The sequence below is a fragment of the Engraulis encrasicolus genome, chromosome 16 (assembly GCF_034702125.1).
Source record: "Engraulis encrasicolus isolate BLACKSEA-1 chromosome 16, IST_EnEncr_1.0, whole genome shotgun sequence".
Taxonomy (NCBI): Eukaryota; Metazoa; Chordata; class Actinopteri; order Clupeiformes; family Engraulidae; genus Engraulis; species Engraulis encrasicolus.
In genome coordinates this window covers 16,440,908-16,583,603 of record NC_085872.1, presented here as the reverse complement: position 1 = coordinate 16,583,603, position 142,696 = coordinate 16,440,908, and the positions used below count along the sequence as shown (strand labels likewise).

General features: G+C 42.6%; 10 protein-coding genes across 14 annotated transcripts; 8 read left to right on the top strand and 2 right to left on the bottom strand.

Moving 5' to 3' along the window:
* The first annotated feature begins 4,618 nt into the window (after positions 1-4,618).
* On the top strand, positions 4,619-6,337 carry LOC134466336 (uncharacterized). Its single transcript, XM_063220236.1, has 3 exons — positions 4,619-4,762; positions 5,053-5,305; positions 5,625-6,337. Exons 1-3 carry the CDS (start codon positions 4,685-4,687, stop codon positions 6,284-6,286), a joined length of 993 nt encoding a protein of 330 aa, XP_063076306.1. The 5' UTR covers positions 4,619-4,684; the 3' UTR covers positions 6,287-6,337.
* Positions 6,338-51,722: 45,385 nt separating this feature from the next.
* LOC134466011 (uncharacterized) lies at positions 51,723-54,889 on the top strand. Its single transcript, XM_063219909.1, has 2 exons — positions 51,723-51,961; positions 53,719-54,889. The coding sequence occupies exons 1-2, from the start codon at positions 51,846-51,848 to the stop codon at positions 54,887-54,889; spliced, it is 1,287 nt and encodes a 428-aa protein (XP_063075979.1). The 5' UTR covers positions 51,723-51,845.
* Positions 54,890-55,524: 635 nt separating this feature from the next.
* LOC134466335 (uncharacterized) lies at positions 55,525-58,590 on the bottom strand. 2 transcript variants are annotated; one of them, XM_063220234.1, is made up of 6 exons: positions 58,062-58,590; positions 57,401-57,611; positions 57,138-57,250; positions 56,532-56,701; positions 56,128-56,260; positions 55,525-56,009 (listed from the first exon to the last, which is right to left on the bottom strand). In XM_063220234.1, the coding sequence occupies exons 1-6, from the start codon at positions 58,248-58,250 to the stop codon at positions 55,545-55,547; spliced, it is 1,281 nt and encodes a 426-aa protein (XP_063076304.1). In that variant the 5' UTR covers positions 58,251-58,590; the 3' UTR covers positions 55,525-55,544. The 2 variants fall into 2 exon arrangements, with proteins under 2 accessions (XP_063076304.1, XP_063076305.1); XM_063220235.1 differs by having other exon boundaries at positions 58,422-58,590.
* A 466-nt stretch (positions 58,591-59,056) lies between these two features.
* On the top strand, positions 59,057-62,709 carry LOC134465295 (inhibitor of growth protein 5-like). The gene is made up of 8 exons (XM_063218894.1): positions 59,057-59,179; positions 59,514-59,585; positions 59,721-59,887; positions 59,990-60,104; positions 60,401-60,467; positions 60,859-60,988; positions 61,785-61,846; positions 62,027-62,709. The coding sequence occupies exons 1-8, from the start codon at positions 59,143-59,145 to the stop codon at positions 62,064-62,066; spliced, it is 690 nt and encodes a 229-aa protein (XP_063074964.1). The 5' UTR covers positions 59,057-59,142; the 3' UTR covers positions 62,067-62,709.
* A 229-nt stretch (positions 62,710-62,938) lies between these two features.
* Positions 62,939-78,979, top strand: pak2a (p21 protein (Cdc42/Rac)-activated kinase 2a). Of its 2 annotated transcripts, none has more exons than XM_063218892.1 (14): positions 62,939-63,346; positions 69,363-69,576; positions 69,820-69,926; positions 70,398-70,551; positions 70,971-71,092; positions 71,660-71,795; positions 73,369-73,432; positions 73,634-73,682; positions 74,603-74,715; positions 75,080-75,197; positions 75,513-75,612; positions 75,832-76,028; positions 76,365-76,502; positions 77,761-78,979. In XM_063218892.1, the coding sequence occupies exons 2-14, from the start codon at positions 69,408-69,410 to the stop codon at positions 77,845-77,847; spliced, it is 1,554 nt and encodes a 517-aa protein (XP_063074962.1). In that variant the 5' UTR covers positions 62,939-63,346; positions 69,363-69,407; the 3' UTR covers positions 77,848-78,979. The 2 variants fall into 2 exon arrangements, with proteins under 2 accessions (XP_063074962.1, XP_063074961.1); XM_063218891.1 differs by lacking the exon at positions 62,939-63,346 and adding an exon at positions 66,830-67,196.
* A 1,044-nt stretch (positions 78,980-80,023) lies between these two features.
* On the top strand, positions 80,024-87,456 carry klhl6 (kelch-like family member 6). The gene is made up of 7 exons (XM_063218889.1): positions 80,024-80,433; positions 80,760-80,925; positions 81,420-81,869; positions 84,606-84,843; positions 85,551-85,753; positions 86,194-86,407; positions 86,600-87,456. Exons 1-7 carry the CDS (start codon positions 80,159-80,161, stop codon positions 86,899-86,901), a joined length of 1,848 nt encoding a protein of 615 aa, XP_063074959.1. The 5' UTR covers positions 80,024-80,158; the 3' UTR covers positions 86,902-87,456.
* On the bottom strand, positions 87,249-94,053 carry ccnl1b (cyclin L1b). Its single transcript, XM_063218890.1, has 11 exons — positions 93,719-94,053; positions 93,347-93,421; positions 93,090-93,202; positions 92,881-93,001; positions 92,718-92,782; positions 91,128-91,227; positions 90,907-91,011; positions 90,610-90,751; positions 88,705-88,804; positions 88,516-88,605; positions 87,249-87,879 (listed from the first exon to the last, which is right to left on the bottom strand). The coding sequence occupies exons 1-11, from the start codon at positions 93,962-93,964 to the stop codon at positions 87,522-87,524; spliced, it is 1,515 nt and encodes a 504-aa protein (XP_063074960.1). The 5' UTR covers positions 93,965-94,053; the 3' UTR covers positions 87,249-87,521.
* A 5,925-nt stretch (positions 94,054-99,978) lies between these two features.
* ptx3b (pentraxin 3, long b) lies at positions 99,979-101,238 on the top strand. The gene has a single exon (XM_063219908.1). The coding sequence runs from the start codon at positions 99,979-99,981 to the stop codon at positions 100,651-100,653; it is 675 nt and encodes a 224-aa protein (XP_063075978.1). The 3' UTR covers positions 100,654-101,238.
* A 2,061-nt stretch (positions 101,239-103,299) lies between these two features.
* On the top strand, positions 103,300-112,039 carry golim4b (golgi integral membrane protein 4b). 3 transcript variants are annotated; one of them, XM_063218888.1, is made up of 14 exons: positions 103,300-103,804; positions 104,636-104,710; positions 104,880-104,929; positions 105,045-105,098; positions 105,198-105,348; positions 106,239-106,315; positions 107,207-107,290; positions 108,403-108,576; positions 109,457-109,775; positions 109,866-109,927; positions 110,126-110,296; positions 111,478-111,543; positions 111,657-111,746; positions 111,897-112,039. In XM_063218888.1, the coding sequence occupies exons 1-14, from the start codon at positions 103,618-103,620 to the stop codon at positions 112,023-112,025; spliced, it is 1,689 nt and encodes a 562-aa protein (XP_063074958.1). In that variant the 5' UTR covers positions 103,300-103,617; the 3' UTR covers positions 112,026-112,039. The 3 variants fall into 3 exon arrangements, with proteins under 3 accessions (XP_063074958.1, XP_063074957.1, XP_063074956.1); XM_063218887.1 differs by having other exon boundaries at positions 106,239-106,321; positions 108,409-108,576; XM_063218886.1 differs by having other exon boundaries at positions 106,239-106,321.
* Positions 112,040-114,154: 2,115 nt separating this feature from the next.
* pdcd10b (programmed cell death 10b) lies at positions 114,155-120,352 on the top strand. Its single transcript, XM_063218885.1, has 8 exons — positions 114,155-114,352; positions 115,088-115,269; positions 115,676-115,729; positions 115,862-115,979; positions 116,921-117,047; positions 117,524-117,602; positions 118,403-118,485; positions 119,850-120,352. Exons 2-8 carry the CDS (start codon positions 115,180-115,182, stop codon positions 119,929-119,931), a joined length of 633 nt encoding a protein of 210 aa, XP_063074955.1. The 5' UTR covers positions 114,155-114,352; positions 115,088-115,179; the 3' UTR covers positions 119,932-120,352.
* The last annotated feature ends 22,344 nt before the right edge of the window (positions 120,353-142,696 follow it).

The window sequence follows — 142,696 nt, the reverse complement described above, 5'->3', positions numbered from 1 at the left end:
GAGTTGTCTCTGTCGATGAAGAGTTGTTCAGAGAAGTAAACATCTATTGATTGACCATTTCAGTGTTTGTGATCTTTCTCTCATCTTGTGCAATGAAGTAGCTAATCTTGTACAGGATGCCTGGGCCATGATGACTGAGGGTGCTTGAGTGAGTGTCTTGTCTTGTCACTTGCTGTTGGTAAGTTTGAGTGAGTGAGTAGGCCTATAGAGAAAGACTAGTGAATGCTTGTTGAAAGAAGGCAATGGAAGAGACAAGGTGGTGTGGAGTCTTCCATTGTGGTGAGTGTAAATGTCTGTTATTTGTTAAGTAACTTAAAATTAGGAAAATCTGAAGAAAAATGGTAACTTGAAAAACTAGAAACATGGAGAAATACAGTAACACATAGACTGAACACATTTAACGTTTTGGTTTATTTGTTTTATTTCTTTGAAAGTTTAATTTCAGTTTTGGGACGTCACTTAAGATGTTTGGGGTTTATTTTTGAGTCACTGCTATTGATAGCTCTAATTATTCTCGTAACATTACTCAGTGGAGTCTTTTAGCAGTTGTAATAACACATGTTATAACCAGAGATGTGTGTGTGTCTCTTCCTTTCAGTAGCTAAAGATGGCGCTTTACGACCTGTCGTAAAAGGACACTGCTTGCAGGGGCATGGAGTGACTGGTCAGACAGAGAGAGTGAGATAAGGTTGCGTGAGTAGAAACCACTTTGAGACTGTAGGAGTTTAAGGTAATGCTTTAGAGCAGTGACTCATTTTCATTCTCATCTTCATTTTTAGTTTCATTTCCATTCTTATTTTATTTTAATTTCATTCTTCAGTTTATTTATTTATTTTGGGGGTTTGAGTTATTTTGCCCACAAGGGTAATTGGTTTATTTTACTACTTAAAACTGACGACGTGAAGTTTGATATATTTGCACATAAGGATACTTTAGTCAAAGTTAGATGTCAAGCATAAAGATTGAAGTTAGTTGACATGTAGGTATAGTTGACATTGCTGATCACATACAGTACAACACACTTAAGGATTTTATTTGCAGATATTTTCATTTCATTTTTGGTTTTACTTTAAGTTTATTTTGATTTCTTTGGGGTTTTACTTTATTTTGGGGAACTTATTTATTTATTTATTATTTATTTTGGTTAACGTTAACGTGGGAGTTTTAATACTGTAAGCGTGCGAAGCATTCGTGAGATTGCATTAGGCACAAAGTACCTCTCAGATATGAGAAGTTGACCTGTTCCACAGAAAATAATTCTATTCTCTGTGGAAGGGGGGTAGAGTGTAGAATTTTAAATTATTTTGCCAAAAGAAGTGTTATAGGTCATGAACAAGTTCACTAGAATGCACCATACATGCATACAACATCATATAGGTTGAGGAGAAGTGTATACACTAATTGTTGAAAGTGGTGAAATAATTTGGGTGTGTGCTAACATTGGTTTGTAGTTACAGGTGGAAATTGAGGAGTGGTCGAAGAGGAGAAACATCATCATGGAAGGTTGCCAGTGGATGATCTCTCTGCCTCTCTGAATCTCTCTCAAGGACAGAGCTGTCTCTCAAGCGAGGGAGAAAGTTCAACATGGACAGTTGGACTGAGGTCATCAAAAGGGTTGTCTCTGCTGAGATGATCTGTTGCTGTTTCCGGAGGATCAACGACTGTCGTTTTGAAAGTTTTGTGGATTAATGGAAGGTGTTTCTTTCTGATTGAAAGTGGACTGAGTTTGTTTCAAGTGACAAAGGGGCGTCAGGAGACGTTCCAGGATGGACGATGGACAGAGTTCAAGGAGCTGAGGTCAGTTGGACCTGATGGCAGGTGTGGGCAAGAATGCCAGGACTGGATCCTGCCAGCTAGAGAAAGGCTGGAGGAGTGTAAAAGAGTCGCTGAGGAATTGCCACAGTGCCATGCAGGCAAGGAGCTGATGCCAGCATCCACGGATGGGTGCAAAAAGAATTGTACCAGAGATCGTTGAAAGATTGCTGAAAGACTGAGAAATGTGAGCTGAATGGTACTGGAGTTGTAGGGGGTGTTTCGCGATGCCTTCTCCGCAGGGGGTTCGTCCGAGTGTTTCCAAGGCTCGGACAGTCCTCACCTGGAGGGTATGCTATGGACACATGGAAAGAATGGATCTGACGGAGCAATGACAGCTGCCCATGAGGGTAGCGAGGACTGAGTGAGTTTGCTGTTTCAACAGATTTCACCAGAGAGATGAAGGGAGAGAGAGAGAGAGAGACTGGTCTGGCAACAACAAGATGGCGTTATGGACATTAGTTAGTTGACCACTTCTGCAAGTAAGACAGGTTAGGGGTATACTGCACACCAGATTGTTTCATTGATTTCATGTCTAATTTTTTCATTCATTTCATCTTTTTGGTTGATTTCATATTTACTGATTATTTCATTGATTTCATTTGCTGATTATTTTATTATTTTCAGAAATTTTCTGATTTCAGGTTTTGAAGTTTATTGCATACAGTTGCATTCAACATTTAGTGAGGTACATACTGATGCTGATTTTACAGGGGTAAATTCATTAAAGGCTGTCAGGCCACACACTCAAAATGAGAAAATATTCACATGGGTTTGCAAAACAGTGGGTGGTTCAATAAAGGGGGCAACTCTTTATTAATTTTCTTTTGGGAAAAGTTTGGGTTAACGAGAGTGTCAACTTTGAAGGAAGTTTCATATTTTATTGACTGACTGTTGTACATTTTAGTGCTCAAAAGGTTTCATGCAGAATATTAATGAAAAAATGATTTTAAGGTTTAAAATTCGGTTTGAATTTCAAAAGGGGCGTTATGTCGTAGTTTTGCCAACATTTCTTCATTAATATTTACAATTATTTATTGGAAATTAACAGATAATATCTTGTATGTAAACTAGCTTCATTTTACACTTAACTGTGGTTCTGTGACTGTGTTGGGGTGACTGTGTATTTCTGGGGCCTAGCTGAGTCCAGAGGACAGCTGCCCTGTCGTAAGCTTGGCTATAGAGGTGTCGATTGTCACACAGCCACTTGGGTTGAAATTAGTAAGATGGTTATCCATTGCGCACAGGCATTATAGCCCAGATTAAGTCTTATTAATTAAATTGGGTTATGGACTATTTTATTGGCCCAGCTAATAATCTTAATTAGCAATGTGGGTTAATAAAAAAGCCACCACACACATAAAATGTGTTCGTGATAACTCGCCTATGGAATACACCCTGGTGTGTTGTTTAGACTTCATCGTGGTAGTGTTCGTCTGCGAAGGGCTAGTGAGAAACCGGGTCAGGAAATGACTGCACAGTAGATACTGATGGCTGGTCAACGGTGGGCTGCTATTCACAGGGGTCGATTGAGGACGTCATGGAAAGTCCAGCTCTTGAGTCTTGACCTTCTCCTGTCTTTCTAAATAATAAATAAAGAAGTGTGTCAATACACCAGTATCATTGTAAAACCTACAACTAGTATGCCTTGAAAATCAAGCAATGTAGGCCTACCAGTTGTTGGCTAGACAGTCGAATTACGTGCCGTCAGTTTTACTAGCAGTAAAAGTGAAAACCACAGTCGACCTACTCCATGATTTGGTGCAGGGCTTTGACAGGCTTATCATATGATTGTGATTGTCTTGCCTACTGAAGGACTACTATTTTCCGTGTATTATTTTGTTTGAGACCAAACGTAGCTTTGATTCATTTGACTATCTGTAGCTGGTAGCATGAACAGCCATACGAAGGCACCGAGAAGAGAGCTAGTTTGAGGCGACACCAAGATTAGCCATTCAAAAACTCTAGATACATAATATGTCCTTACCTCTGTTGTCTCCATCAGCAATCGGAACAGCATTGTTTTCTTTCTGACGCTGTCACTTCTGTCCTGCTATTTTGTTTTGCTGGTAGAAAGATATTTGGCGCAAAAAACGCACACACGTAGCCTCGTATCCAGGAGAGTGTGGCGCCTTCCTTTTCCATCTCAACGCAAAATGCCACGGTTCCATAAAGCTTGACGTTTAGTTTCAGCATCCAGTATATGCGCACATTCAACCCATAGCAAAGTTCTAGCCGAAGAACTGTTAAAAACCGAGAGCTTCAACGTTTGCTTCTTGTTACAGTATCATGTTGCCGGCCCGACTGCCGTAGCAGAGCTGGCTGGCTGGCTGTCAGAATGAGCGTCGCAGAAAGATGACGTGGCACACCTCAGTCAATACAGATTTTTAATTCGTTCACTGAACCCGGGAGATTTAAATATTGAAATGAGGCGGAAACGTAATTGTATCGTCCCAATGACCCTAAACAAAATAAGAAAATACTGTTTATGCGTGTACGACGGATTTAAAGTCTGTGCCCCGCTGACTCCCGTTGTATGGTGGTTTGTGGATATCGCCCAAACCCAAAATCTCACGGAAGGCTTCAAATCAAACAAAAGTGACACAGGTGGGTAGCTCAGTGTATGATACACCATAATTAAGGTCCCGAATGCAAAATACCGACCTATTCCTTTAATATTGGTTTATTTATCCACAGCTTTTTATATGAACTACACAAAACTGTTTTGTCACCAGGACTTATTATGAAACAAAGATTTGGTGCTACAGTAACACTTGTTTTTTGTTTTTGTTTTGTATTTCTGTAGAGTCTGCAAAGGCGATTCATCAAAGGGGACCTCCTCCACGACGCGACCCCTCAGCAGTTGGTGCGAATGGATGTGAGTGAGAAGTCATCCCAGGTGCCAGTAAAAGCAGTGGACATTGGAATTGGAGCTGAGAACGCCATAAAGGTTTGTTTTATATACAGTATGTAGGGTTCAAAGCGGCTGACATGGGCAATAAGTATCTTCAAGATCATATAATACACCGCCTGTCTTTGGACTCTTGGATGTGGGTGGTTGTGTTGTCATGGCAATGGTTGTGGGGATATTTTAGGGCATTTAGAGCTAGTTTACATTTACATAAATAGGCTACTATGTACAATCTTCAGATGTTGATTGTTAACATAGGGGTTCCCTGTTACTGGGCTGGAAAGAGGGAGAATTGCACTGTTCTACAGCTAGTCCCTGTATATTCATAGGAACTTAAGAAGCAGAGCAGGGCCACAGGAGAGCTGTCAGTCCTTCAGTTCAGAAAGGACTGCATGGAGGGTCTTGTGAGGATAGTCAGGAAGATTCAAGAGAAGAGTCCTCTAAAGTACTCAACAGTGAGACAGATGAGGTGTCTCAATCCAGCCCGCATGTACTCGAGTCCAGATTTATGTCAGACACAAATGAAGGGGTTGGTGAAACAGTTCCTGCAGGACAAGAGACTGGATGGAGGCGTGTCTGCTAGTAATGTTCTTGCACTCAGTACATGAGCCAGAGGCCCTAAAAGTGGCATGTCCTTACTGTTCACTTTACTATAGCAAATACGATCCTCTAGCTTTCAGATTTTAACAGCCTTTAAAGTGGCCATGCAATCCAAAATTATACCCAAAAATGCACATCACTCAATATATATCATGTAGCATGAAAGACAATGTTAAAAATATAGTAGACTTTTCCATTCAATAATGTGTGCAACAGTTGTTAATCATAGTCACATTTTTTATGTGTATGTAAAAACATCCACTTTTAGGTTTTAATTTTTCTTTTTGAAATCCTTCATTAGGTGATGTAATCCTTCAACAGTTTGCCCAGCTGTTGTCCGACGTGAGGCGTGACCCATCCTTCCCGGCCTTCAAGCCCATGGAGACGAGACTTGATGCCTTCCTCCATCAGCATGTGAGCGGTCGTCATCCAGAGCTCTGGGCTTTCATGCAGAAGCTCCTGGTGCTGTCTCATGGGCAGGCAACTGTCGAGAGAGGATTCTCGATAAATAAAGAAGTGGAGACATGCAACATGCAGGAGGACACTTTAGTTGCACACAGAATTGTCTGCGACTTTGTGTCAAGCCATGGAGGGGTTTCAAAGGTCCCCCTCACCCAAGAGCTCCTCAGCTCTGTGTCATCTGCAAGAAGCCGGTACCGCAATTATCTGGAGACAGAGCGCCAGAAAAGGGAATCTGGGGCCCAGTCGCTGAAAAGAAAGGCTGCTGAAGATGACCTTGAGCAACTGAAGAAAAGGAAACGTGCGGTGCAAGAAGTTGCCGACAATCTTATCCACGACGCTGACCGGCTGTCAGAACAGGCAGAGGGGGTGCAAGGAACCAAGATGGCTGAGCTCATTGCCAAATCAAATGCATTCAGACGGAGCCATAAAGAAAAAGTGTCAGAATTGAAGAAGCTGGAGGACCTCATTGCATCCAAAGGGGACGAACTCCGTAAAATGTAGTACGACACACACACACACACATACGCACGTACAGTATGCTACAGATATACACAGTAGCCCACTTACACACACACACACACACACACACACACACACACACACACACACACACACACACACACACACACACACACACACACACACACACACACACACACACACACAGCCTTTCACATACTGCTGTCCATTTTCCTCCTTTTCCTGTGCTGGTCATGATAGCTTTTGCTTTAGCAGGCTGCTGATTTGCTTGTTCGAGTTCCCCATCAGGCCAGTCAGATAGCCGCTGTTGTGCAGAAGTGTGCTGTTGTACACCTTGTTCTTATGTCTTTTTAATTTATTTTATATCCATTATTAAGCCTTTAATGGTGTGCTGTACAGACTGCTCACATTTGTGATGTGTTATTTCTATTGTTTTATGCAAATATGATATATTGACTGTAAAGTTCCAACTAATTTCCCCCTGGGGACATCTCTACTGCAATACAATGAAGATTACTTTAGTCTACTTTAATACTATTTTCAAGTGTGTGCCAATCGAGTTCCTGTAGTTGGTTTTCTTGAGAAGGTTTTTGGATTGTTTGTTGTCATTATTGACGGACTGATTTTTCACTGTTACTCAGCTTTTACTTTTTGTACATAATCAATGTGTGCATGTCTTTAGTAAATAAATCTGAGATTTTATGATGCAACTTCAAATGTGTTTTAATTGTATTTTCCATAAATGTACATTATTTTGTCAGGTGAGGTGTAATGTCTTAAAAAGTAATGGGAGGGGGGTAAATTTGATAAGTGCTTTCTTTATTGAATGTCGGTCAATATTATTGAAATAATGGGTGCGATAGAAGTATTAAATTTTACTTGAAAAGGCATTAATTAAGGTATTAAAAGTCTTGAATTTAGGTTTAACAATCCTGGGGGAACCCTGCATGGAGTGACACCCCCCCTTTGTGACGAGAAGGAAGACGAGGATGTCAACAACCCAACGCAGCCGATGCCAGTACACCATCCAACTGACCCTGCACTATGGGGAGAGCCGAGTGAGTGGAAAAAAGATCTAGCTATTGCTAACGGTGCCGCTACCTACCAGAAACGGTCTGATAAATATGCAGCATCTGCACGGCACGACGAAAAGAAAACACGATTTCTGTCGAATGATTTATTCCAGTGCCAGCTCCCGAATAAACAGGCCGTGACAAGGGACTGGCTGATCTATTCCCCTTCGACTGGAATGGTCTATTGTTTTGCTTGCAAATGCCTGTCCGGGCAGCAGAACGTTTTCACCGTCGGTTACAGTGATTGGAAACACTTGGACAGAGTCATAGCCCACGAGAAAAGCGCAGGTCACCGCGAATGCGAGTGTAAACAATGCGACTCCACAACTTGTCAGGTCCTGGTGTTGTTAAGTAACATAGCATAAACCGACCGGCCACTGTGTCATTCAATTGTTGTCCAACGTTTAGGGGGGAAAAAAACTTTAAAAAAAACAATGAGTAGGGGACAGACCTGGGCAGAGGAGGAGACCCGTGCTCTCGTGGACATTTGGTCAGATGCCCACATTTCGTATATGTTGGAGCATACCCACAAAAACGCAGACGTATTTGCAATCTTCCTGCGAGAGGAAGGGTTCAGCCGGTCGCCGGAGGAGTGCAGGCTGAAACTAAAAAAACTGTGACAGACCTACTTAAAAATCCGTGACACGCTCGCAAAAAGTGGCAGCTCCAGTGATGGCGAAGTTTAAGCTCAAATACTTCAAGGATATTGACGCGATTCTCGGGACAACACCCCTTGCTTCGCCAGTAGACCTAGTAGAAGGGACCCTGCCGGCACGAAGTGAGAATGGCAACCGCCAGCGGAGCGCACCATCATCACCCACTAGCATTGTGCCAGCTCCCGCAGAGGAGGTCGAGGATTTCTTGAATGGTGAGTACCAGAGCTGTAGAGAAAGAGTTGGAGCTTTCTTTGATCTTTGCCGACGAGTGGTCACGTGGTTTGCATGAGGGGCACTCGTCATTCTGACATACCACCATTCAGACATGACACCATTGCGACAATTTGGTATCATCATTCCGACCATTTAATGTCACCATTCCGACACTTGTGGGGAGCTGTCCATGGTCGTGGTCCTTAATGTTTCCGTTAACGACACTTTCATCTCCGCCTATGGCCTGGCTTGCCAAGGTCTGTCCATGGTGCTGATATCGTGGTGTCTGTCCATGGTGCTGATATCGTGGCACTCTAGTCAATAGGCCTACTGTGGTCACTGTGAGCGGCGTCAAACTTTTCCTCCTAATTCATAGCAGCACCCGAGAAAATGTTGCACGCAACTTCAATGAAGTTCATCCACATGCATGTCACAAAACAATAACCCACGCGGCAGCGGGACTATTTCACTTAGCCTATATTCCTTTCCAAAAAAATGTCAGAATGTCACAAAAATCTGTTCTTTGCACTCTCCTTAATTAAACCAAACGAACAAAATATACACATAGAAGAAATGAAGTCTTCAGTTTCGACGTTGCAAATCTTAAACAAAAATGCAAGCCGTGGCGCAAATAAACAAAGTCTCTCACGGCCAAAAGTGACTGAGCTCACCTGGTCTGTGAAAAAAAGGGTGACCGGGCCTGTCCTGATCTTTAGAAGCTGGTCAGAGGGGGTCAGCCCAATGTTCCCACGGCCCATTGGTCCCACAGCCCATTGGTCCCACATTGCTAAGACTTTTGCGTTTTTTCAAAATTAGGCCCAATGGTCCCACAGCCCATTGGTCCCACATCACAAACAGTTCAATGGGCCGTGGGACCAAAGGACCCACTAGTTTGACGCCCTCTCTGTACTTCACATGGTAATCAAACATTTCAAACAAGCGATTTAAGGTTAGTGTTAGGTTTAGGTTTAGGGTTAGGTTTAGGGTCGTATGACGTAAGCGGTAAGTACCGAAAGGGCGTCGAACTAGTGAGTCCCGTGGGACCAATGGGCCTAAAAATTCTAATAAAAAAGCAATGTGGGACCAATGGGCTGTGGGACCAATGGGCTGTGGGACCAGTGGGCCTAAATAATGAAAAAAAGTCTTAGTGACGTGGGACCAATGGGCTGTGGGACCAATGGGCTGTGGGACCAATGGGCCGTGGGAACAGTGGGCTGTGGGACCAATGGGCCGTGGGACCAATGGGGCGTGGGAACATTGGTACGCTCCCGGTCAGAGAGAGTCGCAAATTGTTTAGCCTACGCACGCCCTTTAACAATTCCTTGGATACCTCATTACGATGAAAAACAGTAGCTTAGGCCATGTCAAAGCCTGAGAAACATAATAAACACAGTTAGGCCCAGGCCTATAGAATATGTTTGATTTATGGTAATAAAATATCATTTGAACCGTGGTTGTAACAGAGACACATGGTATGAAGCTGGCGTGAAAAAAAGCTTTAAGGAGAGATGTTTCCTCTCCTCACATTCTCCAATTCAACATCTCAATGCGTTTACCTGATTTTGCATTTTAAAAAATCTGTAGCCTGCTAAACAAACACGTGTCAGTCATGGGCACAAAATGTTGCTTTACCAATAGGCATATGAAATGAAATTAAAATACTTTCGAATCAATAGCCTCACAATGTTCCATGCCGCAATACAATGTTGCCAGTCCGTAAATTCGCCATCAAAAAAGTCAGAAAATGGAGTGCGTGGTCAATCAGTGGATGAACTGAAGATATTGAATTACAAGAAAATATTTTTAACAGGGTTGTTGTTCCCAACCTTGAACTTGAATGATGTTCACTCACGTTGATCTGTTTTTTAGAGACAAGCCTTCTAGAACTTGGTCTACGATAGCCTAAGCCTATTACAGTAGACACACATAATTGTCTTTAAAATACAGCCTAAAGCCGGGCATACACTGTGCGATATTTTTACTCGTGGGTCTTAAGCTTCTGCTCACACTGCACGATGGAATTTCACTGTTTAAAAGTTCACAGCTCACGACTCATGTCCTCACACTACACGAGCCGACAGTCGGATGCGAGCGAAATGCTTCCACCGTACGACGCGACAGGCATGTTTCCCCGGTATGCAGAGGAGGGAACATGCGCCCCTGAGGTGGAGATGAGGTCGCGCTCAACAGTGAATCGCACAGCCCTATTAATTTGTACGTGTGAAGGGTAAAATCGGGTCGTAACACTGCTTTAACTGTGCGATTTACGCACAAGCCACGACCAGAATTTCAAACAGTTTTGATTTTCTTGCGACCCTGCGATTGCACGATCGTGAGGCAAAATCGGTTGTTGTTACCCCATGTACACGGCACGATGCGAGACTCACGATTGACCTGCGATTGAGCAAGACATTTTGTCTGGCGGCAAACGCCATACTCAATCACAAGTGTGATCGAGTCTGGGGACCAACTGTACATTATCTCGTAGGGAGGTGTGGTTTCCGTAGCTGTTGATTGGACGGCACGAGTGTCCATCACTCGCCAGAGAGAACCCATGCTGCCTTGCGCGCGATGACGTGTGTATATCGCGACGAGGAAATTATCTGCAAGAAGCCACAGAAATTGAAGAAGCTAAAACAGTCTAGAAATCAACAATGGCGCCAGACGATTTTTGCCGTTTGTGCAAGACAAATGAGAAGGACCACTATCTACATATGGACATTCAACTGACATGTTCGCAGTGAAAAAAGAAACAACTATTTCGAACAGGCTGGCGTTCCTAGGCTTGATTGTATCCTCCGTGTCGGGACAGTCAATGAGATGTTGTTCGCGTTGCGCCTCAGTCATAAACAGGCTCGGAAAGGATTCACCTAATATTCAGGCAATGGGAGGAAGAATTCAAAGACGGCAACGTCTCCAAAAGGCCACGCGAGCCAACGCCAACGCCATCGACGACACAGAGGGATTTGAAAAAGACATTGCCAAACCCACCGACTCCAAGTGCCAACTCAGGTATCCAGTTTACTCTGTTCAATCGCTCCAACTGGTAGCTCCAGCTCCTTAAATTCAATGCTCGCTCACTATTACATTATAATCTCTTCATAGACAACGTAACAGTTCTTGTTTAGGTTTTTTTACTGATCTGCCATTAACTAGTCATTTAAAAAGTCCAGAAAATGAGCACGGTTTGGTAGTTGTCCCAGTCAATCGATAGAGGGGAGAGCATTTCACAGTCCCCCTACGCTCACTGACACGACCCTCACTCCAACCCTCCCCCTTACTGTATTAATTTACCATAATGTGTACTGTAATAATGGGCCTAGATTATCTGAACATATTCCGTTTTTAATAGGCTAAGCCTTGGTATCCACTTATTTCTTTAAACAGATGATGGCAGGCACTGACAAGGAGCTGGGCATAACAAGACCAAGTGGAGCTCACCATGTGGACATGACAAGACATCCTCACCTTGGTGGACACACTGCAAGAGGCAGAACTTTTTAAACAGAAACCAGGTCGCACATCTACTGCATTCCCTGGCTTCCGAAATGACTTGTTGGCAAAGCTCGATCACAAGGCACTGTGGACGTGGATGAGCAGCAAACTGAATGAATGGTGCAGTGTCCTTTGAGTTATTTGTACTGTTTGTCTAGCCAGGTAACACCCATGCTGCCTTACAGGCGACCGTCAATGTTGGTACGGCGTCTTCAACAAGGTGAATGCCAAAATTATTAAAATAAGTTTTACTTAATTACTTTTCTATTTTCTTGCTTTGAAATAGTTTGTTATTCTTGTTTGTTATTCTAAGTCATTGTCCTTCATTAAAATCATTTCCTTTACCAAGCTGTCTCTTCATTAGTTTTCAGGGAACACATTACAACATGTAGTTTAAAAATGTAAAAAGTATTTATTCAGAATGATATTTACAATATATACAAGTTATTTACAATTATTTACAGTGGCTCTGTACTTAATCTGATAATGGAAGCATGGATAAGCCTGACTCAATGCTGCTTAGAGAGGTTTCAGCATCCTCATCCTCAACATCAAAATACACTGGAAAGTCCATGTCTGGTGACAGGTATGGTTTTTCAGGAATGTCAGGGAATTCACACACATCAAAATCTTTAAATACTTTGTGGACAATGCGTAGGATGTCCTGGCCATGTTTTATGTCAAATACAGGGAGATTCTGTATGACATAAGTCATGTCAAATATCACAAAGACTTTCCAAAACTGAGTAAATTAGTACATTGCTGAAACCAGTGCAGAATGAGGCATTTGTGTAAAGGTGTTCACCTGGTGCAATCAGGCTATCCCTATACTCCTCCAAAAGCTGTCTGACCAGTCCCTGCTCTTCCAATGTGACATTTCTGCATTTGACAGGTGACGGGATTTGTTTGGGTTTTTCAAAGTTGGGTTTTGGCACAGAGCAACAGTCAGAGTTACACTTGCATAATGAGTGGCAATAGGTGCAGCAGGAATGGCCAGGCTCCACACTGGACACGTGAGGCTCAAAATGTACATACAGGGCTTTCCTAAAGCAGCCATTTAGACTTTCTTTAAGCATCGTTTTCTCCCTCGTGTTTATTGTCCGGCAGTATATATTGACTGGTGACATCTCCACTCCTTTCTCTTTCAAGTCCTTCACGAGCCAGTCGAAACAGTCCAGTGACTCACTCGAAAGTCGTCTTATGGAGAGTCTGATGTTGGGTCGATTGGGGCTGGCAATGATGTCAACTGGGTTTTGGAGTTGGAGCGGTCTCCTGACAATTTCTCTTGAGTGCAATTCCGCAGACACAGTCAATGCCAGTACCGGTGTTTCTACAAAATAAGAGAATACAAGAACAACATCACAACATGGAAATCATTTGCATTACAGTCATAGCTGTTAAGAATTGTGGCTTCAGAGCTTATAGGTTATCAACAGTCCTATTGTCTGGTGTCTCCACTACTTCTTACCTGTCAGCCCATCCCCCCGGTTGTTGTCGGGGGTTACCTGCAACCCCCCCCCAACCACCTCCACTCCCCCGATTACTCTGTCTGTACACTTGGGGACACCGCTCCTGTCCCCTGACTTGGTGGACAGATCAACAGGCACCAGCAACAGAACTTTCTTTTCTCGAGGTGTGCATTGGCCTGTGAGATACACCCTGCCAGGACACTACGTCAGAACACTCCGCTTAGGCCTACTTTTTCATACACTGAATACATTGCATGATATTTTAACTGTACTATGAAAAGAGCAATGCCAAAGCATCAAAGCGTTACTTGATTATTGCATGTAATTTTTGTAATGTCAAAATGTCAGAAAGTTTAGAACACTGCATAATCAATGGGGTGAGAGGTGTGATATCACAGTAGCAATACCATGATTAGAAAACTGCTCTTCAAAAGATTAATGAGTTGAGTGAGTTAAAGTTTTCAGTGAAATAAAATGTCTTAGGTAGGTAAGGTTAGAATGATCTGAAAAAAGGTGTTAATATTACCCTGGTTTCACGATAGCTCTCAGTTCCCCAACCTAGCAAAGCTTTCCCTAAAAGCCTTCCGTCCTTTCTCAGCCTTCCTCCTGTTTGAGAAAAGAAAACCACAAGTAAAGTGTAGAGATGTTAGTCATTTGCAGTGGAAAATAATTGCCCTTCTGAAGTTAGGCCTGCTTAACAAATGTAGCAAAAACGTATTTTTCTCAGGTAGGCTGATGATACTTGTGCACACAACCGAGAGCTGTGCTATTCAAGTCTGCACACTGCTGGATATGCTCCAAAAAATAAACTGTATTAATTAAAACACGCAATATTTCGATCACCCTGGATCTTAATCAGGCATATGGGTAACAGGAAGGAGCTGTGGCCTATAACTTATCAGATGACCTTATTTTACACCCGTCCAGGCAGGGCACCAAAAGGTGTCAGTCAATTACACAGACTGGTGTCTTGACCTGTGCCTATTCATACAAAAGGCAAAACATTACATTACACTTAGGGCCTAGTTTAGGGGGTAGTTAGGTTAAGCATGGAAGCTCTCTCTCTGTCTCTCACCTAAGTTATATCCCCGATGAAGATCCTGGGCATGTTTTGATAAGAATACGTGAAATATAATCAGGGGGAGTGCATATGATAAGAACACGTGAAATATAATCAGGGGGAGCCCATGGGGCTATACGTCTGAATCCCGTGCAGCCCTAGCTTCTTCAACTGCAAGGAGTTTTTGGATTTGCGCACCCTACCCAAACGACTAAAGCTGTGCTACTTAAGCCTTTACTCACTGTAACATTAAATTGATATCGAAAATGAACCCATAATGTGACATTGTGACAACCACAGTAGGTACAGACATAAGGACAATGATATCAAGAAATAACACTTACCATTTATATAAGTAAGATGGACTTCATCGACAACTACGCCGATCAGGTTGGTCTTGTATACATCGGTGGCTAGCATGTCCTCCCACTTCGCGCTCAGCCAGGCCTCGGGACTGCCAAACAGAATCTTATAACGGCATCATCTCTCAATCGCCGTTTCATCGTCTTGACCCAGCTGTGTTGCAGATATTCCAAGGTCGACTGCGTCCTTTATTTGGTCCTCCACCAATGCTATTAATGGCGAAACCACAGCAACGACCGGGGTCTCGCTAACCCCCATTACCTTAGTAACCAACGGAGCGAGTTGGTAAATCAGACTTTTACCAAATCCAGTCGGTAGTAAGCAACGACCGGGGTCTCGCTAACCCCCATTACCTTAGTAACCAACGGAGCGAGTTGGTAAATCAGACTTTTACCAAATCCAGTCGGTAGTAAGGCTAACACATCTTCCTTTCCGCTGACAAACGACTCTAACGCTACGCGCTGTTCGTTTTTCAAAGCGAAATTACGTTCCAAACTATTCAAAACACTGTCCAGAGCTTCTCCGAAAGATTGCTTCGCTTCGGCTGCCGCCATGATGGATTCGCGAAAAAACTACTAGCAACTAACTTCCGTTTGTCGAGTAGTACGCGTCATCGTCTTTCGTGCCTCCTCGCTCTGTGATTGGCCCCCGTTTCGATGTAAAGATTTCTGCCTTGGTCCCCAGGCTGTCCAGCAATTCGAAAAGAATGCGCAAGGCAGCATGGGTACTCCCAGGCTACAAGAAATTGGCCCGACTCTCAAAAAGTTGTGCGAGTGCCAAATCGGGGCAAAAGTCGCACAGTGTAAGCCCAGCTTAAATCAAGTTTATTGGCTGAATGATGATCCCCACGAGCGCAGGATATTTTGTGGGAGAGAGACCGCTCATGCGTCGGCAAGCATCCCCCCTCCCCCCCTTTTTTGAAGAGATGTTTAAAAAATCGTCATTAATGGGGATATAATTTAGTGGTTGGTGTCTTAACACTTGACCGCGATGTGAGCTGCGTCTGCTGTTAGGAAGAAGTTCAATCGGATTTGGGGAATGGATGATCAGGAAACCATTAGCCTATACTAATTCTTCCGAAAATAAAAAGCACAACACTGACACTTCGTACAGTTCTTAGCAGCAGGTACGTTTTAAACAATTTCTGAAGACATCTTACACCGATAAACAGCGGCTTCCCTATCGCGCTCACTCTCACCAATGACCTTTTTTCCCCAGAACGGCAAGCAAAGTCATTCTCACGCTCATATAGTCAACGCAACACTTTCAACAGGTTATGGCCACGCAGAGTGGACAGTAGGATAAATGCTGCTTGAAATGATAACTGAAATTACGCTCGAGAATTAATAAGACATTTTCCAGTCTGCACGTCTGTACGCTCAACGTAAGATAAGGTGGAACTGCCATTATTGCCGTTGTACATAAAGACGCACACTAAGGGATGGAAGGATGGATTAAGTAGTAGTCCTATGGAAGGGGCCGTCAATGTTTGTAAACATGGCACATTCTAAGTCGTCGTCGGGAAAGACTTGTCAATAGGTGTGTCGTTCACGAACTAGCCGGTTCTTTTGAACGGCTCCCTGAAGTGAACGATGGGAACCGGATCACAGCTGGGGGAGCCACTCGACTGTTATTTCGTTCATTTTTCATTCATTTTAAGCACGTGACCTCGACCAGAGTAATTCAATTTGGGGAAAAAACACAATTGTTGGCCTTAAAGAGTGGCAAAAACGGTCTTTAGAAGCAGGAGAATAATCAGTTGTTTGAACAAAATTACCTTGAGGTGGAGTCGAAATATTACACTCTAAACATTGAATAAATAATTAAAAAAGAGCCAAAAGAGCCAGTTTTTTGAACGGCTCTTTGAAAGGAATGAGCCACTAAGATCCGGATCCCGTCAAAGAGCCATAAATCCTATCTCTACTTGTCAACACAATCATATCCCCCAAAAATCCACCCCATTAAATGCAGTAACCAAATGTCGGCCTACACATCACTATCGCCATCAATGACCAGTGTTGCCGATTTAGTGACTATGGTCACCAAATGTGTTGGGACTGTCATTTATCATGTTATGCCTACACTTTGGGATTAGATCAGAGTATATTTGATTTACCTCAACTACCTCATTTACCTCAGGTATATTTGATTTACCTCAACTGTACCTTGCACTTAACTGCTCAGTCTACCCTACAAGAAGATACAGGGGGCATGAGAATCAGGTGCATATCACAAAAGCTACCACAACGGCTCCTTGAATGACAAATTTAAATGAGCACAAGCAGGCTGGCCGCACTGACCGCAGTGAATCCCGGGCACTGGTGACAAAAAAACTCACCTAGCGACTTAATGGTGCATCTGGCGACTTTTTAAAACGTGCATTTTCAGTGACAAATTCATCGTTTTCCCACATAACTCTGACGCACCGCCGTCAGAAGCGTTTCCCATGGTTAAGCAGGGCTGAAGATTAGCTCTGATCTCCAAAAAGTAGCTAGCACCGCCGATTTGTACTGTGGACGAAGGCATATGGGCATGTTTTCTGTAGATCAGCACGCCGTGCGTGACATTGTAACGTCATGACGTCATCTAGCGACTTCTCAGCAAGCCCATAGTGACTTTCGCTGATTTTCTTTTGGCAACACTGTCAATGACTGAATGGTAAGCACGAAGGCATGTAATCGCGGCTGCGTTTTCAGTGTCTGTAACATGATTTCGATTCCCTCAGTAAGATACATTAAGCGCAGGTGCCTATTCCTCTGTGCAACTGTTTATCCACCCTCTCTCTGTGTGCGTTAAGTGGCCGCGTGTGCTGTTGTGCGCGCGTGTGGAGCTGTTGCATCCGAGAGTCTTTGCCTCGCAGTCACATTAAAGGGGAATTCCACCGGTGGAGACATGAATATGTTACTGAAAGTGGGTCATATGTATAGTAGAATAGTAACATACATTTCTAATTTTGGTGCCTTCTTGACCAAGAAAAGGCAGAAAATGACTTTTTAGTGCTTGTGGATTTGTGACAACAATCCCCATAATGCACTGCAATGCTCAAGTTCCACAGGCCACACCCAGTTATTTGGGACTCTATGCATCATCCCTCCCTCAGCTTGCAGGCAGTGTTGCCAGATTGGGCTGTTTCCCGCCCAATTGGGCTGCTTAGGATGGTCGTGTGCGGGTAAAAATGGCATTTAGCAGAAAAACCCGCCCAATTTTAGCCATAGAAATCAATAGAATTGGGCGGGATTTTGAGCTTCTAGGCTGGTTTTGAGCATTTTTTGCGCTGGAAATCATCAGCCTCATCTGGCAACCCTGCTTGCAGGAGCATCACAGTGGGACAGACATCACTGGAAAGGAGAAGCTGGAGCACACTGCAGCGTAGTTTTCAAGACTTTATTTTGTACACACACGCGACCAACGTTTCTGTGTTGCTACATCTTCTTCAGAGTCAAATGATAGCAAGAGAGAGACACACATTTCAAGTCTTGACATTCACAGGTGATCCTACTTGGTTTGGCTAAATTGGTCTGATCTCATTGCAGGTAATTGACCCCACCCCCCAACACCAGGACAATATTGTAGACAATTAGACAGCTTGCCAACTTCCCAAAACAAAATAAAAAAGTGAAAAAAAAACAATACTCAAAGAACATTGTCAATAAAACCACAGCTACAATTATTAGAAGACCACAGCCGCAATGCTGGAACAATTTGTTACAGAGAGCAAGACATATTGTGTTCCTCATTTATGCCCTGAGGGGGAGCGTACCTATGTTCCCACGCCCCATTGGTCCCACAGCCCATTGGTCCCACGGCCCACTGGTCCCACAGCCCATTGGTCCCACGTCACTAAGACTTTTTTTCATTATTTAGGCCCATTGGTCCCACAGTCCATTGTTCCCACATTGCTTTTTTATTTGAATTTTTAGGCCCATTGGTCCCACGGGACTCACTAGTTCGACGCCCTTTTGGTACTTACCGCTTACGTCATACGACCCTAACCCTAAACCTAAACCTAACACTAACCTTAAATCGCTTGTTTGAAATGTTTGATTACCATGTGAAGTACAGAGAGGGCCTCAAACTAGTGGGTCCCTTGGTCCCACAGCCCATTGAACTGTTTGTGATGTGGGACCAATGGACTGTGGGACCAACGGACCTAAAATTAAATAAAAAAATCTTAGTGATGTGGGACCAATGGGCTGTGGGACCATTGGGCCTAATTTTGAAAAAACGTAAAAGTCTTAAAAATGTGGGACCAATGGGCCGTGGGAACCACCAACCCCCTGAGGCTCCACTGAATTTAGAGTATGAATCCAAAATGCCTTTCCACAAAGCCTCTCTGTCTAATTGTCTGCAATCCTGTCCTGGTGTTGGGGGGTGGGGTCAATTACTTGCAATGAGATGAGACCAATTTAGCCAAACCAAGTGGGATCACAAGTGAATGTCAAGTCCTGAAATGTGTGTCTCTCTCTTGCTATCATTTGACTCTGAAGAAGGTGTAGCAACACCGAAACGTTGGTCGGGTGTGTGCACAAAATAAAGTCTTGAAAACTAAGCTGCAGTGTGCTCCAGCTTCTCCTTTCCAGCTATGCCAGTGACTTACTGGCAGTGTTGCTAGATGAGGCTGATGATTTCCAGCCCAAAAAATGCTCAAAATCCCCCTGGAAGCACTAAATCCCGCCCAATTCTATTGATGTCGATGGGAAAGATTGGGCGAGTTTTCCTGTAAAATGCCATTTTTACCCGCAGACGGCCATCCCAAGCAGCCCAATTGGGTGGGAAACAGCCCAATCTGGCAACACTGCTTACTGGCGCCTCAATGCCAGTGATTTCAAAAGCACTGGGACACTGATCTGTGATAGGTCTGTTAGAGCATTAGGTCCAACCCCCTATGGGCGGGTGGGAAAAGGCTTGTAGTCTCAACAGAAATCCACCTCTCTTATGGCTCGTTCAAAAAAATCGAGAATCCCCAGAAAGCCGACCTAAAACCTCGGGAAAGTGGGAGTGAACATTTGGTGACGCAATGTCAGATCGATAATTATCGAGGTTGATCTCTGGCGGAAGTATAGAAGAACGAGTTCCCGAGCTTGTGTTTTGTGTGACGACACACGCATCATCAACATGGCGCCCATGCATGCAACTGACATGTAAACAGTATCATAAATGCTAAAATATCATCTTGTAATCACTATCAACAACACCAGTCAATGTCATTCAATTGCAGATGCACATATGTCAGTAATGCTGGTCGCTGGCTGTTTAATTTAGCTTACTTCAGCTAAAATTATATGTCGTGGGTGTGGAGGCTCAAGGTGAGGTGAAAAAAAGAAAAGAGAACCAAAACAAAACACGCATGAATCCCGATTGTTACGGGATCAGTGGCGTTCATGCGCCAAACTCCAGAACTCGATTGACACGTGAGCAGTGTCGTCAGCTGTCTCGAGAGGTCCCGAGCTGGTGAAGGCGACATTACACTTCCTATGTCGATGATGCAAAATGACCATTTTTACATCATTGGCATAGGAAGTGTTAAGAGATGAATGCGGATTTCTCCAGATTTTTGAAAGACCATTCAAAAGTATGACTGGGTGTCTATCAATGGAAAGCCTAATGCAAAATGGGTGGAGTGTCCCTTTAAGGCCAAGTAACTCTGCTGTTCACCTGCATTTTACAAAGACACAAAACGATGGCCCAATTTACACACAGAGAGAGGAAGAAGGACACGATACGCTGTGCTGTTTTCGGATGCCCCTGACTGCACTACTGACACTTTGTGGGCCATGGCGCTATTTGGAGTGTGGTCACTGCTGAAACAACATTTCTTTTAACAGTAGCCTATTGGCCGGCTGCTTGTGACAGGCTTGTATTACAATAGTAGAATTGAAATGCAAAGAAGAATTACTCTACTATGAAACAAGAACGCGAAGAAGTGTCCAGTTCTTGTCATCATGCTTGCCTTTACGAGTGCCTTTCCATTACGCACTATTCCAACAGGCTACTGCAGTTGCATAATGTCCATTTTTGAACTTGTAGCCTGCGATGTAGTTTGGAGTTCTTGTAGACTATAGCCTACAATGGAAGGAAAATGAGAAGGATCACCGCACACTGGTGACCTTTTTTTAATTAGTAATGAACAACACATTTCACAATGACAATTTATAGGCTACATGTAACCTATTTGTATGTAGCATATGCTTATTGGACTTTAATTTAAATATACTATGAATTCCGACGTGTGGAGATAGGTGAGTGGTTAACCGGGTTCCCACACGTCCTTGAAAACCTGGAAATTTAGAGATGTGTTTTCAAGTCCTTGAAAGTCCTGGAAATTCAACAAATGTCCTGGAAAAAAATATTTGTCCTGGATTTTTTTTCCTTCAACTTTTTCCCGATTTTGTTTGTGGTATAACTTTTACTCTTCTCCGAGTCTAGACATGACGATTCAATTTATATCCACCTATTGAATACATTATTGTCCACACACACACACACACACACACACACAGTTTGGTCAGGTTGCCATCTTTGACTTCTCCGAGTCTGACATGACGATTCAATTTATATCCACCTATTGAATACATTATTGTCCACACACACACACACAGTTTGGTCAGGTTGCCATCTTTGATCGCACTTATACACAGTAATATTCTTTGACTCAGTGTTGCGAAAAGTCGTGTCAGCCGAGGGAAATCACTTGGCACGCGACTTTCCACCCAGGTTGTTGTTGGCTAACAATTGGCCTTACCACAACACTTGTAGAAATAAGAAAGATGGAAAGCGCCCACTATAGTAGCACGGTCACGTCCATGTAGTAAATAAATCGACAAGAGGGTATAAGACAAATGTGAGGTGGTTCTACATATTCAAATAAGCAGTATATCGGCGCATGCTGTTATATTAGCGTGTTACTAATGGATTCCAGGACAAACCAGCTGATATTCATGCGTCTCCATTACAAGCTGACCTGACACGGAGCGTCAAGTTTGTAATTAACCATATAAACAATATATTTCACACAGTCATTGTGACTTACCTGCCGAAGTTAAAGCGATGGTTCGGAGTAGAATCACCCTAATGCCATTTGACATCCGTCGACGTCACTTCCTCCAGCTGGGACTTTGTTGATGGAAACAAATACACGTGAGTCCGGAAGGCGGAAAACTCAAAAAGACAGCTTGCGCTACAACTAGAAATTAACCACTTCGGATTTAAATTTTACCGCGTTTAATAAATAGAAGACGATGCCACATTCGTGCATATATCCTGGCTGTGGACTAAAACACAAACCTTCCAATAAAGAAAGTCCCAGCTGGAGGAAGTGACGTCGACGGATGTTTAGCAGCAGAAAAGCTAATCGTCTCGTGTGTTGTTACTAATAAACTCCTGGACTATGTACAAAGTTTCAAATTCATCTTTTTGTGAGTACAAACCACATTTGTTATACTGTAGAAGTTTGGTGTCATGACATGTTATTTTTGTGGGGAAAGTTTGGAGACGGTGCCCAGGATCCATATGCGCTTGAGTCAAGCTATCCGGAATAAACATCGAATAACACGGCAACTCTGTTGATGTAAGCCTGTGGCAGAAAACACTTCGGGTGTAAAGGTGGATGGGTGTCACGGTTCAAATGGCATTAGGGTGATTCTACTCCGAACCATCGCTTTAAGATAACGAAGTGTACATCGAAAAGCAGGCGACAGCGTCCCTTGTTCGCGCATTGGAGACCACAGCGGCCAGCTGGTGGAAAAATTAATTTTGGCGTCTTGTTGTTCACGTGCCAGCTGGTGGAAAAGTTTGGCCGTCTTCATCGCGTTCTGACCTTGTGGGTTGGTCTCAGTAAACGTGACGTCAATCTAACATTGCGTGGTTCGTGCTGCTGTTGCCAGATTTGATTATCGTAGTTGTACCATTATTTGTCCATTTTGCCGTCTGTACGATCAGAAAACATGTTGTACGATAATTTCAGAGTTGTCATTCAGTTGTATGCGTTGAAACTTGAATTTGCATCTTGTAGGCTACGATATGAAATTAAATTTCCTCCCAACATAATTTTGAGGTTTTTGGGACGCTAATTCAGCATTTTCCATCTGGCAACAAACATATGCGAAATAATCATGATGTCCCTAAATGATGCAGTTGTTCAAACTAGAGATGATATAAAACCCGGAGGATCCGGTTGGAGAGCCGGGTAAAGACCTCATCCGAACAGACCGGATGGCTGTCGTGCATTGATCCGCCAAAGGCGGGTCAGACTGCATTTCATTAATATGTCAACAAAATGGCAGTTAGGCCTACAGCGCGAGAAATTGTGAAACCGGAATATATCCTCTTTAGTTGACTACAACAGCCATTCTCTAATCTCCCTACTATGCTGTTCAGTCACGAACATTCACTGAGTAAAACTGAACCAACTCCCGCCTCGTCTCGAGCCTGTTTGATCCGTCCAGCCTGTTGTGGCCAATTGAGTCGCGGATCCCCGCTCCCTATGTGTGCTCCTGACTCTGTTGAGCTCTACATTTCTAAATGTTAACAGTGCTCTGCCAACGCTTTAACATCTCACTCTGTAGGCTACTCTTAGGGAAATTATAGTCTACAGACGTGACTCTATCACTCACTGCGTTACAGCGTAGGCTACAGTCTTTAAAGCCACTGCTGTCACTCCCCTCGTCCGAGTCACTCAGCAGCGGCGCCCTCGGCGAGACGAATCCTGACTGAGTTGTTGGTAGCAGCGAATCCCCTACGGATCGGATCAACGCTTAAGTTTCGTTTTTGCCACGAGTGTGCGAGTCGCAAGGCAACTCGGCAGCGGAAGCGAGTGGTCATCTGCTGCTCGCCTCCTGACTATCCCTGCTCAACTAGACTTATGCTCCCAAATATTTGACTTTTAGTCTTCTTAAATACAAACACACACATTATTTATTGCAAAATCAGGAACATGCCGTTTCACTGCTGCCAAAGGCTGTTCGAGTTGTGGTTGCATGTTTAGTGAGGAGAGGTGGGTCGGATCGCAGCATGAGTTTAGGAACTGTGACATTCATAAAGTGAGTTTTGTTGGATCAAACTGTCTTACTCTTTGATTTATCAACATGAATTGATAAATGGAACAACAAAGGCATAGCTATTTAACGGTAGAAACGTTTTAAAAAATACATTATTATTATTTATTTTTATTTAGGCCTATTTTAAATAAGTGATCCGTGTGATCCGTCTAATCTGGATACTCTCCTTGGAATGATCCAATCAATCCGGACGCCTCAAAGATTCAAGTTAAGCACCTCTAGTTCAAACCACGTAAGGGTTTTGATGGCTCTGAAGGAATTTAAAAAATATAAATGTTCATCTGCATTTTTATCTAAACTTGTAGGGCTACAGGATTGAAGGCTTGAATGCTCTGTGTGTGCAGCAGAGGAGCACCACTTCCTAAAGTGGTATATTGTACTGCTATCAGAGCTTTAACACATTGGCCTATATTTGGTTTAGTATTTGGATCTAGGACAGGACTACTACTAGCCGCACAGACAGCTCGCGATGCCGAATGAACGAACGAACGACGGCCTGCCTACTCAGACTAGGCGCATAGCAACAGTTTCCATGACCACGAATAAACAACGTGGTAGAGACAAAGGCACAAGGCAGGCATACTTTTAGTTGTAAGTGAAGCGTGCAATTGAGCCCTTTTTTTAAAAAGAGTGCTGCTGTTATTTAAATATTAAAATATTAATATGCAAAATGGGTTCAATTGATAGGTTTGGACAAGAGAAGAAGCACACAAGCCAAGTAATAATCTTTCTCTCCCCCTCCTCTCATCTCGTTCACTGAACTAGTTCCTTCGGTCGGCAATCGGCATTCACTCCCATTGCGTGTAATTTAGCCCTTTACAAAAAATGAATGCTGCTAATTAAATAAATTATATTAATAATATTAGTTCTAATATGCAAAATGGGTTCAATTGATTGGTTTGGAAAAGAGAAGAAGCACACAAGCCAAGTAATGGGGTCCTCCTCCCTGTCTCCCCCTCCTCTCGTTCACTGAACTGGTTCCTTCGGTCGGCATTCACCCCCATTGCTTGCTATTGCACTATGGCGTGACGTCATCAAAATGAACGACTGAACGAACTGTGAACGAACGAATTCTTCTGATGAACTGAACGATGAGAACGAACTGGCGCGAAAGAATCGCCACGCCCTAACATAACCTGTCATTAATGCAATGTTGCCAAGTTTTACAATTGTGCCCTACCCAAAACCATTCCTAACCCTAACCAGTCAGTAGGCTATTGCAATGTTTCTGAGTTTTAAATTTGTGCCTTGACCAAAACTTTCCCTAAACCTAACCTGTCACAGAGGACAGCATGACCACTGGCTTCAGAGATGACGGTGATCTAAAGCAGCTTTTGGTCGGAACATTGGACTGTCGGGACAAAGGGTTTCATTTAATTGGTAAAAAGTTATCTGAGACTAAGTGCTGTAGGATCAATGGGAAATGACGCATCGGACCAATTGTCGCATCGGACCAATGGTGCGTCGGAAAAATGAGTGGACCGCAATCAAACCGGGTTCTTTTATTGGCGCCGCTTTGATCGGAGCTCGTGAAGCACGATTGTGGAACATGGAATTTCCTACTATATTTGGACAATATTTTTTCCATTTTTGAACAACAAATAGCATCAGTTTTACGCAGGCAAATTATATTTTGGCTACACAACGAGCCATCAACCCTTATCATCAGTAAATTTCTAAATGGGTGCGATCATTCTGGCTTGACTTGCGTGTGTCTCTTTCTCAGGCATTTGCAGCTGGTGCAGTCCTATTATTCCATGGTGAGCTCCCCACGCGTGTGGTGCTGTAATTGCATGTCGGAATGGTGGTATGTTGAAAAGAAAAAATCATACCACCATTCCGACAAAAGAAAAAAATGAAATTCAGAATGACGTAGCGCTGGGCGGTTTTGGAAAAAATGTGCATCACGGTTAATTGATAAGCGGTGATTTCCCCCCAAATCCTAATCTTTCGGACAAAAAAAAACTGAAATTAAATTTTGAACTGTGATAAAATCACGAATTTAAATTAATCTCCATTTCTATTTGATCACTTTTTCATTTCAATAGTTTTCCCTACCCAACACTTAAAGTTACTTTTGAAGGAAAAAGGGTAAATAAATTATTATAAGCTGCTGTTTTTAACTTTTTTTCCCAACAGCCCAAAACTGCTTATTTCTCGTTCTACACATGGCAACACTAATTGCTTAGTTCTCGTTCTACACCTGGCAACATTGATCACTAGGTCCGGCATTTTGCGCAGCGCTTGACTAGCGAGTAAACACGGTGGGACAGAAACGAAACAGACTGAAGAGAAAACAAACAGTTTCTTTGACTTAAAGGCCAAATCTAACGCAGAAGGTGTTTTTAGTCAGGTAGTTTGTGTCATATGACGATCTCTTTAGCTCCCAAATCATTTCAAACGGCAATGTAGCAATGTATCTTGTCTGCCCATTGCATTTTGTAAGCTAGGCTAAATTAGCCTCTATGCCAAACTTTAACATGCACCTGAGCTAGCTGTGCTGGAGGCTTTCCCCAAGCTCAGGCTGTCAGTAGAACCATGTGGGGACCAAAACGTAGGCCTACAGGAATACTGTACCCAGTGTTGCCAGATGTGTCTGATCAAATCCCGCCCAAAAGGTTCTCGAAAACTGCCAAAATGTGTTAAATTCCCCGCAGATGGCCATCTCAAGTAGCTCAATTAGGTGGAATCTGGCAACGCTGATTGTACCTGGCGGCTTTCCCCAAGCTCAAGCTGTCAGTAGAACCATGTGGGGACCAAAACGTAGGCCTACAGGAACACTGTACCCAGTATTGCCAGATGTGTCCGATCAAATCCCGCCCAAAAGGTTCTCGAAAACCCCCAAAATGCGTTGGAATTCCCCGCAGACGGCCATCTCAAGTAGCCCAATTAGGCAGAATCTGGCAACACTGACTGTACCTGGCTCATAATCATTTACAAACACCAGACAGCTCTACCTCAGAACTTTACCTGAACCTAAAATAAACCGCAGAGTTGTGAGTCATGGCATTCCCGTCATTAAAAAAATTATAATAGGTTAATGACCAAAAACCTGCATATCACTAATGATATCCACTTCGTGCTGCTTCGAATTTGAATCACAACTGATGCTTCCTCACTAATGGCCCGTGTACATCAGGCACTACCTACGCGACCCAGGTAGCTGGGGTGGTTGAAGAAGTTTCACCATGAATTCGTTTTATTCGCTCTGGACGCAGCACTGACATGTTTGATTCAGCTAATCGCGTAACTTCTCTGTCTTGACAGCCTGGGACATTCATCGATATGAACGTTCCAATTGGTTTTTGCCAAACCGCTTCATAGCGAATTCGCTTAAGATTAGCTTGACTTTAATCGTCAAAATTCGCCCTGGTCTCTCAAGAAGCTTCACTCTTGGCGAATTCGCTCTGGTAGCTTTATTCGCCTTCCCTCCATAGAGAAACAATGACTTCCGCCCTCCATAGAGAAACAATGACTTCCGTCCTCCATAGAGAAACAATGACTTCCGTCGTGCAGGTCGCCTTCGATGTACACAGGGCTTAAGACTACTAGAAGTTTCATTAACTGTAAAATTAGGGGGGCAATCGCTATTCCGACATGCCGCTATTCCGACACTTTTTAGGGGTTAGGGTTGTAGGAATCCAGGGGGTCAGCCCAATGTTCCCACGGCCCATTGGTCCCACATTGCTAAGTCGAATTCGTCGAATTAGTGAGTCCCGTGGGACCAATGGGCCTAAATAATGAAAAAAAGTCTAAGTGACGTGGGACCAATGGGCTGTGGGACCAATGGGTTGTGGGACCAGCGGGCCGTGGGACCAATGGGGCGTGGGAACATAGGTACGCTCCCGAATCCAGGGTTCCCACACGTCCAGGAAAACCTGGAAATTTAGTGATGTGTTTTCAAGTCCTTGAAAGTCCTGGAAATTCGCCAAATGTCCTGGAAAAAAATATTTGTCCTGGATTTTTTTTCCTTCAACTTTTTCCCGATTTTGTTTGTGGTATAATTTTTACTCTTCTCCGAGTCTAGACATGACGATTCAATTTATATCCACCTATTGAATACATTATTGTCCACACACACACACACACACACACAGTTTGATCAGGTTGCCATCTTTGATTGCATTTATACACAGTCATATTCTTTGACTCAGTGTTGCCAAAAGTCGCTAGAAGTCGCTAGTTGGCTTGCTGAAAAGTCGCTAGCTGATATCATGGCGTTATATATCTTTCGAAAACCTGCTTACAGTCAATAGGCCTACAAATAGGCAGTGCTAGCACTTCCTTACAAAAAATTGTACTGCTATCTTTTTTGGAGATCAGAGCTTTCAGTCTCACTAGCCAATTTGAAAGCTAGTTTGATCTTTGGTGTGACAAGTCACAGTAGTCCCATCAATCGTTTGTATGCAAGAATATTCCAGAGAAAAAGAAACTGGCAACAAAACTGGCTTGCAGAAAGACAGAAACCACTGGCCACAATGGTTGGTGAGCAAAAAAGTCAAAGTCAAGTCTTGTGGAGAATGCATTTAAATCCAAGTACACTCAATATTGCGATAAGAGAGAGACTATTAAGGTATTAATTTCTGAGATAATGTGACATTAATGTGAGTTTACATTGCACTTTCATTTAATTCCGAATAAACGTTTTGGTGGATCAGAAAGCATTTCAATTGAGCAGAGGCTGCACGTGCTGGGCTTGCGAAATTTGACATAGGGGTGTGGTCGCCAAGCTCCAGCAGATTCCTACTAGCGGGACAGCTGGTGATCTTCAACCGCAACCCAGGTCAATACCTTTGGACAAAGAACATAGAATGGATAAGAACGCTTATTCGCAGGAAATTGCATTGGCCACGGTGTAGTACGGGGGGCGTAGCCCGGGGACACCATGCACAGTGGATGCAAGGCCATGATCGATAAAAATTGTGACACTGCCATGATCGATAAAAATTGTGACACTGGAAACTCCGCAATTTGAGTTGCATTGTGGGTGCGAGGAGCTGCTGCTAGTTCCGGCCCGGTCAAAATAGGATGTCCTGTCGTCAATGTTCAGTTTGTGGTTAAATTACAGCTGTCTTTCAGCCTTAATTACAGCTGACACAAATTCACTATGTCCTATGACCTGTTCCACACTCCAGCCCTGGCGGTAGTGGCTTTGCATTTTACCTTGCCGCCAGTACTAAGCAAATAACGTACATTGGATAAGAAGTATCACTCAATGGAAAATGCATTGGGTTAGGTGTAGTCCGAGGACATTGCTTAAAGACACTTTGCTCATGGTCAGTGGGTGCAACGCCATAATGGATAAAATCTGAACTCTGTAACTTAACAAAATTGCTCAAGAGAGGAGATCCAGTTGTCAGTGTTTAATGTAATCCCTCCTATGATCACTAGTCTCCTTAGTACTAACTGCAGAAGAAGAAAGTGACTCTCCTTGAGGCCATGCCATACTATATGCTCTTATGACGTCTTTGGACGTACCCTCTTCCCTAACACACTGTACTCATTCATTACAACTCATTCAACCTTAAAGTCACATTGTCTCTAAAATGCATTGTATGTCGCTGTGTATGTCCAAATTGTGGGTCCGACGGATTAAATATCCGTCCTGAATTATCCAAAAATAGTCCTGGAAATGTCCTGGAAATATCCTGGAAAATGATTTTTGAAAAAGAGTGGGAACCCTGAATAGCGGCATGTAGGAATAGCGGCGGACGGTGGACAATAGACATTAACGTCGGAATAGCGACATGTTGGAATAGCGCCACGTAACCGTAAAATGACTGGCAAGTTTATTTTTAGTTTCTTTTTATCGTCAGTGCCAGTAAATTAGGCTATATGTTTTTTTTTTTTTTTTAACTGTCATAATAGATATTAGAGAACAAGACTTGACAACTTGGGTAATGAAGAGCTCTCAGTCTGAAACGTTCATGATGATGCCTAGTGTTTGATTGTCACCAGGCTGGACAGACAGCCGCGGCGATTTGTTGTGGATGCACATGATAGCGGGAATTAAGCAGAAAGTGCCCATTGTGACATTGTTTCCTACAGGTTCATTTTTTATATATATATTTTTGAAACACTGATTCATTTAGCCTGGTGTTTAACCTGGGAGCTACCAGCTTAGAGTTGGAGCATAAATTACTGTGGCAAGTCAGCTGAGTTTCAGGTTAGCAAGACTGATGGAACGGATCTGTGTCTAAAAATAGCGCAGTTTACCGACTTGAACTCGGATTTGGGGTTAAGGCCGTTGATGGAATGGTCCTAGAAGCATGGGAAACATGCCAATAAAGTGTGCAGGAGTGGGGTCAGTGTTGCCAAATTGGCGACTTTTTGACGGCCATGGCGACAAAAAAACTAATCTAGACACTTTGGTGCATCTGTTGACTTTTTAAAGCACATATTTTAAGTGAAAAATTCATTGTTTTTCCACATAATTGTAACTCTGCACCACCGTCAGAAGCGTTTCCCACAATTAAGCAGGGCTGCAGATTAGCTCTGATCTCCAAAAGGTAGCTAGCACCATAGTTCGAATTATGTGGGAGCCAATGGGAGCTGAGCTCCCACTCCCTCGGTGGCAAAAAAGAAAAAATCCTATAAATTACTTGAGACAGTCTCTCACGTCATTCACCATAGGCTAGAGTAATATATCTCTGTAATAATCTTAAAATAATAGACCTACTACACAATAATAAATTGACTATCATTGTGACTAATCCCAATTTCCAATCCCCACAGCCACAATTTTGTATCGCCTGCATTTAACCACCACACCACCATGCGCGCAAACCAAGACACAAGAGGGGGTCAGCCCAATGTTCCCACAGCCCATTGGTCCCACATTGCTAAGACTTTTGCGTTTTTTCAAAATTAGGCCCAATGGTCCCACAGTCCATTGGTCCCACGTCACAAACACTTCAATGGGCTGTGGGACCAATGGGCCTAAAAATTCAAATAAAAAAGCAATGTGGGACCAATGGGCCTAATTTTGAAAAAACACAAAAGTCTTAGCAATGTGAATAAATTGTTAAGTTGAATTGATTCTCGAAATGTTTCCCCGCATTATTTATTTATTTATTTTTACTTAGAAAGGCATTCCGCGCTGTGTGTCGGCTATCTGGAGTGATCGAAGGCGCAAAGGTTAGCTAGTTTAGCTAGGTAGGTGATGTACACAATGAATGACAGCAGTGAGTGAGTGAACATTAATGGTAAGTAATGGGAAAGATATTGAACTTACCTTGGCTTTCACAAGGCATTTCCCATCGAAGTGTTCACCAACCACATCCTGTATCCATCCACAGGCACTTTGGTTGTACGCCTCCAAACTTTTAAAACACTTAAGCTGATCTGCCGTGTAGGCACTAGCAGTGAAAACAAGGTAATTTACTATGTCTGGATAGGAAATCTTGGGTAAAATATCCCAATCTTCAGACAAATCAGACAATTCATACGGATCCTGTCCCCCTATGAATGTTTTTTTTCTCAGATACCTAGTCCTTTCTGAGCTATTTAAGTGTTTTAGATGGTCTTTAGCTTTGCAGTGATCTCTGGCATAAGCCATACCGAATCTGTAGCTCGCTAGTTCTACCGCTGTTTCTGTCTGCCTGTACCCTCAAGATGGCGCCAACGCAGCATTCTATTAATTCTGTGACGTCTGTGCAGACACCTTATGGTAGCTATCTGGGATGCTGCCGTATTTTTGAATCGTGCTATGTTGTTGTTTACCTTGTACGGTCGGTGCCCACGCTGTAGCGCTTGTAGTGTCTGACTTCACGCAATAGGTAAACACAGAGACCATTGTATATCTTGCCTGGAGTATCTTGGACTTTCTGGACTTGCAACCTAGACCTTTACCAGATCCTTGGATCCAAATGGCACCCGAACTGTGATTGGAATGCGCTCCGATTTGGAAGTTTGATCGCCAACCAGATAACAATTGTTTATTTGATCATTCGCCCCCATGTTGAACTTTCTGTGTCTTCCTGTATGTGAAAAGCCAGAAGCTAGCATAGATGGCTACATATCGTATGGATCGGATGGGCTACATCTAAGCACCATATCACTGGGATTTGTTGTCAATGTTGGGCTATTATTTCGGGAGTTATCGGGAGCTATTTTAGCAAATGTCTCACCTTCTGCATGTGTGCAAAGAGTTTGTGTTCAGTCCGCGTGAAAAACTTGGATTTCGAAGGGCATTGATTGCCGATGTCGTAGTGGGACAGAGCAGGAGGTGTGTCTTGACGAGCAGCAAGATGCGTGTCAGAGCTAGGGTTGCCAACTGTCAATGAAAAAAATACGGGACACTTCATCGTGCCGGGCGTCTGGCGGTCGTCCCCCAGAAAATTTTGCATTTCTTAGATGTAATTTCCTGCATTCTAACGTCCCGTGTCCCGTTTCAGTTCAATACGGAACCCGTACTTTTATCTCTAAATACAGGACGATTCCGTATTTCAAGGGACGGTTGGCAACCCTAGTCAGAGCTAACCTTGCACAAAATTGTGATTGAAACCAACTCGTCCCCTTTCAAAATTGTGACATTCTGAAGGAGCGCACCCTTCAAAAAAACCTCAATATCTCCGATTGTAGCTGAATTCCATGTATACCCCCTTCGGTTTAGCTTGGGTTTGCTCAGCAATAAAAGCTCGTAGAGACACACGGTTTTCACCTACTAAGAGGGCTGATGCCGTGTCCAGACCAAGAGCGAACTACGCTGCCTGGTAGTGTGGGTAGCAGAAGAAGTTTCGCCTTGAATTCGCTGCAGACACAGCATTGACATGTTTAATTCAGCTAATCACATAGCGGCTCTGGCTTGACAGCCTGGGACATTCGGAGATATGAACGTTCCGATTGGTTTTCGCCGAACAGCGTCAGAGTGAATTCGTCTGCGATAGAGCTCGAAAGTCCCGCCCCTTAGTTCCGCGTTTCACGGGACCTCAGTTGACCGTCTAACAACATGGTAGCGAGTAAATATCTTCTGATCTCAGTCATGATATGCGCTGGGCTCCAAATATGCTGTTTAAGAGGATAGATAAAGATTATTCAAGCAGAAGTATCAATGTTTTGTTCCGAGGCCGTAGGCATGAAAAATGTGAAGAAACACAGCTTTCTAAAAAGTTTAGGGGTTCATACGAAAAATTAAGCAAAAATATCAGAAACAACATATATGGAGCTCGTGGCACAACTCGAAGGGGATCGAAATGCCATTTTAATACCGCCATTGGATTACATGCTACGATTTTCGGCTAAAAACGACGTTGAGGTCCCATGAAATCGGGGGAAGTGACGTCACTTTCGAGCTCTATTAGATTCAGTTTAATCGTCAAAATTCGCTCTGGTCGCGCAAGAAGCTTCGCTACTGACGAATTCGCTTTGGTAGCGCAGGTCGCGTGCCCTCCATAGAAAAATAATGACTTCCGTCGCTTCGTTCGCTCCTGGTCTGTACACGACATGAGTCTTCACTTTCAAACGAGCCATAACATGTTTCAGTGGCCCTATCAGTGTTAATTTCGTCAGCTTTTTTTGATTTAGTCTTAGTCTTAGTCACAATGACGAAAATCAATTTTAGTCTTAGTCATATTTTAGTCATTGCCTTCCCAATTTAGTCTTAGTCTTAGTCAAAATGACGAAAATCAATTTTAGTCATAGTCAAATTTTAGTCATTTTAGTCAACATTTCAAATTTTAGTCAACATTTCAATTTTTAGTCATTTTAGTCAATATTGTGTAAAATAAATAACCTACAATGGCTATTGTTATTTCACAAAGTATTACTAATATTGCCTATTGCAGCAAATATTCACCTTGTTACTTGGTCATTTTCCACCAAAACCCAAATCAGTAATTTCAACATCATAGAGCAAAAGAGCATCACACACACACACACAAACACACACGCACACACATCCAGGTGCAGGCTGCGCTCTCTCTCTCTCTCTCTCTCTCTCTCTCTCTCTCTCTCTCTCGTGCATTAGAAGCTGCTGCATAGTATATTTAATTTTGAGTTTGATCACGGAGGAAGCTACATGCTCTTCTTCACCTGACCGCGGGACTTAAAGCTTGCAGATTGCCGGCAGTGGGAAGACCGGACATCCCAAGTCTGCATGAAGTTCAAGAAGTCTCCCTGATAGTGGCTTCCCGATGACCACGAGTCAGATAAACTGCTGATGTTAGACTATGCAAGTTAGCGGTTTTTGTTTTCAATTGGCAATGCGAGCAGAGAACGATAATGACTCGTGCGGCATGTGTGGAAGAGGCTTAAATAGATTGCGCGAGCCCACTTCGTATGCCCTGCAAAAGTCCCAGGAAAAATAGTTAGGCAGGGGTATGCAGACTGGACGATAGAAAGGGCACGCACATACAAATATTTAAACACTAATGCTGTTTTGTTTGTCGGGGGTGTCGAGGCTCGATAAGCATGACCTGGAAAGAGTTTTTGGAACTTAGGAAGACGCTGAAGACGCACGGAAATGCTGTCGACTTCCTTGGGTCTTTTAGCGTTGCTCTCGACGAGAACAAGTTTCAAATCTAAACAGTTTAAAACTCCTTAGCGATCGCCCATCCATTGATTCTTTTCAAAACTAGACTACAGTAGCCGTGCCTCTGTTACTTTAAACAGGCCAACTTTCCCCCTGCTGGCGCGCGCTCCCGCGGTGACTGATTTAAATCAATTTACAAATCCGACCTTCATGATTTGCTTGCTGCCTACTCATATGGTTAAACAACAAATATAGCAAACATTACAAAAAAGAACAGACAACGAACGCCGGGCTAAGACAGCCTAAGTGAAAAGGAGAATAGTGGAAGCTCGAGGAGGTTTAGAATGACAGTATCAGAGGAGGATTGGCGCGACTGTCATTACCTACTGCAGAAACACATGTCGTCGTCATGGATAAGAGGGTTGTTGAACATGTTTCAAAATGAACACTTCTCTCAACGTCGGCTATTTTTTCTCTTTCTCTGGGAATGTTTTAGGACCTAAACTCAACTTAAATGGACTCACTGAACTACTAGGCTACAGAACTACTGACTGAGCCCCGCCATGCATTGGCTGCCAGCAGATACAAGCGAGGCAACACAGCGTGAGCGCGCAATCACCTATGAAGTTCAAGACACTTAGGCCTATATTACAATTACAAATTACAAATTAATTATAAATAATTATATATTTTTAATGTCCACTCGTCCATGGCTTGTAAATTTCGTCTCGTCTTAGTCTCCTTGTCGAAAATATTTTTTTATTTTCGTCATATTTTGATTTGCTTGAGGCAATTTTTAGTGCGTCATCGTCTCGTCATCGTCAAGGGAAAAAGGGGCGTTGACGAAATATTTTCGTCATCGTCTTGGTTGACGAAATTAACACTGGGCCCTATCACATACGCTGTGAGTCTACAAAAAAAGGGCTTAGAACGCTGGTATTATACGATATAATTCCGTGAGCACCGCCGGTATTCAATGTGTTAAGATATCCCGCTGAAGATAATTAGAATATGTGTGAAGTTCTAGATTAAAAGTGTTCACTTCACGTTCAGAGTTTAAACAAACTACTAGCTGGATACTGGATTGATAAGTTTTCTTGATTTGGCCACAAACCTCAAGCAAGGACGGGCTCATGGCATCATCTGTGATGTCTTCAATTTTGGGTGTATTACCAGTTGATCTTTCTGTGAGGTGGTCGTACAGTATTTCAGACAGGAATTGAGGGCCTGGACCTCGATGGACGATTGATGTCGCGATCATTCTCGCACATGAAAGTATTCGTCGTCTCTGGCAGCTGTTGAATTTGAATCATCCATTACTTTTCTTGAGTTCACATCAATTTCACTGAACTCAGGTGCAGCACCAACGGGTCAGCCCAATGTTCCCACAGCCCATTGGTCCCACAGTCCATTGGTCCCACATTGCTAAGACTTTTGCGTTTTTTTCAAAATTAGGCCCAATGGTCCCACAGCCCATTGGTCCCACATCACCAAGATTTTTTAATTTAATTTTAGGTCCGTTGGTCCCACAGTCCATTGGTCCCACATCACAAACAGTTCAATGGGCTATGGGACCAAGGGACCCACTAGTTTGACGCCCTCTCTGTACTTCACATGGTAATCAAACATTTCAAACAAGCGATTTAAGGTTAGTGTTAGGGTTAGGTTTAGGGTTAAGGTTAGAGTTAGGGTTAGGTTTAGGGTCGTATGACGTAAGCGGTAAATACCGAAAGGGCGTCGAACTAGTGAGTCCCGTGGGACCAATGGGCCTAAAAATTCAAATAAAAAAGCAATGTGGGACCAATGGGCTGTGGGAACAATGGACTGTGGGACCAATGGGCCTAAATAATGAAAAAAAGTCTTAGTGACGTGGGACCAATGGGCTGTGGGGCCAATGGGCTGTGGGACCAGTGGGCCATGGGACCAATGGGGCGTGGGAACATAGGTACGCTCCCGCACCAACATCTGATATCAAATTACCTGTGATAATGTGTATGTATACAATGTGATTAATGTAACTATGAAACAATAAGATGTTCACTTGAGGAGTCAAACGTGAGGAATTTCTTGTCTTCTGGACCATCAAAGATCCTCCTCGACCGAATGCATTCCATGAGTAGAGTTAAAAACTCTCTTTTGGGACCGCCTGTGTCCACTGCGTCCTCCACTTGCCCCATATCGTCAGTGGTCACCCCGAGAATATCGTGTTGAGGGTTATAAGATGACCACTTGAACCCCCTCAGTGCACCATCCCATATATTTAAGCTGTTGATGTTAAACCGGTTACACAATGTTTTTATTGTCTGGGTGGCCAATTCATCAATTACTTCCTCCGCTTTCAAAAGCTGTGAACTACAAAAGAATATCAGTGTGATTGGAGTTCATTGTGTAAACACTAAACATAATGTACTCATTGCTAATACACCATACCTTTCCTCTTCTGAGTGGTGGGTGTCATCTGAGTTGTCTTCCTCTGTCTCACTGTCCACCACCACAATAGGTGGTGCATACGGGAGCGTACCTATGTTCCCACGGCCCATTGGTCCCACGTCACTAAGACTTTTTTTCATTATTTAGGCCCATTGGTCCCACAGCCCATTGGTCCCACATTGCTTTTTTATTTGAATTTTTAGGCCCATTGGTCCCACGGGACTCACTAATTCGACGCCCTTTCGGTACTTACCGCTTACGTCATACGACCCTAAACCTACCCTAAACCTAACCCTAACCCTAACCTTAAACCTAACCCTAACCTTAACCCTAAACCTAACCTTAAATTGCTTGTTTGAAATGTTTGATTACCATGTGAAGTACAGAGAGGGCGTCAAACTAGTGGGTCCCTTGGTCCCACAGCCCATTGAAGTGTTTGTGATGTGCGACCAATGGACTGTGGGACCAACGGACCTAAAATTAAATTAAAAAATCTTAGTGATGCGGGACCAATGGGCTGTGGGACCATTGGGCCTAATTTTGAAAAAAACACAAAAGTCTTAGCAATGTGGGACCAATGGGCCGTGGGAACATTGGGCTGACCCCGGTGCATACATGCTGGTGTAGTAGGGAAGAGATGTTTTTGGTTTTCCAAGAAAGTTTTTTTTTAAGATCTCTTATACTTTCCCCTTAAATTCAACAAATTCACACACCAATCTCAGCAAATGTTCCCTATCTTACCTGTAGCAGATAGTCGGATTTTGAATTACCTCATCCTGGGCATTAGATGGTTGTTCACCCTGGAAAAATAACAACAACAATACATGTTTTGAGTTAATCACTTTCAAGGCGCCCTCTTTAGGTTTGGATGACCACTTCAGGAGCACTTCCGTTGTGTTGTGGCTTACTTGCAGTGTTTTTCTGATGTGAAGCACTTTCCGCTTTTGAAGTGGTTCTGTAATTGCTGCGCGTTTTCATTTTTCGTAATGTTTAGGTATCTTTTTCGCTTTCTTTTTTCAGTGCGTTTTGTCTGCATCTTTTTTTATTTGTGTCGTTTTTTCTTCTTGAAGTTGTTTTTTCTATAATTGAAGTTGCTTTCATGACTTTTAACTGCTTTCATTACTTGCAGTTGTTTTTTTATTTGAATTCCGATTGATATCTCTCGGCCACCGTACGTAAGGCCCACAGGATAAAACATTACATCATATACAAATACACAGTGCAGTACAAGCATAAATACATGCGATAGTGAGAGAAGAGTGAGAAGGAGAGAATGGAATTAAATGAATGAGCCAGAGATAGAAAGTATATATATGATGGTGTTGCTGTGGGTTTACTAGCTAGTGTACATTGTTTGGTGGTGTTGTGTTCCTCCTCCAGGGAGAAGAAGGTGGAGGGCCTGAGCCTCATCAGGACACTGTGTGAGCAGCACACTGAGACACTGCTGCCCAGGCTGCACGAGCTGTGCCTGGCCCTCAACAAAGAGGTGAAGGAGACTTGCTATCATTACTTTAAATATCATCGCTGAGAATATGAGTATGGTAATGACTTTATGATGCTACCTTAAAGGAGCACTTCTGCCAATTTCAATATGCTGATGTATTGCTCACGCTAGCCTTGACTTGTCAGTACCCGGTGATGCTGCTTTTCTCGGCTCAGCCCTTTCTGAGATCTGAGCTATTCTAATGGGGGCAGATTTTGTTTACATTTTAAAAAAATCTTAATGTAGTGGGATGCTGGCCCCTTTAAGGCTCGGAGCCATTCAGCGTCATGGGGGTGTCACTTCCTCAATCTCTTGGCAGGCAATTTTCCATAAATATGAGCGGTCTGTTCAGAGGCAGACAAGCACGCTTGGCCTATGCTTTGGCGTCTTCCGACTTCTTGGCTGCAGCTGTTGTCGTCCCTCTTGCTCGACTCTCTTTCACTTGGGCACTCACTTTGTCCGAACTCCGGTACGTAACTGCATTGTGTATTTACCTAGCTTGTGTGGCTATCTTCTTGCTCTGCTTGCTCGTTCAGGAGTGCTAACCCTGGCTCTTGCACGGCTTTTTCAGGTTGCCTACGGTGCTGGTTGACTGGAAAAACCCCTGGAATTAGGCCTACCTCTTTTCTTTATTTTGATTCTTTTGCTTGTGTAGTGGAGCGCTGCTCCTTTAAGGGAAAGTCTGACGCTGCGGCACACGTCACCACGCCGCTCGTAGAGGCCTATGGGAAGTCTCTTCATAAACACTGCCAGTGGCTAGTATTCGGTAAGCCTGCAAAGTCCCCCTTTGCGCGTTTCATCGCCACCGGCGAATGCTGTGGTTGCTTCTCCCCTCGCCGTCGAGAGGAGTGCGGTGTCCAGTTCAGATCTAGGAGATGTGGACCATTTCTTGTCCTCGTGAGTATGTGGACCATTTCTTGTCGCTGTTTATGTGCTAGCCAGCAGCTAGTGGCTAACTTCGTGTCTGCTGTTCTATAGGTTGTGATTCCAACTTGGCGTCTCTTACTTGGCTAGAGTGATATCTTGCTTCTCCACTGGCAAGGACTTCGGTGGACAATACCAACGGTTACCTTGCGCTTTTCCCGTCTCCTGCACGCCGGTATGTATTATAGTGGGTTAGCTTGTGCCTTTACCCAGCTCTGACTGTTTGTTTTCTTACCATGGTTGCTAACGACGGCCATTATTATGGTCTCAGCGTGTGGTCACTACCGGCGCCTCGGCCGTGTACCTCTGTATTGGCACTCCGACTGAGAATTGCGCTGCGCATCGGTGCACCCTCATCTCCGGGTAAGGTAACCTCTCGGCAGCAGAATCGTATGATAGTGGGTGTCCTGCTAGCTTGGCTAACGCTCTCCTCCTCCCTCGCAGGTTGTATCTGTGTGGCCGTGGTCAGACACACCACGCGTTTAGGTGCACGAGCGGCGACTTTTAGCCCCGGTTGTGTGGTGCCTCTGGACGCCGGGAACCCGTATCTCGGCTGCTGCTCCGGCCTCGGGAAATTGGACATTCGTGCGTGTGTGTACGTTGGCGCGCTTTAGTTCAGTGTGTGTGTGTGTGTGTGTGTGTGTGGGCGCTCGGCTCGGTGTGAGCTGGTGTGTGAGCCATTCCACAGTGTGTGTGTGCGTGTGCGTGCGTTGGTGCGTGCGAGTGTGTGTGTAGGTAGTGACGAGTGAGTGTGGGGATACCTAGGGGACTGCACTGAGCTGAGCCTCTGGGGTTGGTGTACCTCATGTTTTGATTTTCGTTTTCTTTCGTTTGCTGTGCCTAATTTCCTTTTTTTTCATTATTTCATTCAATTATCTAATTTCTTATTTTACTGCATGTGTTTACTGGATTTTGATTTATTTTGCATGGGTTGCTGTGATTTCTTGTTGTTTTCTGTTTGCCGTGGATTATTTCTGTTTGTTGTGAACTATTTCTTTACTTTTTCTTTTGTTAATCCTGAGGTGTGCCATTCGCCCTATTGTGTTAGCCGTGCCAGCCCCTAGTGGCAAAGTCTGACAACCTGAGTGTAGGTTCTAAGGCCTTAGGCCTACCAGGTGTGTTGTTTATTGTGAATTAAGGAACATACTTTGGGGCAGGTGTTTACAGATCCGCGGGTGTGGTGGCAGCACACCCACCCCTGCACTTTACTGTTATCGTGAACATACTTTGGGGCAAGTGTTTATCTATCTGCGGGTGATTGCCACAGCACACCCACCCCACTGCACTTTGTGAATTGTGAGTACCGTTTTTATATTTTATTACAAAGAGTGAGAACAATATATTTTTATAACGCAAAGAATAATAAAGATTTGAATTATTAATTGTCACCACTGTCTCAGCCTCCATTGTGCACGAACCTGTGTTTGCCTGGTAATCTATTGTGCGGGTACATTGTGTGTTGGTCTGGGGTATCTGTAACTACCCCTAATTCATTTCCTCCGGGGGTGGCGTAGTCGAACTACTTCCTGTAACGGTCTCGCCCACTACACTTGTGTCTAACCTTTTTGTTTAATTGTGTGCACCTTTGATTTATTTTGCATGGTTTGTTGTGGTTTGATTTCTTTTGTTTTGATTCTCGGTTTGCTGTGTCCTTTTCTTTGCCTTTATTAACTTTGAGGTAGCGCCCTTTTACAGTTGGGCCAACTGACGGCCCCTAGTGGCAACCCCTGTATGACGTGTGTGTGAGTGGGCTGCAGTATGTAAATCCACTAGAATTGTTAATCCGGCACTAGAGTGACATACTTTTAACACATTCACTACCAAGTCACGTAAAAATACGTTTAGCCTCCCAAACGTTGGCTCCCAAACCGTAAAATTACGTTTTTTCATATTTTTTTTTCTTGGATTCTGAATCTACACATTCTAATGCACATTCTGTGTGATTTTCGTAATAATCTGATGAACAGAAATGACATAGATCATGAAAACTCCTACAAAGTCAAAACTCCTACAAAGTCAAAACTCCTACAAAGTCAGGATCTGGATTTTTCATCATCTGTGAATTTTATTACACACAGTTAGCCTAGAAATCTAGACGCCCCTAGCGACCGCAAATTGAATTTGCTCCCGGGGGCAGTCTAGCGGACCCCGGTCGTTTTGCGAGGCTGAAAGTTATCCGATGACAGGGCCAATCAAATCGCGAGGGGGGCCGGGCTACTTAGTAAACAGGAAACTTTCTAGAAGAAGCTAGAAGAAGAAGCATGGTGTCCGTCCGTGCTACGTACAGCACGAACGTGTTCACTTAATTTAAAAAGCCTGGATGATAATACATTTCGTGTCTGACATGGATTGATGTAATAATACACCATGAACTTATCGGACACAAATAGATCACAACACATTACCATTTGATCATTCGATGTTTTAAACTAGCTCGGTAAGCTAAGTTGAGCATTTTACAGAACCAGATCACACGCTATTATCAGACCACTACTGTAGTAGAATGAAATTGCTGCCCCAATTTCTAATAAGACACAATCACATGCCATTGAAAACGAGACATTTGGGAGCTTTGAAAGTCTCTGAGTAGCTTACTAAATAGATGAGAATTAGTCTACCAAGCTAGTGGCTAGCTAACCTGTCGTCAATAACAGCCTTGTATTATATGCCTGCCCCAAATTCTAGTAAGATCCATGTCATTAAAAACGAGACATTTGGGAGCTTTGGAAGTCTGTAAGTCGCTTACTAAATAGATGGGAATGACACCTAGTCTACCGAGCTAGCGGCTAGCCAATCTGTCGTCAATTACACAGAGCTTGGTATCCGTGTATTATGGGTATACAGCTAGCTAGCTAACACCGAACATGCCATGTTGACAACAATCATAAATATAACCATTTAACAAGCCCAAAATGGCTCAACATTTCGCTGGTTGATCAAGGAGGGCCATGTGGTTGAAAACGAGGCATTTTTGAACTGTATAAGTGAAAACACGATTTATTAGGACACTTTTGTGGCTGTGGTCATCACACGCAGATTCCCTGATTGTCGCTCCCAACGCAGGACGCTCCCCGGCCGGCTGGGTATACAGCTTGCTAGCTAACACCGAACATGCCATGTTGACAACAATCATAAATTTGGCCATTTAACAAGCCCCAAATTGCTCAACATTTCGCTGGTTGATCAAGGAGGGCTGTGTGGTTGAAAACGAGGCATTTTTGAACTATGTAAGTGAAAACACGATTTATTGGGAAACTTGTTTGTGGCTGTGGTGATCACACGCATTCACTGCTACGACGCCTCGGAGTTGCCGCTTCACAAGACAGCTGTGACGTTACACAGAAGTGTGTGGGGATTGGTTGTTTGCCATCCAATTGCGTGGCGTTGAGTGCTGAAGCAACCGTTTATCCCGCCCACACTGCTGCCCAGCCCTCCTAGACCCTGGTACAGCTTTTTACTGTACGGCGTCTAGATTTCTAGGCTAACACACAGTATTTGACTTTTATTATAGCCAGTCAAACCACTTCCTGTTCACGTCACGTCATCTCTCGAGATACTTCCTGGGCTGGAGAATCAAAACATACTTGCCTTGCTAGCTAGCCTATTCCTAAACATATGGAAGGATTAGGAGTTTTGCTGCCATCAGGATAGGTGTAAAATGGAAGGTTGTAATGAAAAACAGCATGCAACAGCAGGAAGTAACCTACTTTTGGGTGAGTACTTTGGCACGTCTACTTTTATCTACAGAGCGAAAACTGCCAGTCAAGTGACATTAGCCAGCTAGCATTTCAGATACTCTGAACTGCCTGACCAGGTGATTTTTGCACCAAAATAGTTTACTTGGAAGCTACTGGAGTTGTTCTTCGGCCGCGAAAATGCATTTAGACCCGCAATTTAAACTCGGAGAGTCAGAGCGCACCCGTGACAAAAAAGGCTTTATCTCAGTTCGAATGTTCAAAATCGCTATTTTTACCTAAACCAGTGCGCGCTTAAAGTGAAATAAGGCCACACCAATTTAATTTGTTGGTTCTCGGATTCGCCGCTTGTATTTTGTATCAAAATGAAAAAAAAAAAAAAAAACAGTTTCAATACCCCAAAAAATGAAATCGCTTAAAAAAAACCCCGAAGACTGCATGTTTTCATGAACGGAGAGGTGTCCCTTTAGTAGTTGGAGGTCATGTGACGTAGAGAACCAATAAAACCACTCCTTTCAACATGCCGATTACGACTAGCGAATCAGGAAACGCGTTACATTAAAATGGTTTTACAGACAAAGTTGAAGCCCCTGTGGGTTAGCAGTAGCAGCGGCGAAACACAGTAGGCCTATGGCTCTTAGTGGAATTAGTGGAGTGGGATAGCAGTTTTAAAAAAGTAAAACAACAACTATGGTCCCGCTTGGAGGAAGCAACCCCCCGGGTTACCCGTAGCTTAATTTCTCCCCCTTCCTCGTTCACAGGCAGCCCGACGTTTCAGAAAAGAATGTTCGACTTTGCTCAACTATCCGAGTTCACATGTGCCAGCGAGTTTTGTGTTCTCAACCAGGCGAGTTTTGCAACGGACGAGAGAGTTACTATCACGGTAAAAACAGCAAAATGACTTGAGGATATTTTAAACACGAGAGAGTCACAATCACGGGGAAAAACTAAATGGCTTGAGCGGATATTAAACATTGCCACACAAAAACGCAGACGGGTGCGGATAATTGCCCGTTTCAGCCGCGCGCAGAGCTGGCCAAACAACAGGTGACGCGCTAGTCTGTCGAGACTTCTGTGAGAGTTTTTAGATAGCGACCAGGGCAGGCTACATACTGCCTATCAGTCGGCAAGGCATCGTTCATGCACCTCGAGACATACATAACAGCACGAGAGAGAGAGAGATGGAGAGAGAGAGAGACTGAGCGAGCGAGCGCACTAGTGCTGTCGTGTCTTCGTAGCGCTTGCTAAGAAACCACACTCATTATGCAGAGGGAGAGCGCTCAAAAACGGGGGAATAGACAAAACCCAATTCACCTCAGATTCCACTGTAAACATAGGCTAGGCTATTTGTGCCTAATTTGAAAAATTATGACATTTTTAGCAGGGTTTGTTAAAAAAAAATCCATCCATCCATCCATCCATCTATCTTCATATTGTAACTCTGCACTTCTGCCGTGTGCGTAGCCTTATTGCAGAAAAGGCTGGTATGTTGATCTTACTAGTCAAACACATACTGCCTAAAAGGCTACTAATTTGGTTTTTTCTACCAGCCAAACTGCTTGTAGTCAAGATGTGTTAGTTAGGTAGCCTACTGTCATGTCTTTTATAAAGAGCACATTTGGAAGACTAGTCTATAGCACATGAAATGCTCCAGGTCTTTTAAAATATAGCAACAATAATATAATAATAATAATAATTATTATTATTATTATTATTATTATTATTGTTGTTGTTGCTATTATTATTGCTATTGTTATTATTTTAATTATTATTTTTTAAAGCTGAGGTGCGTGTGTGTATGGGGTGGTGAAAACATTTGGGTGCACATACATTTTGTGCTGGTGCACCTAAAAAAAAATGTAGGCGCACCAGTGCAACCAGTGCAAAAAGTTAGTCTGGAGCCCTGAAGTGCCAAGAAAAAGTCAAGAATCTGAATCAGATTGGACTGTTTGTTTTGTTAAAATTTAATTACTGTAACTTTTTCTGTTACTAGTAGTATTTTGTGCACATTCTGTACTCAAAGAAGAGTGAGATTACATTATTTTTGGTCTTTTATTTTATTGATTTTGGGACTTGTGCTTGTTGGTCACTGTTGTAAGTGGTCTAACATTCTAAAGTTGTACTTTTATAGCTTGTAATTCCATTGATATGGTCACAATGCTGTATTTGCTGTCTTGTTCAATGAAGACTGCGGTTTCAGACTGTTGAATCATCTCAGTTTATTCAAACCAGATTAATATAATTATTGCCCTATGAGCTAATTTTGTGCATGGTCTATTTGGCTGCCTTAATTCCCTTCTACACTGTCCTTCTCCATGTCCAGGTGTTTGCCTGTCTTGCACCTTCCTTTGGAGGTCCATGTGAGGCTGATATACAGGTGGTATAACATAACAGTCCCCTTATTACATCCGTGGCATTACCACACGACTAATTTTTTTTTTTTTTTTTTTTTCGCCCTCTCGCTTCAACTTTTTCCTGAAAAAATCCGAGAACCAACAAATTAAATTGGTGTGGCCTAACTTCGGAATGGAACAAGCTAGAAACAAACCGTAAAAATATACAGACAGCTGAGTCCTTGGGCTTTCGAACAAGCCCTGGCATGTGTCTGTGGGTTAAAGGCAAAATATTCGGTGGGTGTTCAAGAAATTACATGATGAAATTGGTTGGGAGTCTACGGCTGAATTCCAAAAAAACGGCTGGTATTGAATGTGTTAAAAGAAAAGAGTGAAAATATATATTTTTATAGATTATGAGAAAGAAAAATAAAGATTTCTATGATTCAGAGTACAGCCAATGTCTCCGACTCTCTCTCTCTGCACGAACCTGTGTTTTTGTGGTGTGCGAACCTGTGTTTTGCTGTGTGATACTCAAACACAATTTTCTCTTGGGGACTTAAACTCCCTAAGGGTGGCGTAGTCGATTACAAGTACTTCCTGTTTCAGTCACTTCTCTACATTAACATAGGCCTACTCCAATATTTATCCCAAAATGTATCACTGTTTGCTAATTGTCTGCTGATGTTGCATAACCTTTTGGATGTTATTGGGAATAAATCTATATTTTGCCTAGGACCGCTAAATGAGTTGAACTGGTGCTGTGTTTCTGTGTAATCAAACAGAGCCTCAGGCATTACATCATCAATTATCCATAGTAAAGAAGAAGGATCACCGCACTCTGGTGGACTTAGTTTTGCTGTTTTTTATTTAGGTGAACAACGCGTTTCGCATTGCGCTTCGTCAGGTTCACTTTGCCATTCGCATACCATCCACAGGTGAAATAGATGATTACCGGGTCACATGGCCTCACCAGAATACCGTGACAGATCACAATAAAATTACAAATAGAAATTCACATTTCATAACACTACAGCCACTTTCCATAGGGATACATTTGTTACATTAACTCCCATTTAGCCAGACAAAAAAATTATTTTAGAAATATACAATACTTATCAGAAGGGCTTCAAATCGTTCATTTAGGGGCATGTTGCTCTTAATAACCTCTGTGTAAAAGTGCATAGAGCAAAACCCAATGTGCAAAGATGCAGTGTGTAATAAATATATACATATATACATTAAAACCTATACATCAACAATTCATGTTATATCCCTTAATCTCAATCCATTGCGTATCATCAAAACAGTCAACATCCATAATCATATGTAGATCAGTAGGGACCTATATTAAAAAGTCGAACAGAATCACAAAAATACACTTAATGTCGGGCCAGGTCCAATTTGGACAGGAAGTTTGTTCCAGTATTTTGCAGCATAATGACCATATGCCATTTCACCCTGTTAAGACCTGACACTAGGCACAACCTGTAGAGGAGATTATGAAGACCTAAGACATCTATTAGGACAATATTGCTCAAGCATATTTTCTATATTTTAGGGTCTAAGCCATTCAATTATTCAGAGGAGTTTTAAACTCAAATCTTAATCTCTCTGGAAGCCAGTGCAATGGCCCAAGTGGTCTCTGAAACTGTGGGGGAGGCCTAGAAGTAGGGTATTGCAATAGTCAGCTCTAGGCTACATGTAATAAAAGCATGCATTACTTCTCCAAATCCTGTTTACATACAAAATCCCTAATTGTGTAACTCGCACTTTAGTGTAGGCTTATAGTAAATGCTGGGAAAATTACTGGACCTACTCTGCTCTGGTGGCTCGCAGAGGGCCGTGCTCCTGGCGGAAGGTCAGGTACGCCACTTGGAGAGAAAAGGGGTTGATGCAACACGCCTCGAACCCGGGGTGTTGCGTGAGGCAAGCTACGTTGGTTGAGGGAACTAGCTGCTGCACCAGCGACCAGTACGCCTCTAGCTCCCTACAACACATGTTTTCCTCCGCCGACGGCATAGCCTCACAGTGTCCACAAGAACACCTATAACAAAACGGTTGACAAATGTACGTGGTGCTGCGAAACACTGCGAGTGCTTACTGAAAACAAACAGTTTGGTATTTTGCTGTTGATGGTTTTCGCTACATAACATGCCAGCCTGTCAAAACAATTACCACACTGTTTCGTAATTCTTAAATGTTGATGGTTGGTTGTAGCATTGCGCACAACAGATTATCAATCGTACGACACTATTTTCATTTGACGTCTGCAAGGTGCGCAGAAATTAGCAAAGATGTGGCAATGTCGGCCGTCACGAACATAAATTATTACGCACTTAGCATTTAGTGACACAAATTGTTGACCTCAAAAGACAAGAGTATACTTATGTACTCAAAATCAATACAAAATGTACTCATAAATAAATACCATTTATTTAGTCTATACGAAGGTAAGCGTCACTGAATGTATGTAATTAAACAAATAGCATTAGCGACAATGCTATCACTCACCAGCTAGTTTGGCCAATTCGCCACTGATTTTATAAAGCCCACAGCTCTACCTCCCTTCTCTGGCCATCGTTCCTGCCCCTAGAGGTATCCCTCTCCCTACTACCCTGTCCCCTCTCTCTCCTCCTAGGTTCAAAATTGTATGGCTGTGGGCCATCAAACATACTGTGAACATTTTCCTCCTCCATGTTGAATGTTGTGATTTTTGAGGCGCACCACTGACGTATTGTGACGACTCAGGCGCCCTCGTCCTACGTCACGGGCGGCCACGCCCCGTTTTGGGCTTTGATGCTGGTTGTTACACTTGCAGTGAAAAAAAAGTTTTTATTATGATGTTGAATGTCGCATTTCTTTTCCCGATATAGATATAACACCACCCACGAACACAATGACCTATATTAGTGTTTAACCTGCCATAGACACTTTAAATCTTGTAGTTCATTCAGGCCATGTGGTTCCACAGTGTTAAGTTCATTTATCCAGAAAGCCTCTCTCTGTAAAAGCTGTTTAATTAGGTTGCCCCCTCGTGGGCTAGGTTGTACCCGTTCAAGGCCAATGAATCTTAAAGTAGAGGCTGATCCATGGTTCATAGCTTTATAATGTCTGGCTATGGCGTAGTCCATATTGCCATTTCTTATCGCCCCTTTGTGCTCAGCAATTCTCATCTTTAGGTTGTGTTTTGTTTGACCTACATACATTAATCCACAAGGACACTTCAACATGTAAACAACATGTGTGGACTGATTACATCATTAATTGTTTGGTTTATCTCTTAATATAATGTGGTGCATTTAAGCAGGTTAAATATGTTTGATATGTTGTTTATTATTTACCTGCTTTCACTCTTGGGGCAAGTAATTATAGTCAACAGATAGTCTTTGATTCTGATGAAAAGAGTATAATATAAATGTTACATTTTTCTCTAGAGGCCTATTGTAGTGTATAGGAACGTTGTTTTCCTTATGGTAAATAAACTGATTTTGCACTATTTTGTTTTTGTTTTTCTTTCACATAAACGGACATTTTTTTCTGCCGCAGAGCTCATGCCCGTAAAACCTGGCTATACACCCCAAACTCATCAGCTTAGTGGAGAAATGTGTCCCCAAGAATGACCACACTGCCATCAAAGACATCATCAGCAAATACCAGCACAGGTAAAGAGGCGTTATCTACTGTATATATCTATCTATATCTATATACCGGTATCTATATCAATTATCTATCATTGTCTATCAATCAACACAAACTACATGAATAACATTTAAATAATATATATTTTTAAAATCCTAAATAAATGTTATGGTGATGTGAAATGTGTTTTACTATTTTCAGTAATCTGCGCTGAGGAACACTTCACAGACATAAAAGGAGCACAACCAAACCAACTCCAGTATACGCAACACTTCACACAAGAGGCTCTTCAACTCAACATCTGAATTCTTCCAACATGTGTTTTACAGAGGAGTGTTCTACGGCAGTTGTGGCACACACACACACACACAGTAAAAGACAGATATACACAAATACACATGTGCTTCTGTGCGCCCACACACATACTCACACTGACACACATGCGCACGGGTGCGTACACACACTCACACACACACACACACACATACATAGATACACTATATTGCCAAACATATTCGCTAACCGGCCTTGACTCACACATGACCCTAAGCCCTACCCCATTCCTAAGCCATAGCGTTCAATATGATGTTGATCCACCTTTTGGAGCTATTACGGCCTCAACTCTTCTTGGAAGACTGTCCTCAAGATTGAGGAGTGTGTTTATAAGATTTTTTTTACCATTTTTGTCAAAAGTATTCGCCGCCAGGGCTGCCGACAGGGGGGACAAAGGGGTATGTTGTCCGGGCCCAGGTAGATCCGGGGCCCAGAATTGGGTCCCCATTACATTGTATATATTGGGTAGGGGGCCATTTTGTCCCGGACCCAGCCAAAGCTGTCAGCGGCCCTGTTCGCCACCACTAGATGGCATTCACTGGAGTGATGAATCCCTCTTTAACATCTGGCAATCTGATGGATGAGTCTGGATTTGAAAGTTGCCAGGAGAACGGCACATTTCAGACTGCATTGTGCCACCAAGTGTGAAATTTTGTGGAGGAGGACTTGTGGTGTGGAGTTGTTTTACAAAATTTGGGCCTTGTCCCTTAGTTCCACTGAAAATATATTCTGAATGCTTCAGGATACCAAAACATTTTTGATAATTCCATGCTCCCAACTTTATGGGAACAACATGATCGTCCACCAGTGCACAAAGCAGTGAGTCCTGAGCTGAACTTGATAGAACACCTTTGAGATGAATTAGAGCAGAGACTGAGACAATGCACTTGTGGAAAAATGGTCAAAAATCCCTTTAAATACACTGCTCAATCTTGTGGACAGCCTTCCAAGAAGAGTTGAGGATGTAATAGCTGCAAAAGGTGGACGGACATCATATTGACCCTTTGGGTTGGAAATGGGATGGCTCTTAATTTCGTGTGTGAGTCGAGGCAGGTTAACGAATACTTTTGGCAATATGGTTTACCTGCACACACTCTCTCTCACACCCACTCAAAAAAAATTAAAATAAAAAATCCCCACCTCAACACAATCACCATAACCCTAAAAACAATTAAACCCATTACACTCCAAACTACCCAAATTAATCTTGTCTTTGTGTCTTTATCAGAGAATAAGTCTGTATCATTACATACATACATTACATACATTACATGTACATTTAAATCTCGCATCAGTTGTGAACAACAAGATGGGCTCTGCCACTGTGACCCCAAACAAAGTCAGCAAAAACCTTGGCGTCATGCTTGATAACAAGCTGTCACTCTCCAACCACACCAATTCAGTTGCCCAGGCCAGCCGATTTTAGATGTCCAACATACGGAAAATCCGCTCCTTTCTAACCCAATGTGCTACGCAACAACTGGTTCAGGCCGCGGTCATGTCCCGTGTTCACTACTGCAACTCCCTCCTGGCAGGTCTACCTGCTTGTGCGTTAAAAACCTGTGCAGATGGTCCAGATTGCATCGGCACATTTGGTATTCAGTCAACCCAAAAGGGCCCATGTTACTCCTCTATTCATTGAGTTGCACTGGCTACTGAACACTGCCCAGATCAAGCACAATGCCTTGACCCTTGCCTATAAAACAGTCCTTTAGTGGGTCTCGCCTATGAACCCTATCTCGCCAGAACCCTATGTTTTTTCAATTGGTTTGGCATTCTCAAAAGTCCTTGTTCAATTGTCACATCATTGTGTCGCTTGTGCAGGTCAAAAGTAATAATAGAGACATGCAAACAGAGACATGGAGTGATGGTTTCATTTTTGTGCGTGTAGTGGAAAGCGCGCACATCCAGCAGGAAAGCATCAGCAGTGAGCAGATCCTTTCCTGCTCCTTCATTTTTGTGCATACCCGCATCAGATGGAATGAAATGGTCTATCCCACATAGCAAATTTTATCTGACCCACTGTTGGCCCGCTTCTTTTTCGCGAGTGTCTGACAGCCCAATGTTGGCTTGGTCCTCGGCCCAATTATGGCCTAGTTAGGCTACCGTGTGCCGACAGTTATTTTCAGTGTCGGCACAGTGTTGGCTCAGTTATTGCATGAAACTGACAATTATTTTCAGTGTCAGCCCAGTATTGGCTCAGTTACTGCATGAAGTGACAGTTATTTTCATCGTTGGCCCAGTCTATGAAGTGTTGGCTCAGTCACGATAACCAGTGTGCCAGGCCAGCTGAACTGACACTCAGCCGACAGTGCCGTCATTCAGCCAAAATCGCCTTGGTGAAGGAGGCGACTGGAAGGGAAGCCACAGATGTCCATCTAAGTCTGAAAGAAAGAGTGCTGTGTGGCACAATTCTCTTGTTAAATATCAACACCTTTGGGAGCAAGACGTAAGTCAAGTCAAGTTAGCTTTCATTGTCAGTGTCTTCATGTGCACAGGTAATACAAGTCACAAGACATGTCTGAGGAAGGGCCGGGGTGGCCCGAAACGTCACATTAAAAATGAAGTAAATGGGAGCATCGGTGTTGCGGTTTTCCTTTTTTCATTTTTTCATTTTACAGGTAATACAAGGAAATTGAAGTTTCGTTGTGTCTTTATACCATTAAAGGACATAGACATACACAGGACTGACATTTACAGACTGACATCAGAGTGCACAACAGGACAAGTAACAGTGATGGTCCAATACCAGTAGGCTATGGGGTTGGCAAGTCGATCCGTCACCAGGGCCGAAAACGTCACTTCCGGATCCATTCCGGATCCATTCGTTATCAACTACCATGTAAACACAATGTAATAAAACTCGACAAGAAGCGGATTAAAAATGGTACAGTGCTGTGTCCCGTTGTGTAAGAACAGAAACGACGTCGACAAAGGATTCCCCTTTTACCGTTTTCCTGTCGACGAGAAAGTCAGCAAAAAGTGGCTGAAGTTGATACGGTAAGTTTGATTCAAAATCTTAATGAATGCAGCTTAATGGTAGGTAGCTTACATCAGCTAACTAGCGAGTTGTTAGCTGTGGAAAAGCTGTTACTAGGCAACACTGATCTATTTTTCATCCAAACAGACTAGTATTTTGATTGCAAAATCGTTTAGTGTCTATGCCCATCATGAAAAATGATGAAGTAACCAGTACCAGTCGAAGTTTTTTTTATGATAGTTGGAGGGAGCTTGCTATTGAAGATAGCTCTCACTAAGGAAACAGCTGGCAGATCAGCTGTCCTTACGTGTTGTTAGTTGTGGGAAAGCGGTCAGCTCGGACACTTAATTGAGCAAAACCGATGTATATATTGTTTTAACAGACTAATATTTTATGGTAACGTGGTACAGGCCATGAAAAATGAGAAAGTGTCACACTAGTACCGATGTAACAGAGATTCCCTGATTGTCGCTCCCAACGCAGGACGCTCCCCGGTCGGCTCGCTCCCACTAGCCAGACTATCGATCCCACCGCCATATAACGGAGCTAGTTATCTTTTTTATGTTAGTTTTTTGTTTCTAACCCTAAATTGCTTGTATGTGACAGTATATGATAATACGTGAAATATAATCGGGCGGGACTACACGTCCGGGAGTGATAGAAACACCTGGGACTACACGTCCGGGAGCGATCTCAGTTGGGAGTGTCCATCTACCTCCCTGTAAGAGACTATCTGGGCCCCCCTCAACTGGCGATTCCAGATGATATAAACACAGCGACTGGTCTGAATGAATACGCTCCAGTTTAAAAGTGACATTTACTTACGACCAATTACCATTGCTTCTAACATCTGCAGTCGCCAGTAGGGCAATTCCAGCGTTATGGATGTGACATTTGGACTTAAAATGGCAACTAATAACTGAGCTAGTTTTTATTCTTTCCCATTATTACAAGAAGTGTTGTATGTTTTAAAGACATCCCATATTGGAGAAGTGATGGGGGGGAAATAATTCCCATAGAGCCCAAGAAAATGCCAAAAAAGACATGCGTTATGGATGTGACAGAAAAAATACCCTGTTTCTCAGGTGACAACACATTCATCAAAATCTGTGAAACTGTTAACATAATATCCAAATGTAGATATTCATTTGATAAAAGAGTCTTAGTTGAACATGAAAATGCCTTTGTTTTAAATATTGCGCATTTCATGCAGACTCAGGGAAAGAAAAATCAGCGTTATGGATGTGACAACATTTTGTTATGGATGTGACGCGTCTGAAATCCACATTTTATCTGCTCGAGAAATCCATGATAATACTTTGATCATATTTAACAACTATGTATACAAGTTAGAACTATCTCTTAAGTTCCTAAATAAGAATTGAGATGGGTGGTGTTTTGCTATTTTATGGATTTTAGCATAGCCTAAATGTCAGCTGTCATGAAAGTACAGAATTGGGCAAAATCACAGTAAAATGACCCTTTTTTGATAATTTAAGCTAAAAAAGTGAGTATGAAGTGACCCATATATGACACACCCGTTCAACTTATGTACCTCGGTAATATAGAGGCCTTGGTGTCATGTTAGATATTATATTTTTCAATTGAAAGACAATTTCTTGTTTCATAGTCTGGTTGACGTTTGCATGGAATTGCCCAGTTGTTACGGCCCAAGATAGTATTTTACACCGGTCAAAGTTGACTAGAGATGATGGGGGAGTCTGTGATGCAATATACTAATGACAGTTTCTATGTGCGTGTGTCTTTTTCCCCCCAGACGTGACAATTTCACTCCAACTCCTAATACCAGGATCTGCGGGTGGCATTTCCCGAATGGAAAGGCAGCCGGACCCACAAGATTTGCATGGAACGAGGGAAAGGCTTTTCAGTCCATTGAACAGCCATCCAAACGACTGAAGACACTCCCTGTCACTGAGGAAGAGGAAGACGAGGCAGAGGCAGGTTCATGCCACCTTGAAGTTCAACGATCAACCGAATTGTTGCAAATGGAGAATGCCCAACTGAAAGAAGAAAATTTAAGATTGCATGCACAACTACAGAATCATAAGCAAACATTTTCATTCGACCAAATATCCTCTGTGCCCCGCAAAGTCATTTATTACACAGGCATGCCTGATGCTGCCACAGTTTTCTTTCTATATGCCCTTCTTTCCAAATTTCCCCTCAAGTATCACTATGATTGGACTGTCCAAAGTATGCCACTAATTGATCAATTGCTGTTAACTCTGATGAAGCTCCGGCTGAATTGTGGGATCGAAGACCTCTCCACCAGATTTAACTGCAGTCGAACCACAGTCACCAATATTTTTATGACCATCTCCAGTGCCCTTTATGACATCTTGTACGTTGGAATGATGGAAAACAACATCCCTTCCCGTTTCAAAAACCAAACCTCCCTGCCAGAGTGCTTCCTCCCATTCCCCAACTGCCGTATTGTGCTTGACTGCACTGAAGTGGCTGTCTGCAACACCGAAAGCCTTGAGGACCAAAGTAAGCTGTACAGCCATTACAAAGGATGCACCACACTTAAGGCTCTGGTCGGTGTGGCGCCCAATGGAGTTATCACGTTTGTTAGTGAACTGTATGGTGGGAGCATATCCGACAAAGCCATAACAGCTGACAGTGGAGTGCTGGAACAACTTGTTCCAGGGGACATGGTGATGGCTGACAAGGGCTTCACCATCCGCGACATTTTGCCCGAAGGTGTTTCCCTCAACATCCCCACATTCCTTGTCGATGGACAGTTCACATTGCAGGAAGTTCAGTATAAGAGAGTCCATGTGGAACGTTCTATTCAGCGCCTGAAAACATTTCGGATTTTAAAAGAGATCCCACATCAGTACAAGAAACATGGAAACAAGATCTGGAAAGTGTGTGTGTGCTTGATGAACTTACAGACACCCATCCTGAGGGAAGTAGATGTCTGATCTTACCAGTCATCATAAATAATCAGTTATCATAATATTGTATATAAATAAATGTTATAGTATGTCTTAATTTGTGTTTGTCTTTTGCATTATATTCACACAGTAATATTGTTTAATGTAGAATGAATATCTAAGATAAGTACTTGGGCATTCCAGCGGCGCAGGTGTTGGACAAAACAAGATAACTTGAAGGAAATAATTCAGTTAATGTACCATGAAGTATTTTGGAGCATAGAACAGTGTTAAGTACTTGGGCATTCAAGTCCAATCTCACACACATCCACATTCTTTTTTGTTGGTTGGGTGCAGGTTCAAAATGTGAAGTACTTGTAAGGTAATGAAAGATCTGCACACTGATAAGCTCCCATTTACACCATTTTTATTCCGAAACATCACTGGAATAAAAAAAATAGTAAGAGTAAATGGGAGAAGAGTAAATAAAAGAGTAAATGGGAGCTCACGGTGTGCGGTTCTTTCATTACCTTGCAAGTACTTGGACATTCCCTTTGTAAGGCTAGATGCAAGATGAGACAACTTCCTAAAGACACATGCTGTGTCCAGTGTAAATTCAATGCTGACTTTCATAACCCCTGATTTCAGAATGTGTAAAAAAAAATATGACGCATATCAGTAAATAAGTTCAATAAGTTAACATTTATTTGTTATTGAAGAGAGCACGGGGCAGAAAATGGTCCTTGTAAAAAATTTCCAGGACCTTAAGATTGCTGACCCAGGCTGGGTCTTTTTTAATCTCTACAATGGCCATGTCCTGAGTTGTCCATACAACTAGATGACAGGTGGTAGCCTCTGTCAGGTGCAGGTTGCCCTGAATCTGATGCCAGTAGTTGTGGGTGTTCTTCAACCTAAATAGCCCGGTGACTTGGTCCACGTACAGGTAAAAGTCCTTTGCCTCTGCTGCCTGAGCGATTGTTTTCTCTCTGGCAGAATATGGGCATTTCACCTCCACAAGGTAATTGCTGGACAGTAGAAGTCCATCTGGGGAGGCCCCAAGCAGCCCACTGTCAGACAGGAACAGTCCCTTCTCCAGGATGGTCTCCCCACTTTGTTCCATGAACTTCTTTTTGGCCTCTTTCTCGTGCACGATTCCCCAATCACATGCCTGGGGACAGAGAATGAAACACAAGTGTAAGAATCAAAAGCAAATAAATAGCAAAGTAGCCTAGTAAATGGTAGCCTAGTAAATGGCTAAAAAATTACACGGTGTGTTCGCTACTCACACGAGCTCCTTGTTTGGGGTTGTATTCTCCCAGCAGTGTCTTGAACAATGAAGGTGGGAAAGACTGTCTTCTGACTGCAGACAAAACCAAACCAAAGTTGCTCGCTGTGATCCTCTTCTTGCGATATGCTGCCCTGTTACAGAGAAAGCCATTTTAGTTGACACATAGATGATTAAGGAAATACGACACAAAACTCATGTCAATCCAAATGGCAACTTTCTGACCCAAGCAGAATAATTGTACAAGTGTCGATTACATTTACATTATTTGTTTGTGTTTAAAGTCAAAAAGTTACCATTTCAAAATGAATTGAGTCTCATGTCTGTGAGCAGCTTTTTCTACAATATCAAATAACTGAATAAACATCCTCCAACATTGGCGCTGTGTTGCCCATGTGTACTTACCATAATGCATTGCTCGTCTGCCCAACTGTGGCCCTCTCGATGGCTTCTTTTTGTTGCTGGCTGACAGCAAGAGACGTCATGATGAAGTCCTCTTTGTCTTGAGCATCGCTGTACTCCTGACTGGCCAGTATCCCATCAAATAGTTTCTCTGGTAGGGATGGGTCAAATTCCTGCCCCAACAATTATCAAGGGAAAAAACAGACTTATGCATAGAACAATATGGCACACAAATATATGTTGGTTACACAGCACAGGCAAAAAGTATATCTAAAATAAATGCAAGGAGTGTTTGTGCCCTCTGGTTTGGCCGTCATTCTGAAGTGATGAGGAAATAGTCAGTGTGGATTTGTCATTGTAGAAATGAATTTGTTCAGCTATTCACTACGATTGCAGCTTTGACATGAGAAGTTGTAAATGCTAACTGTGTACAGTAGGCCTCAGTAATCTGGTAGCCTATCGTACAGTATTATTTTAGATTTCCAAGTGTTAGATTATTATTGTCATTGTCAGGTATTTTGGTTATCACGACACTCCTAGTCGAGAGAATGTATAGACCTTGGGATGATTATAAAAATACATCAAAAATATAAAAAACAGAAAGCATACCTGATGTATTTCTGGGGCTAAAATAAAGCCCAGACCTGTGAAACGCCCAAATTGCGCCAAAGACTGCCTTGTCCAGCCTTTGTCTTCTTCGGTCACTGGGCGCTTAATTCCAGCTGAAATAAATGCATAAAATATAATTCAATTTAATATGTAAAGAAAATGTAGGTCCATGTAGGTTCAACATCAAAGCAGAAAGCATGGATAACTGGTGATAAATATTTTGTGGTTGTGAGTCATTATTCCAAGTAGGCTGGGCTACTAACCTTTTGATGTCGAAGGTGCCATCACAGACAGCCTCTTGGCCACAACGTCCTCTGTTTTGTGTGCTGTAGGCCTTCTCCACACACACTCCACATCCGTCCGGGTCATGTTCTTCTCCGCCCAAATGAGGAGGGCTGCAATGTGGTGGCACTTGGCTAGACCAACAGCACATGTACACCTGCTGTCCGTCACCTCCTGATCCTCTACATGCACCTAGATGAACACAACTTTTCTTAGTCCAAAGCCAGGCTCTAAATTAACACCAGCCAAATGCTGGTGAAAAGTCACTTTGGCTGGAAAAACGTACCAGCCATTTTTACCCATCAGTGAGTGTGTGTAGGCTATGGCAAGAATAACATACTTTCAACATTTTGGCAGGTGATAAAAAAAAAAATAGAGCCATGGTCGTAGGCATACAAGAACATAACATAACATAAATCGCCGCTGAGGGAACAGCTTGAGCACTTTGATATTTAAGTTTAGACGACCACTAGATAGCGCCACTGTACCAACTAGCACTCTGTGGATAGACAACCATTTCTCACCGATAACAAACCATGTTGCTTAACTGACATAGATTGAACATATTTCACATAGTAAACGTCAACAGTTATATCGGTTTTCAAGTCGACACCCACATATTTAGCTAATGTTTCGCCTCACCTCCACCTCATATTCTTTTTTCTTCATAGACGCCTGCACTTTTCCTTTCAAGCTGCCACCTGACATAACATTGACACTAATCACTCTATTTGAGTTGTAGGAGTTCAGTCCCTTTTTAACTGACTTCGGATGGCTGGCGAAATACGAAGTCACGGTGAAAAATGTGACTGGCTCCTTAGCAGTAGACATTTTCGTATAGCAATCACTAGATATTACCTGTCGTTAACGTTCACTGTGTTTAGAATTTCTGTTTATGTTCCCGCCGGCGGCTAACGTTAGCACAAACAGCACTGGGTCCTTTTTGCTGGTCGCACTTTCATGGAGTTTATTGAATGAGATATACAGGTCTGATCGACTTACTTTAAAATGCAGATGAATCCGCGTGGTTTCGTCTTTTCAACGATGTGTTCCGTGTCTTCGTAACCTTAGCAGGCGTTTTACAATCCAACCGTGAACATTGGCTGTTATCATTACAGTATACATTGGGAGCTGGGGATTTGGATCCGTGACGTCACACTTGCCAACCCTATAGTGATGAATAAGTAATTAAAAAAAAGGGCTTTTCCATTTTTTACTAGGGTTACTGTCTCAGTTACAGTTTGCACTGGTGGTAAACCTGGAGGAAGTTATATGACATTATGAGATTAAAAAATAGACCCATACATGACTGAATAGCATGCTGTTTTTCTTTGGGAAACAGGATGGACTATGTTCTTGCCAGCAGAGGGAGACAGTTGATGTGTTGTTTTGCAAGAAATATGATTGCCATAGGAAAGAAATGTTCAGACACCTAAAGCGATGTGGTCTGAAGGAAGTGTCTTTATAAAAAATAAAAAAATAAAACGTGTGCTGGATGTGGGGGCACGTGTAGTTAAAAGGAAAGGGTCGTTTCTTCAAATTTGTATCTACTACTACCAATGTAGCGACCTCCTTGACTACTACCTAGAATGTAGTGCTGTAGAACATTACACCAGTAGGTGGCAGCATACTGGATGCTAGTTCCCGTAAAACCCAAAAGAAGAACGAGAAGAAGAAGAGGAGCGGTTTTTCCGCGAACGAGCCAAATAAAATTCACTGCAACATGGCCACAGCAATGTACTTGGAGCAGTATCTTGATAGTAAGTTGACAACAATCAAATGGCTTCCAATGGCTACCGTTAATTGTCGACTGGCATGGTTAATTTATGAGGTTTAAAAATAGTTCAGACGATTCTGGGGTGTAAAGTTTAAACATGTTTGGAGAATGGCGTTCTTCTGAGCAACCCGAGAAACAGCCTTACCTTAAACATGTTGGTGTTTGGGCCTATATCAACAACAGCATTATTCATTTGTTATGTTACACTGAACAGTTACTGCTGCCTGCTGTCTTTGACTAGTCTAGGTGAAGCCGGTTTAATTTTCAAGATCAGAAGTCGGCCCCATAAATGATTGTCTCTCCTTGTCCCGACCCAGGTATTGAAGGACTGCCTTTTGAACTTCAGAGGAACTTCAGTTTGATGAGGGAGTTGGATAACAGAACACAAGGTAACCTGGAAGATATGTCTGGCTCTGACAATTGTCAACCTGTGTCCTTGTTTAGTTCTGTGGCTTTGGCTACATGTCTGTTTTGTTGTTGATGTTGCTGCTGCTGCTGTTGAGGTTGACCTTTTGTTTTAATAGAGCAGAAGACTGAGATTGACAACCTTGCTGAAGATTATATTGCCAGTGTTAAGGAATTGGCTCCTGAACAACGTGTCCACCACCTGCAGAAGATTGAAAATGCATACTCAAAATGCAGAGAGTACAGCGATGATAAAGTGCAACTTGCTGTGCAAATATATGAAATGGTTAGCACACCTACCCTTATTAGGATTTTCTATTTTTTACACACTATTGATTTTAATATGACAGCATTGAATGACCCAGTAAAGAGGTATACTTGTTTTTAGGTAGATAAACACATTCGTCGTTTGGATGCTGACCTGGCTCGTTTTGAGAATGATCTCAAGAAGGATTCATTTGGTTCAAGCAGCCAGGAAAGTTCAGATGAGAAAAGACTGAAAAGTAAGTTGTTCATGCCACTGCTTTTGGTTGAATCGAAAAGCACAGGTGCCGAATGCCACCCCCCCTCCCAAAGATTAAGGTGGGGGTGGGGGCAAAACATCCTAATAATAATGAAAATGTTGATTACTGTCTTCTATCCGCCTCAGCTCATGCTGCAGTCATTACAACATTCTGCAGTTTTTTTATGTTGAGCTGAGGCTGAGGTTGGCACCTTTGCTCAGTAGTAGGCCTATTTTGTTATAGCTCTGTATGTTGTGATGTGGTGTAACATTCTTTGTGCCCTCTCCCTTAAAAAGGGGACAAAACTGTCAAAGTCAAGAAGACAGTGGAGAACAACCCTATCTCAAAAAAGCTGAAAAGCAGGTAGGCAATGTTCTCATTCTTGCATTGTAGAGGATAATATTACTTTGTAACCTGTCTCTCAACAATATTCGTGAGATTAATCAATTTACGTAAATCAGTATGGTCTGTTTAAAAAAACACTCAAAGTTTGACCCTTGACCTGTATTTGTCTTAGTGGGCAGTGGTTGGTAAAAGTTCACTTTGGCAACACAATACCAGATCACACTGAATTCAGAATATTTATCGGGAAGGGATACAAATCTGATCACCTTTTAGATTTGTTCTCTGGAGGGCGGGAAAACTCACTATTCTTCTTGCAACACATTTGATGTGGCGATGCGTACAATGTTTTGGGTTGTTCATAGGTTGTGGTTGTTAAAAAAATACTTTCTCTCCCTATCTGCATTGCCAGTGTCACCGAGTCCCTTTTGGCCATGCATCCGGCAGATGTGCTGGACATGCCAGTGGACCCAAATGAGCCCACCTACTGTCTGTGCAGTCAGGTGTCATATGGGGAGATGATTGGCTGCGACAACCTTGAGGTAAATTGCTGCTAAATACACTGCTCCACAAAAATAAAGGGAACACCAAAGCAACACAAGTCAATCATTCTGTGATGCCACTGTCCAGTTAGGAAGCAACAGTCATTGTGAATACATGTCCTGACTGTTGTGTGCGAATTTAAATAGCAATGGGTTGATATTGGAGGTAATAACCAAAATACTCCCCCAAAATAGTTATTGTTCAGGTGGTGTGACAGACCATTTCTTAGTGATTTTTTTTTTGGCCACATGTTCATTTTGACGGTTCGCACTCCTGTAGGTACCACTAGGTGGTGTCTATCATCCACAGAATTTGCTGCTCATGTAGTGCTACTCTTCCAAGATGGCACATTAATGAGTGCATTCCAATATCCAGTCTCCCGTCCTCCACTTGTGCTTGTGGCCTCACATTTTGTTTGATGCCCCGCCTCCGTGGAGAAAACAATAAAGTTTCCCCGCTGTCAGCCTAGCCAAACCAATTTTTGCATTCACCATCCCAACTGCAAATGAGGAAATGACATTAGAATTGGGCTTTTGCAAGATATTGAGTACATTTTCTGCCGTCGGTGACATCATGATGCAGGCACAAGTAGGCAAGTGAGCAAGGGAGGCCGGAAGTCTGCACATTGAAATCCACCCAATGTGTGCTGTGGCAAGAAGGTTGCTGTGCCCCCAACACACACACACACACACACACACACACACTTTTTGGGAGCAGTGTGCAATTCCATGCATTAATGCTTGCTGCATCAGACAGTTGTTACATACTTAGTGATATGCAAATCTCTCCTCACAGTGTCCAACAGAATGGTTCCACTTTGCCTGTGTTGGCCTTGCTACAAAACCAAAGGGTAAATGGTGAGTTGATGGCAAATTTCATCTAGACTTTTTCAATGTAGTGATCCGTGCTAAACTACTGTTACTTATATCGAGTGTACATATTTATCCAAAAAATCAATGTAGGTGACCTGTTAGAGACTTTCTTGACTGTTGAATTGTACACCAGTTGTAATTTGATTGAACTCTTTCTTTTAACAGGTATTGTCCCAGCTGCGTAAAAGATATGAGGAAAAAATGACTGCCTTCAACATGTCTTCAATCAGAGTTTGTTATCTCAGACATTGTATATGATGACTTTCTGTTAATAGCTATTGTGCCAGAATTGCCTTTGTGGATCATTGGAAATATAGGAGGATTGACCCTGTGATAACTGTGCACACCACCTAGTGCTAAAATGGAATTCTAAAAAAACAGTGTTTGGAATTCATGTTGTACATGCAAGGCAAATGGGTGAGTCACACGTTTCCAGGATTGCTTATGCCTATTTTGTGGTTAGACTTTAATGCAGATTTGCACAGGCACATATAATGCATATGTCTGATTCCCTTGATATTAGCCTACAGGGAGTCCCCATATGAATTAACTGTTGTCATGCTGTCACCGCAAGATCATTGTGCATAGATGGTAATGGCATAATTTCATCCCAAAGATGCTCTATAAATATGTGTGTTTTAGAAACTGTCAGTCAGGCACCAATTTGCTTTCTGGAATGTAATGTGTGGATATGTGCATTGGTGCATATCAACTAAATGAAATTAAACACATTTGTGCAATTCAGGTGAATGTCAGAAGATGTCAGGGCTATGTGAAACTATGCATTGTATTTTGACAGATATTTGTATAATCATTGCTGTTTTAGTAAATTCTTTTTGCTGAGGCCAGCCCCCTTGTCCTTTTTTAAATATTTCGTGTTGTACGTCTGACTCTCGCACGACTCCATTTAGTAGTGTGGATTGAATGAAGTCTAACTTTGGTTCGTGGTGCATTTGATTTCGGATAGGGTTCTAACTACAAGACGTAGAGAATGTAACGTCCGATCGTATTTTCATGACGCACCGCCGGATGCTGCAAAATTATGGGAAACGTAGTAGCGTAGTCATATCAGCTGTTTCCAGCGTCACATAAATCTGTACCACAGTTCACTGTAACCAACATTGTGATGCGATTGGAAACTATTCATAGCACTAAAACGGATATATCTGCTAGATAATTAATTGTTGATGTATTACGGAACCGGGGGACTTTTTAAAAGTTCGCCTTTGATCCGCTTTTACTGTTAGAATCACATCTATCCTCGGCTGGGCTGGGTCGGTAGTTCCGCTTCCCCTCCGCCATAGCGGGTCTATCCCGGTTCAAGAAGAAGATAGAACTACGAATAAAAAGCAGGTCATCGTGGTTGAGCGACCACAACTCGTTCAAAATAGGCAATCTGGCAAATAAGTTGATTTACTACCGGCCATCATAAAAGGTGGGGAGCTCCTCGGGGACTTTGCAGGACTTCACGCTGCCGTTTTGTTGGTGAGTGTGAGATTCTGTTCATGTGTTACTTTGTAGCTGATCACCTACTTAAAGGTGGCAAGCAGAGAAAAGTGAAAGGAAACGTGGTATTTAAAGTATTTCAGTATATCATGCCGTTTCACAAGCAGCTATATAGGCTACCCAAATGTTATCTGGTATAGTATTGTCAAAGTCCAGGCTAGTGGCAATTTATGCAACGTTTTTAAGTATAGCCATGGGCTAATGTAGTACATTGCTTACAGGAATGATGGCATATGAGTTCACTTAGTGGTTTCGTGATGTTGTCCTGAATTTGCTTATAATAAATGCTGCCCAGTCCAGAGTAGTGGCTATCTCAGGATGATCCATGGATTTCCAGGCCTAATGATGGACTATTTTCTTTCCCTGGTGTGTTTTTGGTCAGGTGTCATGTGCAGACATAATGTGCAGACTAGTGGTAAAAAGGATAGGCCTAAGTCATATAGGCCTTACTCTATTTATTTTAGAAAATAGCACATGGAAAGACAGCAATAATGCAAAATAAAAGGGAGGATAAGAAGCAGTAATAGTGTGAAGCCAAATACATCTTCCACTCTTTACAGTCATGCGCATATTTGACTGTAGACAAATTGGACACACTGCAGCAGAGTGGTTATTACTACTGAAATTGCCAAAATTATATCACAGTCGGTGCACTGTAGATCAATTGTTGAGAGGCTTGATTGATATGTGACCTGTCTCAGCATTTTCGTAACTCAGAACCAGTTGGTGTGTTGACCTGGTTGTTTAATTTCGCTGTAACTTGACCTTAACTAAATGTGTCATCAGCCTGTCTGCTGCTATTCATTATTTGAGGACCTGGGTGAGGGGTATACTAAGAAACTGGTTCAGGAGTAAACCAGGTTAAGAGAAGAGTAGAGTATCATGTATTGATTTCAGGGGGAAATTAAGGTGTCAAGTGGCATACACACATAGTACATAAATACAAAAAAGACATTACCCACGAGACATTACACACATTCTTACACATAAATGAACCATACAGTGCCTCCCAAAAGTCTACACACCCCTGTTCAAATTCCAGGTCTCTGCTACGTAAAAAAATGACAGAAAGTCAAGTTTAGAGATAAATCATCTAATAGAAGAGACTGAGGACTCCGGACTCTGCTGTTAGGTGATTTACTTCTTAACCTAGTTTACTCCTGAACCAGTATAGGCCCCAGGTGAGCTGCAGTGGTTTGTCTTGTGCTCCTCTGCCGGCATGTTAGCAAGCAGGCCCTGCTCTCTCGTGGCAGCTGAGGGGGAGGCTCTTCTATTAGATGATTTACTTATTAACTTGACCTGGTTTACTCCTGAACCAGCTTTTTAGTATAGGCCCCAGGTGAGATCATAGACTGTATATTACTACTGCTAATTCTATGGGTGAGCTGCAGTGGTTTGTCTTGTGCTCCTCTGCCGGCATGTTAGCAAGCAGGCCCTGCTCTCTCGTGGCAGCTGAGGGGGAGGCAGCTTGTGCGTTCAGGAAGCCGTGCTCAGAATTTCCTTTTTTAGAGGCAGCAAAACACAAAAGGCTCCTGGTTGCTCTTCCTGTAAACAATTCCTCCACTCAGCAGCCACACATCTGGGCTACAAAACCCGAACATCACCACTTTTGTTTTCTTTGCCTGGTTCAGTGTAGTGGGTGTGTAATTACTGGGCTCGTGTGCATGGGACGGCTCTCCCATTTACTCACAGACTTCCAGTTAGTAATAATCATTCATTGATTCACTGCAAAATGTTGACTTGTATTACCGTCATTGCAACAAAAAAATCCTATTAGGCCTCTGACCCAGTCGAGAATGAACCTACCATATATCTATTATTATGATTACTGTTATATGTGAACATTATTGGGGCCTTGTTTGCCGTCTGATAGGCTGGTTGCATTCTTGTTATTGTTTGGCACTGAAGTTCAAGTTGTGTGTGAAGTTGGTTGTGTGACAAGTGCTGGGTCCATGGAGTCACAGGCTAACAGTTAAAAACCACATATCAGGTGACAGAATGGGATCAGACAGAATAGGGCAGGCTGAAGGGAACTTCTATTCGTTCCTGGGATTTGGATTTTTGCTTCTACCTGTATTGCTAAAAAGCCAAGATGCTTGACATTGAGGCCCACTGGTACAGTTGTTCTTGTAAGAAGTGCTATCAGGACCATGTTTCTTTATTTAAAGAATTTTTGTTTAGAACATTGCCTGTTCCTTCAAAAGGCTTGTCAATCATTATTGTAGAACTTAGAGGTATGACTGTGATAACCATGTAAAGAAACAGGTATTAGAGTGAGTGGATTCAAGTGGTTGGTTGTGAAATGTGTGCCTTCAGGTGATTAAAAATGACTCGTCAGCCTGCAGTGCTCTGCTGCATGGGGCGTGTGTTAACAAGATCAAGTAGGCTAGGAATCTTGCTCACCCAACCATGAACACACAGTGCGCAGAGAAGGTGGGTCACCAAAGTGCAGTCTGCATAGATTTTTGTGCCTTGGAGGTGTTGACTTTCAAAAGACCACACCCAGTTAAACCACTAGCCTCTGTGCAAAAGCAAGTTCAGACTTGGGCAATGCAAATAGCTTGCTTTCCTTAGCAGTACAAGGGAATGTCATGGTACAGCTCCAATGTCCCTTTGAAAGCATTTTTCTTTTTTTAACATTGCTGCATTAACCACCATCCTCACCAGGACAGCGGTTGTGCCGGCAAGAGCTATCCTGGTTTTGCCCACTGTTCCACTTGTTACCCCCGGCCGTCACTGTCTTGTCACACCACAGTCTCTTTTCCACTGCCGGTTTTCTGGTAGGCCTACAGCTCGACACAGCTCAACTTGGTTGTCACTTTTTGCTTTTTGAATAGGCACGGCACCGCTCAATCGTGAAGCAAAAAGTGGCGGGCGAGTCACGCTGTGTTGAGCTGTAGGCCTACCAGAAAACTGGCAGTGGAAAAGAGGCACGTGTTACACTAGCTGAAACTACTACTTGCTGTTTGGATGTTAAATGAACACAGACAAATTTGAACGAGCCAGTGCTTCAGTTCACACACACACACACACACACACTCCCCACTCCACAAGGTGAAGTGCCCATAGTGTCATTTGTGACAGGCTACTCTCCTGGCCCTTGATGCAGTAAGTCAGAGCAGTTCCTGAAATGAAGCTGGGGGTTGGCCCTCATCTCATCTTATGTCACAGCCTGAGGGCTGCTGGGGTGGAGGCAGGCAGGGTTGCCAGATGAGGCTGATGATTTCCAGCCCAAAAAACCCGCCTGGAAGCACTAAATCCCGCCCAATTCTATTGATTTCTATGGCCATAAATTGGGCAGGGTTTTTTTGCTAAATGCTATTTTTACCTGCAGACAGTCATCCTAAGCAGCCCAATTGGGCGAGCAACTGCCCAATCTGGCAACACTGGGTGGAGGTGGTGATGATGAGAGGCAAGGCAAAGGGGGCGGTGCCTCGTGTCTGCTGAAGCACTGTACGTGTGTGTGTGTGTGTGTGTGTTGCAGCCGGCCTTTGAACAAGACTGCACTCGCAAAGTGTGGATGAGCTTTGGAATGAGGCCTGCCTGCACGGGCTTGCCCCCTGCTCATCTCCTGACGTGGGAAGGAGAACGAGCATCGACGGACACTTAGGACACGTAGAGGGAGTGAAGAGTTCCCTGCCATCTCTCCTCACACACACAGGCATCCTCACTTGTGTGTGTGTGTGCGTGCCTGCTTGGCTGGTTGACTTTTATTGTTGTTGGTTTGGTTCGCCATTAGTTTTGGATGGTCAGTGTACACACAAGACTGAGTGACAACAACTAGAAACCGAGGAGGTCAACAGGACTACTCCTCGTGGGGCATTTCAGGGTGAGATGGACTTGCTTTGCTTTTCTGTGCCAACTTCATTTAATGTTATCCTCTGGGTGTTGGAGATCTTGCTGTTTTTCATTTTAATGACCCAGGGCATGTTGCAGACGTGTGGCTATGAGCACTTCCTTTTTCTGGTTTCCTAGCAGCACAAGGGCCACGGCCGAGGGATTGTTATCTGATTTCAGAAAATATTTCCTTTCGCTTATCACTAAAAACCTTTCTGTGCATCTAAGCAGTATGATGGTGTGTTCTGTGATGTGCTCTGTGTAATTCAAGAAATGTGATTCAGGTCTGGCTTAGCAAGAAAGAACAAGGAAGCTCGAATCTGGTCTTGCTAGGCTGAGGCATAACCATGAATAACAATGCAATATGTTTAACCTGTTGCTTTTTGGGGGGGTCTTAATTTTGGGTGTATTTTCTGTCTCAACATTCTCAGTCTCTGTGCTTTCCTTTCTGATCGCCGAATTTTCAAGTACTTTGTAGAGTTGGTGAGTAGCACTTGCTACAGCCAGACAGTGCTCTACTGTTGCTACTTCTATTTTTACGAGGAAAACAGGAACTAGCTAGCAGTGCGCTCTGCACTCTTGCAACAGACAACTTTTTGTATGCCATTTCTCAACTTGCTAGGTTGTCTCCCACCATGTTCGAACAGGAAAATGTTCTGCACAGTTCAGTGTGATGCAAAGATGGCATACTTGAGCTTTTAGTCATGTCTGCTTCCTCCACTGTGTGTCATATACAACTAGCCCGTTTGTGGATATGCCCACACGATTGATCTCTCTTTAGTTGGAAAACATGTTGTGTAGGGAGTTTCACATCTACCATATAACTCGAAATGGCTGAGTAGATTAAAGCATGGGCCCTATTTAACTGAATTGAAGGGGTTGCATGAATGCTGTGTTGTCAAAAAGGAAGCAACTGTGGTCAGGTTGAGGTCTGTGCGCTTACTTGAGATTGGTGAATTCACTGTCATTGAGGAGGGAGAAGCACTCTTTCACCTTATTAGGGCATGTCAAAATGGCATGCCTACAGAGCTGCAAGGCAGACACATGGCACAGATTTTAAAAACCAAACCCTGTAGCACTGACTAGCGGGGAACAGGTAGACGAGACCAGACACGTTGGTTTTGCCTACATGCATGTACACACGGAAGGCTTGAGCTATTTTCACTCTCACTCTTCACACATAGGGGAGAAAGGGGGTTATATTGCTCAGGGCTTGGGACATTGTGGACATGTAAGGGACATTGACATGGCTAGAGTTAATGTGGCCCGAGTGTGTACCTCGGCCCTGAGTTCAAGCTGACACAATCCTCAGTGCTACTTCTCATTGGCGTGGCTTCCTGTTGTGAAGCCTTCTTCTACCATGATCGAGGGCCATTACATGAAAACTGGGGCTGCCGTAGTTTGCTGAGACGGTAGCAGTGGATGGATGTGCTGTGCTGTACTCTCATGGTCGGTGTCTCCTGGTTACCAGTAAATGAAGCCACAGTTGGCCTTCTGCCTCCGCACAAAGGCCAGCTGTGATGGCAGCAGCCCATAGAAAGGGGGGGGGGTGAGTTTGAACTTCCCCATAGACATCAGTAACTTGGCTGACACGGACTCCGTTTTCATGGAATGGTAGGCCTGTCAGCAAGTCTACATGCTACACCAGTAGTTTTACATGCCTGCGATATATTTGAGATCTGTTTCGAATGAGCGTAGTGCATGTTTATGCCTGCCAATGCATAGCAGCAACTATTACTGTAGGAGAACATACCGCTGCAATGACTAGTCCTTCAATGTATAATCTATAGGCTACCTTAAGTAACTATTTGAGTGTCTTATGAGTGCAGAGCGTTAGCCAGGCTGTGTCCTTCTAGTGACGCAACACCTTCAACGTTGCTTCTAGTCAGGCCAAGAGCAATACAAATATCGTTTCTGAGCTCCTGAAAAAAAGGGAACTCCTCCCACCTTGTCGGGAAGCAAACAATCATTAGCAAACTAAGGGAGGCGGGTAAACCATACCGTTTGGGAAATGTTTTATATTGTATATAATATTGTTATGCTCTTGGTCAGACCAAGTCTTGTCGAGATTTGAAAGTCTATGATAATCAGGCTAGCAGAGCGTAGGTATGCACACACTAACAACTGGACATTTTTTCACGATCCCGTCCCTTTTCAGGTTAATCTCTGAAGCCCTGTGTTTGCCTGGCCGAGCCCCTCTGTCATGTCTGATAACGGTGAGCTGGAGGACAAGCCCCCCGCCCCCCCTGTCAGAATGAGCAGCACTATTTTTAAGGATAACCAGTCGGCCAATCACAGCTCCAAGCCTTTGCCCTCGGTGCCAGAGGAGAAGAGGTCCCGCAACAAGATCATCTCCATATTCTCAGAAAAAGGTATGCTTAGCTTGGCAGCTACGCCACTTTAGGGAATGTCAAATCTTTGTTCTGTTTACCAGATCTGCCCCAAGTGAAAGTAAGAACTTCCTCCAAGGACAGTGATCATGGGGTTTTCCACAATAAATTGAATTTTGAAAGCTAAAATGGATTGGAGTGGTGTGTTGATATCCTTGTTGGTGTTAAGTGCTGTTTCAGTCGATCAAAACTGATAATGATCATTTTTAAATAATGCCATTACAGGTGGACGAAAGAAAGACAAAGATAAGGAGCGTCCAGAGATTTCATCACCCTCTGACTTCGAACACACTATTCATGTTGGCTTCGATGCAGTTACTGGAGAATTCACTGTAAGTCATTCAGGTTTAATTCAAAAATCTTGCAGAGGCATATTGGGATGATATGTTGTCCGTCTTTAAATCTCTATGTGCTAAAGTAGTGTTTCTCAACGGAGGGCGGTACAGCCCCCCAGAGGGCGTTGAGAAGGATACAGTTGAGAGGGGGCGGTGCTTAGAAGGGGGGCATTAATCCATTTCATTTTTTACGTAATACTAAGGGGGCTGTTGTCAGTGTTGTGATGATGCCAAGGGGGCATTGGGAGGCTTGTGATGAGGCTAAGGGGGCGTTTCTTCAAAAAAGGTTGAGAATTAATGAAGATGTGCTCAAGTAATGAAGGTGATATTCAAGAAATGACTAAAATACTAAGGTTTTGTTCTCATGCTGCATAGAAAGACTATTTTACACGCTGAAAACACGACTAGGCAGTAATTGCAGCTTGCCCAGTGATGCTCTTGTCAAGGTGGCTCTATCTTTTTCCATAGGGTATGCCAGAGCAGTGGGCTCGGCTACTCCAGACCTCAAACATCACCAAATCGGAGCAAAAGAAGAACCCCCAGGCTGTGCTGGATGTCCTCAAGTTTTATGACTCTGCCGGTGGCAACGGCCGGCAAAAATACCTCAGTTTCTCTTCCTCAGGTGAGTGTTCCGATTGAGTTTGACACGGTTGGGGTCCGCTGAATCTCATTGCTCTCTCTATTTGATTACCTGTATGGTCACTCACTGACCGACTGATTTGCTTTCAGGAGTCTGCCCTCATACTCTCAAATCTAGTCGTTCCCAACCTATTTTGACCTGGGACCCCATTTTGACTTCCCAAATTTGTGGAGAACGCATACATTTATTTCTCAGCAAAAAAAAAAAAAACATGACCAAACTAACTTGTATGCTATTACACCTATAGATATTTATTAAATTGTAAGGTTGCATGTGGTGATTTAGTCAACTTAATACATCATTTCAGGTTACCCCCATATGGGGTACTGCCCCAATTTTTTTTTTTTTTTTTTTAAACTGCACAAATCTGTCTTCTCACTCCTCTCTTTCTCTGGCCACAGACAAAGATGCACAAGCCATGAAAAAGGGCACAGAGCCTTCACCGTCAAGCAAAGATGAGGATGATGATGATGATGAGGCACCACCGCCAATTGTAGCACCACGGCCTGAGCACACCAGATCAGTACGTCTTTTATTAATCCTGGTGACAATGACACTTCGAGTCCGCAGACACAATTTAGTTTACTTTAATAGTCAAATTGATGTAAGCATAATCCATGTACTGCAATTGTTGTTAAGTCAATACCGCTCCAGTGTACTTAAATAGATCCTACACTCATTATCTTTGGATGATGCATTTTTCTATAATGGGTCCCTGACACGTTGACTTCTGTGTTTTTGTTTATCATTATGGTAACACTTTATTTTAGTGTTACATTAGCACTAATACATACAATGTTAATGCCTGCATAAGTAACTTGTAAGGCATATACTAAGCAAAAGCAAAGGCCTACTAGGGCCTTACTAAGGTTACATTGGTAATATATCCCTTATTGTGCATGAACAAGACGTGTTCAAATGCATGCCTAACAAATGATTGATTTTGCTTAGTACATGCCTTACAAGTTACTTATATTGTATTGTATATTGTATGTATTAGTGCTAATAGATGTAACACTAAAGTAAAGTGTGTATCACTATACACAGGATTTAGTGTATCTAAACATGTCTTTTGCCCAACTATCCTCAGATATACACAAGATCTGTTGTCGACCCCACCCCACCACCAGCAGCCAGCTCAGACACAGCAGATGGCCCCCGAGGGGCCGATAAGCAGAAGAAGGCCAAGGGCAAGATGACCGATGAGGAGATCATGGAGAAACTGAGTATGACTTTCATTCTGCTCCTCCCCCCCCCCCCCCCCTTTGTGGTCACACCTTTCACACTTTCGCACTGAGGATGGTCTAACTGGGACCGAAACGTTTGCACTGTTCACTTGGGTAGCACTTCTATGATTATTTTTCTAAACATGCCATAAAAGTACACTATTGCATCGGCATCCAAGGTGTGCGAGTTGCCCTTACTTCAAATGTGAAAATGAAATCCAGGCACATACCTCAGGTGGTACAACCACAGGTAATGCCCATAAATTAATTAGTAATTGGTAATTAATGTACTGCAATGACTATGCGTCTCAGATAATCCACTTAGACCAACAAAACCATTTAATCCATACAAAAGTGGCATTAGGTGTGCTTGCACCACCCTGATGTGTCCTACTAAAATGCCATTGACCCACATACAGTACACATAGGCTACAAAACATTTAACTAAAACAGGGATGTCAAACTCAGGCCCGGGGGCCAAATTTGGCCCGCGGAGTCATTTTATTTGGCCTGCGAGATCATTTCAAATGTGTATTACAGTTGGCCCCCACTACACATTAATGTATTTTGATATGACTTGAACATTACATTTTGGTCGTCACATGCTCATACAAATGCATCAATGATGTCTACCACTCATTTACAACAGACTGTGCAGCCACATTTGAACTACATTATCTGCTGGGATTGAGTGTTTAAGATGTAAGCATTTGAGTATTGTAAGCATGTTCGCGGATGCACAATTTCAGTACTTTTTGAATATTCAGTTCGGCCCATGACTTGGTCCCAGATTTAGATTTTGGCCCACTGTGAATTTGAGTTTGACACCCCTGAACTAAAACATTTGTATGTGTTGCTTGTGTTCATATAAGGAACATGAATGGGTGTGTTTTGGTAACAAATTATGCATTATGTAAGACATTATCTTGTTGGTGGTCATGTCGGTTGTGAGAGTTGATAGTAGTTTTTGCACGTCAAAAAGGTTAAATTGAAGTATTATGCCGCGGTCACACCGCCAGCGTTGAAAGAGCCATAACGCTGCTGACTTCTGCCTGGAAAGCACAGGTCAGGGGCGTTGATCGCGGCAAATGATTCAACCTGAAGCGTTCGACCAGGAATCTCGACCAACCGAAGCTCGTGTTTAGAAAAATTTGAACATTCCATTGGCTGACGCCTGCTGGCGCCGAGCTCATTACATACAAATATTTTTAGATGTTAGAAGTTCAACTTTTGACGACCTCTGCTTTTGACGCTTTTGACGCCCTCGACTCTTGAAACGCTTTTGCAGCTTTTAAAGCTTCTGCCGCCTGCTCTCCCATACAAAGTCAATTACTTCCGCATCTTTCCACGCGTTCAACGCTGGCGGTGTGACCCCACGGTAACAAACCATCATTGGCCAGTGCAACCATCAGTCTAGGAAAGGGGTAACGTGTTTTATGTTGTGCTCTTGGTCTGTTCAGTTTAAGATAGAAGACATTTAGCTGTTTCCAAAGGGATTCATTCAAGCTTGATAATCCACCATGCAGTTCTTTTTTCATTAAGTGCTGTCTTTTCTTCTATTTACTGTGCTCAGGAACCATTGTCAGCATTGGTGATCCCAAGAAGAAATACACAAGATATGAGAAAATTGGTCAGGGGTAAGTTTATAACAATGTCTAGGTTTTTATGTGTATTAAAAAGGTTCCAATCCATCACTTCAGTTATTACGTTGAAAACCATTCATAGTGTTTAATGTAAAATGACAAAAAAATGTGTTTAGTGGGGTGGTTAATGGTTATTTTTTCTGTCGTTCATGCATTGTTTTTTGTTGTGTTCAATGTCCTCCTCACACATTGCAGAGCATCTGGAACTGTCTACACAGCCATTGATGTTGCCACAGGTCAGGAGGTAAGCAGTTCAAGTGCAAGCCAACATGGCTGAATATCAGCAAGCATACCAGGAAGTTACCCTCCATGTTCTGTATTCTGCTGTAAATTAATGACTTTGAACATTCAGGAATTTAATTTGTCTAATATTGATTCTGCTGGAATGCTAGAAAAGATGTACTTCATTTGGCTTGGCACTCCCACTACTTTCCAAATGTAATTATCTACCTCGCCAGCCAAGACTTCATAGTGCAGAGGGTCTCCAAATTGGCAGCTTTCTCAGGCAATAAGGGAAGACTGGGAGGTGGAGTGAACTGTAAACAATGCCTCCCTACAAATTATATGGTGCATGTTTACCATCTCATCCAGTCTGCTGGCCCGTCTTTGGGTGCTAGCTTCACACTGTGTTAGCATGTGGTTTTGGATAGTTTACCAACACACACACACACACACCAACAACCACCTACGAGCGGGAGTTGCTTTCAAGGGACAGCTACACAGGCACTATGGAATGCCTTGGAATGCAGTATTATAGGTTGTTGTCACAGACCAGGTACCAAGCGCCGGTTAATTTGCATTCTCTTGAGTAACTGGCTGTAGATAGGTTCATATGGAATATTGATTTGTCATAAAACGCTGGATCAAAGCATGTAGCAGAGCTATTATTATGTTACGTCCAGGGGTGACTGTAAATGGCAAACAAAAAAGCAAATTCGCTCTTAATTATTGAAAACATGAATTCTCAGACTCCTCCAACACATTTGTAATGGACTAGATATTTACTTCTTTTTTGACATTCTTTGCTTTTTTCAACCATCTGGTGGACTGCGTCTGGCACCCAGGCCTTTTGTTTGACACCCCTGGTTTAGTCTTTGTCAGTTTTTTCATTATTTGCACATTGTGAGTTAACATTGCTGTGTGTGTGTGTGTACCCTTCCTCAGGTGGCGATCAAGCAGATCAACCTGCAGAAGCAACCCAAAAAGGAACTCATCATTAATGAGATTCTAGTGATGAAGGAACTCAAGCAACCCAACATTGTGAATTTCCTGGACAGGTACGTATATTCAACCCATAGACATACCACATTGCTACGACCTGTAGGCTACACCCACTTACAGTATATTTCGTAACTGAGTCTTTGTTAAACCACTGATGACGCGTATATACAACATTGGATGGAGCATTCAGGCTCATGAAATTTGAGGGGTTTTTTTTATTATTAAAAAAAAAGTTAAATTAAAAATGCACATTTTTTGCACCTTTTCCCAAAAGGGCGTAGGCATTTAGCAGGTGTTTTTTTTTCCAAGTGTCTTAGGCATGAATGGGCTTATAGTATACTGATTATAAAGTTAAATTGCTTTATCGTTTGCAATGTTGTGTGTTTCTGTTTGACCCCTCAATCTTGTGTTTCTGACCAGTTTTCTGGTGGGTGAGGAGCTGTTTGTGGTAATGGAGTACCTGGCTGGTGGCTCCCTGACTGATGTTGTGACGGAGACTTGCATGGATGAGGCACAGATCGCTGCTGTCTGCAGAGAGGTAAGGAGGAGGCTTTAGCTCCCCCTGAGAAAAACTCCCCTTGAGACAAAGGATCTAATCTAACCTGCCTTGGGCTGAATGTATGTAAGAGTGTGCTATATATGGTTAGTATATGTGTAATGATGTGTGTAATACTTGTGTGTAATGTCTTCTGTATTTATGTATGTATGTGTGCTACTTGATACCTTAACTTCCCCCTGGGATCAATAAATTATCCTCTACTCTACTCTAATTTGGATTTTGATCAAAATGATCACAAACTAATAACAATGAGGTTAAAACAGTTAATCCTCTCACTGTTTTGCCTCTACACAGTGTTTACAAGCATTGGAGTTCTTGCACGCCAACCAGGTCATTCATCGAGACATCAAGAGTGACAACGTGTTGTTGGGAATGGATGGATCAGTCAAACTGAGTGGGTGGTTTCTCTGTTGCTTTGAAATATATCGGACCAGAATATTGCAGCAAAGTATACTTGGCTGTCTCTGTCCTCGCAGAGGCAGGTATCCTTGTTTTCTTTCACAAAGCATTCTCTCTCTCTCTCTCTCGCTCTCTCTCTCTCTCTCTCTCTCTCTCTCTCTCTCTCTCTCTCTCTCTCTCTCTCTATCTCTCTCTCTCATATATCCTTCCACAGCTGATTTCGGCTTCTGCGCCCAGATCACACCTGAGCAGAGCAAGCGCAGTACCATGGTGGGCACGCCATACTGGATGGCCCCGGAGGTGGTGACCCGGAAAGCGTACGGGCCCAAAGTGGACATCTGGTCCCTTGGCATCATGGCCATTGAGATGGTGGAAGGAGAGCCTCCTTACCTCAATGAGAACCCACTAAGAGTAAGAGAAATAATAAGAACCTTAATAATAATCATAAGAAGCATGGTCATTGTAATAATAACCATCATCATCATATTAATAGTAGCCACCATAATAATTATTGTCATCCTCATGATGATCATCATAACAATAATCATAATAATAGTAACGTTATTTGTGTAACACATTTCATAAAAAACATGCATCTGTAAGGTAAAAAAAAATCAAGGAACACTAGGACACTTTGTAGAGGTCAAGTTAATTGAAAACTCTTTACTAAGGCAATAAAGCTATTGTATGCACATTGTTGTTATATATGACAACATGACTGACCTTCTCTTGCCTCTGTGTCAACAGGCATTGTATCTGATTGCCACCAACGGCACTCCGGAGCTCCAGAACCCCGAGAAGTTGTCCCCTGTCTTCAGGGACTTCCTGAATCGCTGCCTGGAGATGGATGTTGAGAAGAGAGGAGGAGGAAAAGAGCTCCTGCAGGTAAAAAGACATTTCATGTACTCAGTAATTTGGCTTGTGGCCATCCCCAAAATGTGAGGGTCCAAACAGAAGGGTTTGCCCTGATGAAGACAGTCAAAACGCGTAGGCGTTATCCATTAAAATAAAGGATTTTTAACTTTTTTCACTATGATCAGTGTGCCTCGGATCATTCAGACTACCAGTTTCAACAAGGAACCTTCTGTTTGGACCTTCACATTTTGGAGATTGTCACAAGCCAAATTACTTAAGTTATCATGTCCTTTCTGAAAAGCACCTGATTTTTTTTTACAAACAATTGACCCAACGCAGCACTCTCCTTTTCCTCATTTTTGACTTCTATTGAATTCCATGTACTCCTGTAACTCGTACATGTACAGAGTTGGACGAGTTTACCCGTAGAAGTGCCGAGAAATTTGTGGATGTAATAGAGATAAATATAAACAGATACAGTGGACACAAAAAGGCATGAAATGAGTAGGAAACATCTAACATCTATTTGTTTACTTCATAACTGCATGTGTAGATTTTGGGTCATGTTGGTGGTGCTTTACATGCTTGATGATTGTAAACCTTTTTATGCGCTAGTGCATTTCAGTGATGATTTCACCTTTGTCGTCACTCATGAATTGCAAAAAAAGACATTTACCGGTAATAATGTATGGCAAGTGTTGCTCAATTGTAATCAGTCAAATAAGTGATGTGTCTTAGCTGTCAGTCAGACTTCCTGTTCGTATGTTGAAACTCTGTATATGGCTGACAAATTGTGCAAATTCTTTTATTTTCCATCTTCCTTGCTCATGGAAGCAACTGCTTTTACAGCCACTCCCTCTGGTCTTGCATCATTTGCTGGCTGTAATTGCAACACACTTTGCACACAGCTCACAGCTCGCTTCCCTTTCAAACTATTGCTTCAACTATTAAAATGTGAAGAATTAAGACGCCACTATTGGCCAGCATCAGTGCTTAAAAGAGTAAAAATTGCTTACATTACTTTGTAAACTCTTGCATGACAGATCTTAACAACATAATCTGAACTTAACATAAAAGTAGTATGTGTAACATACTTAGAACTACTTCTATTTGTGGACTTTCTGCTATGTCTATTTGTTTATGCCTTGTCTGAAAGCAGTGAAATGTTTAATAAGACCCTGGTTTTCAAGTGGGATTTAGCAAGGGAAAGGGGTGTTGAAATATTTTCCCTAAGAAGTAATGGGAATCCTGCCTAACACATTTTCATTGGTTTTCTGTTCCCTCCTAGCATCCCTTCTTGAAACTAGCCAAGCCTCTCTCCAGCCTGACTCCGCTCATTCTGGCTGCCAAGGAGGCCATGAAGAGCAATCGTTAGTCCAGATAGGCCAGTGCTACAACTCACCATACCCTGCCTACCACATTAGGAAGACGCGGAAGTCTTCTTTCTTGTCAGGCCAATGGACTCGCACACAACTTGGGCCTATACTACAAAGCTGGTTCAGGATAAGTTGAGGTTAAGTTAAGAGGTAAAACATCTAATACAAGAGCTTTTCTTAAGGAAATGTGGACTCCAGGCTCTTCTATTAGATTATTAACCTCTTAACATAACCTTAACTTATCCTGAATCAGCCTTGTAGTATAGGCCCCTAGTCTTTGCCAAACCGTCTGATCTCACTGTACCATGGCAAGCTGCACAGGGGAAAGGGTCATCCATATAATCTTCGTTGTTTATATGATCTCTGAGTCTTTTTGTACACACTTTGGTCTAATGGGATGCAACAGTGAAACGATTTGGAATTTTGTTGCCAGGCTTCACCAAGCCAAATTCATGTTCTACCATTTCCACACTCCGTGTTTTTTATTTAGTTTGTTTGTTTGATTGATTCTTCTTATTTTTCTCCTTATTCTTCTCCTCTCTCTGCCTTACTTTGTCCCAGTCCCAGGTGTACATGAAACTTGAAATCTCATAGCCCTGTCCCAATGAGTATGTCACCCTGTGCCTATACCTATTCGCCTTTTTTTATCTTTTAAAAGATTTTTTAACTGAGGAAAATTGCTGTATTGAGTTAAATTTTTGCCATTAACAGAGTCGGAGAGAAATAAATAACCTGAAAATGCCTGTTTTAAATGTGTTAAATCTTTTTTGTATATTATGTACTTTGAATAGGAAATATGGAGAGGGAAAGGAACACAAAACATCAGGACATTTTTGACTAGCTATTTTGTATTTATGTGTATGTATACTGTGTTTTATATTTTTAACTAACAACCTGACAGAATGCCACAATTTGATTCATTTCGACTGTCTCGGACTGTAATTCTCGGTATTTCTATGTGAAATAGATCTATTGTTTTCTCAGTAAAATGTTATGCATATCACCGGAAACTATGCCTATCAAAACATTCCAGATAGAAAACTTGTGAAACTGCCCAATGTTACAGTGATGGAACGTATCTGTTTTCTGTAAATTATCAGTAAAGTTTGATCTTGAATCAAAACATCTCCACTGACTGTTGCCCTTGTTATTTGTTCCAAATGGATATTTTGATTACTTGTCTTGCTGTGGTAAGGGAATGCAAAGCTATAATCATTAAGGCACTAGGCAGAAATCATGGGTTACCCAGGTATTAAGTATGGGTTACCCAGGTATTAAGTATGGGTTATTATGGTGTTTGGTTTGCAACTGTGTGGACACAATAAAGCAATGACTTTTTTCATATTAGCCTTCGGGAAATGTCCTTTAGGTAGATACTAAAATGATATTCTTTCTATGACAGATTTTTCAACCCTATCATCTCAAACAGCAGAAATACGAGGTTTCAGACTGACGAGTATATTTGCAGGGACTTGTGTGGATAGTTCACGCTTTTAGTAAAACAAGATACTTCCCATTTTGATTTCAGCAGAAACAAAAAAAATCATGCTTCCCGTAAAAAAGCGGTCATCAGCACTGGTGTCCATTTTAGAAGAACAAACCATTACATTACATTGGTTGAAGTTCAAAGTTTTCTCTGTGGGGAATGAAGTGAATGAAATGGAGCAATGGCACATCCACTATCAAAAGAACACCCCAGTGTTCTAGTATTCTCCCCAGGGGGATGCTAGAAGAGAATAAGGTGTGCATCCCAATATGCAACCTTGCGTCCTCCACTTGCGCTTGTGGCCTCACATTTTGCTGATGCCCCGCCTCCGTGGAAAAAACAAAGTTTACCCGCTGTCATACTAGCCAAAACAATTTTTTGGGGACTATTCTTCATTTACCATCCTGTTTGAAAATGAGAAAATTACCTTATAATTGAGCTTTTGTGAGATATTGAAATATAATGCTGTTTTCAGTGATGTCATCACAACATATTACTTCCTGGTACGAAGCCACAAGCACAAGTGGAGGACGCAAGGTCACATATTGGAACGCACCCCAAGGACTTGCTGCAGAGGTCCCCAGTTTGCAAGGAAGTAATGTTGAGAAACTGCACAGCTTCCTGTTTTTGCACCTGCCCTCTCTGTTGAGATGATGACGCCAATAGGAAGTCTGCACAGAGGCCGTTAACATCGAGGCCCGATGGGAAAGGTCGAAACTGTCTGTGACACTTCATCCAGAGTTGCTTGTACACAAACATAGGGTGCTATTGCTTTTTGTTTGTTTTATTTAAAGTAACATCTAACTTCTACAGTGACAAGTGACATGTCCAGGGCGGAGAAGAGCCCGGCCTGCTCTCCCCTCTCTGCAGGAACAAGTGGTTCAGGAGGAGAAGGAGTGGGGATGCTGGAGAGCTCCGTGCAGGATGCAGTGGATAATGGAAGGCTCTTGTTTGAGGACTCTGGACTCCCATTGCAGCTCCTGGGTGGCTTGGAGACACTGAGGTTGGAAAGCTCTCTGTCAGATGTGACCCTCCAAGTGCAGGGGGTGGATTTCCCCTGCCACCGAGTTGTCTTAGCTGCCGCCAGTCAGTACTTTAAGTGAGTTCAAAAACACCCATCTTTTCAGATCTGAAAATACATTACAGTGTAGAAAGATGAATGCATAACGATTGCTGTTCATTTCCTATCAAGTTGAGGTATGCTCTGTCCAATTCTTGAAATAAAATGTTCCTTGTACCTCGCATCACATCATCAAGTTCCATGTAGACCTAATTGTACATCATGTCCCCTTGAATAATTATGCTCCTATTATAACACTTTCCTGTGTAAAATGTGGATGTGTAGTAAGTGCATGTGTACAGTATATGTCTGTGTTTAAAGTCATTCTAATGTCGACTTCCTTTCGTTTTGGTGTTGTCCGTCAGAGCCATGTTCTGTAGTGACCTGAAAGAAAAACATGAAGACAACATCATCATTAAAGGGCTTGATGCAGACACCATGGCAATCCTTCTAAATTACACCTACACAAGCAAGGCTCTCATTACGCAGAATACTGTACAGAAAATCCTAGAGGCAGCCAGTCTTTTCCAGGTGACAATTCTGTTTTTTTAAAAATCCCTAAAATCCATCTAACCCGGTACACGGTTTCCTTGATCTCAAGCTTCTTCTCATAACATAGTTGAAATAGCTACAGTACTGTAGGTCTGAAAATGTGTGGATTTAATTTTACATATAGGTGGGGGTATGGACATGACACCAGTTTTTACACAGTTTACAAAAAACAGGATGCTAGATTGGGCTGAAGGCCCTTAGACAAGGAAGTGAAATCGACTAGACTCGAAAATGTTTACTGACACATTTTTCCATGTGGTGTGACCTTGTGGGTGTTAGCCGAGTGGCACCACATTTTTATGACACACAGTATGTAAAATGTCTGCTCAGTTTTAGTAGCCCTGAGAATGAGACAGGTTTGTTTTTCTGTCTACGTATAAGGCTCTCTGTATAATCCTATGTATGCACGTTTTATTAGTGCAGTGCCGCTGTTTGGTCTTTGTCAAACAAATTTTAAATGTTTTCCTCTTTAGTTCACACGTATGGTGGATGCATGCGCCAACTTCCTGTCAGAAGTACTGCACCCAGACAACTGTGTGGGGATTCTGCACTTGGCAGACGCACACTCACTGACAACCCTGAAGGCACATGTGCAGTCCTACATCATCCAGAAGTTCAGCTTGGTCGTGGCCCATGAGGAGTTCCTGGAGCTGGCTGAGGATGTGCTAGTGGGCCTGCTGCAGCGCGATGACCTGGCCGTGTCGGAGGAGGAGCGTGTCTTTGAGGTGACCATGCAATGGGTCAGGGCTCGAGCGGTCGAGAGGGCCCCATCCTTGCCCCGGGTGCTCAGGCATGTCCGGCTGCCTCTACTGGACCCCAGCTACTTTGTGGAGATGGTGGAGGGAGATCCGCTGATCCGCGCATGTGAGGGGCTGTTCCCACTCTTGCAGGAAGTGCGCGCCTATCATCTGTGTGGGAGTGAGGTCTGATTATCATTCACCTTGGGGAATTTTTTTTTAATGTATATTAATACATTCATTTCATATATGATATTTTTATATTGACTATTTAGGACAGGGATGGGCAACTGGAGGCCCGTGGGCCACATGTGGCCCGGCTCCTCACTCAGTGTGGCCCTTAGATAAAAAACAATTAAAGAAATAAATCAATAATGACCAGATTTTTTATAAAGCACTACTGAATTAATCCATTGCAATTACAGTCAATCCGGAAAGTATTCACAGCGCTTCACTTTTTTCACATTTTATTATCTTACAGCCTTATTCCAAATGCTACAAATGAATCTCTGCTGTCAAAATCCTACACAAATTATTCCATTATGACCATGTGAAAAACAAGTTGTCTTGACAGTTTTGAAAATTTATAAAAATAAAAAACAAAGAAGTCATATTTACAAAAGTATTCACAGCCTTTGCTTAATACTTTGTAGAACCACCTTTGGCAGCAACTACATTCATTTTTTCATTTCGAAATGAAAAGGGAGGTCATCAGTGTGTGTTTCAACCTTTCAGTACATTGAAATTGTACATTTTGAGTCTGCACCTGGCTAAAATAGATGGGTGTGAGTTTTGAATGAAATCCTGTGGAGAGTATCTTGATTTGCTTCTGTAGTCACAGTGCATGTTGACATGCATGCTTCTTTAGGTGTAATTCAGATTTCCAATGTTGACGGCATTCATACATCCCCAAACAATGTCAGTCCCACTACCATGCTTGACAAGCCAGATGATGCACTTTTTTGGTAAAATTCACTTGTTTACCACTACACATGCTTAACACCATCTAAAGCAAATTTGTTTATCTTGGTCTCATCAGACCACACGACATGGTTCCAGTGATCCATATCCTTGGTCTGTTCATCTCTCTTGAGACCAAGATAAACAAATTTGCTTTAGATGGCGTCAAGCATGTGTGGTGGTAAACAAGTGAGTTTTTCACAAAAAGTGCATCATCTGGCTTGTCAAGCATGGTTGTGGGACTGACATGGTTTGGCGATGTATGGATGCCGTCAACATTTGAAATCTGAATTACACCTAAAGAAGCATGCATGTCAACATGCACTGTAACTACAGAAGCAGATCATGATACTCTCCATAGGATTTCATTCAAAACTCACACCCATCTATTTTAGCCAGGTGTACACACTCAAAATGTACAATTTCAATGTACTGAACTGTTGAAACACACACCGATGACCTCCCTTTTAATCCCTTTTCATTTCGAAATGAAAAAATTAATGTAATTGCTGCCAAAGGTGGTTCTACAAAGTATTAAGCAAAGGCTGTGAATACTTTTGTAAATATGATTTCTTTGTTTTTTATTTTTATATATTTTCAAAACTGTCAAGACAACTTGTTTTTCACATTGTCATAATGGAATAATTTGTGTAGGATTTTGACAACAGAGTTTTTAGCATTTGGAATAAGGCTGTAAGATAATAAAATGTGAAAAAAGTGAAGCGCTGTGAATACTTTCCGGATTGACTGTATACTGTCGCCAGATAGAGAATACTCCCATTCTTTCCAAATCGAACCAAAATATCGGCAGTTAAGTGAGCAACCAACTGCATCTCGAGCTATGTGAGTTGCAGTCTGATCCCTAGTCAAGTGGCCCTCCGATGGTGGCGATGAAAAAATGTGGCCCTCCGTATCATGAAACTCCCCCATCCCTGATTTAGGAAAATCAGGAGAAAATGTAATTTTCATAATAATTTGGAATGTGGTGTGTACACAGTACAATAAGATTTAAAGCTTCACAAAAAAGTGTACGCGTACATAATAGAAATAGGAAGATATGTACAATAAAACTACTACTACTACTAAACTACTGACAACTAAACATCACCTATTCATAAACTTGGGCTAGTCCCTGAAGGAACTCAGGTGCATAGCAGTAACAGGATTGAGAATAAAGTGAATGAAGTAACTAATCAAGTAATCAAGCTCCATCAAGTGATAGAGGTAGGATTGGCATGTACAGACATCTATTTTAGTACATGTATGTACGTATATGTAGGCAACTAAAGAAAACAAGATGATCTGGCTTGGAAAGAGCAATAAGACATTTCACAGATAGCTTAGCTATGATATTGGATATTGCAGTTTACAGCACTTAAATGACAAAGGAAGATGATGATATGGGAGTAGTATGACAGTGTTGTGGCATTTACAGTACAATATGACAGACACAGTCTGACATTGTCTGACAAGGAGAGACTGGGTCGTTTGAGTTCAAGCAGTTAGTATCATTGTGGTGATGATGACCTTGTTCAGTGGTGTTCAGGCATGACAGTTCCTCAGTGCAAACTTGAGTTGAACGCATTACTGTTGATCAGTAGCCTGGCAAGCCAGCCTAAATGTGAGATTAAATGTGAATATTTAGTCTGGCCCCGATCAATGACACATCGGAAGATTGTTGATGGGAACAACCCATTGTTTTTCAAACTGTGTCTGTGCCTATTGGCTAACACTTTGTCGTCACTAACTCAAAACCCTGTACGCTTTGCATTGGTCCGCCAGTTTCAGGGCATGGGACATTGTCTGAGGCTAGACCCACTCGCATGCAAAAAATAATGTGGCCCGCTGACGGGTGGGGCTAGTTTACTAGGCTATTTGATCAGCAATCCACAGTATTGAACACACACATAGTCCTACTGTGGATAATCACCTGTGTGTTTTTCTTATGTTAACTTTTCCCAGGTAATTTCAGAGCGCACTAAACCCAGAATGCAAGAGTTCCAGTCGGAAGTATTCATGATCATTGGTGGCTGTACCAAGGATGAGAAGTTTGTGTCAGAGGTCACGTGCCTGGATCCACTACGTAGGAGTCGTCTTGAGGTAGCCAAGCTGCCAATGACTGAGATCGAGACAGAGACTGAGAATAAGAAATGGGTTGAATTTGCATGCGTAACATTCAGGAATGAAGTTTATATAACTGGTAAGTGACTACAAGGTTGTTTCTTTTTCTAAAGGGAAACACAACCAGGACCAGCTGTTTCTCTTTGCAATGTGTGATATGGCCACCAGATGGTGTTGGTACAGTGTACCTCATGCTCCTTTCAATGCACCTTAGTATATCAGTCGACAAAATGGAGTGATGAAATTGATCTCTGGCAGAAGTCAGGTAAATTCCTGTCAGCTAAGAACAGGAAACTAAGAGTATTTCTCAAAGTCTAGCAAGAAACGCCCAGTGATTAGATACTCTTTGGTGAACTCTGAGTATCGGAGTATCCGATCACTAGGTGTTTCACGTTCTAACAAGGCTAGAACACTTGACATTGGACAAGATTGGACAATAGAATTTGGATAAATGTTGCCAGGTCTGATGAGTCCTGATTTCTGCTGTGTTGTAGGCAGTTAAGGCAGTTCTGAAGGCAAAGGGTCGTGGCAACTCTGTAGTAGGAATAATAATAATAATAGTAATAAAGTGGTCAGTGAATTGTATAGGACATGATCAAGTTACTAAACTAAGCTGGTTTCATCGTCTTGGGTCGTTGTGCAGTTCATTGTGGTCATGTTGTTTTTAATTTTGCCATTTGGTCTACCAGTCTCTAAATAATCAATGTCACCAATTGTACATTTGAGTTCTGTTTTGATTAAATGTGTCTGAAAAATGTGTTTGGGTGTCTTTGGTGTCAACCACAGGTGGGAAGGAAACCCAACATGAGGCATGGAAATACAATGCCTCTCTCAACAAGTGGATACAGATCGAATACATGACCCATGGCCGCTGGAGACACAAAATGGCAGTTGTTGGTGGAAAGGTGTACGTCTTGGGAGGTTTCGATGGGATCCAAAGACTGAAAAGTGTGGAGGCTTATGACCCCTTCCACAACTGCTGGACTGAGGTGAGATATCATGATCTGGCTTCCTGTACCATGCAATACAGCAGGGGTGGGGAACCTATGTCCCGAGGGCCATTTGCGGCCCTTGAGCCCATTTTATCCGGCCCCCGATATACATTGCAATTTTACTGGTATGCAGTTTCACATGAAATATGACTGTAAAGGGAAAAAAAATGTAAAGGAATCTCAGAAAATATGTTTGCAATACAATTAAGTTTTATTCAGTGAACCTAGAGAAGGTGGGGTCTGTTTTAAAGGTAGCTGCCTTCAATATAGGCCCACAGTGCAGGAAAAAAAATCAGGAAATCCTGATTTATGTTCATAGTACGGCCCTCGGATGAATTTGAAGTGGCCCCTCCAATGAAAAAGGTTCTGCACCCCTGCAATACATATTTTGTGACAGCTAAATTGTGTTATTTTTTCCCTCCCTTTTTTCCCCCCAGACCGCTCCCCTCACTCTTTGTGTCAGCTCATTTTCTGCAGCCAGTTATGAAAAATGCATATTTGTCATTGGAGGAGGTCCCAACGGCAAGCTGGCCACAGACAGCATGCAATGCTTCAACTCGAGCACCAATGAGTGGACCCTGAAGAGCCCAATGCCTGTTGAGGCCAAGTGCACAAATGCAGTGACCTTGAAGGACTTCATCTACATTGTTGGTATGTCTCAGTCTGAACAGCCCCTTGAATCAAGCAGGTCATAGGAGTTGTTGCTCGATCTCATTTTGAAAGCTGGCGCTATGACAGCCCTCTATGCGTACTGCAGGTTGTTGGTATGTCTCTGAACAGCTCTTTGAATCAAGAAGGCCATAGTGTTCATGGTTAATTAACATTGCTGTTCTCGTTTGGAAGGTGGCGCTATGAAAGCCCTGTATGCATACAGCCCCAGAGAGGACTCCTGGAGCCTGATGACCACGCTCACTTGTGAGAGGGCCAGCTGTGGCATTGCAGCGTGCAACAACAAGCTCTTCATCACCGGTGGCCGCGACGACAAAAACGAAGTGATAGCCACCGTGCTGTGCTGGGACCCCCAAGCTCAGAGACTGACTGAAGAGTGCGTGCTGCCGCGTGGAGTGTCCCACCACGGCAGTGTCACACTGAGGAAGTCCTACACTCATATCAGGAGGATCACACCCGGCGCGCCATCTACATGATTTGGGGTGGGGGGGCACAACATGAAACTGCTTGAAGTTCAAGGACACCTAGGCGTACTAAAAATCTTAATGAACAGACAATTGGCCTCTACAGTAATTGTGAGTCGCTTTGGATAAAAGTGTCAGCTAAGTGTAATGCTAAGTAAGTAATCTTCAAACACAAATGCAAAAAGTTACACTTTTCAGAACTTTTGCCTCTACACACTTAACAGTGATTCTTCGTTCCATCACCTACATTTGCTGTGTCTCTTGTATCAGCTTACTAGCCTATGATGTTGCCCTATTGTTTACCATAGCTTTTCCACTACAAGTTTTTTGCTGCTGCCTTTCAGTGCACAAGAGTCGGATTCAAAATTATTAACATCAGCTCTTTTTATTTATATGTAACAAACACAAATGTACAAAGAATCTTTTTTTTTTATTCAAAAATATATACTCAATATACAGAAACATTCAAAACCTAGCAATGAACATGTGCAGAATATTCTGTACATGTTCCATCCCTGATTGTTGTAGGTTCAACAACCCAGTTGTATTCCCTTAAAAAAAAAAGAAGGAATAAAAAAAACTAAAAAATATGCAAAATGCACAGTCTGTATTCACGGGTCTGCCCCACTGTCTCAACGACGGTGCCTGCTGTGACCATGGCTGGAGTGGGATCTGCTGTGGTGCTTACTCCTCTGACCACGCTCCCTTGAACGAGATCGCTCCTGTCGGTCTCTGTGATGGCCCCTACTGCTGCTGCTACGGTGCTCGTGCTTTCGCTTCTGATAGTCCCGGTCACGGCCACGGTCCTGTGACACGGAGCGTGAGCGGCTTCGCGACCGCCGCCTTTTGATGCTGTGGCGGCTGGTCTCGCTGCTCCGATGCTCGGCTTTGAGATGGGGCAACAGCGGTGAGCGTTGCGCCTTGTGTTGTCGAGGTGAGGGGCTGCTGTGAGAGCTGTAGGTTCCCGAATGACTGCCTCTGCTTGTAACTCTATTGGAACAGAGAATGACAGGCTTTCAGAATAGATTCACAATCATACCAAAACTCTACCCATCAATTGAACGACTTTGGAAATCGACAGTTCCCAACTTTTGTACAAAATGGGGTCAAATTGTTTCTCCCCACAGTAAGAAGGCAGACATAAATAGTTTTTGTAAACCAAGAGATAGTTGAGGTACTGAACAAGCTCACAAGCTTTTCTGTCCAAGGTAAATACTGAGAAGAACAATAAAAACGGTAATGCTTTATTTTACGGTACAGTAAATTATTGCATACTCTATGCGTAACAACAGGGTAACAGAGAGAAGTTACGTGGTATCTAAAGGGTAAAAAGGTAGATAATTACAAAGTAAATACCATATAGTACACCTATCTCAAGAATTACTATGAAACTATTGTGTATTTTCTAACCATCTAATTTCTGCTACCTTGTTGTTTCCCAATAAATGGCTATTACTTTGTAATTACCCACTTTTTAACCCATTAGATACCATGCAACCTGTCACCCTGTTGTTACCCAGAAAGTACACAGTAACTACACATGATAATTGTACCGTAAAGTAAAGTCCATGATACACAATAGGAAGCAGCCAACCTTATTGGACAAAAAAGGTAAAAACGACTTACTGTCGGTGAGGAGACCGTGAACGAGAGCTGGAACGGGACTTGCTGTGTTTTTGACCATTCTGTAAGGCTTCCTTAACGTCCTTGTTGACACTGAAAAATATAAAGAACACTGGTCTCAGGTCAAAGAGTTCTTGTTCAAAATTGTCAGTAAAGCAATATGTTGAAAACAATTTAAGGTAAGTGCATTACCCGTTTGAAGGAATTTTGGAAACGGGTTGCTTCTCTTCATATTCTTTCTGTACTTTTGAAACTGGCGAGTTATCTTCAACCTTTACTTCCCTGGGTGAACCTGTGAAAGTATCAAAACAACCTCCATTTAACACATGGTCAGGCTTGGTCCATGTTTCACTAATAAAGGTTCATATAAAATAACTACAAAAATGGTTATAGCAGGGTTTCTGCACATTTTGAATCACCAAATATAAGACTTTTTAAGACAAATATAAGACCTCTGATGATAAAATATAAGACCACCGCTCGGGGTGAGGCATTGCAATATTGCTAATGTTATTAGTTTGCATTGCTATAATGAAATGTAGGCCTAGTACATAATTATATATAATAAACAATATTATATGACTACTGTGCTTTTATAGTGTAGCCTAGGGTAAACACAGTGTAAGCAGTAGCAAGGTGTAACTGATCTGTAGGCCTACAGACACCATGCATGCATATGGTCAGTTAACTGACAACTGGCTTTTAATTGAGGGTCCCACGCATGTTTTGACGGCCTATGGAAAAATTAGATGAATGTTCATCAAATGCCTTTAAATGTACACATTAAAAATGGCTCAACAATTCATCATTTCTGATGGATAAAGAGTTGAATGCACTTTGCTATTAGGAGAGAGGACACCTGGTGTCAAAAGGGTTAAATGTATGACTACTCTGAGTGCCGTTCCTCCTCCTCCAGCTCGCTTTATCAGAGACGGGTAGCAGAAGCAAGCGTTCTACTTTGAGCTTAGCCTGTCTGTAGTTTGTTGTTCTCAAGAATGCGCGCAAGAAACAGCGCACAACTTGGAAGCGATTTCCAGCATGTCCATAACAAGCATTTAGCACGTTTACCGTTGCCCATCTGGTTACCGATTTGGACATTATGCACCTCGCCAGATCATTGGCTTCGTACATATTCTGTTACTCATCCGATTTCGTATTGCCTCGCGCTCACTTCATCATGCTGCCATCATGTTAACGAAATCATTTTGCATTTGACAGAGGCATCAAATAGCCTGTCACGTATCTAGAGGCAATTTTGAAAGTGTAGGCTGTTGTATGAAGGAACAATTATTTTCGAATACGGTCATAATGGACTTTATGAAATGAACACTTTACATTTATCAAACGCTTCTACCCAAACGCGAGGGCATGGCTAACATGCTTACGATAGACAACATTCAAAACTTACACTCAACGACTGATTAGGCTATGCGTCCTCCCGACACAGTTAACATCAAGCTTCATATTCCGACGCTGCTTTGGATAGCAGCTAACCGTTTTATTTCTTGTCCTCAAGCCACATTACACTGAACGTGCATCTATCTACCCATCTCGATTCACGTTCATATTTTTTCGACCACTTTTTTGACGGTTTCTACTAGAACATGCAAGTAGGCTAGACGCTGCGCCCACGGGTCTGCGGTTGCCCCCCGCTGTGTGGCCAGCGGGCTGCGCTGCGCCACAAACACAGATCCGTTTCCTCTACTTTTCCGCATCTTGAAAAGGGACGTATGCCGGTTAAATAAGGTTTATAGCGTCAAAAAATAGACATTTTTTCTTACACTCAAGCTACCCAGATGAAACATAAGACCTCCCACGTAAATATAATACCACACTTCCAAAAATTGGCGAAATATAATGCTTTATAAGACCTTAAAAAACAAATATTAAAAGTAAGACCTTATAAGACTTTTTAAGGATCCGCGGAGACCCTGTATAGGATAGATAGCAATGACAGGACAAGCGGGGGGGTGCTTATACCAATGCCAAACCAGCAGAAACTGGAACCAGCCCCCCCGTTTCAGATATGTTAAACATACGATTACATCTGCAACTATAACACATAACTAAGTGAAATATGACTGTGCCCTCACTCACATGGTTTGGAGGCCGGGGAGAAACCCCCTGTGCCACTAAGAGCAGGTGTGCCATTGGGGTTCAGTCCCTTCGACTTATTTTTGGCCTCCTCCAGAAAAAGGCGCTTCTTCTCCACCTCCCTCTCCAGCTTTTCATAGTTTGGCTGTGAAATACAGAAAATCAAAAGATCAGGATTTTGCTATATGCCGTTTTCACATGACATATACAATTTAGCTTTAATATGTTCTATTCAAATCCATGATTTTATATGCAGGTAATTTCTATAGCTCCGTTTGATGTAATTGCAAAAGACATTACCTTCTTTCTAGAGTAAAGCTTCAAGGTGGTGATGCAGATATCGTTGAGGTCTTCTTCAGTGGCTCCAAACAGAAGATACCAGGCTGGTTGTGTGGGGAGAGGAATCTGCAAACGATTGACCGGAAATGTGTGAGGCTAGAGTCAACTAAGCACCGTCATTTCCAAAATAAGGAAAATGGCACAATAGCTACGCAACATAGAAATGCTGTATATGGACAAACCTGTAGTGCTCGAGCAGCAAGGTAGATGCAGGCACAGGCAATGGTCTCTGCTTCAAATCTCACAAACACATTTGTCCTCAGAGCATCGTTCATGTAGTTCCTGTGGGCAGACAAACACACCTACTATGCAACACCTGACGCGCTGACCCTAACCTATCTCATTGGTCACTGACATTTAGAGCCTCAAAACATTGTCCTTTCTCTCTCATTAAAGAAGTAGCCATGATGGTGAAATTTGAGGGGAGATGCCAATAACTGAACTCACAGCTAAAATCATCATTACGGATATTGCCATGTTTTGGGAGGGAGGGAGCAACAAAGGTACTGGGGCAGCATTCATGTTGTTCTTACCTGATACATGGAATTATGTAAAATGACAAGAGTATGGGTAAATTGGAGTGTAAATTGGGTATTTAAGCACTGTCAGCTCACAAGCTAAAGTCTGCGAGTAGTCTTCACTTCAGGGATGAACACGCTCACATTCTAAGGTATGGACCTTCCCGACAAATGAAAATGTATTATCAAAGCAATATGTACACCATGAGTAAATGACGTACCGTCAATGGCCTACTATTCATGAAAACACATGGCTATCAAAGGCACCCGGGGGAAAAAAGAAGAAAAAAAACAGAAGAAAAAAAAGAAAATCCTTGACACCCCAGGCACACAGGCTGATGTTGCCTGGTGGTAGCAAAGGCCCCCCCATTCAGAGAATCTCCGCTGAGAGCTCTCACTGGATTGGCCGTCTCGAAAAGGCCAGCCAATACGGAGGGGGGAATTCCTGGGGTCGTGCTGCAGGAGGAGTTCTGAAGTTTTCTCTGACACTTACCACCATGGGCTACCCTTTAATCAAAGAGTAGAGAAAGGACAAAGTTAAAGAGGGCTCTCTTTTAACAATGATCTATTTGCATAGAGAGTAATGCACTCATTGCCAAAGAACATAAGTTTCAAAGCATTAAAAAGTCATATTCAGCATATTAATTTGAAAAACATCTGGTGACAGTGGTCCATGCACAAAACCCTATCTTACCTTGTAAAGTAAGTAACTCCAAGTACAGTCTGTGCCAACCGACCAAGTAACATGTGATACATGCTTATCAGTGTTTTCACTATATCGTGATGGTTCTGAATGAGGCCCACTACAGCACTGCTGTTCAATCACTTCACTCTTCCAGCTGGATCGCCAACCCATCACTTATTAGGGTTGTTGACAGTTTTATTGAATGTGTTCACTGTCAGGTTTGTAGAATCTGAAATTACTCACAAACCGACAATCCATCGAAGCTGGGCGTCCGGAAACAATGATTGGCAATAATGTCCAACATATGCCCCCAAAGTATTGTAGAGATACTCTTTGGTTGGCTCAGGAATTATTTTTTGATTGATTGGTTGATGAATGTACATTCACAAGTCAACCAGTCTTACCCTGTCGTCAAGACAGGTGGACAGAACCAAGAGAGACTAGTGGAAACACAGCAGATATAGATCTAGCACCCCTGTCAGACTGTCCATGATGAAAACCTCCACACCATGTCCAGAACAACAGGTCAACAATATATCCTTGTAAAGATGCTGTTATAATGTTCTTACCATGCAGTCTGGACCAGCATCTGGTTCTTCTCACATTCGAGCACTTGAAGGTACATCACGACGATCTAAAATCAGAAAACAAAATTAGATATCAGTGATCAAAGGAAGAGACGAGACTCATTGACCGAATGTTGGGAACAAAACAGTGCCGTGCTGAACTCACCTTGTGTGGGTGTTTGACGTGAACACAGAATCCCAGTTCCTTGAGAACTCTGCGCTCTGCTTTGATAACTTGACCTTTGGTGTTGATGTAGCCCTGGTCGAGGGCCAAAGGTATGCGTGACCTGAAGCAAAACGTGAAACAATCACTTTCCTTTCATCTTACAACACCAATTTAAAATCAAGAGTATATTGCATGTGACCTCCACTCACCGTCTTCTATCCCTGCTTTGCTTCAGATGATGAAAAACATTGATCACATCTCTCACTCGTCTGGGACACTCCTCAATTTTTGATGCCAGGTTAATGCAAGCCATGGCAACAATCTAGAAATACAAGAGAGGAATAACATGTATGTTAGTAAGATTGTCAGATCAGTTATGACCAGTTTCTTAACTAGTGTTTTAGACCAGGTTGCCCTGTAACTTAGAGAGAGCAAAATAGGGTTGACTGACCAAATCTCGACTCACCTCGAAATTATGTTTGATGAACGATTTCGAATAGTAGAAACGGTGGAAAAGCACTTGTGCTGTCGCCATGGCCACCTAATAGGAAAGAAAAACACGAAATCTTAGTAGCAGACATTACCACACAACTTCGTGGAGACCGGTTTGTTTTCTGGTTTCGAAATAAGCCAATGACTCATAGTGCGTCATGCTTACGTTGAATGGCTTGGCTTGCTAACGCTAGCCGGTAGACAAAGAACGCTGTTTCAACGAAACCCATTAGCCAATGCTAGCTGGACCCCCTAGCCTACTGACCATACTTGTCTGTTTCTCAACACATCACAATAGTTTTTACATAAACCCCGCTCACAAAATATTACGGGATTCAGGACAAACCTGTGGTAGACGTAAAAGAATCCCAGCGGACTGAATCAATTCGCAACCCAAGATCCGAAGGTCCGTCTCGGTCTCGAGGTCGAGGCCATCAAGCATGGAGGGTGTCGAAGAAAGCCTTTCCTCGGGCACTATTGAACTATCAATTGCGAGATATACCTCGGAGTAATGCTTATCGCCAATTAAGATTCCCTCATTTAGCGAGGGTTTGATCAAATTAGGAGATGATATAATACTAATCAGAGACATTTTACACTATCACTTCGGTAGAATGCTACAGTGGCAAGTTGAACAGACGCAAATCCAAAACCCGTCCCCGACGAAAACAGATAAGAGTTACGCGTCACGACCGGAAATGATCTCATATCCGGTCATAGACTAATGACGCCTCACGACCAGTAATCCAATCAAAATGTAGCAGGGCGGTGCTAGAGTCTTGTTGCAGGAAATGTGGCCGATTGAAGACATTAAATTTTTCTAACTATTAGGAAAAGTTTTTTTCTGCTTCGCTCAGTCTGGCTTGTGTCTTACCTCCGGCAAAGAGGTTGTTTTTTCGGTCCCGTTTGTTTGTCTGTCTGTCAGCAGGATAACTAGGGTTGCCACCTCTGTTTGAAAAAAATCCTGGAAATTTCAAACTCAATCAACCTTTTTTGCTTGGACGCAGTGGTAGGCTATCCTTCATTCGTTGTCCGGGAAAGTATTTATTTTTTTGTCCTGGACAGGTCATTAAACTCCTGGGCAATCAGGAAAAACATGTACAGGTGGCAACACTAAGGATAACTCAAAAAGTTATGTCCACGGATTTTTGAAATTTTGTGGAGTTGCTGGAAATGGCAAAAGGAACAAGTGATTACATTTTGGTGTTGATCCAGATCACGATCTTGATCCAGGATTTTTTTAAGGGTGAATATGGTGAATTTTGGCGTTTCTAACTCTACAAAAACAAAGTAGTAAGACTTTATCAAACATCTGTTCACTAGGCCCAATCAGATTGTAGAGTAGCCCAATGCCTGTGTCCTGCCAAATGAACAGGTGTAGGCCTACTTTCATTAGGCTAGTGGGCAGTGGATGACAAGACACTGCATATTGAACAGCAATAAATTAGAGGTTATTGGGACCCCAGTGACATTTCAAAAATAACCAGAAACAGTTTGTCAATGTAGGGAATTCTAAACTTCAACTTTTTTCGCACACCTCAGCTGGCAGGTGCGTCGGAGATGGCCCATGGGTCACTCAGCAACAACTTAAAGAAACTCCCGCACACTGACCATTTCGCTGTTCTTTCTTTAATAAACAACATTTCGGTTCTAGACCTTCATCAGGCAATTAAAGGTCTAGTACCGAAACGTTGTTTATTAAAGAAAGAACAGCGAAATGGTCAGTGTGCGGGAGTTTCTTTAAGTCAATGTTGGCTATTCTGCCATACAAAGGAAAAGTGAAGTAACTACATATTTATTCAATTTTCAGTTAAGACTGAAAATCGTGTTCATAACACCTCCTGTATGTTGTGACAAAGTCCTGTGGTCCAAACGTGTCCCGTCTTAGATTGCAGTAACACAGTACAATATCCAACAATACCAATAAGGCCTTTTCCTCAGATTCAGTGTTGGCGTTGCATTTTGACTTTGTATGGCCGAATTGATTACTGCAACACACTTAATTCATGCATACCAAATAGGATCACTATCACATAATGTGGCACACTGGCACTGTGCACCTTTAATAAACATGGCACATTGCCTGCTATCAATCTGATATCTCCTGTTTTCAGTCAGTTGTCACTTGTCCACTCCCGGGTCAGTTCAGGGAAAGGGCAGAGTTTGATCTCCATTACTTTGAGGACGGGGTGATTTCAGATTATTTCCTTGGGCCCAGCCAGGTGTCAGCATCTTAACACTTTTCTATACCTACCTCACTTGCATGTGGGTCTAGCACAGTGGTTCTCAACCTTTTTTGAACAAACGCCCCCTTGGCCTCATCATCAAGCCTCCCAACACACCCCTTGACCTCATCTTAAGCCTGACAACACCGCCCTTAGTATTAAAAAAACTAAAATATCACCTGTACTAATGCCCCCCAATGGCAACTAAGCACCGCCCCCTCTCAGCTGTATCCTTCTCAACGCCCCCCCTAGAGCCACATGTGGCCCACTGAGCCATTTGATGTGGTCTGCAGAGGCTGTGCAAGAAAGACTTATTAATTACAGATCTACTGTAGGCCTATACTGCCCTACAATATCAGAACGCAGTATCTTGAAAATTGTCGAAAATGTGTTTAGACCGGAAATTGGCTTTAAAATACCTTCTTTTTCTTGTGTTGAATTTCTTTGGTCCAACTTGGTCCCATTTCAGAAAAAAACGATAAAAACTGACTATACTGCGCTTTTTGGTTTTAGGAGGTTACGTCGTACTAGCCAAGAACGCAGTATAATGCGCATTATACTGCACTTCTCCATTGACACCGTGGTTTTGGTGTAGACAGTAATACCACAACAGAACGCAGTATAATGATTTTTCAGCTAAAAGGTAATGAGAATCTTGTTTTTTTTTTCTTTTTTCTTGTGTGCATAAATTTCCACCATAAAAAAGTATTATATGGAAGTGTCATCACCACTTTACCTCCAACTCAGTCGCGTGGCCAGAAAGGAAACTTTAAAGCCTTTTTTCTCAGTTTGCCATTTTGAATTATACTGCGTTCTGAAATTGTAGGGTAGTATAGGTCCCTCAACATTCTTAAAATTGATACCTAAAACAGGGGTCTTGCGAATTTAAGATTAATCAACTACATAGGGTACATCTTAATACATTTCATTACAATGTGCAAGAATGGCATAGCTTACATGTACACCATTTTTTTATTATTGACATCTGGCCCTTCGGGCAATATTCTAAACCCAACGTGGCCCTTTGGCCAAAATAATTGCCCACCCCTGGTCTAGCACATGGGCATAAGGCAGTTGACTCACTTATATAGTAAGCTTGAAGAACTGATTGTTGCTATCAAGCATACCGGTACTTCTTTACTAAACAAAGGCCTTAAAAACATTTTACTGTGGCTCTCATCAGCAAACACATAGCCTGAGGAAGATTCACAACCAAGAAACAGTAATAAATCAGAGAGTTTTTTTCTGGCAAAATACCCACCACCATCATTTAAAAAAAAAAAAAAAATTCACGACCCATGGTTATTGGAAGTTGTTTTGGATCAGGGGAACATACTCTCCAAGGACCTGTGCAGAAGTACCCCTGAGACCAACAAGTGACTTTACAGCAGACATTTATCAGCTAATGATCCATGTGCAAATCTATGAGCTGGGATTAGTATCCACTTTCCAGGCTCTCTCAGTGAAAGACATGATTTTTCCTTCACGTTGTAATGTTTTCCCCGAGCCCGGTGGCAACAGAGCCCCTGCAGGAGTAATCCGGAGGCCAGAGCCAGCTGATACTACACACTGGGCTGCTGTTTGGCTCTCCGCACTCACCTTTCACTTGAGTCCTTTTGCAACTTAATGTGTAAGACCTGAGGTCATTTTTCCCATTCTGCACTGTGGCGTCAGTGTCAGCATGTTGGGGTGTGCGCTGGGACCAGGGCTGGACTCGCCACCTGGCATAGCGGGCATTTCCCGGTGGGCCCCGCACCCTCGGGGGGCCCTATTTTCAGAAATGTGAAAAATATATATTTTTTTTACATTTCTGAAAATGGGGGCCCACGAGGGTGCAGGGCCCACCGGTGAATCAGTTCTGCGGCGCTAATTATGAGGGGCCCCTTTAAGCCAAAAGTGCCTGGGCCCTATTTCTCCCCCAGTCCAGCCCTGGCTGGGACTATTATATGGGTGGGGAAGAAGTGGAGTGTTAATAGAACAATTCATGGCATAGTGTCCCCACTCAAACATTCAGCCTACGCACAGGGAACCACACACAGCCACACTCCCAAAACAGTTACACATGCTTCAGCTGCACACAGTCTAATGGTGTGATCTGGCCCAGGAGGTATACGGGTAGAGTGACTAGTGCTCAGCGTAAATGATTTGTGAGGCATTACACGTTGCCTACACCCAGCCCCATTATGGCACAGCAGGTATTACAGCTCAAGACTAATAACGTCACCTACCTTACCCCCCCCCCACCCCCTGTCATAACCTGCTCTGTTTTCTCCTGTAATGGGATACGAAATTACCCTAAAACCTTTCAAAAACATATTTTCATAGTTTCAGTGTGGGACATTCACATAGGCTACACATCAGTTTCTTCATGTCATGTTTCCATTACCAGATGTTTTCAATTTGCCCCTGATTTAGAGGGGAGGTTTGTGCTCAATACATGGTTATGCATTCAGAAGTGATACATTATTGCTGTATACACTATTTTATGCCATAATACAGTGTGGTGTGTATGCTGTAAATTGCAATACAGTACTTTTCAATAATAACCAACTGATGTTGAAATAATTTATTTTCATGGCGTAGAAAGAAACATGTTTGTGGCGTTAATAGCTGGGCTGATAGTGGTTATTTGCTGTTTGACAAACCACACTGAGATTTTTACTCTCCAAGAAACATTAGAGTGTGCCTGTTTGTTTTTGTAGTAGGCTGTGAATAATACTGAATATGGACCTGCAGTTTTATGAACACAGCTTTACATCATTAGGCCTATGTTCCGTGCCTTTTTCCGTGCTAATTCATTAGATACATTTTTCATAGACTATTTACCTATTTTGTTGTTACATTGCCAACAACCTCATCTACTTGATCAAATCTGATAGGGACATGGATGTACTAGTTGAGTGAATCTGCCACTGGTTCCAGCTGTACTGCCAACACGACAATATCAGCTAGGTGTGATGAAGGTGAAGATATGTCTGTAACACGTTTTCACAGACAGCAGGTTTATTACACATAACATTATTAATATACTAAACATTATGCATTTTAAGGTCAAAAATAATTTCATAATTTCACTACTTTCTTAGTTCTAAAAATAGTGTTTGTGATGTTTAGATCAGCGAAAGTGCGGAAGGGGATTAGTCATGCGTACTGTTTCATGGCATGGACGCGAGGGAGCATCAGTCAACCGCCTCCTCCTGTGGTTGTGCCTAACCTTGCTGTGACACCTCCTCTGAAACAGACATGGCACACCCAAGACAGGACCATATGGCTCAGGCTAACGTGGGAGGATTTAACAAGTGGATGTCATCTCAACCATAAATTAAATTTGGTCAGTTTTTGAACCTGCATTGCTCATTGCTCATTGTGGGAGGACCCCATTTTTTACAGACCACAAAGTTGGAGAAGATTCTCAGGTCTCTGTGGATGACAAGAAACTGATTTGTAGAGAAGGGGCCCAGACCTCTACACAGGACTAAGAGGAACCAAGTGTTTTTAGTTTATCCCACTAAATGGCTTCCATGTGTGTGAGATAAGAACTCATTCATCAATGGTTCCTGAATTGATACATACTTTCAATGTTCTTGTAACACAACTTAAAAAAATGGCATGTAACGGCGCAAGTTACTTTGATAGCAACCAGTAATCTCAGTACGAAATGTGTCCAAGCTCAGTCAGTCAACCACCTAACCGTCACTAATTGCTTCTGACTAACACTTGCAAGGGAAAACTCCTCCTGCTTGACGGACTGCTCTACACCCCCCCCCCCACCAGGAGAGGTTGTGATATTCGAGCATCTCATGCACAGGCTGCCTCACACACTGCTCCCTGGCCCCCGTGAGCCCGCCGGGTTTAAAAGAGACTGCCAGCCTCCTGTTGGCTTAGTCAGCCTACTGGCCAGTGCATACTTCACATCAGGGGACTTTGGAGAACTGCTGCTCAGTCATCACAAAGGAAGATTTTTGGAATACAAGGCCAAGTGGGGGGAGCAAGCAGCACGGGCTGCTAAGCCTACTGTTCTTGCACTGGCAAACAAGGGCCAGTCTGATATAATGAGAAGAATGCGTCTATCACAGGGACTAGTGACTGTTTGTCTTTTTTCCATGTTGAATTGTGTGGCATATGGGTACACGGGGGATATTGACGTCAATTATGCTGAGTCATATTACAATGACATTTCAGAAGATGAGCAATCAGATGGTAAGATGCATTTTTCTGTCATACCTTCTTTCTGATGCAAAATGTAAAATAACTTGAATGCAAAAGCATTTGCGTTCATAAAGTAAAAACTGAAGTAAAACTGGCGGACCAATTTCCCATTACATAATGACCAGTTTCTTCAAAAATAAAATAAAAACACATTATATTCACTTTTATGGATATGGTGTGGCCAATGCTTTGCTTTGGTTCTCAAAGACAAGACTGTGTAAAGCGAAAGCAACCGCTGTGTCCCTCTGTCATCTCAGCAGCAGCAGTGGCTCCCAGTCCCACGGCTGCCCCGTGCGCTTCGCGGGACCTGAGCAGGTGGGACAAGCTCTTCATCATGCTGGAGGACTCCCACATGAGGCAGAACATGCTGCTGCAGCAGGTGGACGACATGGTCCGGGTGCAGCTCCGCTCCCTGAGGGACGAGATGAGGCACCTGGTGTCCTCCTCCGAGAGCAGCAGCAAGGCCTGCTGCACCAGAGCTCTGGAGGAGGGCATCACCTGCTGCACAGCCCTGAGCAAGAGGATGAGCCAAGGCTTCGAGCAGACCCAGCGACAGCTCCGAGAGGCCGAGGAGAGGTGCCAGATGCAGAACAACACCACACTCCAACTGCTGCGGGATATACAAAGGACTCAGGCCGCGTGCCTGTCGAAGCTGGAGAGTGGCTACGGGCGAGGGACGGCTCTTCAAGTTCCCATAAAGACAGTGGTGCCCACGCGTATCAAGGAGCAGCATGCAACACCAGCAGGAGGAACCAAGATGGAGATAACTCTCCTCGCCATCGCGTCAGACCTCCAGAGGGTCCAGGCACAGTTGGCTGCACTTCAGCGTTCATTAGTCTCTCATTAGATGCACAGAAAATGTAAAAATTATGAAGCTCTGCTTATCACAATAATTGTGACCAAATGAAAGGCTGAAATTGTAGTTCATGTTAGCAGTGACATTTCATGCTTTAAAATTGTTATTTTTGTTTTGTCTGTATTTCCTTCTTCATGCTGTGAGTAAGCCCTGCTCTTCCCAATGCCCACTATAAATGACTTTGCCACTGTAAAGCCTGACATGCCAATGGCCTTGAGCTCATTCGCAGTCTCTGGGTTAAAGCGAGACAGAGATACAGATCAAAACAGTACTGTTCCCCTGTCGCACAAAAGAGAATCCTCAAGAGCTCCAGATTCTTCTAAAAATGCGATCTTCAATGAACTGTTGGTGATGCATCTCGGATGGCAGAGACATGGAACATGATGAAGTGAAAGCCCAACTGGGAAACTCCAACTCCCATTGTCATTGTGACACAGCACTCCACAGCACACAAGTGTTCACTGCACGCTGCACACAACGAAATTGCATTTATGCTTCACCTGTGAAAGGGGGCAGCCCCCAATGGTGCCCCAATGATCAGTGTAGGACAGTGGATGCACTCCCGCTGCACATGTATTGGCCTCTCTGTGTGTCGATAGGCAACAACTAAACCTGTCGGATGGGCTGGCCAACTGGGGGCACGCTGTACCTGAAGGTGGCCCAGTTTTGCTTGGGCGGGAACAAGGAAGTCATACATGGCCTAGAAAGATGCAGACCTACTTTTGGCCTTTACGAACAGGCAAGATGAGGGGAATGGATGTTTGGGGCCGGGATGTCCTGGATGTTTGGGGCCTGGATGTTCTTGATGTCCACGATTCAGAAGATCTCTCAGAGTGCAAAGGAGGAAGTCATGTCAGGATCATAAAGATGTGATTATTGGTTAGAGTGTCTCAGAAATGTCACTATGGCAGTGCTGCTGAACATGCTGATAGTTTTCCACCAAATACTATATGGGACACATGTGTGTCTTTATGTGTCTTTGTAGACCACATATCTATGTGTCTTTGTAGAACACATGTCCTATGTGAGCCAGTTGAATATATGATACAAAATATTTTCTTTATTTAATTCAGAGCCCTTTACATTCACAGTTATTCATTCTTAAACATCACCTTATGTATGTTGTAGTGGAAAATCTTAACAAGAGCTTGAACATCTCTTAGGGCGCAGGGTACTATTTTATATAGGCTACAACAAATGTTTTCAGATTTGCACCTATATGCTCATGTTTTAAGGCCTAAAGTAGCACATAAAAGAAGACCTAAGGGGCTGTTTATGTGGTAACACAAAGCATCCTTGATTATTTGTTTATGAAAATAGCCAAACCTAAATGATATTTGCAAATAAAGTCTATACAACGTAAAACGCCTCTGATGTCTAATTCCTACCGTAAGTACATTTAAATTGTGTTTTTCCAACATTTTCAACTTATATGATTAAGATGAAGTTACAGTTGGGCCTTTCAGACATGCCATACTATTAACATGCGTAGAGTTAATCAAAAACAGACAGTCTTTCCACATTCCCTCAGCTGTTTATATGCCATTTTAATGGTTGCCCTGCCCATTATAGAATTGTTGTTTGCCATACTGTGAATTATGTTGCCTGTGGAAGTCTAGCCACAAGGCCAGTGAAAAGACAGCCGTCGCTGTCTGTCCTGACCACTTTGGCGTCAGGCTTAGAGATACACCCATATGTTTACGATGAAATGTTTATGGTGATGAAAAGTGTTCCAATTGTGTGAAACCAGGCTTTTGACCACTGTCTTATCCCCATGATCCCCTGACTGAATGACCATTCTTTTGGTTTATACCCCACTGCATACCAGATTGCTTCGTGTCAACAAGGTAGGCCGCCTTATAATGTCATTTCAAACAAGTAGAGTGAAAGAGACATTTGTGTACAGTCCACAGTGTGGTGATATGAGTATACCATGCATGTAATGAGAGCTCTGTTGCCCCTTAGAGGAAGGCATTGGTAGTGACTGTCTCTGGGCCTAGACCGCTATCCTAAAATGCCGGCTACGCTGAGCTGTGGCCTGTTCACAAGAATGGTGAACAGGCTGAGCTGCCCAAATGGAGACTGTCCAAAGAAATCACACAGACTTTACCTAATAATAATAATAATAATAATAATAATAATAATAACAATAATAATGACAATGATAATAATAGTAATAATAATAATAACAGTAATAATAGGCCTAATAATAATAATAGGCCTAAAAAGAAGAGGAAGAGTGTTTTTATTTTGTATTGCATAATAGGCTATTGCATTTCTATTGCACATTTACAAACAGCAGGGCGGCATTCCTTCACAAAAGAGAAAGAAAATAATAATTTAAAAAAAGCAAAAGCAAAAATGACAGAGTGTTTAAGAAAGCATAAAAACCTAATGATAGGCCTAATAAAATTGCATGCAGAAACCATAGGCCTACACACTCAATAGAATAGGGACAAAAATGATCCAAATGCATAAGGGAAATCAGCTTGGCAGACTGCCAATTGAAATCAAATATTATTTTCACAGACCACCAGAATTAGCTATTTCATAATCTAACAGAAAACAACTGAACTGTTGCTGCTTTGTAGGAGGAGGGGCTTCCTGGACAGGGATCTTTCTACTCAGAACTTCTTCAGCATAGTCCTGTGACACGTAGCCTATTAGAACATTTGAACAGAGGAATTTGTGTGCTTCTTCTCCTTGGCCTCAAAGAACCAAGCGATTATCGAGGGATGGGCAGTGTGTTTCGTCAGTTTTTCTGCAACATGTAGAAAGAAAGGAAGTCGAGGCAAATCCAAGACACTACTTACGCCATTGTTGCAGTAACGTTTGCAAACTATGCATTCCCTTTAGTTTATTTACAAAGAAGGCAGATGACAGCGATAACAATCACTTTGACACTTTGTGTCTGACCTCGGCGACCCACCCAAGACCAACTACAGTCGATTGAGAATGGGGAAAGGAGTATGCTCCCGGAGGCAGAGGAAAATATTTCAGTCCTTTTTACTCATTACGGTCATATGTGGAAGTATGTACGCATTTATGATATCATACGAGCTGCACAAGCAGCTAAAAAAGACGGAGGCGATGGCTCTGAAGTACCAGCAACACCAGGAATCGTTGTCGGCTCAACTTCAAGGTAAAACTGAATAACAACACATCGTGCACGGACGGCATACGTCACACCCAAATGATGGAACTGATGATAAGTTGCTCGTGTGTGTCATCTGTTGCAAGTGGTAGAAGTTCAACGTCCGGACTGAAATGAAGATGCAAGTTCCTCTTGCATGAAAATGCTGCAGAACCTTTATTTAAGAAATTGCATTAAAGAAAAGAGTAGGCCTAAAGAACAAAAATGCTGGGAAGACAAAGGTTTTAGACTCAAGTTTAGTAGGCCTAGATATAGGCCTACAGAACTCATAATAGTGAAACTTCTAGAATTGGGCAGTTGAGCTTACCAGACAGGGACAACAGCACCGGAGATATCACCATATTGTGGTATTTCTGCTGTTTGTGTTGTGCACATTCTCTCTCTCTCTCTCTCTCTCTCTCTCTCTCTCTCTCTCTCTCTCTCTCTCTCTCTCTCTCTCTCTCTCTCTCTCTCTCTCTCACACACACACCCCTCTCTCTCACACACACACACACACTCACCCCCCCTCTCTCTCTCACACACACACACACACACACACACACACACACACACACACACACACACACACACACACGCACACTCACCCTCTCTCACACACACACACACACACACACACACACACACACACACACACACACACACACACACACACACACACACACACACACACACACAGCATCACATAATTGTCCCTTTTATGAATTAAAGAAATATACACGCACACACCACCCACTCAAAAAATGAAGCATGCACTTGCATTAGTTTCAAGCATATTAATAAAATGCTGCACATTTGTTTGGCCTGCTTTTTGTCTGTCAGTGGTGTATGAGCACAGGTCCAGGCTGGAGAAATCACTGCAGAAGGAGAGGATGGAGCACAAAAAGGCCAAAGATGGTAAAGAACAGACAGCCCTATACCGCCAGTCACATCGACCTAGCTGAATGCCATTAGTAGTTTCTTTTTGTAGAGAATCTAGTCATTTACAGTTACAAGGAAGAAGTCAGATAGTTGTTTGGCAAATGTCACAAAATAACCTTGCCGTGTCTTTTTGTTATCATCACAGATCATCTTGTATTGAAGCTTGAGTCTGAACAGTTACTGAACAAAGAAAAGGTTTGTAAACTATTTGTACCACTGATATTACATAATGCATTTTGTTGAGTGCCTCCTCCAGTGTTCAGAGGACAGCAGAGGTGTTTTCATTTACATTTCTTCATATCTTCAACAGCAAGAATCAACCAACCGCCTCAGCGCTTTGCAGGCACAACATCAGTTATTAAAGGTAATCTGAGTTGAGGTAGGACAGAAGTTTTTTGTTTGGTTCATTATTTTTGTCCATCCATTTACATTGCATCATTGTGCTATTTGTCACCTACACAAGAGTCAACACGATGACTTGAAGAGGCAGTACTATGAACTACAGGAACAGCATCAAAACCAAGGGGAGACCCATGAGCGAGCGTTGGACGAGCACAGAGAACAAATTGACCATCTCCAGCGCACTAAAGAGATAGAGATCTCCAGACTCAAAGGTAGTGTTATTTATTTTTTTCAACTTTGTTTACACAGGACAGTGAAGACTGGGACAGGAAATGAGGGAGAGAGAGAGAGAGAGAGAGAGAGAGAGAGAGAGAGAGAGAGAGAGAGACCCCCCCCCCTTTTTAAAACACCTCAACATTGGAAACTGGAAAAGTTCACTTCTTAAATGTTGCCCCCTTGTCTAGTTAGCATTTTGTACTTTGAGCCGTAATATTGATATTTGCTCAACCACACCATTTGCTTGTTACATTGCAAGTGTAAAGAAATCAAAACACATTATGTACACACACTTCATATGGTCTTGAATGAATTGTACTCCCTGACAAGCATACACCATAGGAGGAACATATTTGTGCAGTTCTGTCAGTATTGCCTGTAGAACAGGGGTGGGGAACCTATGTCTCGAGGCCATTCACGGCCCTTGAGCTGTTTTTGCAGGCCCCTGAAATAATTTTAATGTTATTTAGCCTCACATGAAATATGACATATTTTGTAAATCTTAGAAATTACATTTGCAATACGATTAAGTTATATTCAGAGGACATAGAGAAGGTGGGATCTGTTTTAAAGGTGGCTGCCTTAAATATAGGCCTAAAGTGCAGGGGGAAATCTGGTTTGTGTTCATAGTACGGCCCTCGGAGGAGTTTTACAGCCCTTGGAAGGATTTGAAGTTGCCCCTCGAATGAAAAAGGTTCCCCACCCCTGTAGACGGATTGAAAGAAGCAGGGTTACAGCATAACATCAGTGTGACAGGAGGATTGTTGTACAATATGCAATGGGAATGTTATAAGGCTAAACATACTGTATATGGCTATAAAAACACACAAAAAACCTCAAGAACTCCATGTGATGTGTTGTATTGTATGTCTTGTATTTATTGCAGAGAATGTGTACAACCTGAAGGAGGAGAACCGGCAGCTGAGGAAAGCACATCAGGAAATCCGCACACAGCTACTGGATGTGCGGGTCAGGCATTATACATGGATAGCAGTGCTGATTCAAAACACTCAATAACTATCATATTATAATGCAATTGCCATCTTAATATAGATTTTTATTTAAATGTGAATAGGAACCTTAACAAATGATTCTGTCAGCTAGTACAGTGGTTCTCAACCTTTTTTGAACAGACGCTCCCTTGACCTCATCACAGGCCTCCCAATGACCCCTTGACCCCATCATAAGCCTGCCAACACCCCCCCTTCATTTTGAAAAATAAAATGGACTAATGTCCCCCAATAAGAACTAAGCCCCGCCCCTACTCAGCTGTACCCTTCTCAACGCCCCCAGGGGCTTTAGCGTCCCCGTTGCCAAACGCTAGGGTAGTAGTAGAAGACACATTTATATACACACTATATCAGTGGTTCTCAACTGGAATAGTCTTGTGACCCACAATTTCCCGTGGTCAATATGTTGTGACCCAAACTGCGTGTCGCACTGTCAGATTCTTCCAATAACGGTAAAAAAATATTACCATGCATTTCATAATATGCATTATTATTTGCATTGTATGCTGATATGCTGATATACAATGGGTCTTATGAAGTAGTGGAGAGGAAGAGGCCTATTAACCATGTTTCACTCTGTCTTCGACATCATAGTCATTTTTAGTGCATTGCATCACAGCTCTGCGACCCACAAAGGAACCCTCCGCGACCCACTTTTGGGTCCCGACCCACCAGTTGAGAATCACTGCACTATATCATTCGAACATTATTGTGAACATTATAGAAAGGGATGCTGAAACTGTTTTCATGTGATTGTTTTTCTTCAGATGAGCCATGTGTTTGCTATTATCCTATATTAATATTATCCTATATTAATACCTGATTTTTTTTTCTCACAATGCAGCAACAACACACAAACTTAAGGACTGCAAATGATCAACTTAAAGTCACTGTAGATGACAACAGGAATGCACTCGCCGTGGCAAAGGTGATGGGGTACCTTTGACAGAACTGAGAGATGATGAGGCATGTCTGTACTGTACGACTGAGGAATGAGAGCTGCTTTATTGATTCTGTCTGCATGACTTTTTTCAAACCACGTAACACTGAATACAGTTCTGTAGCCATGCTGAACTGTTGAGAATGTTTTTGCATAGACTCTAGAATATGGAATGCTAACCTTATGTTCTGTCTCCTTACTTACTAAACCTGAGTCATGTATGTTAGCTTAGAAATGTGAAGCACTTGTCCAATCAAAGGTCATCGCCTCCTTTTTCCTCTGCAGCTTTCTTTATTCCTTTGTCATTTATTAGAAGTGAAGATTTTGAAGAGACAGATCTGAGATGGGGCTCAGTTGGTACTGTAGGAAGCCCATGGATTGGTAGGTTTTCAAAAGCATTCAAAACTACTGTTCACTGAAAGGCAGTTTCTCCCCCATTCCCCTATGTAGTTAGGAAGGCTCTTTCATCATCTTTTTTTTTTTTTAAAGAAAGGATTGCAACATTGACAGGAGTGCATGAGACTGCTCATCATTAACCACTGGTGCCACACATAGCAGGTGTACCGAACTGAAATGGCTTACTGCATGCTGTTCAGGACAAAGTAAACCCACAGCCCCATTACATGCAAAACGTCCCACTTATGGTACACAGCAGCACAATAGGAACTTAAAAGCTATGGCTGGCCTCTGAGTATGTTCTGTTTGTTTTTTGTTACTGCTCCATTATCACTCCATTTGCTGTATATGTCAATTGCTGAAAAAAGTCATTTGCAAATTGTGATGTATTAGGATCATTGATGTAACATGAATCTTTCACACCCTCACTCTGGGATGTCCTCCTTCATGTAAGGAAATGTAGGATCTGTTTTAAACTAACTTGTGGTCTACGACATTCGTCCGGAAGACACAAGTGTATTAGCCATTTGAATCATGCTCATTATCTCTTTTTAAAAACATTTGTAGGTATCTGCATGTGTGTGTGAATGTCCATGTCTACTCAGCCTCATCACTAGCCTCAGGTGTCTGGTGTTGCATGCTCTGCTTGGTGTGTTCTGGGTGTATCAGGTGTTTTTAAAGTTCATGCTGCATTTTGAACTCAGCTTCAGGTGGAGGAGCTGCAACGTCTCAAAGGAGACACCACCCACAGGGATAGCGTGACTGTGGCACACAGCTACAGAGCAGAGAGGGCCCAGAGCAGTGCTCCAGAAGCAGCCAAGATAAAGCCCAGCCCTCATCCCCAGCCAGGGCACACCACCGCACAGGAACAAACTCCCGTATGAACTCTTAAGTACTTCTTTAACCCTTTAGCGCAGAGCCTATGTAATAACCTTACTGTCCCCAAAATTGTAATATGCAATTGTAATCTGTTACTTAAAGGGGTATGCCACTATTTTGGGGCTTAATACAGTTAAAATCGTTGGCTGGGGTTTATATAGGTGGTAAAGTGTCTTATTTTTCATGTAAGCCGTTGTCTTGTTTTGAGACAAGTTAAAAGAGGGAGCATGTCGCTAAGCTAGTGAAAGTCAATGGATCCGTGTAGCATGTAGCAATGCTACATGGATGCATTGACTTTCACTAGCTTAGCGACATACTCCCTCTTTTAACTTGTCTTAAAGCAAGACAACGCTTCACATGAAAAATAAGACACTTTACCACCTATATAAACCCCAGCCAACGATTTTAACTGTATTAAGCCCCAAAATAGTGGCATACCCCTTTAAGCCTCTCTGCACTGTTATAGCAATTTTGTTATGATGTAGTTGAGCATTTTCAGCAAATAGTGAATAGTCCTGCCGGTGACCCCATCACACTACACTACACTAAAGATCCAGTTCAGATTTGCTTTCCTGGGGTGCATTTCTCGAAAGCGTAATTGTTAGCCAGTTAGCAACTTGGGGTAGCTGCCAATGGGGAATTGCATTGCAAACTACAAAGCATGTAGTTTGCCAACTATGGTTTTGAGAAATGCCCCCCCCTGATTTTGTTTTCTGGCTGTTAAGTTGTGGAATCTGTTGCAGTATTTAAATAATTTAGAGTACACAAGGCTTTTGAAGAATTGTGATAGTCCAGTACTTCATGTAAATTCCATAATTTAACTGCTTGTACAGGAACTGTGTTAATCGAAAAGATGTTAATATTTGTCTCCTGTACCAGATAATCAGTGAGAGGCAGAAGGTGGCCTCTGAAATTTCTCATCATACAGATGTGGTGGACGTTCAGCCTGACATAAAACAGACAGAGGGACCAAAACAGGCCACGATTGTTCCTGCAAAGGAAGAGGCAAAAGAGCCAAAGATTTCAGAGCCCCGTGTAAAGACAAGTTTTCAGCACTGGCGTAGTCGGCTGGAGCACAATGTGTTGGATGGGGATGCTGGCAAGGAGCTGCTATACTCTCACGAGGAGGAGAAGAGGAGAGACGGTCCCGGCAGACAGAAGAGGCAGCCAGAGATCTTAAATCCAGACATACTTCTTGGTAATGGAGAGAGAGTTGGTCAAAAAGAGATTCTTTATTTTCAAATGGAATAGATAAACTAGACATATGAAAATGTTTTCCCCCTTCCAGACGACTTGCATGTACACCGCAAGAGCAAAAAGGAGGCTGACGACATTCACATACCTGTTGAGGTTAGGATATTTACTGTTTCTTAAGATATTCAAAACTCCAATGTGTCTCTGTATGTGTAAAAGAAAAGTGAGTTGTTTCACCTTTGACCGATTGCAAAATGAGTAATCTTGAATTTCATAAGAATTGCCTCAGAATGTTTGCCATGGAGGGTGCGGGGCACTTCAATCTTCCATTTGCTTTGTATTTCACCCCTCTAGGACCTGAAGGATGAGGTGCTGAATCCTGCTGGGGATCCAAACAACCAAGGAGAGGATGAATTTGAAGTGGTAGGACAGCAGCCACAGCAGGTCAAGCTTGCACGACTGGATGAGGTGGCCCACCGGCCAACCAGCAGCCACGAGAGAGTGGCACAGGAGGAACAGCTGGTGGTGAGAGCAGCTTGCCACCCACCCTCCCGCTACACTAGTGGTTCTCAACCTTTTTTGAACAAACGCCCCCTTGACATCATCATAAGCCTCCCAACACCCCCTTGACCTCATCATAAGCCTGCCAATGCCTCCCTTAGTATTGACAAACAAAATGGATCAATGCCCCCCCTCAATGGGAACTAAGCCCCGCCACACCGTAGCTGCATCCTTCTCAACGACCCCCTAGGGCTCCCCAATGGCGCTGTAGCGCCCTCGTTGAGAAACACTACGCTACGCTAAGGGACCCCCTCTCATGGATAACCCCCTTAGTACTAAGGGCAAACAGAGGATGTGACAGGGTTTCTTGGCTGCAGCTCAGACTGGCTCTAGGGATTGGCAGACATGCCTCAGGCTGGAAAATGGTGGTTGGCATGGAAGAAGGGAGTTGCTTTTTTTGTAGATGTTGTATATTTCATGGGTTCCTCTTGTGCCTTTATTGTGGATATGATGGGGAGGATTGTGACAGGAAGTGAGTGGGAGAGAGAGACTGGATAGGCTTGGGAAATGACCCAGGCTGGACTTGAACCTGGGTCCACATGAGCAGAGGTGTCAAAAGTAAAAGTAAAAGTATATTAAAAAAACACAGTTTCCTTCCAACACAAGAAACTTATCTGAGTTACCAGTAGACCCGTGTGCTTGTCTTACGATCAGCTAACTCTGCACTGGCTGGATCAAGTTTGTGCTGGGTCCTTGTTAGATTTTCAGTGTTTTTCAGTAACAACACAGTCTATCTATCTCATTAGGTACAATGAAGTAAATGGTGTAACAGCTATGTAATGCTATGTGCTAGTGTTGTAATTACACCATAAATTTACTTTTACTTTTGACACCTCTGCACATGAGCAATTTACCTGGCCATGGTTTTCAAGTCAAGTCAAGTCGGCTTTATTGTCAATTTCTTTATATGCGCTGGTCATACCAAGAATTGAAATCACGTTTCTTACCTTTGTGCACTATATCATGATGCTCCACTGCACCCAGAATACTTTCATTTAAATCGTTTGAAGGACTGAGGCCTGTAACTGTTTTATGCACATTTGTGGAAAAGAAGGAGTAGTGTATAATGAACAATACTATCCTTATCCTTAGAGGAGTGGGCTGCTTGGTGGATCACAGAGTTGTGTGTTTGTTTTCACTATCAGATGGCAGGAAGCCCTAACCAGCAAGAGGAGAATCTGGACGACCAGTACGAAGAGCCAGAGGAAGAGGTAAAGGCTTAGTAGTTATCCAGGAACATGTGCTAGATCACCATGGTTTTAAACATCTTCTCAGCTGACAGAACACGAAAGAGTAGAAGGCATCTTCTTCTTCTTTCCCATAGGCTGGGGATGACATTCTGGAGGAGAAACAGGAAAAAGATGAAGACGGAGAAAATGAAGAAGATCCATACAGTGAGGAAAATGCAGAACAAGTTAGTAGAGAAGAATACTAGAGTGGTGTGCACGTTAACAGCCATATACAATGAATACACAAACAATTATTAAGTTATCAGATTTTTTTTGATGATACATATGGTTGACTAAAATTTCTCAACAAAGGTTTTGGTTACATTTTTGTCCAGGGGGCATGGAATGAAGACATCCAAGATAAAGAGCATAATAATGAAGAAGATTATAAAGAGGATGTGGAAATAGTGGAGGACCCCGGAGGGCCTGGGGAAATCCACACAATCAGAAGAGCAGAGATGTAAAACTGACTAAATAAAAAAAATACTTTTAAATAAAAGTGTTGGTTTTTATTTTTTAAAGATTTACTTGTATTTCTGTCATGCTGTAATAGTTTTATTTGACTGGTAGGCAGGGGTCTCAAACTCAAATTGACCGAGCTGAGGTCCAAAATCGAAATATGGAACACATTTCCGGGCCAAACTCAATATTTACCTGAAAAATGGACTAAAATTGTGTGTGCATGCACTCCAAACTCATAGTTAAACTTCACACATGCAATCTTTCCCATCATGTTTGGTGGTTCAAATGTGCCTGCACATATTGTGTTACACATGAGAGTGAGCTGTTTCATTGGCCTGGGTCCACTCATGTTCCTTTGACATACCAAATTTCATGTTCAAGTCTTGTTACACTATACAATTATGAAGTGTGTGGGCCAACTGTAATACACCTTTGAAATGATCTCGCGGGCCAAATAAGATGACTGTGGGCCAGATTTGGTCCCCGGGCATGAGTTTGACATCCCTGGGCTATGTCATAAACTCAAAAGTTACTTTTTTAAAACAACTGAGCTAAGTGTTAGAATATAAAAAATGTGCTTCAACACATTGCATTTGGGATGTGCTTATGAATCTTCCAATAATGTAAAACGCAACGGGCAGTCATGGGTAAGCAGTTAGGGCGTCAGACTTGCAGACCAGAGGTTGCCACTGTGACGGAGGTCATCTTGCACCTGTTCACCCCCCTCGGGGATCGAACGTGCGACCTCGTCAACTACAACGGTCCGGCAATGGGAGACACAGTACGATACCCCTGGGCCAAGAGACTAGTCTCTCGGCCCAACGGCACGAGACTGTATGAGGCTATCGGAGGGAGGTTTACCAACGTTCCACGCCAACTCTATGCTAGTTAGCCTCCGTTACACTCTCCCCCTTAAACCTCACTCCCATCCCGGGTCAGCGGCACCACTGTGACGGAGGTCATCTTGCACCTGTTCACCCCCCTCTGGGATCGAACGTGCGACCTCGTCAACTACAACAGTCCAGCAATGGGAGACATAGTACGATACCGCTGGGCCAAGAGACTAGTCTCTCGGCCCAACGGCACGAGACTGAGGCTATCGGAGGGAGGTTTTTACCAACGTTCCACGCCAACTCTGTGCTAGTTAGCCTCCGTTACACTCTCCCCCTTAAACCTCACTCCCATCCGGGTCACGGCACCACTGTGACGGAGGTCATCTTGCACCTGTTCACCCCCCTCGGGGATCGAACGTGCGACCTCGTCAACTACAACGGTCCGGCAATGGGAGACACAGTACGATACCGCTGGGCCAAGAGACTAGTCTCTCGGCCCAACGGCACGAGACTGTATGAGGCTATCGGAGGGAGGTTTACCAACGTTCCACGCCAACTCTATGCTAGTTAGCCTCCGTTACACTTATGAATCTTCCAATAATGTAAAACGCAAAATAAGTTATTATTAGTTAGCACCTGGTTGAAACATCTCCCAGAGTGAAAATGTACACATTAGCAGAAACCACCCTATGGAAAACAAAGTAGCGTGCAAGGTTTTTTTTCTGCAGAATTACAGTGTTTTGACAGCATTGTGTGTTAAAGTGCAGTATGCTTATTTGTGTGATATCTTTGCCCAAAACGCAGCATTCACTGCACTAATGCAGCAGTTCTGTCTTCCGCTGTTCACAAATCTGTTCTAAAACACATCTCTATTCATAGCTTAATAGAAAACAATTTCTCTATTATGATTTGTCTTTTCTTTCTATTTCTAGGCCTAGCATTGATTTTTGTGTTGTATAAAAGGAATTTTCCTCGACAATGCAAGATTCTAAAATAACATTCTATAGAGCTCCACATTCTTCAGAATGTTCATTGTTCAAACTTAGTTTGAAAGTGAAGATTGTGGACACCCCTGGAAAGGTGCAGGACAAAGGCTGACAGTAATTTTAGAGTGAGAACTCCACTCTTAAATCATTGATCAATCTTTCCATTGTCAAACATTCTGTTGAAACCAGTCAGTATCATTTCTCCAAAAAGGAAAATGTATAGTGTTGTGTATTTTGTCACAATCAACAACACAGTATTTTGTAAACATTGAATATAAATAAAATAGAAGTAGAATCCTAGACCTTTGCAACTGCCGAGCCTGTTGGGGGCAGCAGTGCCGCAAGCAGCATTGACTCTTAACAAGCAATCTACACAAAGAAGGCGAATGCTGATGTTTCCGTCTTCCTTCTTCAACTAGAAGAGAAAACACTGCTGAACAACAAACACGAAGCCATTATTTCGAGTATATTGTTAACGTTTTTGTGGCATTCATAAGGAAGTTGGAAAAGGTAACATTTTTTTGTGCGTTCAGTAACATTTTTTCGGATGTGCTTCAAGAAAAAAAATCTCGATAAACATTGAAGCTATTAGTTACCAATGGCAAACCAGCTAGCCAAGCGTATTGGCCTTCTATGAGACAGTTATAGCTGGCTAATTGCCTTGCTAACTTGCTTTAAATAGCAGAGAGGGCGCATTATATTTCTGCACTTCAGCTACTTGCGGACTGATGTGTGTCAAGCGCTCTGATTACGGTCACATTTGTCGACTTTTCAGCACTGTAAAATGCTCACAGCGTGATTAACAGAGCGTTACTGTTAGCTAATAGCGGAAACACTGTATCCATATACGTCATATATTTTGCTACCGATAAACCAGAAGATAAGGTGACACGGTGTATTTATACATGTGTATACATGTTCCTCTTCAGTACTATGATGCAAGTCCAACCTGTACGCGTATGTCGTTAAGCTGAAAAGTTTCAAACACATGACATGGCTATTTTCATTTGTCAACATGAAGTGGTCCCTTAAGGTAAAATATGATCTGTGTAGAACTAGTCTATCGAAATAAATGGTGGCTGTAGCGGGCAGCACTGGGCGACTGAGTGTACCTCATTTAATTGATCCAGGAAGATCGGCAATATAGCAATATTTGTAACGCAAGGTTTTTAGGACGTCACGGCCAGCTTGCCATCCTGTCAAAGACTGTTCGGTGATGATAAGTGCCCTTCGTCTGGTTCGCAGGGTGTTCCGAGGCCCAAGGACACGGCTGCTGTTAGGAAGTAGTGGCCTACTTTCCTTGCTCGTTTTCACAAGGGGTAGGCCCTCCATTGAGGATGACAATGGAAGAGATGAAGAATGAAGCTGAGACGAACTCAATGGTCTCCATGACATTATACGCAGTCATGTACCCAGTTTTCAATGAGGTAATGATTGACTGGTCACAGTGTAAACATCACCGTCTACTGCACATCCATCTGTCTGTGTATGCATAGTGTATACATGTTTGCATTAGTGTTACAATATTTGCCAAGATCTAGTCTAATTTTTCACTGTTTGTTTATGTTTTCATTGCCTATGTTGCGATGCACCTGACTCGAGAAAACACATTTAATGCATGGTGGTGACTTTTGGAAGTAAAGAATTTTAGTGTAGCCCTGATTTGTATTACATAAATATTGCAAGATAAAGCAAATTGCATGGTCATATCACCTCAAGTAACCTAAACATAGAGAATGATCATTTTTGTCATCCCCCTCCAGTGCACCTCTGATAACATTTGTATGAACATGGCTAATGTGCATGTCCTCTATAAATTGTTTTCCTTTTCAGTTGGAGAGGATAGATTTATCAGCAGCACAAACACTAAGGGCAGCATTCATTAAGGTGAGTTTTTTTCAATTACTCTTGATCAGACAACAACAATGAAACAACATCAACATTGTAAAGTCAAGTTTTGTCTGAGACAGGGCAATTTGTTTTATTTTTTCACGTGGTGTTTTTATGTTTCCAACATAGGCTGAGAAAGAGAACCCAGGTCTCACTCAGGACATAATCGTGAAGATCTTGGAAAAGAAGAACGTGGAAATAAACTTCACAGAGTCTTTGCTTCGCATGGCTGCAGATGACGTGGAAGGTGGGAATAATCCAGAGCTTTTCAAATCATTGATGTCTTGTTTTCCATAAGGAAGAATTGAAAATGACCTTAAAATCAACTGATGCTTGGAATACTTTGGTAATACTTTGGAGGTCTCAAGCTCATGACATCATTCTTTTGTATATTGCTATATTCTGAGTCAAATTTTAATTTATTGGCTAAATATACAATTGAAGCTATTGCTTGTTAACTATTGGATAATATGTACTATTTGCATGATGTAAAATATATTTATGTTTTTTTATTTTTTTAAATGTTGTAATATATTTGTTGGTTTGTTTATTCTTTATATTTAATGGTTGCTTCCACTAATACATTGCAGGAGGTTGTCAGTCCATTCTCCATAGTGGCCATATCCGTAGGACAAACTAAGTGTTTTCAAGGGAAAACACAGTACCGGTACTTGTTCAGTACATGATGTTTAGTTTGACTGTGTGAGTTGAGGTTAATTTGGCACTGATTGGGTGGTATTACCTGCAAACTGATGTCACTGTTAATTACTAATGTTTACATGCCAATCAAGAATTACATCATAGGTTTTTTTTCACAACTGCCACATTCGTTTTGACCACAGTTTCCAATGCGTCTGATTTTTACAGACTATAAGAGAAATACATTTTGTCATGTTCAGACCTAAGGTTAGCCAATTAGCCACCATGCTTTTTACACAAATTGATGCATGTTGGTTAGATTGGCAACACTCTTCGACAAGGTCTGTATGGATGTTTTGCGCACAGAGAACGCTGTTCCTTTGACATTTGTACCCGACAGTGTTCTTGATGAAATGTTTCTACTGAAAACTCTGCTGTAGATTTGTCCCTGTACTGAAGATCTTTGTGTCACACAAGCAACCTCTCTGAACTATTGTTTTGGTATAATCATATTCATGGTGAGGGACTTCCTTTTGTCTTTTATTACAGAATATATGATTGAGAGACAGGAGCAGGAATTTAAAGACCTGAATGATAAGGCCAGGGCACTGAAACAGATCCTAAGCAAGATCCCAGATGAGATCAACGATCGTGTGCGTTTCCTACAGACCATAAAGTAAGTGGATTGACACAAATATTCAGACTATTTGATCAAGTTCGCCTCTTCCCACACCCATAAGATTATAAAGCTCTGCTCTTGTCTGTCTGTATGTGCCTCAAGCTCTCACATAACCCATCAAGATTGCATATGTATAACATAAGATGGCCTTTACCCACCCTGTTATTAGACATTTGGACTCTATGATTAGTTTTGATTATCTGGGGGTTATCAACTCATAAGGCTATATAAATTGCTGCCATTTCTTAGGCTGTGTAAAATGTTAATCAGAAAAAGTTTTATTGGCCAAATGCTTGCACGTACAAGGAATACGCTCTAATAACTGATAACTAATAACTGATCAAATAGGATAACATTTCTGTATTATAAGAAATAATTTAAGCAAGGTTTATCAGTGTCTGTGTGTGGAGGTGTGGTTGTGTCTGTTTCTAGGAGTTAGCTTGACCTGCCATCTCTTCTCTCTCCATCTACAGAGACATTGCAAGTGCTATAAAGGAACTCCTGGACACAGTGAATAATGTGTTTAAGAAATATCAGTATCAAAACCGCCGGGTAGGTTCAATATCATGTGCACACGTATGCATACACTCACAGTTCTGCTGCATCATAGAAAACTAACATGTGTCAGTTGTTCATTCACCTTCCTTGCTGTGCGTAGTAGAAGAACAGAATATCAGCTGCGTGTTTTCCTGAAAAGCATAGTTGTACCATCAGAAAAATGTATTACAAGTTTTACAAAAAATATTTACCATCAGATTCTGAATTATCTGGCCAAGCACACTTTCATGAACTCTTAACAGTAGCAAATAGTTTACAGTCACAGAGCAAAGAACAATGCACACCAAATATGTAAAGACATCTCATACTACGGATAATAATGGCTAAGCGGTTAGGGGTCAGACTGGTAGCCCAAAGGTTGGTGGTTCGACTCCTGACCCGACAGGTTGGTGGGGGGAGTAATGAACCAGTGCAATTTCGTTGTGTGCAGTATGCACTTGTGTGCTCTGAAGTGCTATGTCACAATGACATTGGGAGTTTAGAGTTTCCCTGGTGGGCTTTCACTTTTTTACTTCATACTGCCCATCTGTCAGGAGAAAGTTGTAAATGTGATGCAAATAGGGGAAATCTGCATTTGTGTGCAAGTAGATTAGATTAGATTACATTAGATTAGATTAGATTGTATGTTAGGAACTTGAGCAAAATGTTTGAAGTTGTAAAATGACACCACAGGACTTTACAAGATGACTACATTAGAGATCTTGGCAGTAGAATAAGGCCAATGTGAAGCATGTGTGTTTGTAGGTCTCAGCTTTGTAATGAGTACTAATAATTGTTTACTTTGACCTTCACAGGCACTTGAACACCAAAAGAAAGAGTTTGTGAAGTATTCCAAAAGCTTCAGTGACACCCTGAAAACGTACTTCAAAGATGGAAAGTAAGTGTCCCAGTGAATGTGTGCTTCTCTTTTGTGCGTGTCTGAACATCTGTTGGCATTCATGTTATGTGTGCTGTCAATATCTTAATCTTCATTGAAGATTCCTGCCTCTCAATTTTTTGTTTGTTTGTGTAGAAAGATTAATACACATCATCTGACTTGCCTGAAGGATCCCCTTCTACTGTGATGAAAATGCTGCGATACACGTTACCTAACCCCTCCATCAATACACCAGACATGTATCAGCTGTTCATTCACTTTCCATGCTGTGCATAGTAGAAGAATACCAGATCAGCCGCATGTTTTCAGCATCACATTATTAATTCCAGAAAGCATAGCGCCAGAGATTCTTTAATAGAGATATGCCAACATAATAGGTTTCTATGGGCACCTAACACGACCAGGTTCCGGTCTGCCTAAAGGGCCGTGTCATAATGGTCCTACAATGAATAGAACAGTCCTTAGGTCTGCCTAGGTCTGCCTAAGGGGGGCCATAATAGAACCAGGAAACAATGGGCCAATGGAACCTCTCTCTCTCTACTCTCTCTGATAGCGCCTAGAGATATAGACGCCCCTAGTGGCAACATGTGATGCGAAGTGAGGAGGGGGGGGATGGGGTGTAGCCCACAGGCCAGACCATTCATTTTGAATTACTTAGTAATCCATGAATGCTCTGATTACGCGTTTCTGGGGAGGGTTTTCACTCGGTTTTCAGATGACCAGTGTTACCGGCCAATAAGTGAACGCACTTGGGAGCATAATAACATACGTCATGAACGTCAACTGTCAGCGATTGGTCAGAGCTCATTTCAAACCAGAGCTGAGCTCACTTCTCCCACCATAGTGCTCCAGGGCACCAAGGATCCACACCTAAAATTAATTACGAAGTAAATCATGTAGTCTGGTACAACCAGGTGGGGTGGGTGGTGTCTAGGCTTTTGATGCTCCTACGATTGGCCAACAAATGTGCAAGTGCGTCTTATGTGGTACTTGTGGAGCTGCTGCTGCTGCTGGTTATAGTCCTATCCTGTTGCATGCAGAGGAGTTTGAGGGAAAGACTTTTTTGCTTGTCCCCTGCCAATGACGTTTAGAAACCTACCTACTGTTGATGTGGGTCTGGCACGGCTAGTCTATAAAAGGAACCCTATTTCAGGCACTCCCGGAAAGAAGTCTTTCAAAGTGCCATGAGCAGATACATAATAAACAAAGGGTTTGTGAAAATGCACAATAGATGTCTCAGTCATATATTATAGGAAACTTTATTATGGTAATTATGTATGTACTTTGTCCACATCTGACAGAACAACAAACAGAAATGACTGATTCGTGTCTTTATGTTTTTTGTGTGTTTTTTTGTCTTTCAGGGCAATAAACGTCTTTATGAGTGCCAACAGGCTCATCCACCAAACTAACTTGATACTTCAGACCTTCAAAACTGTGGCCTAGCAGGCCGGGGCCTAGAGATGTGACCGTCATGTGGCGATATGGGCACCTAGAAATGTAAAATACATTGTTTCTTTTTTTCAAAGTATAATTTATAAGCCTAGCCTCAGTTGAGAAAGTTGAGGTAAGGCATTAAAAGACAATTTAAAAATATATATATTAATTTACTTTTAGCTTCCTTATCATGAGTTCACCACTGAGACAGCTTCACTACCTTTTACTTTTAATATTGTTCCAATCAAATGAAAGCCAAAAGACTTTGCGCCTTAAAAGTGTCATGCAACATTCCTTATACAAAGTGTAAATATTGGTATTCTGTCTGAAGTTCTGACATAAGGAAGAGAACTAGGTGGGAGTAATGTATTTAACATAAACTTGGTTGCAAATGTTCAATAAATAGTTTCCAAATGTTCAAATTTTTAAACGTGTCCATTGGTTAATGATTTTTAATGATTTCTTTGTCTGCGTTCACATTCGGCTGAAAAATAAGAATACTTGGTCTTCAGGGTTTTGCAGGAATATCTATGAAGCTTGAGCGTGCAGGTTTCCCTACCCGTGCTGCCCCTGTCTTGTACCCCATTGGGCCCTATGATAAGACCCAAGCAGACCTCTCTGTGAGGCAGCGGGTTTGCAATTTGTGTGGACATAATGGCACGGAAATGGAAAGTTGACCGGCTGAGGAGGGATGCAGTGTTTGCCTTCCCCGGGGCCCTGGTCTGAAATGGCCAAATGCAATCCCCAAAGATGCGTTACAGAATATAGCTAGCAGGGGTGGGCAGATGGAAGCTCTTTGTCAATGCTAATACCTGCAACCAGACCAGAGCCCCCCACCCCTGTGCTCTCTGCTCTCAGCCCCTCTGTAATGCCCCTGTGTGGGCTTGCATACGCGTAAGGCAGCTCATATATTCCCACTGAGGAGATAAGGGATGATGCGCTTCCTATGCCCTCACATATTTTCCATAGAGTCCAGACAGTAATGTGCTTGTGGTGGCCATAGGCAGATCAGAAAAGCGAGGTCCTGTTTTGCTTGCCAGAGACCCTATTCAGACAGCGCAATTGCTACGCCAGAGACCCAAAACAAAGCTGGTAAATTGCCCTGCGATCTTGGAAGGCACATCCCTGCCTGTCACCAGTGCCTGTTTTTTTAGCTGCACCTCTAAATCCTTTAGAGGAAACCGTAACTGACAGCTTGAGCGCCTCACCAGAGGAGGCCGGTGGTGAGAGAAGGCATTTATTAAATTCCCTAAATGGAGCCCCCCCTTGGCTTGAGGAGACAGATTGGTGCTGCTGCTCTAATAACTCGTGATGCCTTCTTAGGGGTCTTGTTGTATTTTTTTTCATCTGTAAACCATTTAGCCTGGTGCTATTAGGCTTTTTAATGGTGTTCTTTTCGGCAAGACTTAATCAGATGGCCCTGTTGATGGAATACCATTGCCCTCTCTTCTTCCTTCGAATGTTGAAAGGCGGTGCTCCGGCCCTGCCGTGGCCAACCGGTAGGGCACTCGCCTGCCATGCGGCTGACCCGGGTTCGATTCCCGGACCGGGTCCTTTGCCAGCCCCCTAACCCGTCTCTCTACTAATTCGCTTCCTGTCGACCTCTTACACTGTCCTATCAAATAAAGACGAAAAAGACCCTCCAAAAAAAAAGAAAGGCGGTGCTCCAGTCACGCCAAGTTCTGGGCTCATTATTGGATTCCCCTGGCCAGCTTCTGTAGGGCAGCAGTGTCACTGTCACGTCATGTGAAGGGGCCATCGCTTAAAGGCCACAGTTCTCTCTTTGACTGGCAGTGGCCAACGCTGCTGACACTAGATGAGGAAGAGAGTGGCACGTCTGCTCCCTCCGTCCATGCTGACCTTTTGAAGTGCAAGAATCTCAGCTGACATTGTCTTGAGCATGTGTCATAGTCATAGACCACAGTCATATCAGGAGCAAGGCATGGATGGATGTGGACGGCTGAGAGAGAGAGATGGCTGCAAACTATAAATTCGGTTTCATTTTCCAAAGTGGTCTTTGCATTTGGTAGATTTTAATTTCAAATGAGCTGCCCAAAGTCATTTCTGTCAAAAAAAAAAATGGGCAATTTAATTCATACATAGTGCTTGGTATTCACGCTGTGACTTGCTGTCCTCAAAAAATTGAGAGGGCGCATTAGGCATTAGGCATTGGATAGCCATGAGCCAGCGGAGAATTAGCATTTAAAATGGAAAAGATGTAATGAACTGCAAGAGGATTTGTGTGTGTGTGTCTTTTTTTTTTTTACACAAATAGAGCATTGTTCTTTTGGGGAGAAGTAATTCACCTTTCAGAAAGGTAGAAAAAGTGACTCATCCCACTGCATTAATAATAATAATAATAATGGTCTTGTTGTAAATACATCAGAGATTTATAAATGCAAACTACACCATGAAAGTAGTCACTTGAAAGGGGGCTGTGTTTCTTTAACCCCTTAGTGCAGAGCCTATGTTGTAACCTTACTGTCACCAAAATTGTAATGTCTATGTCTTAATCTGTTACTTAAGACTCTCTGCACTGTCATAGCAAAGTTGTGATGATGTGGTTGAGTATTTTCTGCAAATAGTGAATAGGCCCGCCGGCGACCCCATCTGCAGCAAGAGGCTACAAGCTGTGATATTTTGATGTATAGCTATTGGTATACATCAAACACCCATGTGTGAAATGAAGCGTGACGTGAGACCAGTACACAAAGCCTCACCAGCTATCTAAATAAATGTATTGTATTGAGTGCATACCTCTGAATCTAATGTAAAACTTGTCTTCCAAGTCAGCTAGTACTGTATCTTAATTTGGGTGAACAGGAGTACTTATACATACTAATATAACAGCATAACCATATCACTCTAAAACAGCAGTCTGTGTCTGCTATGGCTCATTAGCTTACAAGCATCTTAAGAAGAGCTGACAATTTGTATGTAGGCTGGCTCGCACACATTTGTTGAAGGATCCAATCAAATATGGATTTGAAGGTGCTGTCTGATCCATGGAGAGGTGATTCTATCAGGATGTCTAAATTCAATTCGACCCATTATTCTGTCTAATGAAGCGTTAGCGCATAAACACAGGAAGAGAGTACTAGCCCATAGTCTAATATTAATCGACAGGGAAAGCACTTTCAGCTCTCCACTCTTATCAACACGCATGCTGCTTGTGAGAGGGAGTATATTACTGCATGGGTCTGGATGGACGGTTGCCATAGAAACACTTGATGACTTGATAGATTAACTGTTTTGTGTGTGCGTGTGCTTGCGTACGTGTGTGTGTGTGTGTGTGTGTGTGTGTGTGTGTTTGGGATATGAGGGGGAGATGGTCCTTTAAATGGAGCTGCCATGATGATATTGTGGGGCAGCACCGCTTATAACCAATGGCATTAAAATTGCAGAAATCTGCCAAAAAATCTTCAGGCATTATGTGTACTCTTCCATGGAAATTAAAATCGGTGTTGAACCGTAGGCAAGATAATTGAATATAAAGTCATAGACGCTCAGGCACTCATGTGGTCATTTTTTTGTGTACCCCTACTCATGCAATTACGCTGACTCTTACTTTATTCAATCATAGGATCTGCTTCATTTTGTCCTCTCCATCTTACAGTGTTGTTTATTGCCTTTTCAGATGAGTAATACGCGTTTTGTAGTCCTGCTCATTAATCGTGTCCTTGGTAATTGGATATGGGCTGTCCAGGACAAGCAAAGACCCCGTCTGTATTTTATTAAGGGAATGCTGACACGGTTCTTGAATTATTCATAACCATGAAGTTGCTCCTCTACACATATATGTCCCTTGGCAGTGATGAGTGTGGGAGGGTAAAGAAGAGAACCAGTGGGGTTGACGACATTGGGAAAGATGGGAGATGCTTGAGTAAAAAAAAACAAATGCTTCACCTCCCTTCAGCTGCCACTGGATGGCAGTATAGCTCTTGGGTAGTGCTGCCAAGCATCTCTCAGCAGCCAATACCTGCTAGTGCAAATGGCATGGTGTGATCACATCCCTCCAACACAATCTGTCCTTTTAATGATGGTGCAAGCTGTTGCCAGCGTTGCCAAATACACACGCCTTCTGGGTAGTGAGCGTCCCTGCCAGCTCCTCTCACCAGAATGGTTTAGTCATACAGTGCAGTACAGTGCTACTACAGGGATATTTACAGTCTTGTCTTGTGTTTACAGTCTGCTGCCTGCGATACGTGCTGCTGCACATTAGCCTTAGTCAGTTATGATGGTGTAATATCATCTCGATAATACGCCCCTTGTGGTCTAGAAGCTCCTGCATCATACCAATGTAAGCTAGGCCTAATAAATGTTTTAGTCTCGTTTTGATTGTACAAGGGGAAAGCAGTGTTTTGATATGCAACCATATTCTGTTTGATCAATCAGCCAGGCAAGAGAGTGGGCAGGGAGGTGAGCTCCCCTGAGCCCTGACCAGCTCTGACACAGCTTATAAGGGAAGGAGCTGGTAAAATAGCCTTAGTAAGTGCATACTGTATGCCGAGTTCCTCTTCAAGCCCCCTGAAGTGTCTCCTCTACATCAAAGACTTGTCTCTAGCTGATTTTTATTTATTGTTTCTTATTTAATTCTTTATTTGAAGCCTTGCATCTATCGGGGCCCACTACTCTAGCATTTCAGTAGGTCAGCCTTATTTTCTTCACTAGTCAGCAATCTAGTGTGAAAATGTCTGCACCGGTAGGTATGTGTCCACCTGTAGGCAGGGCTACCTCGGGTCTCATGGAACAGACAGAGGATCCTCGTACTGAAGATGGTCTAAAAAGATGTGCACACTCAAAGGTGCCCCCCTGTCCTCCCCCCATCAGTAATGGGGTACAGAGATGTGGTGACCTTGGTATGGCAATTTGGCATGTCAACACATTTTGTCAGCATGCATTCAAAATCTTACCTTCCTTTTGTACTTTTTAGCCCACCCCTGGAGATAAGGGTACAAGGGTATTGTATTTCTGTTAGCATTTGCTTTGCAGTCCAGCTCCCTGCTTTCTATGTCCAGTCCTGAGTGAACCAAGTCAGTGCAGAGGGAAACCGGGAACATTTCAGAGAAACGGGGAAAGCTGCTGTGACTAGCGTACTAGGTCAAATTAAATTTTGAAGCTTATGATTTATTTATTTTTTTGCAACAGAATCAGATAATGTCCCACATGCAATGTATATCAGTAGTAATGCAGACAAAAAATCTTGGTGAAGCACTCTGCTCTGATACAACTTTGTTTATTGCAAGCATGATGTTTCTATACTGCCAAAATGTGCCTGAAAGCGTTCCTTTACATTATGCACATGGTGTAGCGGTGATGCAAAGCGATTCGTGCCATGACTGTTTAATTGGTGTTCAATTAGGGCATGGCCCTTTTTGCTTAAATTAGTGAAGTGCCTTCATTTTGCATGGTCTGCTGAGAATGTGTGCATGCTCAGTCTTGCAGCAGCAATACCATGAACTGAATTCTCAATTCTCTGCCCAGCCGAGTCGAGCCGACTCCAACCTAGCGTTTGCACTGCAGGCGGGCGGGTGCATTTTTTAATTGCAACAGGCCACACTCTGGAGTCATAGGCTGAAAAAGCGCATACAGTCCCCACCCCCTCTCCAGTTTTTCAGAGCTGAAAATGTGTTTTTTAAGTGTTGCTCTCCCTGCAAACCATCTGAGCTCATCTGTTTTTTTTGTTGTTTTTTTTCAAAGAGCATGGACTCTCTGTGGAATTGCATGATTTTTTTCTCCCTCTTTGCAGCTGCCCATTTCAGATCCTTCCTCTGCACTGTTGTCCAGGCTTGGGTTGGATAATAGAGGGGCATGGGTGAAAGTCCCCCCACCCACCCCACAAGTAGAGAAATATTGCTTCTTCTATGCTTCTACTCTCGTGAATTGTGCAAAGGGAGAGGCAGTGGCTCAGCAGTGCATTTGTCAGGGAAATAAGGAAGGGAAAATCCTTTTATGGTGAGCCATGGGATTTAATAATCACACATCCTAAAATTGCAGCTTTGAAATAATATCAACCGCTAAAAACACACTGTTCCCCTGTGATGTTCCATGTTTTTGACAGTCTCGTAACAGTTTCTGATTGTCCTGTTAATGGGTTGTCATGTTTTTTTGTTTGTTTGTTTTTTGCAAAGATCATTAAATGTCTCCTGAAATGCATCAAGTTGCAAGGGTTAAATAGTCCCACAGTTGGAGGGGATCCATAAGTTCTTCAGCCACACCATTATTTAGATGGCACTGCAGGAATGTCTTTCCTCCCACTCAATATGAACACATCAAGGTCATTATGAGAGCACTGTCACTTTTCATAAATCATCTTCCACAGACCACAGAGCCGAGCATCTCCACACATTCTGAGGAATGAATACGTACAGATATGCTGACCCGTCCGCTTTCAAACGCTCTGGATGTTATTTATCTCACTCTCCCTCTCTTTCTAAACAAGCAGACTTATTTGCATCCTGGGCTTATGTTATCATACCCAATTTGCAGATAAAAGTGCTGCAGCAGTTCCCCTCCTGAGCCACTGCAAGGTACAGAAAGAGTGAGTGTAACCTATTTTGTCTTTGGTGTGGCAGAACAGGAATATATAAATTAGTAAGCAGTTTTGTGGTTGGGGGGTGTAACTGGAGTACTGTACAGCACCTTCCCTCTTGGTAAATGAGGTCCCCATGGTAAAGTCCACCCCAGCTCCCTGCATATACCAGCACTGCACTCCACCACTCTGCCTGGGGAGGATGATGAGGGAGATGTCCACCACCTCTCTGTTTTATCCCCTTACTCACTCATTTTAAATCCCATCTCACTCCATTTTAGGCACAGCATGTGCCTTTTGAACATCTTATAATTTATACCCCTACCACCATTCATACTGCTGGACAGTCTTAATTACAAATGTGCCATGGAAGACGCTCCGTCCACACGACGACACGATGCTCTGATTTACAGCTTTGACACTTGTGAAATGGTGCTGCAAATTGACTTGATGGATACTCCCTTGAACACTTCAGAGAAAGATTTTTTTTTTTTCAAATCGTGTTTTAATTAGTCACTGCAATCATACCAGCTTAGCTTCCACTGACAACCTGTGGTGAGAGCCAACCCACAAGTCCCCAGCATGTTGTGGAAGAAAAAAATGCCTGTGTTTCAGCAGTCTGAGGTGATGAATTATGCCAGCGTGTGATATGTACAGAGCATCTCACCTAGGTTTGGTGTGTAGCCTATACAGTGTAAATGGTTTGTTTCTCATTATTGGTGCTCTTCAATATTTTTTTCCATTAGTTTGTGTGTGTGTTTTTTTTTTTGTCTTGGTTGACAGGATGAGTGTGTGGTAGCTAATTCCCTCTCTCAGCTGATTGCACCAGAGCAGACACATTATTTTTTTCTTCTCTCTCTCAGCTCTGTCCATGTTTTTTTTTTTTTTTCCCCTTTCTTTTTTCTACCGTGGAGGCTCTCTGCCGGCTGGGCTATCAGGGTGGTATTCGTCTCCCCCCCCCCCCCTTTATTTTCTGGCCTCCCTCCTGTTGGGTGTCTCAATAATGATGGGATGAACACGAAATGGCAAATAAATATGGGTGCAGACAAACCCCCAAGGTACATTGCCTGCCATCTCTCTCTCTCTCTCTCCGCCATGTGCTCCATCCAGGTCTGCTCTCTAATTCTGTGGCGTGAGGCAGGAGTGGAGCCAGGTAACAACATGAACATAATTGTAGGCTCTCTGCAGCAAATTCAGCTCCCCAAGTCCCGGCATGTTGCACATCTTATTGTTCTCCTCAAGGTCTAAGCTTGAACAGTCCTCTTTTCTCTCGTCGACCCTTCCTTTTCATCTGCACAATTATTTACCCCAAACACTTTGTTGCCCTCTAAATCTAATTACAACGCAATTAAAAACCAAGACCTCAGTGTTGCTCTGACAACAATGAGGAGCAAATGTGTTCCACTCTGTACTCCAAAGTCCCAGCGGCGGCAGAACTGCAATCCCTCATCCTTGCATGCAGATGGTGGCATCAACAGCAGTCCCACTACACCTCTAGGTTTCCAAGCCTGTGGCCCAGCTACAGTAGCTAAGGCTACACAGGAGCAGTGATTGATTTTGGGCTTAATATCTTCCTTTCACATCACGGAGGCCCGAAAACAGGCTTTAAAATGTCCGCCTGTAGTCTACAGATTAAAGCCCCACATGACACCTCTCTTGAGTGTTCCTGCTGGGCCACGGGAGTGCTACTGTATCTACTGACACGTTGAGGTAATTAGTGCAGCTCTGTCATTGCAGACCTGTAAATATTATTTATTTGGGTTTTTATTTTTTTTTTTAATGTTTTTTTTTCAACTTTATTTGGACAGTACAGTATAGTGAAGAATGGTACAGGAAGCGAGTGGGGAGAGAGAGACAGGGAAGGATCGGCATACGACCTGGGCCGGAATCGAACCCGGGTCGCCGGCGTAGTAACCCAGTGCCCTACCGTTAGGCCACGGCAGGGCCAGACCTATAAATGTTAAAGGGACAGTTTGGTCAATTTCAACATGCAGTTGTAATGCTCACACTACCCTGGACTTGTCAGTGCCTGAGATTTTTTTTCTTCTTCTTCAGCCGTTTCCGAGATCCTGGTCATTGTAATGGGGGCAGCTCTTTGTTTACATTTCAAAAAAACATTTTTATTTATTCCCAAAAACATCCAAAAGGTTATAAAACATCAGCAGACAACTAGCAAACAGCAGTACCTTTTGGGAAAATATTTGGAGTTGGCCTATGTTTCATTTTTTAAAAATGTAAACAAACGCTGCCCCCATTAGAATTGCTCATATCTCGGAAAGGGCTGAGCCGAAAAATGTGGCATCACCAGGTACTGACAAGTCAAGGGTAGCGTGAGCAATACAACTGCATGTTGATATTGACCAAACTGTCCCTTTAACAGAACCATCACATTCATTTCCTGTTGTGCCATTTACATGCATGAAATGCAGTGTCAAGACAAAGCTAGCGTGGACCTTCTTGGGAACGAAAAAAGGCTGCTGTTTGAGAGCGATGCAACTTCCTGTTTACTATTAGTTCCTTTGAATGAAAGACAGTTAGGCATGCATCATGTCTTGCCAGCAGGACTGGACTGAGGGAGAAATAGGGGCCGGGCACTTTTGGCTTAAAGGCTCATAATTAACGGCGCAGAACTGACTCGCCAACGGCCCCTACAACCTCGTGGGCCCATATTTTTAGAAATGTAAAAAAATATATATATATATTTTTTTTTTACATATCCTGAAAATAGGGGCCCATGTGGGTGCAGGGACCACCGGGAAATGCCAGATGGGCAGTTCAGCCTTGCTTGCCAGTCTTGAAAGTGCTTGATAGTGCACTGCTAAGCCTTAGATCCTCAATGTCACACATTGTGACCATGAACACCTGTTTCGAGTGCCTCATGTTCATGGTACCTGACTTAAGTGATAGTGCTGGCAGATCCTCAGTTGTGTACTCTTAGTTGGATAGGGTTGGCTTTTCATTATTCTGACTTGGAAGAGGATAGAGGCAGTTTATGCTTTTTTTTGGCGGGTAGTATGCTACACTGTCTAATCATATCCAGCAATTTTGTGAGAATGCCCACAAATTACCCCACTGCTGTATCTACTTATATCTGTAACTGTGAGACCATAGCTAAGAGGGTATAATTATGTCACTTTAATCCTCTTTATCCTGATGATATCGTGGGACTGCAAGTGGCGCCTTGCATAGAGAGATTGCAATTGAACCATAACAATTAATTTAAATCCAAGGTTGCCTGCAGTAACCTAAAGTTAAAAAAAAAAAACAGTACACAGATTTTTTTTTCCAATAGGGGGACAATCAATTAATTTATCTTGGTGGCTTTTGGCAGGAAGCAAGGATTGGAATCAAATTACAGTTTTGACATAATCTCACAAAGACTGTCTAATAGCTGTGGTTCGTGTATATTCATGCCTTCCTTTTGATCCTTTTGGATTTTTTTTGGTGTGAAAATTACGAGTTGTCTTCCAACAATCAAGCGTTTTCCCTCCTCTCATTTGATGAAAGACAATTAGCTTATCTCTTGCTAACACGCCACTGGTATGACAACATGATAGATGGAGCTCTAAGTGAGACAATGTGATGCACACGTCTCTGGTTCTGCTGGAATGGCTGCTGCAGGGATACAAAACATATGCATCAATCATCCCTCAGCCACCCTTTAAAACAATAGACACAGGATCTGGGGGGAAATGCCAAATCGGTAATTGTGATTTCATTGTCATCCTCTACTCCTCCCCACTGCATTATCCATCTGTAAAGTCGATTCGACACCTCTGCATATCTAATAAAGCATAATTATAGCAATTAGGAAATCACAGACTACAGCGGGACACGGGGTTGACTTTTCCCACAGGCCTTTGAGGTAATTGTTAAAAGAACGGAGGTGTCTTTGTGGTGGTATGAATGAGGTTACTGCATAATAGCGCCGCCACTGCTCCCAATTACACAAGCATGGTTATGGCTTAACAGCGGCTGTGATTTTAGAAAATGTTTGAATTGAATGGAACACCTAGAGGAGGCTAAAGAAGAACACACCAATGCCTTTGATTCCAAATGCTTGGTTTGTCTACTATAACCCCAGGCCTTTCCACCAGGGCTGGACTGGCCATCTGGCATACTGGGCATTTCCCGGTGGGCACTGCACCCTTGTGGGCCCCTATATTCAGAAATGTGGAAAAAAAAAAAAAATCTCAAAATAGGGGCCCACGAGGGTGCGGGGCCCACCGGTTAGTCAGTTCTGCACCACTAATTATGAGGGGGCCCCTTTAAGCCAAAAGTGCCCGGACCCCATCTCTCCCCCAGTTCAGCCCTGCTCTCCACTGCAGCAATTATCAAAAGCATGTAACCCGGCGAGAGCCATCTGCAGCCTCTGGGAGTTTAATCTTTATAAAATAGATTTTTTTTCCCCCCCAGAGCTCTGAATAAAAGAGAAGATGGCGTTTCAAATGAACTGTGTTTTTCTCTCTCCCTCTCCCTCTCGGTCTCACATTGAATTTTTTTTTCTAAATCCCATATCCACTGAATCATTTTCACCAGCCTTTAAATGTATGGCCCCTGGATGCAGAGTGTTGGCCCCATCGTGGCCTGCCTTCTAGTTGCAGAATAAAGTGTTGTTGGAGGATGCTCTTGTTTTTGTTGGTCTTTTTTTTGTGCTCTTCTCACAGGATCAGAGGTACGGAGCCGGATGGCTGAGGGCTACAGAAAGGCCTCTTGTGGGTCCAGAGCAATACTGCCACAATATCACACACACATCAAAGGGCTGTAAGACACATACAGTGTTTATTTGCTTCTTAGGATCATCAAAAAATGGCTCTCCTTTTTTTCTGTCTTCATGTGTGCTTGTATAACCACAGACAGACTGGGCTGGGTAGTTTTCCCCTATTTCAGCGTATAGGGCAGAGGGAAACTCTCTGGTTTTCATCTGGAGGGAGTTGGGTGGCCCCTAAAGGTTTGTTAAATTATTTTGAATGTAAACCAGGTTCACTGGGGAAAAACTTTGAAAAGTACTTTACTCAAACCTTTTTGTCTAGAGAACAAAAAACATTCAATCTTTTGATACTGTATATTATATGGGAAATAAAACCGTAACCATTAAAATAGCAATGGCTCTATACTCTATAGGGATGGCTGGTGCTGTGGAAGTCAGTTCCCAGTTCCTACATCATCAACAGCAGCCAGTGAGGTCACAGCTGGAAGAAAGTATCCTAGGTAAATTCATGTAGGCCTATATGTTAATTTTTACTACACATGTGTGTGTGTGTGTTTGTGTGTGTGTGTGTGCATGTGCATGTGTTTGATTTTTGCCAATTGCTATGTTAAAATAAGACATTTAATTCGGAATGAACTGACTTTAAAGTTTAATTCCGCTTTGACGGAATTATTTCCTCCGGAATTATTAATTCAGAATTAAAAACATGTAAACGTAGTGAGTGTCTTATATGTTTAGTTTAACGCAATTTCAAACTTCTGTGCTAACCCTGTTACATATGTTTTTGACAATAAAGTGACTTAAACTGAGTCTGAAGCACAAGTGCCTTTTCCTGATTGGCGATGCAAGTGTCATTATGTGCCTTACCTTCATGTAAAAATTGAAGCTTGAAACCGTAATTACTATTCACAAATCTAAAAATCAACATGGAAACTGCAGCATTACTATACTATACAACATCCACACGTTATTGCTGTATTACCATTTTCTAAAAACGTTGTAGCCCCTTAATGCACGCCGTACCTCCTGTGGCACGCTGTAATAGACATTGAAAGCTAACTACTATAGTACTACACTACTATGACAGTGAACGGGGCCTTTAGCAATACATTACGACTTGGTCATTGCCATTCTGGTAACAGCTTATTTATAATGCCGTGTCCTAAGGGGTTAAAAAGTCTTGACTTTGCTGTAAATGTACTCTTAATTGTAAATATGGGGCATGCCAGGCTGCTTCGAGGCCAAGGAAAAGCACTGATGTGAATGAATGTGTCACTATTATCTACATGCCTTGCACTTCAACAGTCATACGTAAACCAAGTGAAGGGAAGAAGCACGCTATGACAGTCAGCATGTGTAGCTATTTCATTCGATTTAGTCATGGTTCAGAGCCAGGGAGGCCAGCACATATTGTGAGCCAGTAGGCCTACATGTTGGCCAGTGTTGCCAGATGTACAATATTTGTACCATAATTTTGTCCATTTTGTCCTCAAAAAACGTGATGTACGATCATTTCAGAGTTGTTATTCAGTTCATTTAGATGTCTTTAAACAACAATTTGGGTCTTGTACGATAGTTTCCCCCCAAAAAGATCATTTTGAGGTTTTGGTGTGATAATTCAGCATTTTCCATCTGGCAACACTGATGCGAGCCTTGAATTTAAACATGGATGCAGATATTTGGGAGTTCTTCTGCATCTTCTGCATGAATTATTCAGTGTTTATCAGCCACTGACATGATCTTTCATTAAAAGTCATTATGGGAGTCATTGATCTCACTTGGCTTTCGTTAGATCTTTGAAGTCACTCTTAGAAAATCTATCTAATGGTTTAAAAAAAAATCAGAATCATAGGGAATGATATACAGTACAGTGTCTCGTTAATTATGTGGCCGTGGCAATATGACACAACAAGTCAAGTCAAGTGTATTTTATTGTCAAAAATCTATGTAACAGGGTTAAAACAGAAGTTTGAAATTGTGTTTGACCAGTCTCCAATGTGCTTAAATCCAATGTGCCTAGGTTTGCAGGTGTAAACATCTCACTGTGGTTCTTAAGAGGTCCAGCAAAAGTATGCAATCTTACCTTTGACCAATTTCCTGCTGAGCTGAAAAGCAGAAAGCAGCTCTTGCTAATTGACATTTTTGATTGAAAAACATGAACCCTGCCTTCTCCCAGTTTCATAGAAGCAATCCTCTGAAGGCGAAACAAGAGCGTCCTCAAAAATGTGCACCTGCACCCAGTACTGTGTGGGATAAATGCCCATTGGGACCCAGGTTCAATTGGCCAGGTTTGATGATTGCATCCATCATTCATAGGCCTCCCCATTCATTTCCTGTCATATTCTTCACTATCCTACGTACAGTAAATGGCACAGATGTAGGAAAACCTCTCCCCACTTTGGGCCTGGTGCGATCCACTCAGATGGCACATACATAGATTGCTCTCTCCATGTCTTGGGTAATTAACCCCTTAAAGGACCAGTTCAGTCAATTTCAATATGTTGTTGTATTGCTCACGATACCCTTGACTTGTCCGTACCCGGTGATGCCACAATTTTCGGCTCAGCCCTTTCCGAGATATGAGCTATTCTAATGGAGGCAGCGTTTGTTTACATTTTAAAATTAACATAGGCCTACTCCAAATATTTTCCCAAAAGGTACCGCTGTTTGCTAGTTGTCTGCTGATGTTGTATAACCTTTTGGATGTTTTTGGGAATGAGTAAAAATGTTTTTTTTATGTAAACAAAGCGCTGCCCCCATTACAATGATCAGGATCTCGGAAAAGGCTGAAGAAGGGAAAAAAAATCTCAGGTAGACATTGAAAGTTAACTACTATAGTACTACACTACTATGACAGTGCACGGGGCCTTTATAATACTATACGACTTGGTCATTGCCATTCTGGTAACAGCTAATTTATAATGCCGTCTCTTAAGGGGTTAAAACTGAGGGGTTCCATCTCTGTGACAGTAATGGCATTTGGTGTCTTCCTGTGCTGGTTTATTTTGAACAAGACCAAACATAGGCATCATGGGAAATACTGTATAGTGGCACTTTTGCATCTGTGCCAACTAAGACAGTTGGGAACAGAAGGCACAATGTGTTGGAGTGGAAGGTCAAGGTATGAGGGAAATATTCCAAGCAATTTCGAAAAGCATACAAACATCCCGGTGCAAATCTGAGAAGGTTCTCTGGAGTCATGGCAACAACACATTAATGCTGATCTATGTAAACAGCACATCTCTTTATGTTACTTTTTGTTTATATTTTAGATAGCTTGTGTATGAATTACTAAGTGTCTTCTTCCAGATTTTTTTTCTTCTCTTTTTGGCCACAGAACCATCTCATGTAACCAGTCCATGGTGGCTATGAGATGGGTTTGATGTTATATCATAAAGTTATACAATTGGGCTAATTGTTCTGTATTGTCTCCATGTCTGATATACTGTAATCTTCATGGTGCAACCACAAGCCATTATTATTTCACATTTTCATCAAATATCCTCGGCAAGGTTTATTTTCAGAGACATTATAACCACCACATGCACAGCACGTCCTCCCTCATAATGGCTGCCAAAATAAAATCGACACAGTCTGTGAATGTGCTTTCAGCTGGCAAGGCACTGAACAAAGCATCATCCTTACTTACAGACAGACCCAAGTTTTCATTTGAGCCTGGTGGTGTACGATATGATGAGCATCCCAAGTATCTTAACCAGTGCTGTCACAATACCCATCTTTACACTTTGGATTATTTTATTATAAGGTTTGTCTTTGCCTCTCACTCTCTTGCAAGTCCAGTAAAATGAGCTAAACCTGTTCTCCCCCTCGCCCTTCTCTTCTTTCTTCTCTCTAGAAGTGGGGTTTGGGCCTGATATGGCCCAGATATGGGCTGCTTGATCAAGCAAACTCAGATTTGGATGAGGGCCACAACTCTTCCAAGCTCTACCCCAATTTTCTCACACAAATAAGCCCCCCCCCCCATCTCTCTCTCTCTCTCTCTCTCTCTCTCTCTCTCTCTCTCACACACACACACACACACACACACACACACACACACACACACACACACACACACACACACACACACACACACACACACACACACACACACACACACACACACACACACACACACACACTTGGGCTTTGTAATATTGTTCATGTGATACAAAACAAAACTCGAGGAAGCTCTAATGGTGATAAGTGTTGGCAGTAATTGTGTGCTCCTGCTTTCTTTTCCCTTTGCTAAGAGCTCTGCTATAAAGTACGCAATTGACCTGTTTCTTAAGTGGAGCAACACAGTGCCTGCAGTCCTTCCCTGATTACTGTAATGCACTCTGCTAATGATAAAGATCCTAAACATGAAAATAGTCGTACATTATTTATTACGCTCCATGCTCACTCACAACAACGCGTCGTGCCTGCCAGCTCCAACACAAATGTGAGTCATACAAAGACTGCCTGTCTGATGCTGACTTACACCGTTGTGCTTCCATGATATGCTGCGATTACCATCAGACAGAGTTCACATGCATTTTTCGTCAATGATCTGAATAGTAAGACACAGATATCTTGACCGTAACCCACATTCTCATACAGCATATTTTTTAGACAGTGCAGAGCATCCAACTTCCTACCATAATAACCCTAATGTCCAATATTCCACCACAATGATTCCAGAAAGTGCACATAATGCTTCTACAACGGAACAATTTCATTTTGATGTTACCAGTGAGGGAGTTACAATGTGCTCTCTATATCTCTATGTAAAAGGCTTGGCTCAACATGTTATGTTAAGGGGGTCATCAGAAAATAGCCACCATCAATTCAGAGATAACACTTACCAACCGGCATCTGTCACAGACAACAAAAATCCAAAAGTCTGCTGTTTGTGTATATCAGTGTTGCATGCACAGTAAATACTGCAGTGTTCATTCAACGCTCAGAGTGTAAGATCAACACTATGAGTATTAACTCATTGTGTCCTGGAGACACATATACGCTGCATTCAGGTTCTTGAGATTTTAGCTGTTTTATTAAAAATGTGGGTAAGTTAGAGCTGAATGAACACATTCTAAGGCAAAACGAGGGTCCTTGCTTTTAAATGTAACTCATTTCATGCTTGTGTGTGCTTCGGAGGTTGAGATATTCAGGATTTAATAGGCAGAGGGCACCTTTTCCCAAAAAGGGATTAGGACAAAATGGGTTAAAATTCAGCTCTCTGAGTGTTGAATTAATACTGCAACATTTACTGTGTGGCTTTAAACCTGGAAGCCGGGCCATGGGCTGCAGGACTTCCATGAGGAATATTCGCCTATGTAATGTAATGTAGAGGAATCTGTGATAGGCAAGAGGCCTTGGCAGAGACATGCTTTCTGTGGTACCGGTATGGCTTTTACTGTGTGTCTCATGTTTGATGTGCTATCTGAGATGCAGGAGGTAGATGTTGCTATACGCATTCAAATATAACCGAGTCAGCTCTACTAATATTTTCCATAATCAATAGACCTTTTTAATGTGGACAGAGGAAATGGACAGTGGGGATGACACTGAGACTGAGTACACCTTGTTCTCTGCCAGGCCAAGAGGAGACGGCTCTCCTCTCTCCTCTTTATTTGCTTATGTTGTTGCCTGCCTGGGCTGAGAGAGTCTTTGAGGTCGATGTTGCTGCAGCCAATAACAGAAATAGCCATGCAAGGCTATTTCAGCAGTAGACTCAGAACCCTGTCCTGTCTTCTGCTTGGCAACCCAGTGGAAAGACCACCTGGATACTCCTTGCTGCGCTGGCACAGAACAAGGCGACACACTGAGATGTGTCAATGCACATCTGATTGAAAAGGCATCCCTCTATTTGACAAGGCGATTGAAGTCCGGGAACCATTTAAAGCTAGCAGGTGATAGGGGAATTGTTTGTGTAACTCCAGAGTCTGTGTTCAGTGATCTGTCTGGATATTGTTTCACAGTTCTTACTGATGGCAATGGACAAATTATTTTCCTACACCTCATTAAACATTGGAGTGATAATGGTCTTATTTGGGGTGATGAGAACTGACAGATGACAACTGCAGTCAGAATCAGCGCAAAATTGTTTTGAAAGGATGACATTTGTCACTGAGTCCTTTGTTATGATGATGCTGAAGTACAGTAACAGCTTGTCGGGCTGCAGGGAATGGAATTGGACTTCGAAATGATTTTCTGCCAGTATGTTTGTTTCACGTCGACAGTGTGAGAACTGTGTAGGTGTAAGCTAACATAAACACCTGTGTCGTGCTCCTCTGCCACTCCAGGGAATGCCCATGTTGTTGGATTGTGTGCGGGACATGCTGTACAATCTACTGCTATATATATCGCCTTCCATGTGACGGCATGTCTTTTATTTGAGCAGAATTTCTACGCCTGTGAGTCACAGTCCTTCAAGGAGAGGTCATGGCTTAAGGCACCACAAATGTGCTGATCTGTGTTCCAAATTGAGTCACAAAAAGGCTCAGCTGAGGGCAACACTTGAATAGTTTCTTGTCATTAAAGTTTTAAGCCATAATGCCTCCACCACTTGAAGACAATTTCAGCGCATGAAAAGAGCCTGTATAGGGGTTGTGTCAGATTAGCAATATTAAGATATTTCAATTAATTCAAGACAATGGCACCGCTTAAGCGTCTGGCGCTGTGATGACATGTACTTTTTGTAAGTATCATGAAAGGGTTTTTCTTCCACATCACTAAGTTCCAGCCTATAGGCAAATGAGGATTTAGACGTTGCCTCTCTCCTCCCACACAGCCCTTGTAATGAGGTCTACACTTCCCAGTGAAGAGTGCCGGCTACTGCCTCACCCTCCCTCCTCCTTATTGTCTGTCTGGCTGTCTGTGTATCCTATATAGTGTGAGAGTATATGCAGCGCTTGCAATTCCGCCATCTGTTCGTCTGTGTTCATCAATATGATAGCATCTATCATCACATTATTTTAGAGAGAAAGATTGCGTCCAGGTAAATATATATATATCTGTAATATAGTGCTTGTTTATGTGTAGTTCCTCTACAGTATAGGCATTGTTTATATTAAGTGCACCCCTGTCCAACTGTGTACTAATAAAACAGTTAAAGTCAGACCGGTGACCGTCTCAGTAATTCTTGTTTATTTAGACTCTTGAATGTCAATAGACATCTCTTAGTGCAATCCGTCTTTTAGAGCAACTTCAGTTTGAAATTTTCCCATTTGTGATGGACTTAATTTAAAAGAAATTGCCTATGATGGCATGTCCACTCAATTGTTTTCTTCTTATCACCCATCCTTCCATCTTTTCCTCATTATTTCGATTTCATATAATCCTGTATCAAATTGTTTTGAGTTTCACCGAAGCGAGTGATTAATACTCCTGAAACATGCATATGAGTCATATATGAACCCATCTGTGAATGTCTAATATCAACTGTTATTGTTGGGACAGCGCATCCTGGTCTAGTGATCAGGATAGAGGTGAGCAGCAGTCATCATGCCACTGACCTTGATTCATCCGGAAAGACAATAAAACGAGGCCCAAGCCAAGCCAAGGCCCGTCCAAAGCTACTATATAGCGCACCACATTCTCATGCAGCCTGTCTAATTTGAGCTGGGCTGTTTGTGGTGCTCTCTCTCAGTGCATTTAGGCAGGTTGCACAGACAGAAGCCCGGTCGATGCAGGAGCACTGCCAACCAGCTCTGGGCCCCCTGAGCCATCTCCAAACAAAACCACTCAAGCTGTACACACAGTGTGCACCGACCAGCCAGCGAGCCCTGCATGGGGGTGTGCACGGCTGCACAGATATCAACAACCACCACCCACCCCTCACACACATATCAAAGCAAACAAGAGTTTCACCACCCCTCCCCGCCCCCCAGTTTTTCCCTCACGATAACACAATATCCATTCTTTAAATATGCAGTTGGTAAATTTTGTGTCATCTGTTTGTTTTCCTTTGTGGTTTATTCTTCTAGGCTTTTTTTTCATGTTTTTTTTATTTTATTTTTGAGGACGCTCTTGGTTCGCCTTCAGAGGATTGCTTCTATGAAACTGGGAGAAGGCAGGGTTCATGTTTTGTTGTTTTCACTCAGAAATGTCAATTAGCAAGAGCTGCCTTCTGCTTTTCAGCTCAGCAGGAATTGGTCAAAGGTAAGATTGCATTCTTTTGCAGGACCTATTAACAACCATAGTGAGGTGTTTACACCTGCAAACCTGAGAGAGAGAGAGAGAGAGAGAGAGAGAGAGAGAGAGAGAGAGAGAGAGAGAGAGAGAGAGAGAGAGAGAGAGAGAGAGAGAGAGAGAGAGAGAGAGAGAAGGGTGGGGGTCCGTTAGGGTAAGCAGTTGCTACCTTCTTTATTTCTCACTGAGCTGGATTGCAGGCAGACTACAAAACTCTGCAAGCTTAATCTGTCTAAGGTGTCATTAATTCAGAGTTCTCAGGGGTGAGGCTCAACCTATCTATCAAATTCCTCTGTGTGCTTCTAATCGAAGCTGCAATTAATCAGACCACCCTTTCCTCTCCTCTGACTTAACTAACAGCAGCACCAATAGCAGAACTGGTGCATCTTTGCCACAACACTCACTCCATCGAACCATTGTAAATTCTCAATATAGGGGCAATTTGAAATTGCATCAATTTTAAGATTTTTATATTCAAAAAGGCTGATATGGTCACAGATATTTTACAATATCACAGGAGGTATGCCAGGCAACTCATTCCACTGAGAAGGTAAGCAGGCAAAACACACAACACACACACACACACACACACACACACGCACGCACGCACGCACGCACACACACACGCACGCACGCACGCACGCACGCACGCACGCACGCACGCACGCACGCACGCACGCACGCACGCACGCACGCACACACACACACACACACACATGCACACACAGTCTTTTCAATGTCTATGCCTGCAGCAAAGGAATAGCTCTCAGCCAAAGACAAATTATCAGTGTCAGTGCTCTTTGTCTTAAGCCAATGTTGCACTTCTGCTGAAGCTTGAGCTTATATGCGCTAATAATCTATTCCATCTAATTTCAACACTGCTCTTTGAGTGGTATTTGAGCGATTCCGTGTCAGCAAAGAGCACATCATCTGTTATTGTAATGACTCCGGACTCCAGCTTGACTCTGAATCGTTAGTGAATGGATCAACAGTCTTCATCGATGCAACGGAGCCTCAGAGGGAACAACACACATGTGATGGGGCCTTTTCCAGCATGCCACATTTGATCATGATCTTAATCACGGTATGGCAGACAGTCACAGAGACGATGGCAACACATGGTATTTTAGCCGCGCAAGAGGGAACTTTGCGCTCACGTGGCAAGAGACAGATGACAGGCCATTTGAAATTAGCTTTCAATTGACCTCTTTGTCACATATTCAGACATAATGCATATAGAAAATGTAACCCATTTTCAAGTAACATATAGGTGGTGTATTCCACTACCAAAGAAGAAGTTGGTTCAGGAGTAAACCAGTTTAAGTTAAGAGGTAAATCCTCTAATAGAATCGTTTTCTAAGTGGGGACTCCAGGCTCTTTTATTAGATGATTTACCTCTAACCTTATTTACTCCTGAACCAGCTTTGTAGTATAGATAAGAAATCCTGTTCTTGAGTTTCACAGTTGCATTTCTACATTTTCTTTATAATTGTCTTAAAACATGTCTGGTAAGTTATTGAATTGGCAGTTGAAATTTAGTGCTGCATGTGCACAAGGGACAACAAAACTCTTCTGGCTAACTGGGCAAAAAAATATATATTTCGCACAGTAAGGCAGCCTGCAGTCATCCAACATCAATAGGAACTGTACACTCAAAAGCAACCTTTGTTGTCTTCCAAAGGTGTGCCTACTTGCAAACACATGCACGGTCTGTAATAAGTAAAACCAGAGGGTATGACAGAAATACTAGCAAAGGCCCATGGCTGTTTTCTGAAAAGGTTACCACCCACCACACTATTTCATGTTTTTATAAGGTCGCTTATGATCGACTTGCAGTCTCAGAATCTGCGAGCGATAATATTTCGTTGCCCAAAGCTGAAGTGGCTCTTTGTTATTTTCTTATATATCAGGGGGTGAGATCAATGGCGGTCAGCTTCTGTGTTTGAAGACTGCTCGCTGTGGTGGTTCTACCACTGCACTGGAGACTCCAGCAGAGGCATGAATGTACTCCTCTTACATACCACAAAAGGCAGCGTGTCCAAACAAAATAGATTAAGAGAAAACCCCCGATAGAGATAGTATCTGGGGGATGAAAAAAGAATGGTGCACCTTTATCAGATACTGTGAAAAGGCCAGGCAACTCTGAGGTGGAGAGAGAGAACGGTGGACTTTTCATCCACACAAGCCCACCCACTCCACTGATTTGATTAGATATTTTGGGTGAACAACCTTGGGTGAACAAACATACCTTTTTGTCAAAAGGACCTTTAAATGTTCTCCACCACCGATTGCACAGCCACACACGCACATGCACATGCACACACTACACACATATCTGCACAAAATAATCAGAAACATATTCCTAGTATGAAGAAGTACTCAGGCCTGCTCATCATGAAATCAATTTGAGAAGTGCACTGATCCAATCCCTACAATCTACCTAAATATGGCAAACAAGAACATTATGTTGAACATTATTCCCTCCTTGTGTTCTTAATTAAAAGACTGGGGTAATAGAAGTGATCTAGATTCTTTCCTTGCTCTAACCAAGACATGGCCTATCAGATGAGTGATTGCCTCGACATTCTGTTGTGCCTCTCTAAATAATGGAGGAATTACATGTGCTTTAGGAAGGCTTGGAGTTGCTAAGCAACAGCTACCACCACATGGCAAATTCCGCAACAGTCCCTGAACCAAGAATAGGTGGTCTCCCCCCCATCCCCCCTGCATTCATTTAAATAAAGACAAATAGGGAGCGCATCATACTGGGAGAACGTTACACTAATATTCAGACAACATTTTGATGATTTTCACAGCGTTGCGATAAAGGTCAGCGAGACGATAAATGCCTTCAATGAGGCGTGTAAATTAATCTATAGGTTTGAAATGCAGCTAATGATGATCGAACGCTAACACGTCCGCTCAGTCATCTGTCACTGGTGCATGTCAGTGCTCCCGGCTAAAAGGGCATGTGGATCAATGACAGTTCAACAGACATGGGTTAGACAAGCACTGACAGGACCAGCCTTGACTTTTTAGAAATGATTGTTTTTGAGATGGATAAATTGTTCATGTCCTGTAATGATACCATAACTAGGCCTATAGTCACACCCCTTATCTCTAATGATTTACCCCTCACAGACAGACAAATATTTGCTTAAACATGAATCACTCTGACATCATGAAGTCCTGTGCATTCACATTTTTGTGCTGGCTTTTAAAATATATCCATTTTCCATCACCAAAATACATTTCAGAATTAAAGTGGGTGCAATTACTTTCCTCCCGAATACGGAGGACAGACTCATTTTTCAGCACTGTATTACTATTAATCAATGTGCAAGGATTGACCC

Bases quoted from the DNA above. Each gene is read 5' to 3' on its own strand.
- LOC134465295 (XM_063218894.1), top strand. From the start codon at position 59,143: ATGGCCACAGCAATGTACTTGGAGCAGTATCTTGATA. The intron at 59,586-59,720 runs GTAACCTGGAAG...TTGTTTTAATAG, and splicing joins GTTGGATAACAGAACACAAG to AGCAGAAGACTGAGATTGAC. The intron at 59,888-59,989 runs GTTAGCACACCT...ACTTGTTTTTAG, and splicing joins CTGTGCAAATATATGAAATG to GTAGATAAACACATTCGTCG.
- golim4b (XM_063218886.1), top strand. From the start codon at position 103,618: ATGGGGAAAGGAGTATGCTCCCGGAGGCAGAGGAAAATATTTCAGTCC. The intron at 104,711-104,879 runs GTAAAGAACAGA...TTATCATCACAG, and splicing joins GCACAAAAAGGCCAAAGATG to ATCATCTTGTATTGAAGCTT. The intron at 106,322-107,206 runs GTCAGGCATTAT...CTCACAATGCAG, and splicing joins CACAGCTACTGGATGTGCGG to CAACAACACACAAACTTAAG.
- LOC134466011 (XM_063219909.1), top strand. From the start codon at position 51,846: ATGGTACAGTGCTGTGTCCCGTTGTGTAAGAACAGAAACGACGTCGAC. The intron at 51,962-53,718 runs GTAAGTTTGATT...TTTTCCCCCCAG, and splicing joins AAGTGGCTGAAGTTGATACG to ACGTGACAATTTCACTCCAA.
- ptx3b (XM_063219908.1), top strand. From the start codon at position 99,979: ATGGTGTGGCCAATGCTTTGCTTTGGTTCTCAAAGACAAGACTGTGTA.
- LOC134466336 (XM_063220236.1), top strand. From the start codon at position 4,685: ATGGATGTGAGTGAGAAGTCATCCCAGGTGCCAGTAAAAGCAGTGGAC. The intron at 4,763-5,052 runs GTTTGTTTTATA...GTATATTCATAG, and splicing joins GAGCTGAGAACGCCATAAAG to GAACTTAAGAAGCAGAGCAG. The intron at 5,306-5,624 runs GTAATGTTCTTG...ATCCTTCATTAG, and splicing joins GGATGGAGGCGTGTCTGCTA to GTGATGTAATCCTTCAACAG.
- pak2a (XM_063218892.1), top strand. From the start codon at position 69,408: ATGTCTGATAACGGTGAGCTGGAGGACAAGCCCCCCGCCCCCCCTGTC. The intron at 73,683-74,602 runs GTAAGCAGTTCA...ACCCTTCCTCAG, and splicing joins ATGTTGCCACAGGTCAGGAG to GTGGCGATCAAGCAGATCAA. The intron at 76,503-77,760 runs GTAAAAAGACAT...GTTCCCTCCTAG, and splicing joins GAGGAAAAGAGCTCCTGCAG to CATCCCTTCTTGAAACTAGC.
- klhl6 (XM_063218889.1), top strand. From the start codon at position 80,159: ATGTCCAGGGCGGAGAAGAGCCCGGCCTGCTCTCCCCTCTCTGCAGGA. The intron at 80,926-81,419 runs GTGACAATTCTG...TTTCCTCTTTAG, and splicing joins AGGCAGCCAGTCTTTTCCAG to TTCACACGTATGGTGGATGC. The intron at 85,754-86,193 runs GTGAGATATCAT...TTTTCCCCCCAG, and splicing joins TCCACAACTGCTGGACTGAG to ACCGCTCCCCTCACTCTTTG.
- LOC134466335 (XM_063220234.1), bottom strand. From the start codon at position 58,250: ATGTCTACTGCTAAGGAGCCAGTCACATTTTTCACCGTGACTTCGTAT. The intron at 56,702-57,137 runs GTATGCTTTCTG...TTGTTGGGGCAG, and splicing joins TAGCCCCAGAAATACATCAG to GAATTTGACCCATCCCTACC. The intron at 56,261-56,531 runs GTAAGTACACAT...TCTCTGTAACAG, and splicing joins CAGACGAGCAATGCATTATG to GGCAGCATATCGCAAGAAGA.
- ccnl1b (XM_063218890.1), bottom strand. From the start codon at position 93,964: ATGTCTCTGATTAGTATTATATCATCTCCTAATTTGATCAAACCCTCG. The intron at 88,606-88,704 runs GTAATGCACTTA...TATATTTTTCAG, and splicing joins TCCAAAATTCCTTCAAACGG to TGTCAACAAGGACGTTAAGG. The intron at 87,880-88,515 runs GTAAGTCGTTTT...CTGTTCCAATAG, and splicing joins TCACGGTCTCCTCACCGACA to AGTTACAAGCAGAGGCAGTC.
- pdcd10b (XM_063218885.1), top strand. From the start codon at position 115,180: ATGACAATGGAAGAGATGAAGAATGAAGCTGAGACGAACTCAATGGTC. The intron at 115,270-115,675 runs GTAATGATTGAC...TTTCCTTTTCAG, and splicing joins TGTACCCAGTTTTCAATGAG to TTGGAGAGGATAGATTTATC. The intron at 115,980-116,920 runs GTGGGAATAATC...CTTTTATTACAG, and splicing joins GGCTGCAGATGACGTGGAAG to AATATATGATTGAGAGACAG.